Here is a 144,179-nt window from a genome sequence, read left to right on the forward strand (position 1 = left end):
AACAGTTTTTCTCAGCAAACCCCTGTGCCTCTGCATTGAAGGCAATGGGGATCTGCCCAAGTAGAATGGTTTACGCATGCATATGTAGAATCTAAAGGCTCAAGCCCTAATGTCCAACTAGCTACACTCAAATGGCCAAATAGCCACATGGTTTTGGACCTGGGGCTAAAGCCATAGAGAAATTTAGGCTTTGTCTACACTACACAGATGTTTTTGATAAATGTCAGCTTTCATCAACAAAACCATGGAGGTATATACACTGCAATGTTTCTCCTGGTTTAACTCTTCTGCCACACCTACAAAATCAACCCCCCCCCCCCCGATAGAGCTTTCTACTGCACATTTAGAGCAACACTGTCTCTCTGCTTGCTTATGTCTCACTAAGAGTTCTCCAGGAGGTGTTCTACGATGCCCAGTTTGACCATTTTGGTCCCCAGTTTTGAATTCTGCTGCCCTACAGCAAGGTACATACCTCTTCCCCTTTAAAAGCCCAGGAATTTCTGAAATTCTACTTCCTGTTTGTTTGGCATGGACAGCTCACATTTCATCTTTCCAGCTGACCAGGCCTGCTCCATGCAGCAAACACACTCCCTCCTAAAATACACCAGAGTTGTTGGATCTTCTGGGTTTGTGGGAAGAGGAGGTTTTGCAGTCACAACTTTGCTCCAGCCACAGGAACTTCAATACCTATGAGCAGATTGTTCATGGTGTGAAAGAGAAAAGGGACACATAGCAGTGCCATGCTAAGATCAAGGAGCTGAGGCAGGCATATCAGAAATCAAGGGAGGCCAATTGTTGGTCTGGTGCAGTGCCAAAGACATGCCGCATATACAAGGAGCTACATACTCCATCCTTGGTGGTGAACCCACCTCTGTAGCCAAGAGCCCAGGGTACATTGGTGTGGGGCTGGAAGCAGTGATCACTGGAAATACAAGAATGTAGAGTGGTGGACAAGAGAAATGGAGTTGGAGGAGAAGGATGGGAGGCAGGCAACAGGGACACATGATGGCATGGTGAGCCAGAACCTTTTTTAACTCTACAGGGGCATAGCCCAGTCCCAGAACTCCGGCTCTGGCACACCTGATCCAGGAGAGAGTAGCTCTGGTAAGTACTCATCGTGCTATAATACTGAAGGGAGATGTAAAGTAGAGCTCTTCTTTACTTATCTTATTTTATTGTTCCAGACTAGGAGAGGGATAGAAATAACCAACATTAGCATTGTTTGCATCTAGTTCTCATTCCCCTGTGCATCTAGGCAGAGGGGGCCCTGCAAAATGTTTGTTGATGCACATCAGGCTATAAAGGCAGATTACAGTTTACTGAGGCTCTAGGCACAAAGAACATTTGGGACCCTTGCACCATAGGCAGTATAAAGCTTAGCCATTGCTAAGTCACCCAGTCAGCAGGACGTATCAGGAACTACACCAGCAGCCAGACATCACTGTGCACAAAGCCTGGCATTTTGTCCCAGACAGGTACCTGCTGGAGCCTGCAAAAAGTAAATGGCCATACAGACTGATGGTGCTAAGGCCACAGACAGCACAAAAAGAGCCTAACAACAGCAAATGCATAGCTTCACTGGGACTAATGGTCCTGAAACAGAAGCGCTGGCTGACACCCATAAACAGGCCCTTTATGTTTCAAATAAAGGCCAACTTGGAAATTGTAGAAGAAAAATTATTTTAAAGGGCACCTTCTCAATGTTTTATTTGTGACACACTCTGATATACAAACAACACACTGTATTACAGTGTACCATTCTTTGCATGATTACTGGAGCACACGACCACATTTACTGATTTGGGTATATAATATTGAACACTACTCACCATATAAAAGACATGTGATCATGCTGTGTGCAACATTTGGACATATTCCTTTCTGCTTTGGAACAAATCTGGGACACAGTACTGGTGAAAAAACTTTAAATGAAGAACTCTAGCAAATCTGTTGTTTAGCAGAATGGCAAAGTAAGGAGGAGTCAGTTTCTACAGCATGAATTATATGCTATATAACCTCACCTTCTTAACATTAAAGAGCTATAATGAATTTGTAAGATAATAATGCAATATTAAGGTTATATATTTAAACATAAGGATCAGGAAATATTAACATTAAGACTCCCATAAAATGAATTTGTCCACATTGCACATATTGTCTATTAAAAGCTGCATTTAAACTATTTAATTAGTTATTAAACATGGAACAGCATCACTTTCTCCCCCTTCTCTTCCCCCACCCCTGCTTAGGCTTACTTCCAGGGGATCTTGCCTCATTTCTGAGTTTGCTCAAGTCTACCATTCCTTACATTAATAAACTCTCATTTAATGCTCACCTTCGCACAAGCTGGCTTCCACTTTCAAATTCTCACCCAGTTCCTCTGTATTTGTCAGACTCAAATCCAGCATACCTCTCCTGTAGTCATTTTCTCCACCTTCTGTAATAAAAAGTGGTCATCACTACATTCAAAAACGTGTACAAGGACAACGATGAATTAATGCACAGGTCTACTAAGATAAGTAGCAGATACAAGGGACCAGAGACATGCAGCAAAAATAAGAACAATAGAAAGATTTTCATCTGAGGGGACTGAAAAAATTAGGTTGTTCTAGTTTGGAGAAGAGTGTCAGGAATCAGGGCCTTTAGCACAATCAATCTCCAGCCACCCTGATGAACGCCGCAGGCCTGCAGCAAACTGCCTAAATGTCTCCACCCTGTGACAGATTGGAAGAGTGAGTTTATAGCTCATAGTTTCTGCTGCTGCCTTGGACTCAGCCCTGCTGCTGCCTTGCATTACCTCACCTTACTTCAGGTAATCTAGTTCTGATCCTGAACTCTGGCCTCTGATACCTGGGTGCCCTTATCACTAGATGTGACCACCCACCTGGATGTCACTAACCACGAGATTAGTAAATAGGGGCTTACCTGAAGTGTACAGAATAGGTGGCTACCTACATGGGGAAACAAATATCTTCAGTCTAGCAGGCAAAAAGATGACAAGCCAGTGGCTGGAAGTTGAGGTTAGACAAATTCAGAGTGGAAATAAGAAGCAAATTCTCATGCATCACAATATTAACCAGGATGAAATTTAAAAAGAAACATTTCCAATAAGCACATTATTGCTTATCTTCCATAAGGGTTTTTTTTTGCATCTTTCTTTCGTAGATGGTATAGGCCTCTATCAAAGGAGTTACTGGGCACTGGACAGGTCTGACAAAGGAATTGCTCTACTGCCCCTCTAAAATGAGGTGCACAAAAGTGCACAGTATGCTTGTGAAAGAGCTGTATGGACAAAGACTGTTTTTCCCCTTTGGTCTATGATGTGGTGCTTCTGAGCATACTGCTTTCGATTTCATATATATCATCTTAAGCCTTTTTTTTTCTTTTTCCAATTTGTCTACAAGATTACAATATAAAGCTGGTTATCTAACTTCTGGCTAACCAAACTTCTAACTGAAAGTCATGTTACCAGACAATAATGATATATGATGTTCATTAGGCCATCAAGTATTTCAAAACCCAGCTTTCCAAACTTTTCTGATGTCTCCAAAATCATAGATATTTGGGATGATATTGTAGAGTAAATCCAACAACTAATAGATTTGATTTTTAATGTTAATGAAAATATATCATTGTGCTGCCATCTTTTGGACATGGTAAAAAGTACATTATGTGAAAATTGACCATTACGTGAGCACATAGGTAACTTAGCTGTGGGTATTGTTTATGTAAAATCAGAGAAAGGTGATTTATTTTTAAAATATATTGATTTAAAAGATAAAGGTGTTGGTTTTGAAGACAGCACATATTACCAGTGAATTTGTACATGCATGTTTCTTTTTGCAGTTGCACACACATATTCCAGTATGACCAAGAGGGATGGGGCCATTGTGCTAGGTGCTGTACATACATATGGTACGGAAAAGTCTTGCCCTAAAGATATTACAGTATAAAATGAGTGTGCAATATATGCTAAAGATTATTCTTTTGTATTTGTAGTTGCCAGTTCTCAGCATTTAGTCACATATTCTTCATATAGAACCCACTTAGAATATGTAAATGTTCCTTTTCTCTACGGTGATTTTTTTTAATATTTGCCATTAGTGCATTTAAGGTAGTGACTTGGGTGTAATCATCATTATGTATGATTGTGTGTTAAGCAAAGTGCCGATCTTGGGTTGAATTTAAAAGCTGGTATGTAGTATTTCTTTGGGAAAAGCAGACCTAAGCCTTTTAGGAATGTATAGTAGAACTATCAGAGTGATTGCAGCAAACACCATGTTGGTTCCAGAGATTTTGTTTCCTTTGGGGGAGGGCAAGGACGAGAAGGCTAGTTAGGAGAGAATGAACTAAGAAAGAAAGGTGAAGGGAGAAGGCAAAGTGAAAGGAAAGTGGGAGTGGAACAGGAAAGGGGAGAAGATAAGGGGGAAGTGTGAAGTGAAACTCTGGCGATGACACTAAAAGACAGGGAATAGAGGAGATAGGAACAAACAGCCAATCAGCACAGGGAAGTAGAATTGTAGAAAGTTCTCTGAAAGCCTCTCTTTGGTTGCTTCTGCAGATGTTCATACTGGCTGCAGTCTTTGGCTTGTTGCCCTCAGCAGTGTCCCCTTCAGCTCAAGGTACGTGGTAGATGGGAGGTAGCCATCACCTGTATAGGAGGTCACCCATACACAATTCTTGGTGCAATAGGATGTGGGGGCAAGAATGGTCCCAGATGGGGCCCAGTTTCCTGCTTCCCCCTTAGTTCAGTAGTCTCTGCATTGACTGCTCCTCCCAGAAGAGTGGGTAGTTGTAGTTTTGCAAATAACATCAATAAAAACATAACTGTCAAATGCTTAACAGTTAGGGTGTGTCTAACTACGAGCTATTTCAGACAACATTCAGTTTTTCCCATTAGTGGGGATACAGACCTTCAACTTCTCAAAATTGGGTGGTAAGAAATCAACCATATTATATTTGAACTTATCTCGTAGTAGTAGACGTGCCCTTATCTCATACTGGCTGGCAATATGCAAATTGAATATTGTATCACTCACAATGAATCCCCATTTACACTCTGAACATGATGCTGATCAATTGATTGCCGGGGCTGAAGGAAAAAATAAAATCACCAGGAGTTACTCTTTTTAAAGGTGAGACAATGAACTTTCGAAACTACGTCTGAGGGTACAGATAAAGCCTGGATATTCCTTCAGTCTCTGAGGACAAGTTGCCTGCAGACTTGTTTTTTACCAAACTGATTGAAAACCCTTCTGGGAAAAACAAAAAACAAACTGCTTGAAAATACTTGGGGAGAAAACCTGGGGTAAACTACCTTGTAGGAGACAAGGCAAGGCCTTATTAATTCAATTTAGTCTCTAGAAAGCATGGTTATGATTTTATTTTATATGTAACCATTTGTTTCCAGTATTCTTACTCAGTCACTTGAATGTCTGTTCTGTGATGGATCTGGCTGGCCACTAAATTGATCCAGTCTCTGGACTGGTAACTCTAATATCGTCTGGCAGGACTGTGAGTGTGGTGTTTGTTTGTGTGAGTGACTGAAAAGCATATGCTACTGTTTATTCTCAATAAACGTGGCGTGCTACCTTTTCCCCTAAAAAAGATCTTGTGTGCTTTGTTTAAGCATAACACATGGAGATTTGACTGAATGTGGCCATAATTCTGCACTCATTTTTTTGTTCAATGACACCAGACCACTAACTGGTGGCTTGGCATGGGAAGGTGTCTTACTGCAGACGACAGTATAAGGCTGGCCTCCCCAAAAACCTTGTGAGAAGGCTAGACTCCCACTCCATCTTCTGACAGGTTAACAAGTTGTTCTGTGCCCCCCTGAGCTGTGTAGGTAGAGAGAGTGTGCACCTTAACCCGCTGCCTGAACTCACTTGTAGTTCAAAAAAGTTTGTGAATTCACCAAAAGTGCCCTCCTGGGAGTCAATGCGGGATTGGGAGATGGCCGGGGAAAGGGAGGAAGGACTGGCTCCAGCAGCATGACCAGCTCCTGGATCTTGAGGATCAGTGGCTCTCCTCCTCCTCTTGCCCCTCTGCCACCCTGCTCTCCTGCAGTCTGATGCCAGGCGTTTCTTAGGTGGACTCCACAACCAGGCTGGGGGAGCTGGCTGGGCTCTCTCTCCCAGAATGGCATCCAGCTGCTTATAGAAGCAGTATGTGTGAGGTGCTGCCCGAGACCGCATCCACTCTCCTCCTTCGGCTGGTGATAGGACTGGTGCAGCTCCTTGATTTTTACTCTGCACTTCTGGGCATCCCTGGAATATTCTTTAGCCCCAAGGCAGCTTGTGATCCTGCCATAAATCTCGGTGTTCCTCCTGCTGATCCTGAGCTTTGTGAGCATGGCTTCATCCCCCCACACCTCGATGAGGCCCAGGTTCTCCTGGACACTCCAAGCTGGTGCTCTTCTGTGCTCCTGGAAACTGGAGCCCGTGAGAGCAAAACTACTCAGTGGTTGCAGAATCTATTAGAATGTTACGAGGAGTCCTGTGGCACCTTATAGACTAACTGAAGTGTAGGAGCATAAGCTTTCGTGGGCAAAGACCCACTTCGTCAGATGCATGTAAAAAAGCTTATGCTCCTACACTTCAGTTAGTCTATAAGGTGCCACAGGACTCCTCGTCGCTTTTGCAGATTCAGACTAACACGGCTACCCCTCTGATATTAGAATGTTGGAACTCCTCTCCATGTGTGCCGCAGTGTGCTGCTCACTTGTAATGGGCTCACATCGCTGGCCACATGGGGCAGGCCATTCTACTGTTCCCGAGCCTTTTTGAGCTCAACAGGAGAGCAGTAGAGGTGGAAGTGCTGACCAGTGCTGTCAGAGTAGAGAGCTGCAGAAGGCCTCCCAGAGGCCAATAGCATCGAGTTTCCGGCAACACTGCATCTATGGTAATGTAACTTCAACCATGCAAGGTTGGGAATTGGGTTACTCCTGTGAAAAGCAGGAGTACAGAAATCGAGTTCAGCAGCCCTAAGGGCGATGCGACAGGCTTGGTAGTATGGATGCATCATTTAGAAAATCGACCATGTATGACTACAGTTCATGTAAAGTCCTAATGTAGACCAGGCCTAAGTGTCTCTTCTCCTCCCCTATCCCATGTGCTAGAAGCAGTGCTTCTTCTTGTTTAAAAAAGAAAAAAAAGTGCTGGTACTAGGCCAATGGTTTTGTCGAGGGGAAAAAAAAAGGTCGCGTCCCCTTTAATTACTGCATGTCCGGAGCGAGTTTCTATCTGCTCCCAGGGTTGGCTGGGGCCTGTGTCAGAGAAAAGCGGCAAGTGCTCCCATAAAAAGGTGCGTACCATCACAAAAAAAGCACTGGAGAGGAGTATGTGGATTACCTCTAAGTAATCTACCTAAACTCTCAGACCTAGATAGCATAGTTCTTAGGATCTATGCATAACACCACATTTTCCATCCATATATCCAGCAATGTCCTGTGTGACACCTGTGTGACACAGGCTATCATTAGAGACCTTACATGATAGCCTTTTGGTGGACCATTTGGAGATCCCTGTATCCCTATGCCCTCTGGCATTTGCCATCATAAGGTCACAACTATAGATACATATATTATCTCCAGTATTACCAAACCTAAGTATTCAAAAATCATGAGTCAAATCCCCAATTCAAACTATAAGGGTTTAAAAAAAATTAAATGTTGGGTTTCTTTTATTTCTCTTCCAGTGCCTCTAGGGTGGTCTCATGGCAGTTTTTTCAGGCTTTTCTCTGAACCGATAAAGGTTTGAAACTGATTGTGAGATGAATGCTCAGGTTCACCTATAATCACTTTCCTATAGGTATTGGGACTTTAAGAAAAATGCCAAATAATGTGAGATTCTTGCTAAATCATGAAAGTTGGCAATGCTGTAATAATCTTTTAGTAAATAGTCCATCCCTATGCACTATGACATAGGGTTTTATAGCTGCTGAGATACAAAACTATGGCAGTTGATTATTTGGTTTCAATTAGATTAATAAATTTTAAAGGATAGAAGAGACAATTAATGATCATCTATTGATCCCCTGCATGATAGAATTGCCTCTTGGTCTTTTTTGCTTCTTGCCTTCAACTAGTTTTCATTCACCCATGGTTAAAAAAAGAGAGAGAGAGAGAGAGTTGACACATTCCAGCAGTCCATATGGATGTTTTTCCAGACATACTCCGTAGATCAAAAATGTTTTTACAATGTGTTATTTATCCAATGTACGTGTGCCACAGAGCAATGTGTTTGCTGAAGTAAGCGCTCCAGAATTTCACTTTGCAACTTTAGTATGTTTGTAATTTGTACAGGCTGTACTGGCAGCATATTGAGAAGGGCTGAAGAGGTTGCTGTGGTAACTCATTTGTGCTATCCTAAAATAAAATAGCAGATCAGACAGAAATTATGTTACAGCTTGTCTGAGGGTCATTTTTAGTTTACATGACTTTCTTTTGGGGGGAGGAGTATAAGAAGGGAAAAATTGTTTTTTTAAGTCAGGCTCAACATTTCACAATGCAGTGATAGTCCTATGTCAAATATAATATATACACTGAACAAAGGCTGTCATACATATGAAAGTACTGAATTATAAAGGTTTTGCTGCAATGCCTACTTCAGTAAGCACAATTCAGGGAAACTCAGCTTTTGTAGGGTATTTGTCTTTTTCCCATTTATCCTTTTAAAATATTGGGTCACTCAGGCTGTCTATACTGCTGAGTTTTTATGCAAAAATGGCTGGTTTTTATACAAAAACTCATGGAATGTCCATTCCTCAAGTGCGTTTTTCCACAAGAAAATTTACAGTGAATCAACAGAACAGAGGGGGTTAGGAGGTATAGGTATTCCTCTTTCTATGAGGAATAAACCTTTTTGCGCAAGAGCTCTTGCGTGTGTGTGTGGACAGGAAACAGGGTTTTTTTTTGTGCAAAAACAGCCTATTGAAGGAAGCTCAGGTGCCCTGGTGGCCATTCTGTTAATGGCAATCAGAGCTTTCTTGAGAGCCTGGATCTCTTCCACAAAAAGCTTCTTGCGCAAGAAGCCTGCAGTGTAGACATAGCCTCAGGGAATGTCTACACTACAGAGTTTTGTCAGAAAACAGCCTATTTTCTGACACAACCTGAGTTACATCCACACTGCAATAGTGTTCTTCTGAACGTAAATAGAAAGAACAGAGGGGTTTTTCTGGCTCTGTAATCCTCTTTCTACAAGGAAGAAGCCTTTTTCTGAAAGAGCTCTTTTGGAAAAAGGCATGTGTGGGAAGAGTAAAAAGCACAGGTACCCTGGTGGCCACTCCGTCCATAGTAATCACAGCTTAAATGTGAGAGAGCATTCATTCAGTGTGGACACTATCTATTGAAAAAGCAGATATGCTTTTGCGTGTGGACGCTCTCATTTGGAAGAAGCTTTTTTGGACGATCTCTTCTGAAAAAAGGTTCTTCCGAAAGAAGCCTGCAGTCTAGACCTAGCCTTAAAGAGCAGTTCTGAGCAGTACTTGTGAATAAGGCATCATGAGGTTTCACAGTCATTGTTATCTTGCATTTAAAATAAAAAGGTACTTAAAAAAACCTTTTAGCCCTGCAGACCCAATATGGGATCTGAAGATCAAGCTAGCTTCTTTTTCTTTTGGAGGGGGCGGGGGGGGGGGGGGCACAAATCCATGCCAGTAATATAAAGCCTCTCATACTGAAGAATTCCTTCAGTTAGACCTGTGCAATTCCTACTGAAGAACTCATGGTTTCAGTGCTATCTGTGTAAACTCATTAGCTTTTCTTTGCTTGTGCAGACTTAAATGAATGGAATTTAGTTAGCAATTCTTTTGATGATGCAAAAATATCATTCCTTTTACTCTCTAAGGGTATGTCTACACTATGGTGTTATTTTGAAATCTTATTTCGAAATAGCTTATTTTGAAAAAATGCATCTATACACAATGCATTTCGAAATAGCACATCCACACTGAGTGGACTCTGAATCGCATTTAAAGCTGGCCGGAACCAGTTCCAGCAGGGCACTAGGTCAGGACTTACTGTGTAGGGCTGCTGCCTGAGGCTATCTGAGGTCTGTGCTTAAAGAGACCCTCCCCCTCCCCAGACAGCCAGTTCTCAGGTTTCCCTGCTTGCTTGTCTACCTTGATGAGGGATAGCAAAGCATTTTGTCTCTGTGTGCTCTGGTTGCCCTCAATCAGGACACCACAGCACTCTGCAACATGGAGCAGAGTGCCCCTGGGCACTCTGATGCTTCTCATGGACGCCTTGCTGTGAGCCTGGCTGCACTTGCTGCAGGCTGCCATCTGAGAGGTCCATTGGGGGGCTGTCAGTATCCAGGAGGCCCTGCGAGAGAGCTTCCACCCTGAGGAGCACTAAGAGCCTCCCTGGTCTGCCCTACTGGGGGCTTGTGCCTCATTCTTCCCGCACGTCCTTCCACTTACCCCTCCCTAACCCCCCTTCCTGGTGTCAAATAAAACACATGTATTTTCATTAAGACAAACTCTCTTTATTTAACAAAACTAGTGGGTAGGGAATGAAACTCTGGTGAGACTGGGGAAAGGAGGTGGGAGACAGGAGAAGAGAGGGTGGGAGAGGAGAGAGGGAAACATGGAAGGAGGGAGCCAGAAGCAAGGTGAAGACGGGGGGAGGAGAGTCTCAGGGCTCAGGGTTGCGGATCTAGCCAGACCAACTTGATTGTCATGCAAACCTGCTCCTGGGTTAGCATATGGCCGTTGGTGGCCAGGCTGGCAGCAATCCTGCCACAGACTACCGCGTACCTCCATCTAGTGTGGAGATCATGGACGTTTGGATCATCCCCCCTGTGACGGGGCGAGCCGCTTCTGCCCTGCAGGGGCAGACCTGCCCCACACTAAACCTGCGGTCGCCCTCTCGCTAATGGGGGCGGCCCAGGGCGCCCGATCGGCGTGCAGTCCTTGCGCCACAACCACTGCTCAGCTGAGCGGCGGGGGCGGGGAGGGCATGGGGCATCAGCCGGCGTGCGGGTGGCGGGTGGAGGTGACAAAGCGCGTGGTGTGCACTGGGGCTGATGTCATGCGCTCCGGACGCCGGCATGGGATGTTTAAAGCCAGGGCAGGGTCGTGGGAAAAGGGGGGAGCGGCAACGGAGCCGGGGAGAAGAGAGGAGGAGGAGAGAGGAGGAGGAGAGGGACGGAGAGAGGGGCAAAAGTCAGCCAGGGTGGCCGTGGGGGGGCAGGAGGGAGCATGGTGGGAGAAGACGGAGTCAGGTGCAAGGTTCACAGGGAGACCAGGGTGTGGTGTAGGAAGGTGAAAGTGGGGTGGGAAGTAGCCCAGGGCAGGGCGTGGAGCTGGTGAACCGATGAGTTTCGGGCATCTGCCCCACCGGTTGGACAGGTCCCCGCGAACCTGTCCTTAGAGCCCTGGGCTGGGGTCTGGGAGTGTGGGCGAGCCCGGACCTCCCCCCCACCCTGCAAGCCAGTGTCTCCAGCGCAGCATAGGCCTGGTGAAGGGACTGAACTGGTAGAAATTGGCCAAAGACTTCCGACGGACCTGGAAGGACCATAAAGGGGGAACCTTGACCCCCCCCCCCCAACCTGAATAAGGTCCATGGTCTCTACCCTGGACCAGGAAGGCACTCGCCTTCTCCGGGCCCTGGCAGGCTCCTGGGAGCTGGCAGATTGCTCCTGGGGGAGCGGTGGAGGGCTGGCTGCCAGTGGCTTGCTGGCTCATGTTTTGGGACCACTGAGTCAGGAGCAGTGACTGCTGGCTCTGGGCTGGCAGGCTTGGAGCTGGAACGGGCACTGTGGCCAGAGTCTACCCCTTTAAGGGTTGGGGGTGGGAGGCAGGGAGAGAAGTGTTCTTGGTTGAGGCTGGAGTGGCCACCAGAGCACCATGGGAAGGCTGGAGGCCCCCTATTTCGATGTAAGTGTCTACACAGCACTTATTTCAAAATAGCTATTTCAAATTTGGAATGAGGTTTACCAAATTCAAAATAAGCACTCCACTATTTTGATTTTATTTCGAAATAGTGGTTTGGCTGTGTAGACACTAGGAAAGTTATTTCAAAATAAAGGCTGTTATTTCAAAATAACTTTGCTGTGTAAACATACCCTAAGGGCATGTCTACACTAGAGTATTATTTTGAAATAACCCACGTTATTTCTAAATAGCAAGGTGAATGTCTACACAGCAAGCCCGTTATTTTGAAATTATTTTGCAATAACAGGTTTATTATTCTGTAATAATAAGCCCTCATTTCATGAGGAATATGCCTACTTTGAAATTGCTATTTTGGAATAGCAGTAGTGTGGGAAGTCCACTGGCCACTATTTTGAAATAGCTCCTCCCGAGGGCCATTCCAAGTAATTACTCCCCAGTGCCTCCTGGGGTTCTAAATTGAGGTAGCATGTACATATTAGGGGAGCCTGCCTTGGACTAATTTCGAAGCTTCCCTGTAGTGTGGATGTGCTATTTTGAAATAGTTATTTCAGGAGTTATTATTCCAAAATAAGTTATTTAGAAATACCCTTGTAGTGTTGTAGACATACCTGTAGATATACTGGATCCACAGCGCCAGCAAAGCTGATAAAATCTACTTTGTCAATAGTCAGAAACCATTTTTTATACAGTCATTAAGACTTGAACTTTCACAAAAGTGGTGGTAAGCTAATTTGTAACAATGAAAATTATAGGTGCAAGAAGAACATCACTGTTCTGCTCATAAACATAGTGAAACAGCAACAAAACCCCACAATAATAAAAGTTAAAAAATGTTACTGAATCCAAAACAGTTAAAAAGGAGAACTGGGTAAAATTCTGGTAGGACTGGTAACTTAGTTCAGATAAAATCTTTTTAATGTCTTCAGTGTAAACTTTTGTTCAAAACATAGACAAACTTACTGCAGAGAGTTCTGAGATTTGCAAACATTTATTGGTTACTTTTTTCATATTTCTTTTAATTAGTATGTCCTTCTGTTCCCTAAAACAGAATGGGGTGGGATCTAGTGCATAGGGTCAGGATCTTCTGACTCCTATTGAACTCAGGAATTTGACATCAACTTTTTCGGCATTAGGGGAAATCAGTCTTGCTTGCCTTAGTTTCCTCAAAACTTCCTCAATAGCATAAATATTATGCTGGCAGGTGGACATAAAGTGTCTTCAGGGAGATATAGATAATCTCCTTTGGCCAGTACTTGCCATGTGTCCTGCTGGGGGTCAGCCTCTAGCAAACTCTTCATTGTTAACCCATACACCTTTCTACTCAGCTGGAGGGAAGCAGAAATATTTGATGTTTTTATTTAAGGATTTGCCTCTCCTCCTTGTTATAGAATGTTAGAGAAGGGACATTTATAAAAAAGCTAAAAGTAGACATCTTAATTTAATATATTTAATTGTTTAATGGGTTTTGTAGTATTAATGTAATTTTTGTGATGTCAGATTGAACATAAGGACAGCTATCTAGCTCCATATCCTATCTTCCAACTGTGGCGACTGCCAGGTATTTCAGAGGGACTGAACAGAACAGGGCAACTTTTTGAGTAGTCTGTTTCCCATTCTCCAGTCACAGTTCCAGATAGTCAGAGGTTTAGGGATACCCAGAGTTTGGGGTTACATTCCTGACCATCTTGATTAGTAGCCACTGATGGACCTATCTTCCATGAACTTATCTAATTCATTTTTGAACCCAGTTATACTTTTGGCTTTTACACCAACCCCAGGAAATCTGTTCCATAGGTTGACTTTGAGTTATGTACAAAGTATTTTCTTATGTTTGTTTTAAACCTGCTGCCTATTAATTTCATCATGAGATCCTTCAGCACCGTCTCCACACCATTAATGATTTTACAGACTTCTTATTCCCCCTTTAGTTGTCTCTTTTCTAAGATATCACCTAAGGTGTCATCCCTTACTAATGTACTCAATGTACTAATTACGATAGCCTTATAGGCGTGGGCTCAAGCTCCTACAGTCTCCAAAATGTGTTTATTGGGCAATGGTTATCTGGGTTGAAAATCAGATCAGAACACAACTTACAACCAGGGGCGGATATAGGGCAGGGCGAACGGGGCGGCCGTCCCAGGCCCCGAGCTTAAAAAAGCCCTGCGCATGCGCCGTGGCAAAGGGGGGGCCCCGTGGAGTTATGCTGCCCGGGGCCCTGCAAAACAGTCATCTGCCCCTGCTTACAACCATGCCATTTTGTGAATGAGTGTCACAAAGAACACCTTCAACCCTCCCTTCCCAGTCTCAGAGGTGGGGAGACTGTCTGGGCCAGCAGGGGAAGGAAAACCTTTGGCCCCTTTAAAGGACTGCTCCCTCTCTCCTCTCTTTGCAGGCACTCAGCCTCCTTGTGGGTCAGAGTGAGGTCCTGCAGCCGATCCTTTGGACTAAAGGGCGCAGTATAAACTTGCATACTCAAAATGAGATCTTCCCGTCTGGAGACACCTTTCTGCACTGGAAAGAAAAGCTCTACCACTCCCTTGAGATTTTTAGGCGTTGCAGTGGGCATGATGCTAGTCACGCTTTTATACCTGGCAAGGAATCTTTCCTGCACTGCCAAACTGACACAGTCAGTGTGATTTTTTGTATTAATTCCTCTTAGCAGCTCAGGCTCCAAGTGGGTAGATTTGGCAGGAAAATGTCTTTGTTGTACTAGCAGGTGCCCACTGAAGACATTCATTTGACTAGGGGCTGAGTCCTGATAAAGCACAGTTGGAAGCAGATTAGGATGAGGCAACTCCCAGAGAAAGTAAGAAAGGTGATTTGGGCTCCTAATGTTCACAGGATAACACCCTTTTCCCACCATCTCCCATGAGGTTGATGGTGGTCCCAGCAATAGTGATGAAACCTGTTTCATGCTGTGGAGGAGTGGTATACTTCCCAACGTTTCAGTGGCAAAAGCTGGATGGGACCAAGCAAGGAGTCAGGCCCTTTCCCTAGTGGAGAAGGAGGTGGGAAAAGGGAGGGCCAAAGCATGAGGGGCACTGTGACCCGATGTACCAGGAGCCAGCTCACAATGACTCAAGGAGGGAGCTAAGCCCAGCCAGCCCCAAAGGACCCACTTCTAGTGGGACAAGGCATTTTGGGGTGTCAAAGTAGGGCAGCTGCAGTTCCACAAATTTGGGACAGTTGGGAGATATGGAGTGGGGTTGATACAAGCCCTGGCCAGGTGTTACAGATTACAAGGGAAGGATGACCCGCCCTGGAATAGCTACTGCTGGATATGTTCCTAGATATGTTCCAGCACATTCTTGGTATCTTGTCTGTATTCCCTCAGAGTTGGAGACAATAGTTCCCAGACATCTATGTCTTGCCATACATACCATTGCCGTTAGTTGTCAGTCTAAACACTGTATGTGGGCAGACTTGTAATTTGTCATTTTCTTCTGAGAACAGGAGTATTGAAAATGGAGCAAATATTACTACTGATACATTATAGTCAATTGATTTCCTAGTGATATAATTAGAAAGCAGACAGTTTTTAGTTTAATTAAAAAACTTTATTAACAATGTAAAATGCCAAATATTTTACAGTCTGAGCTAATTCTGGCATGCCCTATAAGAGTTAACACTAAGTTGATGTGCAGACACCATGCTTCAGTTTTTAATGGAAACAAAGTATTTTCTGCTTTTTATTGGAGGGTAATTGTATATTGTACTACACCATCTTTTAACTCCATTGCCCCTTTCTTCCAAAAGTTGATATAGACACCATTGGCTTAAAGTCTTACCTTCTATGTTCTGTACAGTATGTAGATATTATGATTACTTTGTATTTACAAATATGAATATTTTATATGATTTTGAGTATGATAAATTAAGAGATTTTATTGTGAAATTCTTTACTAAATTGAGATACAGTGGAAGACTAAATATAAATGAGAGCACAAAAAGCAATAGGAGAGTTTGTGCATGTTTTGTTACAGGAGTTCATTTTTAATATTAGAAGTTTAATACGTTTTGATGTTTGAAATAGTTTTCTATGTTTAAAGACTGTTTACAATATTTGATCATATTCTATTAATGTGATACTAGTAAGAGCTATAGTCATAGTACTGTACTATACACAATTTCTGTTGTGGTTTGTATAATAAAACCTTTAGGATGAGCTAATAACCATAATTCTTGCATCTAGCCACCGAATGACCTAAAATTGACATGCGGAATGTCATTACAAAAATCTTTTAAAAAAATCATAATCATGTTAAAATCTGTTCCCTTTCTGGTTCTTGAGACTAACAACTTTGAACTGTAAAACTTTTTGAGAAGGGGCAGGGAGAGGAGGAATAGGGCAGTGTAGAAAACATTTTATAATCACAAGCAGTAAGGTTTATCCTTTCAAAGGCCAAACCTTATCCTTTCAAATAATGTTGGTTTCATGATAGTTATGGTTTTCTTGGTGTTTCTGTGCTGAATCTTTTAGCTTGAGACAAGGCAGCACAGTCCAAAGAACCTTCGCTTTCGCCTTCTCACTAATGGATAAGGAGTCAGGTTAAGGAGGCTGCTATCATCTATAATGAAAGAAGTACAAAGTTTAACACAATTAGGCATATCAAAAAGAAAACACTTGCTTATTTGTATACTAGTAGCACCTGGGAGCCTCAGTAGAGGACCAGGGCCACATTGTGCTAGGCACTATACAAACTCAGGGTACATTAGATGGTCTTTTCCCCAAACAGCTTACAATCTAAATGCTTCTAAGTACAGTCCTGTTTGTAAAAAGCATATCTAATACCGCTTAGTTGTAACTGTCCTACATCAGCTGTATTCCAATAATGTATTTTGTTTTATATATTCTGAGTCTTAAAGCACTAATTATAGAGCTATGGCTATCGCTCCATAATAACATATACAGTGTTTTAGAACATCAGTTATGAAAAAAGGTAGAGGAAGAGAGACAGAAGACCCAGGTGGCACAATGGTTCAATCACTTGAGAAGACTTATTCTTTCATCTGTGGAGACAGGGATCAGATTTCGTTGCATAAAGTTAGGCTCCTAAATCCGTATTTAGAAATCTAAATAAAAGCTATTCAAAGTCAAGATCTTAACTTTAGGGAACATTCTTTGATAGTCCAATCTCTTCTGTGATAAGATAAAAGACCTACTTCCCTGTCCACCCTGGGATTTTTATAGTATCTGTTTGTAAAAATAACATTGTTCCACAGCTCCAGGAAAGCATGAATAATAAAATGCTTGCTAACTATGAAAAGGGATTTAAGAAACCCTCAGGACAGACCTTGACCAGACTGATACAGAGTAAAGTCCTGATCCACACAAGACTTAAGTGTCCATTTCAGTTGCCTAAGTCCAAAATTTAGAAGTCACCGAGATTTTCAAAACTCCCACCAGGCTGGTGCTGCTTAAACATAGAGGCACCTAATGTCACTCAGTGCCTAAGTTAAAAATGCCCTGTGTTTCTACTGGGCACTATCCAATTACAGAGAGAGTCTGCAGAATTGGAATTCATCTACAAATTTGACACTGTTACCCTGGGCTTGAATAAAGACATTAATTGATTGATTGGTGCATTTATCAGAGATCTTTAGGCCATCTCTGTGGAGTGTAAGCTCCTCTGTGATAAGCTGGGGGGGGGGAAGGAGAGGGGGCGGAAAACTTCAGGAGCAGACCATATTTGCATAGATATGCCTGCTCTGTCAAAGTGATCAATTTTGGCTGGTTTGGGGATACAAATCACTCCAGGATTTGAATGCATGAGTAAGGAAGTGTGTTCTCCTTACTGTATATATGAGTAAAGGGCAGCAAAACTGTGCTTACCATGTGTTATGGAGGAGTGGGGAGCCACCGGCCCCTACCCCCCACACCCATTTGCAGCCAAATGTGACTTTCAGCTGGCAGGTAGTTTATTTGTTCACAGGGACACAGCATAAAACAGACTTATCAGCACAGGAGCCAGGAGCAGACAGTACAATCCATCTTGGGGGAGGGGAGCCCAGAGCCAGAGCCCTGCAGGCAACCCCACCTCCTCCTTTGTCCAGTTTCCAGGCCAAAAGGTTTCTTTGTGTAGTTGATGGATTTCCACTCTGGTTGCACGCATCCCTCTCCACTTAGGCTCAGGTTACAAGAGAGCATGGGCCACTGTGTACATGCTGGGCTGGGCAGCCTCCCTCTCAGTGAACGTTACACCCAAAATTCTCATCCCCAGCCAGGCACCGGTGCAGTGCTCAGGGAAACTGAGGCACACACACACAGAGTTACAACAGAGCAATACAGGACAGTAGGAATCATATGCAACATGACAAGTGAACACAATCCCCACTTCGTCACACCATGGAACTCCCCTCTCCCTCATGTGAGAGGGTCATCCTGAGCTGAACCTCACTTGCTAAGCAGTGGGTAAGGATGTCACGTCCCCATCAAGATGAGCGGGTGGGAAATAGGTGTTTCTATGTGGCAGTGTGGATGCTGCTGAGTCTCTTGTATTTAATGACAGAGCTGGTTGGTCTCAGAGCTGAGAGTCTTTGTTTCTGGCTGGTAATTCCTAGAGCTGATATTACTGCTGAACAGGTCTAGGGGTGAAGACTTACACATTATGTGGGGACAGGGAAAGGCAACACAGAGACTGCACTGGCTGTGAGGTTCTCCACTACCTGCTGAAATCAGTAGAGCTGTTTTAAGTGGCAGAATCTCAGAACATGATGTGTGGGAGCAGCAGCAGTGGCCAGTGGTGGTGGCAGAAAGAGCGCAACAACTCTGAGCCAGTTGCAGAGCTGCATCAGAGACACTGCTTGATGTTCCTTTTCCCCCAGAGGTAGTAGGTGAACCACCTGAACATACCTGAGCTCTGGATCTCTGCTAACCACGAACAGCCATTTGTGAGCAGGGTGAGGGGAGTGGCGTTCTAAGAGACGTTTGTTTGTTGGACTTTCACACAGCAAAGGGAGAAACTGAGGTAAAGGACACTGCCCAGCACACTGTCGGGTGGATGTTTGCCTATGGTCACATGCTTCTGAACTGTGTTTGTGGTATTTTCCCAAATTAAGACTGGGTCCCGTTTTCCTATGTAATGAAAAGTTTATTCGGTGCTTGCAACTAGGGAAGGAATGCCTTTGAGAGGTGCCCAACGGTGTTTAGTTTTCCCAGCTTGCTGGATGGAAATTTTGTGGTGGTAAGATAAATCCTTAGACACTGAGCCTGGCTCGACTCTCCCTGTCTCTCTGATATAGAGGCAGCGGGGGGGGGGGGAGGGGAGCAGGAGCCAGTGCTGCTAGCTTAAAAGCTGGTTCCCCCAGCACTGTCTCTGCGGTGCCACCTCTTCCCCCTGCCGTGCTGCTGCTGCGCTGCTGGTATCAGAGGCTGCAGCGCAGGGTGGCAGGGGGCTCCCCAGGAGTGGGGTCTGATTGCACTGGCTGCCAGCCCTGTCCCCAGGGACTACAGAACAGTTGACTAACTGCTAAGAATTCATGCGGTTAGTCAACTACTCTATTACCTGACAGCTAACATCCCTAGACAAATAATCAGTCCTCTTTATAGCAGCCCTTAACATATCTGAGACCGTGATCAGGTCCCCCCCTCAGTCTTTTTCTCAAAACTAATCCTGCCCAGTTTTTTTAACCTTTCCTTAAAGGTTTTTTTTTTTTTTTAACTTTTTCACCCCATGTTTTATTGTTCTCCTCTGGACTCCCTCCAGTTTGTTCACATTTTTCCTAATGTGTAGATCCCAGATCGGTAAAGACACAGTGAAGTCCTAGGCCTATTGATGTCAGTGGGAGCTCTGTCATTGATGTCAGTGGATCAGAACTCATTCAGAATATTTTTATAATATTTAGAAAACAATGTAGATTTTTCTGATAATAACACTTAAATATCTTAATTTACATTACATAGGGAAAAAGCAAAACTCACCTTGATTTTTCAATGGTAAAGGCATAGTCTCCCTGAGTTTGCTTAAAAGGTTTTTCATTTCTCTCATGTCTCTGTGGAAATTAAAAGTAAAACAGAAACTATTTTCTGCATTTGAGAGCATGTAGGAATAGTACAATACACTGAAATAAACTCAAAATGGGAATAATGAGCGCTTCTGGATTTATCCAATGGACAAGTAGTTGGTTCCAATATAAAAGCCAATCCAATTCTTTAAATCTAAAGACATATTTCTCTTATAACAAAAATAATGAACTGTAGGGGTTGATGTGACTGTAATTGGTAGCTTTCTGGTTCAAATTTGGTCCAGAATGATGAAATAATTACTACTTCCTGGATGTTGAATGGTCTTTATAAAATAAGTTGGTGGGCTCAATCCAGTTCCTAGTGGAGAGATGCACCAGACACAGCACAACTGGTACCAGAACCTGTGTTGGCTGCATTACCCTTATGTCTCTAGAGAGCAAATACTTCAGTCTTGTGTATACTACAAACAAGATCAAACCTCCAGAGGTTAATCATCTAGTATTTGATTTAGTGGGTCTAGTGTAGACCCCCAAATTGAACACTGAAAGCAGACCCCGCCAATGTTGTGTACTTGTATGTGAGGAGTAAGGGAAACCAACAGGAGCATGTGCTCCAGTCGGCCTCCCGCAGTGTAGACACCTTAAACCAAGCCGTGGCAGTAAGCCAAATCCAGCTATGCATTTTGTGTAGCTGAATGGCATGCCTTAAGCTGACCTGCCTAGTCTATTGTAGACCTGGCCTTAGACTGTAAGTTCTTTGGGATAGTGACTGCATTTTGTATCTTGGACAGTACCAAGCACAAAGGCAGTGTTGTTCTAGTCCTGCACTTCCGTGTGGAGGCTCAGAATGCATTAAAGTGTTTTTGCTTTGAAAGACAGTGTGCTCTTGCCTTATTCATTTGGATACCCTTGATGCTACAATATGGTCCCTAAACAGAGCAATGACTGCCTTTCCTTTCAGTTTTAGGGTATGTCTAGACTACATGGGTCTGTCGACGGAGCCATGTAGATGAGTTTACTAGACATAGCAAAATGAAGCGGCGATTTAAATAATCGCTGCTTCATTTACATCAAAATGGCTACCGCACTGGGCTGACGATCAGCTGATTGGCACAGCAGGGCAGTCTAGACGCTCCACGGTCGACAAGGGAAGCCTTGTTGACTGCTGTATAAACCTCGTTTCACGAGACATACCGGAGCGGTTGACAAAGTCTTCCTTTGTCGACCACGGAGCGTCTAGACTGCCCCACTGTGCCGATCAGCTGATCGTCGGCACAGTGTGGTGGCCATTTTGATGTAAATGAAGTGGCGATTATTTAAATCGCCGCTTCATTTTGCTATTTCTAGTAAACTCATCTACATGGCTCCGTCAACGGACCTATGTAGTCTAGACATACTCTTATTCAGCTCCTCTTTTGATAGGACAGAATTTGGTTATTTGGTTATCCAAGTAAATTAGCCCTCATGCTCTTAGTGGTAACACACACAAAACCTTAGATAGAGATCAGTTTGAGTAAGATCAGAACCCATCTGGGTTCTCTTACTTAAAAAAAAAAAAAAAAAGGCCATAGAAGCTTCAATTTGCACATAGAAAGCCAGAGGATGAAAGGAGCTAATTTGGTATACATTTATTTATTTCCACACATTCATAATTATTGGCAGGCACATTAGATGTCTAACTGCCTGACTTACAAGTGCCAAAATGGAGACCAGGTAATTTGGGATACATAAGCAGAGGCCTGGTTAAGAGTGAAAATCAGCTTTATTATCTCTGCTCTACAAGTAAGTCCATTTATCTTTGTGCTTTCTTCTCCTTTGTACTCTCACTGTGGCATCCAATGGTACTCAGCTAAATCAAATATTTAACATCACTGTACCCCGCTGATTTAGAAGTTAATGTTGTGTACATTAAGTTCTGAAGAAATGTACTGATACAAGTAGCAGTGTTGATTGTCTATAGGGGAAAGGCTGAACAAAGCATTGAAACTAAATTCCCGTATTTAAGAACAAAAGCTACACATACCTTTCAGTGTTTTCAATATCGGTGGAAACCTGCCATGAATGCTGTTGAATATCTACTGGTGAAGATGATGTGTCTTCTAAAATAGGTACTTCTGAATTCTCCTCCATTTTACTGTCTATGATCTTGGGTGTCGCACAAGGCTCTTTTCCTTTAAAATGTTAAGACAAAACAAAACATCTCAGTTATTAAACGGAGCATATGCAAAAACTGGAATGTGCTGTTTTGGACTTGATGAAGTACAGTACATGTGCCGAGAGTTCTAAACACAAACTCAATGTGAAAAGAAAGCAGGATGTGGAGTGGAGGGCAACTTGTCCAGCTGCTAATGAGAGCTCTGCTGCTGGGCCACGGGATTACTTGTGCCGCCTAGCAGCAGCGGGAGTGAGGTCAAAGAGGTGAATATCCAGCTAAACATTTTGCTCAATTACATGTAAAATCTGTGCCAAGGGCCGAAGGTCAACATGGAACAAAAGATGAACTGTAGTACATCTACTGAAAACACCTTCAAAACTCTAACATCAATGGACAGCACAATACATGTATTCTAGTTAGTAATATTATGTTACACTGAAAAAGTAGGTCAAAATGAGCATTTTTCTACTTGACAAGTTTTAATAGAATTGCACGCCTGCCAACATTCACAACCCAAAATGAAACAGGTTCCAAATCTGCACCAAATTTGTGATTCATACTCACTACAAATAAATAAAAGGTGTTAGAGCAGAGTGGTTGAGGGCTGGTAGCCAGGGTCTAAAGGGCAATTAGGTGCAAGAGAAGGTGACGTTGCAAAGGAGTTAGAGTTGATGGAATTAGCTGGTGCCCTAACAAGGTTCTAGTCCACAGTCCTTTGGCAATCTCTCTGTGGTACTAGTTCAGCCCTTGCTCCCCCTTTTCTGTCAGTTTACTCTGGCTTTAATAGCTGCCCGGCCGTCCTTTTGTTAACCAGTTTACAATTGTTTCTGCCTCCATAGCAGTCCATTTTGTAGTCCGATACCACAAGCATCTCCAACAGTTCTGCCCTGCTGCTGGCGGGTGGGGGGTAGGAGGACCCGGACCCACCATCGCTCACGGGTCCCAGCCCAGGGCCCTAAAGGCAGGTGCAGGTAAGGACCTTTCTGGCTGGTGGGGCTCCTGCTGCAATGCACCAGCCCACAGGCCGTCTGTAGGCAAGCCCCGTCCTGGGCTTCTTCCTACCCCCAGGGACCTCGGACTTTGGCCCCTTGTGCTCCCCTAGCTCCGACGCTCACCATCCACGTGCCTTAACTACAGGTTTTGGGACAAAGCTGGCACTTCCTCCCCTGCTTCGATTCTGCTCCCCTTCCCCTGTCTCCCTCTAATGTTCCTCACTGCCTCCTCCGTCCTGTCTCTTACGGCCACAGCCCTTTTGAATTCCCCACTCTAGTTCTACCCTGCTAACCCCTCCCCTGATGTACACTCCATCTTGACGTCACCCGACCTGCCCCCTCCTGCCCCGGATGCACGGCCCGGTGGGCAGCTGACATCTCCTGGCTCAGCGTTCCCCCAACGGCGGAATGGCCCCACTGTGCCGCCATGCAAGAACAGGCAGCACAGACAGGCATCCGCCCCTTGCGCGTCCCGTAAAATGCCGGGGTCGGTGATGACGCGTGAAGGACAGATCAGTCCTCCCCTCTCTTTCAGAGGTGGAGGGGGAGTGCCGGCTCCTCGCAGAACCCCTACTTTTGCTTCGCAGAACCCCACGGTGGGGTGGGGCGGTTCACGGCCAGCGGGTGGGGTTTGCAGCCTCTGTCATGGCGCACATCACCGCCCCGCCCTCCTTCGCCTCCTGCCGTGGCGCTCGGCTGACTTCAGCGCCACTCAGCTGGGCTGCCACGGGGGAGCAAGCAGCTGTTTGGGCTGCCCCGCAGCGGCCTGGCTGAGCGGTGCAGAAGTCAGCCGAGCGCCACAGTGGGAGGTGAAGGGGGGCGGGGCGGTGACATACACGGCCAGGCCCTGCCCTCTGGCCATGTACGTCACCGCCCCGCCACCTTCCCCTCCCACCGTGGCGCTTGGCTGACTTCTGTGCTGCTCAGCTGGGCCGCTGCGAGGGAGCAAATGGCGCAAGTGGCCATTTGGGCTCCCCACGGAGCACGGGCCGCCTAGAGGGAACAGCCAGCATTTCAGGCAACAGCGCCACCCAGAGGGAACAGCCAGCATTTCTGCGTTAGAGTCACAGACATTGGGCTACTATTCTTAGTGATGGAGGTGATGGAATGTTTGTATTATTTGCTCCATAACATTCCATCTAGTCCTCACGCAGAACCTATGAGGGGATAAATTTATGAATAAAATGTCTCAGAAGCTTATTCTAGAAATTTTGATTGCCTTGCCTGATGCTTACAATTTGCCAGTCTTCTAGGGAATAGGGAGGAGAGGGCTCCAGAGAGGGGAGGGAAGAGCACAACAAGACAAGTTAAAGCAAAAAACACATAACATGTATATTACCACTATTATTATTACTACTTATTACCATGCACGGTAGGCCATAATATAATAGCAACAATTATCTAACGCTATAAACAAAACAAAACCAGTAGAACATTTCAGTCAGGGGTGGGGAAGACACATCACCTAAGCAAAAAGCTCCATCAGTATCCATTGTTTAAATTATTTGAAACAGGCACCCTATTATTCCCATACTACAAATTAGTATCTACATTATAAGGCAATACATAGGGGCTGCGTCTAGACTAGCATGATTTTGCAGAAATACTTTTAACAGAAAAATTTGTTCATTAAAAGTATTTCCGCAAAAGAGCATCTAGATTGGCACAGATGCTTTTGCGCAAAAAGTGCTTTTGTGCAAAAGCATCCGTGCCAAATATAGACGCTCTTTTGCACAAGAAAGCTCCGATGGCCATTTTAGCCATCAGGCTTTCTTGCGCAAAAAATTAAGGTGTCTGTCTACACTGGCCCTCTTGTGCAAGTATTCTTGTGCAAGAGGGCTTATCCCTGAGCAGGAGTGTCAAAGTATTTACGCAAGAACCACTGAATTCTTACATTAGAACGTCAATGCTCTTGCGCAAATTCAAGCAGCCAGTGTAGACAGCTGGCAAGTTTTTGCACAAAAGCAGCTGCTTTCGCGCAAAATCTTGCCAGTCTAGATTCACCCAGGGGCTATGTCTAGATTGCATCCCTTTTTCGTAAAAGGAATGCAAATTAGACGTATCGCAATTGCTAATGAAGCGGGGATTTAAATCTCCCCTGCTTCATTAGCATAAAAATGGCTGCCACTTTTTTTTCGGCACGGAGCTTTGCCGGAAAAAAGCGCCAGTCTAGATGCGGATCTTTCGGAAAATAAAGCCTTTTCCGAAAGATCCCTTATCCCTTATTTTAAGAGGGATAAGGGATCTTTCGGAAAAGGCTTTATTTTCCGAAAGATCCGCATCTAGACTGGTGCTTTTTTCCGGCAAAGCTCTGAGCTGAAAAAAAGTGGCAGCCATTTTTATGCTAATGAAGCGGGGGAGATTTAAATCCCCGCTTCATTAGCAATTGCGATACGTCTAATTTGCATCCCTTTTATGGAAAAGGGATGCAGTCTAGATGTAGCCAGGGAGTACACATTTCACAATGTAATATGTCAAGGATATGCCTGTGTATTATCCCCTAATTTGGTTCAGGAAACAGAAAAGATTACAAACACCAGAGAACTGGTAATGGAGCTTGCTGCATTTACTAAATGAGACATTGTATGTAGTGAAGATTACTTTCTCATACCCACATAACCTCCTCCCACTTTTTGTTTACAACCAATCAGTTTCCCTTCCCTATATTAAATAAGCATAGTGAACAGGGGAGAAAACTATTCCCACAACCTGTAAATCACTGCACCATAAATTACAACAAATAATCCAACCCTTTTCTTTTAATTTTATTCTTTATGTTCATGTACATGGAGTTGAGTTTATAGAAGCTTGGGGAAGGGGCAACAAGGGAAAAGAGACTAGGGAGGTGGATGGAGGAAATGAAGCAGGGCAAGTTAGAAGACTGGGGGAAGAAGGGGTGGAGCAAGCAGGAGGAGGGTGAGAGAGAGGGTAATGGGGAGGCCAGAAATCACTGTACGTATACTTCAGCAACCTACATTGGTCTCATCTGCTCTGTTATTCCATAGGGGGGGGAGGGCACAACTATTTGCTCAGTCCTGTGCAACTTTCCATGACATCTTGCAGGGGGGAGAACTGTCTCTAAGACTTCTACTCCAAGCTGCTAGGCTTTGAGGGCCTCGAGCAGTAGGGTATGGTGATCTAGCAGGATCTCCCATGGGCACTAATTTTAGAAAGTGGCATTAGAACCCCCTTATTTCTACAGAGCAAGCAAAAGTGAACCATCCCCGAGTGATCTCGTTGATGTGTATCAGTACTTGGTTACACATGGGCCTTGTATAATAACCAACAAAGAGCTCATTTGTGTTGATGTTAATTTAGGGATGCTGTCATGTTCCATTAATTTCTCAAGACAAACGCAGAAGCAAAGACACTTAATATTGTTAGTATGCAATTTAAATTTACCCTTTCCACAGTCACCTCTTTCCCATGATATCAATTTGGAATAAGTTGATTCCTTACTCCTCATGTTGGAGTGATTCACATTTAGCCATTGAGAATTGATATACATGTCTCATAAGTTAATAAAGTATCAGCTTGAAGCAGGATAGAGAGCCTAAATAAGTGAGTCACAGTAAATGGATAAGCTCATAAATACAGGAAGGGCCAACAATTGGGAAGTAAAGTTGATATAAAACAAAACAGGTGCTAAATTCACTGTGGGCTATCAAAAAAACCCTGTTGCTTGTGGTTTTTGGAACAGATACTTTCTTACCAACCTGGACATGCAACTGAACTGGAAACTTTATAAAATATTGGTGCACCCAGTGCTTGGAAAATTTCCTTGCTCTTCTAAGCTGATCTTTGTGCAACCACATCTTTTGCAGTCTTGAAAAACCATCATCTCATTTTGTGGCATCCTCCCAAATAGTTATTTTTTCCACAAGTTCGCTGCATTATGTCTTCTTTTACAGTAAATCTGATACATCTGACAATCAGTGCATGAGGTTTTGCATCTGAGGCTGACTTAAGAGCCAAGGTTGTATGTGCTCTTGCTAAATCAAATTTCAAATCATATGGCAGGCTAAGAACTTCTGAAAGAATCTAGGAAACAAATTCCAGGGAATTGCCTTTCTCCGCTCATTCAGGTACTCCAATAGTTTTCAAATGATTGCATCAAGGCCTTCCCTTCTTATTTGCTTCTGTAATGGAAGATAACTCTGTGAGGCTTCTCTAAATGTGCCATGAGAGCCTTTGTACTTGATCTTCCATTTCCTCCCTTTCGCTTCATTCGTCTTGCCAGTTAATCAAGGTGTCATGACATAGATATCTGTGTCTGTAAAACATTCTCCATCATAGCTGCCATCACATACAGGGCCATCAGCAGTGGCTATTTTGTCCAGGGGCTAGGAGACTTTCATTCTCTTAGTTTTTCAGCTGCTTAGGCTATGTCTAGACTGCAGGCTTCTTTTGGAAGAAGCTTCTTTTGGAAGAGATCTTCTGAAAAAACTTTCCTGAAAGAGAGCGTCCACACACAAAAGTGCATTGAAAAAGCCATGCACTTTTTTGAAAGAGAGTGTCCATACTGATTGGACGCTTTCTCGCATAAAAGGCCACCCAGAACCACTTCAGGCAGGGCTTTAGGTCACCAGTTGCTTCCAAGTGCTGGTGCCAGAGCCTTGCAGAGACACACACTTAAATGGACCCCCCCGGACAGCCATTTTTCTGCTTTTGCTGCCTGCTTGCATACGTCTTCGAGGGACAACCAAGATCTCGTAGTGCCTGCTGTGACTGCCTTGTTTTTTTGGGTGCCACAGCTTTTCTCCTGGTGCCACAGAGCTGGAGCTGCCCCATGGCATGCGATGGCCCCATACAGCCATGCTGCAGTTTTAAATTTTGTGCCAGCTGCCTTCTTGGTCCTGACTGAGCTAGACCCCAAGCTCATTCTGAGGACCCTCTCCCTGGGTGCAGGAGCTACACTCTGGCAACCGCAATCCATTGTGGAGAGGTGTTTCTGGAGGCTCGACACGAGTTCAGATTCGGACTCAACCACTATGGACAGTTCACATTTTTGTCAAGTGGTTGGGCAGGGCACACAATGCCCACGTGTTTTGGAACTCTAGCCTGTTTGGAAAGCTGGAGGAGGGCACATTCTTCCCCCACTGTGACTTTGTGGTTGGGGACATGTAGATGCCATTGTGCATGTAGATGCCATTTTGCCCACCTGAATTGGATCCGGATCCAGGTGAAGTGCGCCATCAGCCACCTCAAGGCATGGTTCAGGTGTCTGCTGACCCATCACGACGTGGGGGAGCACAACATCCCCGAGGTGGTTGCAGCATGTTGTGTCCTCCACAACATTGTGAAGAGGAAGGGGGAGGCCTTCCTCAGGCCATGAGGGGCGAGCCTTCCAGCAGAGGAGGACAGTTGCAATCCGACAGGCCCATCAGGTCGGGGTGCACATCCAGGAGGCCCTGAGGGAGAGGTTCTCTCAAGCACCCCAGTAACTATCCACAGGGCCTCCCCACTAGGGGCCTCTGCATTGCAGCCCTATCCCTCCCTCCCTCCCACCACAACTCCTCCCTATGCCCCTTCCCTGATCTCAGAATAAAAACACCTGTTTGGTTGTGAACAAAACAAACTCTGTATTTATCTTACAATCAAAAAAGGTGGGCAGGGGAGGAGGGCTCCTAACCTGGAAGGGGAGGGGGCATCTAGATGTGCCACCTCGAGTGCAGGGCCTGGTTGGAGTTGGGTCCAGGAACCACAGAGAGGTAGACGGGGGGGTCGTGGTGGGGGGCACAGGTGGAGGGTCAATGGGCATAGCAGGTGGGGCAGAAGGGTGGAAGCCAGGAGCAGTGACAGCAGGTGGTTGTGCCATCATGTGTGATATGATGGCACATGTGTTATCACACTGCTGCATGAGCTGGTCCCATGTGTGGTTCCACCACTTGGAGTCCTCGCGAACCTTCTGTGCCAGGATCTGCTGCATGTCGCGCAGGATGCTGACATGCTGGTGAATGAGGTCTTTCTGGATCCTGGCACGCCTTTGGGTTCCCCGGGCTCTGGTGGCTGGCTCTGGTAGTGTGGCTTGGCCCTCAGTGCCGGCTGGTCCAGCTGTGAAGAACACAGAGGGAAAGGCAATCAGTCATCCATGCAGACACTGTCCCTGAGGCCGTGCCCTCCTCTGTGAGCAGTGACCAATAGTCCTCGGGGCAGGGTGGGGATGTGCCAGGGGCAAGGCCATGTGTGGCCTACACAGTGGGCCATGCCTCACAGGGGCCCCGAGGTGCCCAGGGGACCATGCTGCCTGCTTCTCAACCTCTCTCCCCCAGCCCACAGACAAGCAGGCAAGGGAAGCGTCTGGCCACAGTGGGATCCCCTCATGGGAGGCAGAGGAGCCGGGAGCAGCCTGGTCCTCCCTGGTGTCTGCACACACATCTGCCCACGGGAGTGGGTGGTGCCTCACACAAGCAGGCATGCCAGTATGCTGTGCGCAGCACTCCTCGGTGTGTCTGGGCTCATGCCTATGCCTGGGAAAGCTCCCTTCCCTGGCAGGACATTTGTGGCCTCCTCTGAGCCTGGCAGCTGGATTCCACCTGTGGTCAGGGGCTGCCTGCTGAGTCCGTGTGCCACAAACGCTCCATGTGGTTCCACGTGCATGGACCGCAGCACAATGTCCAGCCTGAGCAGCCCGAGTGACACTCAACCCCGCTCCCTATGTGCCAGCCTCCCTGCCCTGTGTGTGTGACAAACTAAGAACACTCACCTGAAGATCCCTCCCCGGCATCCAACGAGGCCTGGGAGATGTCCTGGCTCACAGGCACCGGCTCCAGGGACAGGGTCATGGTCTCTGTCTCCTCTTCCTCCTCCAACTGGCTCTGGTCCTCCTGCTCGTCCTCTGCCGTGAACTCCGGCCAGGCGACGACAGGGGTCTAGAGGCCAGAGTCTACCATGGCGGATAGGGAAGACGTTTGGGGAAGACGGATCTGGTGCAGCTCATTGAAGCAGGGGCAGATGCGGGGTCCTGCCTCTGAGCATGAAATGCACTCTCTGGCTTGGACATATCCCTGGCGGAGCTCCTTTACCTTACTCTGGGCCTGTTCCAAGGTCCGGGATGGGTGTCCGCGCTCTGCCAGGGACTCGGCTATGCGCTCGAATATCTCGGCTTTGTGCCACGTGGAGCGGAGATCCTGCAAGGTGTCCTCCTTGCCCCACAGCTCAAGCGACAGGATCTCTACTCTGGACCAGGAAGGTGCCCGCCTCTTGGTCCCCCTGGGTGGGTCCTAGGACCTATAGGGCTCCTCCCTGTGAGGACCAGAGTGGTTGCGGGGGGCTTGAGGCTGGGCTATGAGTGGCCTTTCGGAAAAAGGCTTCTTCCTCATAGAAAGAGGATTAACGTCAGAAAAACCCCTCTGTTCTTTCAATTTACTTTCAGAAGAATGCAATTGCAGTGTGGTTGTAACACAGGTTTTGTTGGAAAAAACGGCCGTTTTTCTGACAAAACTCTGTAGTGTAGACATACCCTTAGAGAGCTCCCACGAGACAAATCTTTGCCTCCCGACATTCCAGAGATTTTTGGGTACCTGTTCCTTTATTTGGGGATCAGCTATGGTGCTGGACTTTAGATGGAAATGGATATTATTGGCTGGCACTGGTGCTCAAGGGATCTGCTTCTCCACACCACAGAGAAACCGCCAAAGTCATAAATTTTTTTCCTGATACTTAATATTTCCAGCTTTGCTTCCCTACCTGGTCAAAAGATTTGCATTGTAAAGGTATTTGGAGCAGGCAAGGGAGAAGGGAAGATAGTACCTACCTCAATTCTAGTATTTCCTAACTTCTGAGTTCTTAACTTTGGCACCTTAATAATGGTCTTTTGACATAGTTTTTTGTATTTACTACACCAGTAAATTTACAAAGAACCCCTTTCCTCAGCATACTTGTTGCATAGCAAAACTGGACATATTTTTGGCTGCTGGTCTTGCTGTGCCTGTGTGTGTTATAACTATAGAAAGAAGTAATGGATACCAGCATCTGTCTTTTCTAACAGAGGCTGTATGGCAGCAGTGAAACTGTTTTGAAGATTGTAAGTACACTGGAAATCACTCTACAGGAAGCCTTGTATTTTGTACTGTCAATGTAGGAATGTTTATTCAACAAGAGAGAGACGGGGACGTTTGGGAATGGTAGAAAAAAGAACATAAAACATTGCACTTCAACTTGTGGTCTAATGTTCCATAAATCTCCAGAAAAGCATCCATCTCCTGCTAGGCTCTCTATGAATGAGATGGCTGGGGTCACCTTGGGGAAAAAGCATTATAAGAAGAAGACTACTTTCATGCTCTTGTGAAAATCTGGTTTGCTTGACCATGTCTTGTCAATGTACAAAAACCTAAGTTATTATTTATTAGCCACAGGTTGCTGTGAACACTCTGCATGTTATTCTCCTTGAATCTGCTGGCTCCAAAATAAGAATAGAAATTATTGAGGTCTTGAGAGATTTTTAAAACTTCTCTGGCGGGTTAGAAGAACAGAAAATGGAAAACACGCAGTATTATTGCAATTCAAAAATGAGTCACAAGACCTGCCAAGTAATTATATACCTGCTAGCAGTAGGAAAAAGTGCAGTCATGTATATATTTTAACAATGTATTTTAACACTGAAATCATTTAATATTTCTATGGGTATTATGCCTAGTAGACAAGGAACATTATTGGATGTGTATTCTCAACATTGCCATTTAGATACTGTTGAAAAATAGTGAGAGATTTTCTGATCAGCTTGCATAATGTTTAAAAAAAGTAGGATGCGTCTTCTTAGTTTGTGTTTCTAAGATTTCTAGTAAGCTAAGAATCCCTACTGTTTGCTCAGATCAAATATGGATATTTGGAGATTTTCGTCAGGTGTGATGGGGTACAAACTAAGGATGTTAAATACTGGTTAATTTACTAGTCGAGTAGTCGATGGAATTTCCATTGACTACTTGGCCAGTCAATAGGCACTTCTGCATGCCTCCTTTAAAATGCACAAGAGCCCCTCCTGAAATGCCGCCTGGAGCTGGGGTCAGCTCGGGACTCACCAGCTGATCCTGGGCTCTGCGTGACATTTCTGCGGAACCTGGGATCAGCCCAAAACTGACCCCGGGCTCTATGTGCTTTGAAACATTGCGCGCAGAGCACAGGATCAGCTGGGGAGTCCCCTGCTGATCCTGGGTTCTGCGGAAAAGCCGCATGGAGCCCGGGGTCAGCTCAGGACTCCCCAGCTGACCCTGGGCTCCACGCAGCATTGCTGCTTTGAGGTACCCCCTCATGCCACCCCCTTAGTGCCTCTATCTGATAGAGGCAGCAAGGGCGGGGGGGAATCGACTGGCCTATCCAATAAGCATTTGCTTATTGGATTGTTGACTAGTCCTTAACAACCTTAATGCAAACATTTTAAGGAAATGAGGGTATGTCTACACTACAAAGTTAGTTCGAACTAACGGACGTTAGTTCGAACTAACTTTAATAGGTGCTACACTAGCGCTCCGCTAGTTCGAATTTGAATCGAACTAGCGGAGCGCTTAGTTCAAACTAGGTAAACCTCATTTTACGAGGACTAACGCCTAGTTCGAACTAGCTAGTTCGAACTAAGGGCTGTGTTGCCCCTTAATTCGAACTAGTGGGAGGCTAGCCCTCCCCAGGTTTCCCTGGTGGCCATTCTGGCTAACACCAGGGAAACTCTATGCCACCCTCCCGGCCCCGGACCTCTTAAAGGGGCACGGGCTGGCTACGGTGCCCGTGCCAGGTGCAAGCCTGCCAGCACCCAGCTAGCAGACCTGGCACAGCACAGAGCCACCCACCCAATGCCCCCCAGCCCACCCCCTCTTGCCGGGACCAGGCTGGCGGCTCCCGGGAGCTTGCCCTGGACCGCAAGAGGCGGGCACCTTCCTGGGCTAGTGCGGACATCGTGGACCCTGTCCACGATCTCCGCACTAGGCACAGGAAAGTGGCCGTCTAGGGCAGGAGAGCTGCCAGCCTGGCCACCCAGGAGCAGGTGTGCATGAAAATCAAGGGGGTCCACTGAGACCCCCGACCCTGAGCCCTGAGCTTACAATGGCCGTCCTGGGTCAGACCAAAGGTCCATCTAGCCCAGTAGCCTGTCTGCCGACAGCGGCCAACCCTAGGGACCCTGGAGGGGATGGACCGAAGACAGTGACCAAGCCATTTGTCTCGTGCCATCCCTCTCCAGCCTTCCACAAACTTTGGGCAGGGATACCACTCCTACCCCCTGGCTAAGACCACTCCATGGACCCAACCTCCATGACTTGATCTCACTTCCCTTTCAACTCTGTTCTAGTTGTAGCCTTCACAGCCTCCTGCAGCAAGGAGTTCCGCAGGTTAACTATTTGCTTTGTCAAGAACAACTTTCTGTTACTAGTTTGAAGCCTGCTACCCATTCCTTTCCTTTGGTGTCCTCTAGTCCTTCTTTATGGGAACTCAGGAAGAACTTTTCTGAATGCACCCTCTCCACCCAACTCCTGCTTCTAGAGACCTCTATCCTGTCCCCCCCCCCCCGTCTCCTCTTTTCTAAGCTGAACAGTCCCAGTCTCTGTAGCCTTTCTTCATCTGGGACCTGTTCCCAACCCCTGATCATGTTAGTTGCCCTCCCTTCTCCCAGCCTTTCTCTTCCCCTCTCCCACCTCCTTTTCCCAGTGTCCCCCAGTTTTGTTCAATAAAGACAGAGTCAATGTTGGAAGAAACGTTATCTTTATTTTGTACATCAATAAGAAGGGGGGCTAGGGAAGGGTAAGTGGAAGGAGGTGAGGGAGGAATGGGGTACGAGCCCCCGATGGGGAGGACTGGGCTGGCTCTGCGGGCTTCTGGGGGTGGAAGCTCTCCTGCAGCCCCCCAATTACCCTCTCTCCCCAGATGGCAGCCTGCGGCAAGTGCAGCCGGGCTGATGGCCGAGTGGTGTGATGTGCCCAGTGTGGGTACTCCGGGAACTCCAAGCCAGGACTTCTTTGCAAGCGGTGCACCCCTTAGAACTGTCTGTCCGGGGTGGGGGTCGGGACCCTTTAAGCGCAGCCCTCGGCTAGCCTGAGACAGCATCTCCACGCTCTAAGTCCTCCTCTGATGCCCTGCCGGCACTGCTTCCGGCCATCCTTAAGCCCTGTTCAGAGTCCACTCAATGTGGACTTGCTAGTTCGAATTAGCAAAACGCTAATTTGAACTAGTTTTTAGTTCTAGACGCGTTAGTTCGAATTAGCTTAGTTCGAATTAACTAATTCGAACTAAGCTAGTTCGAACTAGCGCTGTAGTGTAGACGTACCCTGAGGGAATAAGGCTGCAGTGACAGAAAACTCTCCCCTCTGACTAGAGTTGTTTAACGGGCAGTAGGAAGTGGGAAACTTGAGCTCTAGTCTGAGTTCAGCCTTTGACTGTACGAGTGATCTTGGGCAAGATATTAAACCTGTAGTTTCTCTATCTGTAATCCTGCGATGATACTTACCCATTTCTTTACATTGCCTCAGAAACTAGGATGAAAATGAAGTATTCTCAACGTATTTTATTAGCTAATACCAAACATCTCACTTCTCCACCTCTCCTAGGTATAACTAAAAGTAGTTTTATTTATTAAATATTCCAATACTTGCTCTTGAAGCTTGGAGGCAAATGATTGTAGTCACTGTTAAGTCAGGATGCGACAAAATGTGTGGCACATGAAACAGGATGTGACACATAATACGTGATTTTCCCTATGCTTAGGTTACAACATAATTGCACTACGTCAAGTACCACTATGTTGTAACTTGATAAATGCTGACTTTAAAATAACCACTATAGTGCAAAAAATGTCTGCATTCAACAACAGACTACTGCGCCTCCCTAGGCTTTCAAATCCTCAGAATAAACTATTAATGACAGCTTTTGTACAGTACAATCTGTCATGTAGTTTTAAGGAAAAAAACATGCTTTGGTAGCTCCAGTATCTTTGTACACTATGACTCTATTAATTCTGTAACTCATATTGTTTGTGCTGTTATTTTTGGGGTGGGAATAGTTATCCTTCTATCTGAGAAGTTCCACCATTGCTCACTCCTAAATATCTAGCTGTGCAAAAGTATGTATAAACTACCTAAGAGGTTTTAGTTATTTCTGGAATGCAATATTTTATGAATAGCTATATGTCTAAAAATAAGCGTTCATCAATCAGAAACCTCTTACTCTGTGAGGGTATGTCTATACAGAAAAATTTATTTCGAAATAACAGCCATTATTTTGAAATACCTTTCCTAGCATCTACACAGCCAAAATGCTATTTCAAAATAAATTCAAACTAGCAGAGCACTTATTTCGAATTTGGTAAACCTCATTCCACAAGGAATAATGCCAAATTCGAAATAGCTATTTCAAAATAAGTGCTGTGTAGACACTTATTTTGAAATAGGGGGGCTCCAGCCTTCCCAGGGTGCCCTGTGGTCACTCCAGCCTCAAACAAAAACACTTCTCTCCCTCCTCCCCTCCCCAGAGCCCTTAAAGGGGTAGACTCTGGCCACAGTGCCTGTGCCAGCTCCAAGCCTGCCAGCCCAGAGCCAGCAGTCACTGCCCCTGACCCAGTGGTCTCAAAACATGAGCCAGCAAGCCACTGGCAGCCAGCCCTCTATCACTCCCCAGGAGCAGTCTGCCAGCTTCCAGGAGCCTGCCAGGGCCCGGAGAAGGCGGGCGCCTTCCCGGTCCAGGGTGGAGATCATGGACCTTATTCAGGTTTGGGGGGATGCCCCCAATGTCCATAATCTCTGCACTGGATGGAGGAACGTGGCTGTCTATGGCAGGATAGCTGCCAGCCTGGCCACCAAAGGCCACCTGGAAACCTAGGTGCAGGTTTACATGACTATCAAGTTGGTCCGGTGAGACCCCCAACCCTGAACCCTGAGCTTCCCCTTCCCCTTCTTCTCCCTTCCAGCTCCCTCCTCCGAGGTTTCCCCCTCCCCTCTCCCACCTTCTCTTCTCCCCTCTACCACCTCCTTTCCCCAGTCTCACCAAAGTTTCATTCCCTTCCCCACAGTTTTGTGAAATAAAGAGAGTTTGTGTTCATGAAAATACATGTATTTTATTTGACATCAGGAAGGGAGGCTAGGGAGGGGTAAGTGGAAGAACATGTGGGAGGAATGAGGCACAAGCCCACAGTGGGGCAGATCAGGGAGGCTTTTAGGGTATGTCTAGATTACATGCCTCTGCCAACAGAGGCATGTAAAGAAGGCTACCTGACATAGTCAATGAAGCGGGGATTTAAATATCCCCAGCTTCATTACAATAAAAATGGCCGCTGTGCTGTGCTGGCTCGATCGACAGGGAACGCCTTTGTTGACCGCTCCTGTAAACCTCATTTCATGAGGCACAAGGGACCAGTTGACAAAGGCCTTCCCTGTCGACTGATCCACGTCTTGACTCGCGCGCTGTGCTGATGATCAGCTGAGCCGGCACAGTGCGGTGGCCATTTTTATTTTAATGAAGCTCGGTATATTTAAATTCTGGTTTCATTGACTATGTTGGGTAGCCTATTTTACATGCCTCTGTCTGCAGAGGCATGTAATCTAGATGTACCCTTAGTGCTCCTCAGGGTGGAAGGTCTCCCACAGGGCCTCCTGGATACTGACAGCCCCCGATGGACCTCCTGGATAGCAGCCTGCAGAAAGTGCAACCAGGCTCGCAGCAACACGTCCAATAGAAGCACCAGAGTGCCCAGGGGAGGCTCTGGCTCCATGTTGCAAAGTGCTGTGGTGTCCCGAGTGAAGGCAACCAGAGCACGCAGAGACAAAATGCTTTGCTGTCCCTCATTGAGGTAGACAAGCAAGCAGGGAAACCTGAGAACTGGCTTTCCGGGGGGAGGGGGGGTCCCTTTAAGCACAGACCTCAGATAGCCTCAGGCAGCAGCCCCACACAGTAAGTCCTGACCTGGTGCCCTGCTGGAACTGGTTCCGGCCAGCTTTAAATGAGATTCAGAGTCCACTCAGTGTGGACACACTATTTCGAAATAGAAAAATGCTATTTCAAAATGCAGTTTGTGTTTAGATGCATTAATTCGAAATAAGCTATTTCGAAATAACTATTTCAAAATAAGGTATTTCGAAATAACACTGTAGTGTAGACATACCCTGAGTGAATAAAAAGGATTTCCACATTAGCTACATCCTATAGTTGGACATGGATTAGGATATTATATTTAGCCTAATCAACTAATCAACTAGTCGATGGATTTTCCCTCAACTAGTTGATTAGGCAATAAGCCGGGAGCCGCAGTAGGGTTTGTTCCTGGCCCCAGGAGCTAACCGCACTGCGGCTCTGCCTTTTAAATGTATTAAAGAGTCGGCAGCTCTCTTTGATATCAAAGTAGTCAAAATGTAGCTGCGTGTTTTGAAGAGATTTAACACTTGAACTAAAAGATAACTGGTAACTCAATGCAAAGTTCTAGTCTGTGACCTGGCAGAAACACAGAGACAGAACACACATGCTTTTTCAATAATTTACAAAACTATTTTAATAGACTTCAAGCTCAAAAGTGACCTCTGTAAGCATCCAGCCTGATAGCCTGTCCTAAAAACTTCCAGAGCATAGCTTTTAGTAAAAACCTAATCTTGGTCAGTGATGGATGAAAGTGTGAGTCTGTCATGGAGGCCACACAAGTCACAGATTCCAGGACCTCTGACTTCCACAGCAGCTGCTTTAGCTGGCCTGGGGGCTGCGTGAGCCACTTGGGAGGTCCCTGGGCCAGCTGCACAGACTGCTTCTGGGGCAGCTGCGAGCCACCGTGCACTCTACCTAGACAACTCATAGCACCTCTGGGCTGCCCACTGCCCCAGCACATCCAAGATTTAGTCAGAGGTATATAGTACAATTCATGCACAGGTCACAGGATGTGAATTGTTGTTTACTGCTTGTAACCTGAGCATGACTTTTACTAAAAAAACCCACAACTAAAAGTGATGGAGAATCCAATTTGACCCTTAGTAAATTGTCCTAATGGTTAATCACCCTCACTGTTAAAAATGATGCCCTACTTCCATTCTGAATTTGTCTAGTACAGACAGCAGCAGAGAGGCAGGAACTGGGATTACTGGCTCCTATTTCTGGCTCTGGAGAGGGGTGGCATTTAGTAATTAAAGACAGCACAGCCAGGCTCAAGCATGATCAAGCTGGCTTTCGCATTAGGTGATCCTCTATGGCCTGTGCTGGGCAACAGAACCTGGCCAGGCTAGTTTCTACATTTCTGCCAACATCCTGTTCTTGCACAGTGGCTTCGTGGGGGTGTCCCACTGAGTGCATGCAGCCTGAGTGGTGGTTTAGCTTATGAGGATGTGCTAAAGTGCAGAAAAAGGGTCACTGCCATCTCTGCCAGAAATAACCTTGCACAAACTGCCAGCCCATTTGTGAGACTGAGAAATTACTTCTGAGAGTCTCTTGGAGTAGAAGAAGGTATGAGGCCTTGTTTAGTAATAAGCAAGGGCTGTGAAGTAATGCTTATTAACACTAGCCAGCAGAAGGCCTTCTCCTGGCTTCCAGTCCAGCACAGTCTTCTTAGGACCAAGTGAGAGGGAGTACTGCTGTGTCTGGAGCTATAGATCTGCACTTACTGTGAAGGCATCTGAGTGAGACTGTGGCAAATGCTCAGTGCCATTGGCATGTCAGAGTTGTGTGGGAGTATGCTCAGTGCAGATGGAATGTGTGATGATCCAAGCAGACAGCCTCTTATAAAGCTCTACTGAGTATGTACAATTAATGTTTTTCAGAGGATTATAACTCAGCCATAGTTGTTTGGATTTACCTTGTGAGAGCAAAAGGAACTTATCTAATCCTGGCACTGTCCCCCTATCAAGGTCACATCCATGTTCCAAAGCAATGGACAGATTAGAGCTCTTCAAAGAAACATTTGAGAATTATATAACATAGGAAAAATTAGGCAGATTGCCAAACTTCGTTCTTCGAAATGACAAAACTGGTTTTACTGACATTTTTAAAATAAATAAAAAGGAAATATGGATAATCGGGTTGAATGAAATTAGCAAAGTTAGAACATCTGAAAATAGGGACTGAAAATGGAAAGTGTTAGACTATAGTGTTAACTATAGGTGTTAAGAGTTTTAAACATCTCCTTTAGTTTTGTAACTGTGCAGCTTCTCACAACTGCTAACATTCTTTCATGCCTTTCAAATGAACAGGACTAGTTGCATGAGTTGGCACTCATAAGCCTTTCCACCCCAAGAAAACAGCACTTATGGGTATGTCAAGGTGCAATTAGAGTATAGAGGTACTAATGCAAGAAGGATATATAGTATTATATCAAGATTCTCCCTTTGTCATATTGTAACAGCTGATCTTTGAAAGTTCACTTTGCGTAAAGTGAGAACTGAAGCTATTATAAGGATCATTTTACAAATGTTTCAGATGGTTCCTGTAGTAAATTCCTTGAGAGATGTGCAGGAGGTCCTTTGCTTTCATCATCTTGTAAACTGGTAGAGCTGGCCAAAATTTTTCCATCTAAACTTTTAATAAAAAATGCAATTTCCATTAGAACCACAATTTTAAATAGGAAAATGTTGATTTTTGCCAAAAGTAGTTGTTTTTAAACATTAGGAAAACCAAAACAAAATTTCATTTTTGATTTGGGCCAATCCATGATCTAAGCATTCTGGCATTTTGAACAGAATCAGAATGTTTAATTTAGGGGTAGTTCAACATCAGTGTATCTTACTGTGCCTCATGGAAGTTGTGATTTGGGTGCCTTATGTGCCCATTCTCCTCTATTAGCTGGGCTCTGGGTCAACTAAATGTTCCCTGAAATCCTCTGTTTGAACAGCTGTGGTGCATCTTGAGAGTCTCATGACCATGATGGGGAGATAGAGTCCAGCTTATGGAGGCAAGTCGGGGCCTAAAGCACCTGATATACTACTCCATGAGGAATCAAGGCAGCTCAGACTGTCAACGTAGCCTGAAATGAAACATGTTCATTCTTTTGAATACATTTTTTTCAGAACCCACCATTCTGCCTTATTTACTCCAACAAATGTACAGTGTTCAGTGATTATCTGAATAACTGGTACAAGGAGCTAAAACATTCCATGTGGGAGTTGGGGGTCAAATATTATTCCAATGCCAAGCTCTTAAATAGCAGTACAATGAAAGCTTTGTGATTCAGCATTCATGGGGAATGGCAGCTGCCAGTTAATTGAATGTGCTGGACACTCAAGCAAAGGGTTAGGCAGCTTGAGGCATGCTGAGCTCGAAAGGAGGTGCCTACTAATGACATCATCCAGCAGTACCAGAGGCAGGCTGGGGGAGGGGGAGAAGGAAAGTCCTGCTGATGATGTCAGCTGGCAGTGCAGCAATGTCGGTTAACAAAGTTTTCCGGTTAACAAAGTTTTCCAGTTAACAAAGTGCCAGATAACAAAGCTTTCACTAATACGTTTATAAAAATAGTGACATCATGGTAGAACCACAGCTTATGTGAATTCCTCAACTGTACAGACCAACTGGGAATTTAGTGTTGTTCATATTGCACAGGTACCCAAGGAAAGCTTAAAAAAAGATCAGTTCTGAAGGTTAGTGTCTGTGATGTGTTTGTGTAATTCAGTACCTTTCCGATGAAACTGGAGGGATCCTAGCAGGCATATGGACTTGAGCATCTCTGTTGTGTACATTTCTAAGCAACACTGCAACTGAATGTATAGTCTACAGATTTCAGGATGAATCTCTCCATCTTCTGGGCTGCAACAAAAAAGAAGAAAACTGTACTTAAAATAGACTTGTTTAATACATTCTTCAGCTGTCTGGAAAATCTAGGGGAAAATGGTTGTTTCTAGAAAAAATTATTTAAAATAATTACATGATTTCCACATTATTTTTTTCAATTTGTTTTTCTCTGTGTTTAAAATGTTAGTTATCTGATTAGGCACCATTGTAACGTGGAGCGGTCTGGAGCTTATAGGTCTTTTGTAAAAGGTGCTTTTGAGCAGCATCTTCATCATAATAATTGTAGAAACAATGACTAGGACTACAAAAGTCCCCTCACTAATTTTCAAACTGAGTGCATCCTCTAATTTACTCTTTACAACAGAAATAAAATAATTGTGCCACATACTGAGATCTATTTTCAAACCTGGGTGCCATATTGGACATCCAAATCCCACATTTATAAGGTCACAACAGTACGTAAGCAGAAAAACTTTTTTTTTTAACGAGCTCAAATGTTCATGTGATGACTCTCCCAAAGACAAGATTTTCTCAGCCAAGTTTGAGAGGTGGGGTCACAATCACCTTTGCCACCAGTGTTTTTAAGTAAACAGTGGTTGTTCAAGTCAAGGATTTAGGATTTTAGCAAAAGAAAGACAAATAAAATAGAAAATTGGATTGTAAAACAGATAAACACTTACTTTACTGAATAAATGGTGAGACTAAAGGCACTTCTGAAAATCAGTAATACGGGGCTGGCTCCATTTCATAGCATGTCTCTAGATTTCTAGAGCAGGGATATTATAAATCAAGTTTTAACAACAGAAAAATGTGCCAGCATTGTTTAAAGATGTGTAATTTCCTGTAGCTAAATGGATAATTCTACAGAGCCTCTTATGCTGAAATAAAATTAAATGTGTGGGGTTTCTCAAGGGAACTGAAGCAACTAACTTGATAAATGATTTGCAACTCTGCTACTTCTGCTGCTAAGCTCAAATCATGTCTTAACATCAATCAAGATTGAAGTGTTTTGAGACCTACAGCGAACAATGCTCATTTAACCCAGTCAAATGGGTACTCTATGGCAAGAACCTAAGCAGTCATTGATGCTTATCTAATTGTGAGCTGAATGTTTTTACTGTGAACAGAGAAGCTCACAATTTCTAAGCAAAATCCCAGCAGTTTGTCCTGATTTGATACCAACAAGTACAGTTCAAATTAACATTGATTTCTAGATTAGAAGGCCAAAAGGAACCATTTTGATCATCTGACCTTCTGTATAAGCCATAAGACTTCGAATTAATTACTGTTTGACCTAGAGCGTGGCTTTTAGAATGACATCTATTCTTGATTTAATAATTGCCAATGACAGAAAATCTATTACCCCCTAATCAAGTTGTTACAATGGTTAATTATTCTCATTGTTAAACTGCTACTTCCAGCCTGAATCTGCCTAGCTTCAACTTCCAGACACCGGATCCTTTGTACACTACAATGAAGAGCCCACTATCCAAGTTGTGTTCTTCAAAGAGGTACTTGTAGATTGTAACCAAGTCACTCATTCACCTTCTCTTTGTTAACCTAAATAGATTCGCTCAGAGTTCAGTCACCAAGGTAAGTTTCCCAAGCCTTTAATCATTCTTATAGCTCTTCTCTGAACTCTCTCCAATTTATTAACATATTTCCTGGGGAAAAGGATGAGGGGAGAAATAACCTTTCTCAGAGTTTTTGTGGGATTTGAACCTTGAAATCATTTAGCATTACAAATAATAGCATTCTCCCAGGCCAGTGTACATGCATGTTATACTTTTTAAGTGAACTCTCTATTTGGAATGTGAGATTTCCTGTCAGTTCTAACAATTTAAAGGCCAAATTCTATCTTCAATCCATGTGCATTTTTCCCCATTGACTTCAATGATATCAAAAGGACTCATGCACACATGCACTCTGAGCCTAAGAAAACAAAGAGGGTCAGATTGTGATTGGTCCTCCTACATGTATGCATTGGAAGAGTGTCTCAAAGTGTCTCAAGGGAATACCCTGTGCAAGGCCCACAAAACCCGAGTTCTTGTACTTGGCACAGGGAATGCTCTCTCCATGGTCCCCAAGGCTTCATTTCACATCAAATGGCATCAGAAATGAAGTAGGCAAGGGGCCCATCTGAGTATGAGCTCAAGGAGCAGGTGCATGAGGGAGAGAAAGCTTCAGCATCCTGAAGGATGGGGCACTTCCAAAGCACATCAGAACATTCAAAGGACTCTAATAAAGTTTGTACAGAACTCTGAAATGTAAAGCATCATGTTACTGTTGAGTATTATAATCAATACATTTCAAACAGGGTGGGCTACACCCTTTGCTATGAGCAAGACCCATGCATTGCAGTTAAGAAGCAGGGATAGAGGAAAAGAAGGCTCAATGCCATTGTTGTGGTCCCCCCCTTCCAGTTCTGGGAAAATATGTGGGAATCTTTCTACATCTTTCTACTCCCTTTTATAACTTAGAACATCTCTGAGGTTGCTCTAAGTTATATGTAGTTTCCCATACCACCAAAGGGCTGTTTTGGCAGCAAGGGATCACCAGGCTGTAATGCAGAGACAGCCCATGAAAGCCTCCTGCACTAGAAGCTGAGAGAGAGGGTGGTGAAGATCATTATGCTGGCAGTATTCCTGGGAATAACCCTCACACTGTTGGTCAGATTGCTTGACGTCCTCTTCCCACGTGCTGTGATCTGGTGCTCACTCACGAATGGGCTCACAATGCTGGCCACACAAGAGAAGTCCTTCTTCTATTCTCAGGCCTTTTTGAGCTTACTGAGAGAACAGTAGAGGAATAAATTCGGGCCAGAGCATTCAGAATGGGAAATTGCAGGAGGCCTCCTGGAGGCTAATAGAGATGACTTTCCACAACACTGCATCTACACTACCATAAATTTGACCATGCAAGGTCGGGAATTGCATTATTACTTATGAAAAGCAGGAGTACTTCAATCGACTTCTGTAGTCCTTAAGGTTGATGCAATAATTTTCGTAGTGTGGATGCATCACTTAAAAAATAGAACATATGGGGCTAAAGTCAATGTAAAGTCCTAGTGTACACTAGGCCTAAATGAGACCAGCATTGGCTCTAACGTTGTAGCTGCTCTGAATGTCAAACTCTCAGTGACTTAGTTCTGTGCAAGGTGCTGTTATAGGAGTGGACTTAAAGCTACAATGGGGACTAAATACAGTCTAAGAGCAGCGTTTGAGTCTTACAAGCTTTACTGAAGAAAACAGTCTAGGTAGGTTGAATGGAAAGGACCTTCTTGGTCATCTAATCTAATTTACATAATTCTGAAATGTGGCACAGCAGTGTTTCTGAAATTGCAATATTTTTTATGCTTGTACGTTGGCTCATTGTCACAGTTATTTTTCTCCTTTGATAAATATGTTAGGCATCAGCCGGTATTTGTTTAGATTTTCCACAGGCTTTTACTACGCTAATTTGTCCCATCTTTTGGTTTGCTCACATTCTCTGCCATGCCATCTATCTTCTCATGTGTAAAATTGCATGGCATGTTGACAATGCAACACTAGGAGGGACTGTGCCTGGCCTTTGCATAAACGTGCAAAGATATGATGGGGAACAATTTTTATAGTGGGGATGCTTCTGATAGGAAACATATATTTAGTGTTTGATATTACTACTTCAAGATAGCACCACTGTATAGGAATGAGGCACTAGAAGATTTTCCTCACTTCACCTTCCACAATTGCAATCCCTGTATTTTCCTGATTGGACACGTATTGCTTCCTGTTAAGATCAATGGCTTTTCAAATGACAAAAACATGAACTGGCAAGAGTACTAGAGTAAACACTTTTGACTGATTGTTTTCATTGCAGCATTTTAGATAAAATAGATTATTATCATACATTTCTTTTGTCTGTTTTATTCCAAGTATTAGAAAGTATAAATGAGTAAGAGGAGAATTGTGCCTAAAATTTTTGGGGTCATAGTTGCTATGGAAACTATATTTACAATAATCAATGTCTCTCTTTTTATGTCTGTCATTTAAACAAAGGTGAGTAACTGGAGATTGGATGAGAAAATGATACATTTCTCATATAGTGTTTGGCCTCTGAGAAGGGGAGATATTGAACCACCCTTAAAACTGATCTTATTTATAATTGTCATGATGGTAGAAGTTAAAAAGTATGCATATTACAATATAAATTTTTCACAAGAAGGGACACTCTTAATCTAATTAAAGTACTACATTAAAATCCACAAGCTACAAAAGAAATGAGAAAAAGCAATTACAGACATTTTAGCTGATTCTGTTTACTCTTATAAATTCTTAAGTGTCTGAGTAATGCAAAAAAATTTTATTTAGAAAAGAGTCACTGTATATATTAAAATGATTGAATTGTGCTTTCTGACCCAAACTTATCCTTTGAATACTATTTATCATGTATAGGTAGACCAAAGGCTAAATTTTGCTCTCATTTATATCAATACAAATCCAGAGTGGGAGACACTGATTATTGTAAGTACGTATAGTTACTTGTATAGTATTGTAAGCATGGTTTCCATAACAACTATGACCCCAAAAATTTTAGGTACAATACTACTCTTACTCATTTACACTTTCTAACATTTGGAATGAAACAGACAGAAGAACTGGATGGTAATCATCTATTTTATCTAAAATTTCTGCAATGAAAATGATCATCTGTCAAAAGTGTTTATTGTAGTACTCTTGCCATTTCATGATTTTGTTCAGTTTCGAAAGAAGTGACATTGAAGAACACAATTTGGCCCCGTTTCTACAGTAACATCTAATTATTTCCACACTATGACCCCTGTTAACTTAGTCTCATGCTGACCTGTTGCTCAATTACTGTAATGCTCTATTATATACTGTCTTTGAACGGATTCCAAGTGTTTTCAGACCCAATATGCTCTCAAATGTATGTATGTAGCTCCCATTTACTTCAATGGAAGTCACAGACCAGGAGGGCTGAATTTGACCCTCAGATTCCAACTATTAAAAAATGTCCTTTACTATCCCTGGGTGGTTTCACTGTAACCCAGTTTCCTGGATCATCCTTTGTACGGTTCTTAAAAACCCTCTTCAATGTAGTCAGCTCAGTTTGGTTTTGTTCCACAATCTTCTTTGGCCTTGCCGTGAGGTCAGCTGACACAGCCTTTGATTATTCCCCTTAAACTCACTATAAAAATGTGTGATATAAGAGACAATAGGTACCTAATGTAATGTATACACAATGATCGTTTAGGAGCTATTTTACAACTAAGGAAGGATTGGTGTAAAATTCATTTTACAATTGTATCAGTGAATAAGTACATAGTAAACTGGTCTTTGTTTAAAAGGTAGCAATGGCTTTTATTTATGTAAACTATTCCCTCATAAATAGTACTTTTCAGCTTCCTGTTCAGCTATTTTTTCCCTTTAAATGCATTTTAATATCCCAAAAGAGCTTTTATAATTCAATGAATATACTATCAGAAAGCTTGTTGTTGGTAGAGTTATACAGCAAAAGAAAGCCATCCTTCTTAGCATCCTTCAGCTCTAGGAATCTCTTCCCCAATGAGACAAAGAAAAAACAGCTCCTCTTCTCTCCTTGCTGTGAGCTACTGTAACACAACTGAGAGCCAGGAATAATTAATTCCTCTCCCCATAGGCAGTGGCAAATTCTTTACACAGCCAAAGCAGATAAGGAGAGGGCATAAATAACCTCATAGGAACACAGAACTTAAGAACATATCTGATAGGTGATCACTACTTTAATCCAAGGGACTAGTGCTGCAGACTGTACAGGGGACGGGAGGAAATAATTTGTGGAACTCTCTTGGACTGATAAGCCTTCTTGAATGTGTCCTGAAAAATCAACAGACTATGCTCTATCTGTTCTGCAGGCTTTTGAGAAGGGATGAGCCGAGGGGTAACCATGCTAGAGCAGATTTGTTTCAGGACCCATAAATACAGCCATGGTAAAGGCAAGTCCTTGAAGTGAGGGATTGCCAATCAATGAATTGAATGCTCGAGCAGTTGGTAATGGTTAGTCCCAACAGAATTAAATTCACCAAGAGGCTCAGCACAAGGCATGTGCAGAACTTAATAGGGATGTAAGCGACTACTCGACTGTCCTATAAGAAAATGCTTATTGGATAGTTGAGTAGCGACTCTATGAGAGGCAGCAAGGGGTGGGGGGGACAAGAGCTGGTGCTGGGAGGAGCCGGCTTAAAATCCAGTTTCCCTCAACACTATCTCTGGGCTGGCACCTGCCCTCCTCCTTCTATCAGAGGCAGCGGGGGAGAGGGGAGACAAAAGAGGGGGAAATGCTGCTGCGAAGCAGTCCCTTTTCACAGAGATCTCAGCGGGGAGCTGCTCCCCCCCACCGCAGACAGGGGCTGTTGCCGCCAAGCAACCCGTTTGTGGTGGCTGGGGCTGGCTGCCATGAACAGGGGCTCCAGCGTGAGCTGAGACTAAGCAGTCCTGGCTTGTGCTGATCGCTTTGCCTCTGCATATTAAATATAGTAAGAACCGAGAGGCTTTTATTACATTAAAAATGCTGTGTCACAGTGCAGGTGGCTCTGGAGCCGGCACGAGCCAGGACTGCTCAGGCCCAGCTTGAGTAGGCTCATGGAGCTACCCCCTCACTGCGGCTCTGCAGAGTAGCGCTTATCGATTAATTGTATGGTCGATTACAAATTGCATTGACTATATGATTAGCCAGATAATCGCATTTTGACATCCTTACAACTTAATACCTGTTTGAACTTATTTAGGAGATTTAGATTTGGTTTAAGTGATATACAGGCCTTGTGCTTGCCCTCTGCACAGGGGTTAGCTTTGTCTGAGCCTTGTTTTCATGAGGAAATTTAATTCCCTTAAGGTGCTTTGAAAATCCACTCTTTTACTTCTCTCTATTCAGAAAATTGACCATATATTTCTACCCTTTGTTTCCTATCTTTTAACCAGTTAGTGATCTATGAGAGCAACTTTCCTCTTATCCCACCTAATTTGTACTGAATTTCAATTGGAGTTGAGAACCTATCTTTCTGAGATTTCTTTCGAACATCCTAGCCTTCATTGTGTTGAAGTCTTATTATAACAATTGAGTTAGCGGCCATGATGGTGACTGGGCTGAGCATGACTTGTTTTTTCACTATACTGACTAAGCAGCATTCTTTCCAAATGTAATTTTTAAAAGATTATGTTTAAATGCAATTAAAATGTTTTAAGCGGCTCATCCCCAAGGTGAATCGGTGGGAAAGTTTAGAACTGATACTGATTTAGTTATCTCTGATATCATCAGATTAAAAAAATTAAAACATCAAATTTCTGGGTAGTGTTGTACATGTGTCTAAAAATACATGGAAGGACCTACATGCATCTATTTATATAATATGTCGAGTGAAATACCACTCACGACACAAAGAAAAAAATGAATGGAGTTTTGCTGTATCTGGGCTAACAGTGGATTCTACTATACTGAGCACAATAACCAATAGAGCAATATGACAGAATCTGAGGGTGATGCAAAGTACTGTTTAAAGCATAGTTTTCAAACTGTGGTCTGTGTAACATTGGTTGTCCTCAGAACTCTTGCTGGTGACCCTTGGAACTGGTCACATAACTCTACATTTCCTCATTTCCCTTTGCTAAATCACTTTAAAAGTTAGCAAAAAATGTATTAATTACTTTCATAATTTCCCCTGAACACTGCTGCTGTACTTGTCACAGGGCTGTTATATAGTTATGAGCAGGAGGAGAAGTGGTCCGTAAATTAGCACACACTATGCAGAGTTTGAGAACCTCTAGATGTGAGGGTATGTCTAACACTTCAGAGTTTTTGCACAAAAATGGCTGTTTTTGCACAAAAACTTGCGGAGAGTCCATGCTACAAACGCGTTCTTGTGCAAAAAAAAGTACAGTAAATTGTAAGAATACAGGGCTTTTTGCACAAGAGTTATTCCTCTTTCTACAAGGAATAAGCCTTTTTGTGCAAGAGCTTTCTTGTGCAAGAGAATGTCCACACTGTCATGGACACTCTTGTGGAAAAGCACATCTCTTGCGCAAAAAGTCTGGGTATGTCTACACAGCAAAGTTATTTTGAAATAACAGCCGTTATTTCGAAATAACTTTCCTAGAGTCTACACAAGCCAACTCCTATTGCAAAATTAATTCGAAATAGCGGAGGGCTTATTTTGAAATTGGTAAACCTCATTCCATGAGGAATAGCACCAATTTTGAAACTGCTATTTCAAAATAAGTGCTGTGTAGACGCTTATTTTCTGACCTGATGCCCTGCTGGAAGAGGTGCCGGCTGGCCTTAAATGCGATTCAGCATCCAATCAGTGTGGACGCGCTATTTCGAAATAGCAAAAAGCTATTTCAAAATGCATTTTGTGTGTAGACATGCTATTTCGAAATAAGATATTTCTAAATAACTATTTCGAAATCAGATATTTCGAAATAACACTGTAGTGTAGACATACCCTTCTTGTGCAAGAGCCTGCAGTGTAGATGTAGCTGGTGAGTGCTAAAATGTGGTTGCAAAAGAGAAAAAAAAATCTGACATGCTATATTTCATGATTCTTGTATTCTAAAATTTGAATTCTTTGGAAAACAGTTATGCTTCAGTTAAGGGAACAACTAGGGGGCATGCAGGCCTTGCTGCACTTGAGGGCCCATGGCCATAGGAGGCCTCAAATTCAGAGGTGAAAATAAGCAGATGTGCCCTGGTGTGGCGTTCTGATAAGAAGAAGCCGACAGGCTGGGGCGTTCGGCTCCAGCTGCTTCCAGCCAGGCTCCTGGGGCTCTCCTGAAGGCTGCCTTGCTAAGGAGCAGGCAGCCAGGCCAAAAAAAGAGGCTGGCTGGGTGTGTGCAACCCTGTCCCCCCCAAAATCCGGGGCTGCCCAACTCCCAGACCTTCCCTCCTTGCCCTTGAAGGAGGGGGCAGCAGCTGCAAAACCCTGAACTTTGCTGTTCTTTCCTGGAGTACCAGAAAAAGAGAGGAAAGTACACAGCTTGAGTACCTTCTTCTTGCTCCCGGCTGCTGTCAGGGGAAGAGGAAGAGCAGCAACTACCTGGTGTGTGCGGCTGCAGTCCCCCTCCTCCCATCCCCCGTCCTCCCAAAATGGTGCCCTAGCCCTCCTCCCGCACACTCACCCCTACACTCAGCCCCTGCCTTAATTCCTGCATCCCTTGTCCTAAGCCCTCCCATCCCCAACTGCCTGTCCTTATTCCTCAACCCCCAATCTCCACAACCCTGAAACACCCCCCACACCCTGAGCTCCCCAGCCTGACCCTCCCACCCCCAAATGATGTGCAGTCTACAATGGACCAAGTGTGTTTAATGAACCTGGCAATCACTTCAATTGAGAATAAGCTTGCACAAACCACCCTTTTTGCAGAAGTCTTAGACATGTGGGCTGGCAAGACATGTTAACTGTATGTATTCTAATGATGCTGTTTATGTATAATGTATGTATCAACAAATCCCCATGTTGAAAAATAAGGTTATTTTATGTGATATTAAGCAATGCAGGTGATTGCTCTCAAGTCTAAATTATGGGACATTTGATTTTATTAGTAACTTGGGAAGTGTTGGTTTTTGACTTGTATAATGTCAGTTTTTGTTCTTTAAATGAAATACTAGGTGCAATTAAAATAACGTAAACTTATTTAATTGTCCTTTAATACACTGAAAAGATGGGGTAAAATAATTAATATTAGTTAAGCAATAATGCTCAAGAGATGAGCCGTGAAGGGGGGGGGGGGCAAAGTTGTATCTTGCATGTCCCCCCAGAATAGCTAGTTGCACTCCTAACTTCTGTCCATATGGCGATCACTCTGTTTTTCTGTGTATTTAATTTCTCAAATTAATACTTTGTTAGCAGACAAATTTAGTGTGTTTTTGATATTGCCTGATATGAACAATTTCACAGTGAGGTTAAACATTTTTTAGTCTGTGCCACATAAAACATATTTAATCAATGTTTTAGCCATGTAATACCAGTAGTTCAAATTCTGTATTTTTTTAGAAATTTTTTAGAATAATTTTTTGAATAATTATGATTTTAAAAGTAATCTGCAACAGTGTATATTTTCATACCATGGGCACCGAGTACCTAGTAATTTTCTTTCCTTAGAGCTTCTTTAAAAAAGTCAAGTATACACCTGCTAACATTAGTTGAACAAAATAGATTTATGAAGCACTGATAATATGTAGAATATGCCTCTGTAAATAACTGACTATTAAGACATTTAATATAATGCCCATAGAGGGAGCTCTTATACCATTATCTTTTCTATATTGTAGAAACCTGTCTGCTGGTTTATCATGCAGGTAATCTATTTAAGATTGTGAAGAATATGCAGAAATCAATTACCCCACCTTGGAAATGGGGAAAAAATATACTAGATATAAAAATGGCTATTGCTTTTAGCTCAAAACATAGTTTTTAAGTTGTAAATATTTTACAATAATTTATGGATAATTTTATTATGTTCCCCCTAACAAATCTTTAGGATGATTATTCAAATTGGAAAACAATGTACAAGCTATTCCAAAATTGATCCTGGTGTCAATCAAGAGCAGCTCCACTGAAAATGTAAATGTCATCAGTGTAGTTCTGGTTAAAGTGAAAGGAGAATCAGGTCTAATTTTCTTATTTCAGCCAGAAACCTGTAACCATAGATCAGCTATGGAGAGTGCCATCCTAGGCTATATTAGCTATGTTTAAAAGTACATAACATTGTATTATAAAGATAAGAAACAATATGGCTGTGTCTACACTGGCATGAATTTCCGGAAATGCTTAAAACAGAATAGTTTTCGTTATAAGTATTTCCGGAAAAAGAGCATCTACAGTGGCAGGCTGCTTTTCCGGAAAAGCCCTTTTTCCGGAAACGCATCTGTGGCCAATGTAGACGCGCTTTTCCGGAAAAGAGCCCCGATCATCATTTTCGCGATTGGGGCTTTTTTCCGGAAAAGACTACTGGGCTGTCTACACTGGCCCTTTTCCGGAACAGTGTTCCGGAATAAGGACTTATGCCCGAGCGGGAGCAGCGTAGCTTTTCTTATGCCCGAGCGGGAGCAGCGTAGCGGCTGATTTTGTACAGTAGAGCGTTGTTGCTTTTCCGGAAATTCAAGGGCCAGTGTAGACAGCTCCCAGCTTATTCCGGAAAAGCGGCTGATTTTCCGGAATAAGTGGCCCAGTGTAGACACAGCCTATATGTTTTAAGATGTTCAATAACAAGGAAAATAAACTAAAATACTGGTAATGCTAATAAAAATGATAGCGGGCCAAATTCTCTCCTGAGTTACATGTGTACAACTCCCATAAAAGTGAATGAAGAGTTACACATATGTATTGCAATCCTAATATAGCCTACTGTTAGATATTTACATGTACAGATTGAGACTGTCAAAGGAGTCTAGAGGTTTATACATTAGTAGAATTGGGTGCACGAAAATTAATCTACTTTGAAATCCTGACCATATTCCACAGGTGTGTAAGGTAAGTGTGCAATTATACTTACAGACTGTAGTTTAAAAAGCAGGAGTGAACTGAAGCAGTATAAACAAAGGAAATTGGGTTTTCTGAATTATTAGTAAATTGTAAATTGGCTTGACAGACTAAGGAAAAAATCACCTTGCACTGTATTTTACTCTGTAGCTCACATTCTATAGCAAGGTCTGGGACCTGTAAAATAAAATGCCATAGGAATGACTTCGATGCAGACATGAGTTCAGAATTTATGACCTTTCCCAGAGTCTGAGAAATGACAGGCTTATAACACAGGAAATTTGTTTATTCCCGGTAGATGATAAAGGCCTGATTTTTCTCTCACTTATATCACTATGGGTATGTCTCCACTGCAGAGTTTTTCTGGAAAAACTACGCTTATGGTCCACACTGCTATTGCATTCTTTTAACAGAAAGTCGAAAGAATGGAGGGGTTTTTTGACAGCGGTAAACCTCTTTCTACGAGGAAGAAGCCTTTCTCCAAAAGAGCTTTTTCGGAAAAAGGCATGTGTGGACGTGAAAGAGAGTACTTTTTTGAAAGAAGAGGACTGCAGGAAAAAGCACATATGCCTTGGTGGCCACTCCGTCCACAGTAATCCAAATGAAATGTGAGATAGCATCTTTCAAGAAAGCAGATTGCTTTTTCCTTGCGCTTTTGCTGAGTAGATGCTCTCTTTCAAAAAGTTCTTCTGGAAGATCTCTTCTGGAAAAGCTTCTTCTGAAAGAAGCTTGCAGTCTAGACGTAGCCTATGACACCTGTAAAAGCTGTAGAAACCATTTTCATATTTAGCTAAAAGCCATCTTGTATATCAAAAACCATTTCAGCTTTTCTCTCAAGCACGTAAACCAAAGTAAACTTTCTGTCACCCCGTGAGAAGAGGCCTACAGGATGGGCTATTGGTATGTGTTAATTGGGCTGGTTGGAACAGAAGATGTACTCCCTCGCACCTATCCGCCATCTTGTTAATAAGGCTTTGTTTTTCCAAATTTAATTAAAAATTTCTGTAATTAAATGCCCTAACGTCAAACTGTTTGGTTAAGGGTATAAAAATACTAAAATTAATTGTATTAGTAGCCTTACTGGGTCTAGCTCTGCTGTAACCACGTTTGGCTCATGCTGTGCTTTATTAATTAATAAAGCTGCTTGTTAGCTGCCTAAACACAAAGGAGCGTGTTTTTGCTTCAACAATTTGGAGGTTCCACCGAGATTCCTAACGCGCCACTTGCCCGTATGAACGGACCGGCACTCCACTTCCAAACCTCTCAGAGCGCTCAAGAGAAGGTAAAGAGGATACCTGTTACGAAATCTCCTGGTTGAAGGCTTGGGATTTGGAGTGACGGCCGGCCATCGGGGTAAGGGGAGCTACGGAATTCAATTTTGTGGAGCGGCTAACATTTTTGTCTGTCTGTGTCTGTCTTTGTCTATTAGGCCTGTCTTATGTGTCACAGTTCCAAAAGGGCACACCGGTGTCTCTAGTGAGGCAGCCATGCGCTGGACCCTCTGTGTTCGGACGCTAAAAGCTGGTGTGGTGCCATTACTCTCTCTCGGCACACGGAACTGTAGGGAAGCTTTGTTGTCTCTCTTTGTTATTTGTGGGCGTAGTACTGACCTCTGAGGCTAACCCCAGGCCATAGTGCCCCATTCCGCCAGGCTGTCTCCAGGCGCCAGGACGTGGTGTTCTGCCGGGCTGGGGCAGGTGCCGAAAACCCCTGCAAGGCAGGTGGACCTTAAGTCCAGTGCTTCGCAACAAAAAGGGGGGGGACCAGTGCGAGCAGGTAAATTCTTGATTCGGTGACTCGCAGAGCGAGCAGGCGGATCCTGATTCAGTGACTCGCAGAGCAAGCAGGCGAATCCTGTTTCGGTGACTTGCAGAGCAAGCAGGCAAATTCTGATTCGGTGACTCGCAGAGCGAGCAGGCGGATCCTAATTCGGTGACTCGCAGAGCGAGCAGGCGGATTCTGATTCGGTAACTTGCAGAATATGGTGTAAGCAGGCGGACTTTGGTTCGGTGTCTTACAAAATTAAGCGCGCGCAGGAAATGGGGGTAGGTCAGTCTACAGGAATTCCAGTGCCTTTATGTTAAGTGTTTTCTGGTATAGGATCCTAATAAAGTCTGATATTAAGTGCCGGGTGTCTTAGGGCAGCGTCACTTAATAGAAACCCATGGAAACTAGACAATAAATAAAGATGCAGCTAAATGTGAAAACTATAGGAAAAATGTAAAAAAGGAAAAAAAAATGTGTGTAAAAAATAAGTATAAATGTAATAAGTAAAAAATAAATGCCGTTGCATAGGTCTAAAACTTGAGCTGATCCCAGCTGCACCAAGGCTCTCCCACGAGGGAGCTCTAAACGCAAGGGGGGGGGGGGGGTCAGCTAAACCTCGAGACTCAGCGGATATGTGAGGGAGTAACGACTCCCCTTATTTCATAAGCTGCTAAGGTCTAACACTCTAAACCCGGCAGACTCTTTCTTTGGAGTGTGTAAAGTTAGTTTAAGTGGGGGTTAGTCTAAACACCCCCCACTCTGCCAAAAGGCACCCCTGTGTACTACATGTACGTGCATAATAGTCCAAGGACCTGTAAGCATTTAACAAATTGAAAAAAAGAAAAAATTAAAGCTATAAAAAATAAAAGTAAAGCTCAAAAAAGCAAAAATCCACCCTGCAGTAAAATAGGTAACTTAAAAGTTGCTGCAGCACCTCTGTGCCAAAATAATACATAAAAAGTAAAAAAAAAAAAAAAAAATAAAATTCTCAGTTGGCACACCCATATCAACCAAGCTTGGGGGGAAAATCTGGCACAACATCACCCCTCTATCCCTCTTTATAACGCATACACAGGTAGAGAGGAAACATAAAAAATAACTAAAAAGAATTAGCTCTTCCCTTTGAAAACACGGGCTCCTGTAACAAACTTGCCCGATCCAAAGCAAAACATAAAGTTTAAAATAAGTTTAACAGTTTAAAAAAAGTGTTCCTCCAAATCCTAAGGGGGAGGGAAAAAAAAAAACAAACAAACCTGCTTTAAGAAATAACTCGTTTCTTGCAGCCTCTTCTAATCATCTTAGCAATAAAACAGTCAAGTTAAACATTTGGCTACAAATACTTTGTTAAAATCTATTAAAAAAAAAATAAAAAATTCTACTAAAACTTAATTGGTTAACCGCATAAAAAAATAAAATCTATACATTGTAAATTTGTAAAACCTGCACCCTAAAAGTTAAATGTGTCTTCCAAGGAACCTAATTATTGTTTAAAAAAATCCAAGCCCAAAAACTTCACAGTGTTTCTGTTCAAGGCTAAGCTAATAGCACCTTTGGCTTGCTTTCAAATCCAAGGTTGTGTGTGTCTGCAAACTGCCTGTCTGTTCTGGAAGGGGGGGGAGCACTGTCCCCCATAAGTAAGTCTGTAACATTGCATGTGATTCTTTTCAGAAAAAAAAAAACCTTTTGCTTGCTAAAATAGTAACTAGCAAGCACCTTGTTCTAAAAGTTTCTGTAGCAGTAAATAAAATAAGCCTGGTCTGCAGTACAAAAAAAAAACTAAGGCATGCCACTGATAAGGAAAGCTAGCAGCTCAAAGGTAATTCAAAAAAGTAAAAGGTCACAAGTACCAATAAAGCTCTCTTGTTCTCAAAAAGTTACAGCTCACTCACCCATAAAAGTGGTAAGGAACTAGATGTAACTAGTTCCCCTAGCAGATCTTAGGCAGTATTTTAAGTTATAATAGGCCACCCCAACGGGGGTAAAAATGTTTTCTTTGTCTTTCAAATCATCAGAAAGCGCTAATATCATCTAAAAATTAACTAAAAAAAAAAAAAACATGGTTCTGTGTCATAACATAATAAGTTTGTGTTCTGTGTTCTGTCCAGATTTGTCTTGTGTATGTCTTAATTATAATATATGTATTTCAAATGTTGTGTGTACAATATTGTTGTTTTAATAAAAAAATAATTTAAGTCCCTTAAATAATCTTAACATTGTGCTTTATATAAATAGTTCTTGCCTTTATAATTTTAGTAAAGTTTTAGTAGCAGGCTATGCAGTTTGTACTGTCTAAAATGTAGTAAAATCTGCTCCTCTACCTGCTGTTTTTCCCTTCTGTCCTACCATCGCCAGCTCCTACGCCGTCTCTTTCAAAACTGGCCCTCCTGCAAGACCAAGCCCCAAAATCAAAAAAGCAAAAGTGAAAACTAGCAGGGTGCACCTTGCGCCCAGACCACTTGTGGTGCAGCTCTAATGGCCACATTGTTGCCCCAGTGGTCTTGCTACCTCACCTTGCCCCCGTGCTCCCTAAATTGTCGCACGTTGGCAAAAGGGGGGATGGTAGCAATCCTAAAACAAAATTGGTTTGCTCCCAAATTCTCCCAAGCAGCCAAAAATTACTGTCTGGCTTGCCCTGTCTGCCAAGCCCACAATGTGGGTAAACCTGTAAAGACAGTTTCGGCAACCAAACCTCCGCCTTTAGAACCATTTCTAAATTTACAAATAAACTTTATTCAATTGCTTAAATGTCAATCTTTTAAATAATGTGCTGGTTATTGTTTGCTTGTTTTGGGAATGGGTAAAAGCTTATCCCTAAAGAAAACATAATAACATCACAGTAGCTAAAAAACTTCTAAATTATTACATCCCATCATGGGAAATACACCTTGTAATCTCCGGTAATAAAGGTACCCACTTTACTGGGCAAATTGTTCAAAAAAAACTAAAAAAGTACTACTCTCCCAAACAAGCACTGCACTGTGCACAACACCTAAAAAGCGCAAAAACAGTAAAAAAATAAAACAAAATTTTAAAAAACAAACTTGCTAAAATATGTAAAAACTCTGGCTTAACATAAATAGTAGCACTCCTAATTGCCCTAATAAGCATAAGAGCCACTCCTAATCAGAAAACTAAACTCAGTCCACATAAAATTGCATGTGGCCAACCTATAAAACTGTAAAGTAGCCCAAAAATTAACCTGGCTAATGCCACACTTGTTAAAGAAAGCATAGTCAAAAATTGTCAGAAACTTATAAGGTGTGTACAGTCTTATCATTTACAGGTTAAAAACGCCTTCCAGGAGGCCCCAACTGAGCTGTGCCTTAAACTACAACCAAGAAACTAGGTTTGCGTAAAAGTTCACCAGCGGAAGACTGCCCTGGAACCCAGGTGAAAGTGTCCCTACCAAATCCTTCTAACCACCCATACTGCTGTAAAGTGCAAAAAATTGCCCACCTGGATTCACGCATCCCACTGCAAACCCGTCCTGGCCCCTACAAAAGTCGGCCCCAATAAAAAGCACCGCAAACCTGGTACCGAAGACCCAGGTCCAAAAGCAAATAAAAATCACCACAAACCTGGTACCAAAAACCCAGGTCCAAAAGTAAACAAGAATCAGCACAGGCTTGGTACCGGCAATCCAGGCCCAAAAGCAAACAAGCCTAAAAAACCAAGGCTAAGGTACCAGCTGCGGCCCAAAAGAACCTGCCAGCAATAGGTAAAGCAAACTACAAAGTCCTAAAAAACAGCCAGCATAAGGCTGAACAAACAATTCATGTTAAGCTTATGCTTAATCTTGTTTTTAATATTTAGTAGTTATAACCTATATGGTTCAAATGTGTTTATGCTTTTAATAAACCAAGTTTCCCAAAAATTTAATTCTACAGGTTGCTGGATATGTGCTCACAGTCCAGTACATTCAGAAGGAGGCATCCCAATAATTCCAGTCCCACTAAACATCACTCAAATAAATAGCACACTGTTTAGTAAACTAAGCCAAATAATACTTAGCAAAATAAAAAGTTTACTAACCCAGAGTATATCCGCCTAGCCTTAACCCCAATTAAAAAGTACTGCTAAACATGTAACGGTTCAAAAGCCAGGGTGAGGAAAAGCCAAACCGAATGGCCCTAAACTATGTCCTAGCTAGTAAAAGCGGAGTTTGTGCCTTAGTAAAAAAAAAATGCTGTGGGTATATTTCTAACACCAGCAAAAAAGTAAAAAAAAATGCCTCAAAAATTAAAAAAACTGTAAAACGCCTAAGGCAGGGGGAACACTAAACCCTCTGAAATTGGTTAAAAGGCTGGTTTAAACATGTAAAAACTTAAATTTTGCAAAAAGTAGTTTTAGTATTAGCTATATTCTTTTGTGCTTATTGCTGTTTCTTGTTAATCAAATGCTGTATTTCTTGTATTCTAAAAAACACAAAATAAACCCTTACCAAAAGAAATGTAAAACTCATAATGTTAAAATAAAATAAGCAAAAAAAAAAACAAAAAATGTACATAAATACTTTAATAAAAAATAAAAGTATAAAATAGTTTCAAGGTTAGCCTTTAAAAGGCTAAAAGGGGGGAGTTGTAAAAGCTGTAAAAACCATTTTCATATTTAGCTAAAAGCCATCTTGTATATCAAAAACCATTTCAGCTTTTCTCTCAAGCACGTAAACCAAAGTAAACTTTCTGTCACCCCGTGAGAAGAGGCCTACAAAATGGGCTATTGGTATGTGTTAATTGGGCTAGTTGGAACAAAAAATGTACTCCCTCGCACCTATCCGCCATCTTGTTAATAAAGCTTTGTTTTTCCAAATTTAATTAAAAATTTCTGTAATTAAATGCCCTAACGTCAAACTGTTTAGTTAAGGGTATAAAAATACTAAAATTAATTGTATTAGTAGCCTTACTAGGTCTAGCTCTGCTGTAACCACGTTTGGCTCATGCTGTGCTTTATTAATTAATAAAGCTGCTTGTTAGCTGCCTAAACACAAAGAAGCGTGTTTTTGCTTCAACACACCGTTCTAGTTCCACTGGCTTCAGTGGCATTCGTTCTGATTTAAACTGATGTAAGAGAAGAATCGGGTCCATCAAGTGCAAAATTTCTACAACTTTCACTTAGAAAACCCAACTAGAACTATAACATGATAGACTATTCAGGCCTGATCTATACTAGACCAGGAAGGTCGGCTTAAGATACACAACTCCAGCTATGAAAAATGCGTGGCCGGAGTCACCTTACCTTAAGGCAAGCCTTGGTGGGATCCACACAGTGGGAGGCTGATGGGAGCAAACGTTCCGTCAGCTTCCCTTACTCCTCACTAGAAGATCGACCTCAGGAGCGTCAATCTTGTGCTAAGTATAGATGTGCCCTCATTGTGGTACTTCTTTCTTCACTAAACACAACTTCCACCGTACTTACTCTATGACTTCTTATCCTTTTTTATCTCCTTACCATGTTAGTCACACTTATTTAGATCCCCATATACATTAGTAGAATTGGGTGCAAGCAGACCTAAAGGAATTTAACATTTTAAAGATCTAACTTTGGCCATTTTACACATAATTTCAGAATTTGAGTAACCATCAGCTACTGCAGGAGAACCAAGAAGTACTTAATTCAGAACTTACATAGACTGTTAAGTGAAACAAGACCATTAAAAAAAGTGTTTTATTTTGAAATGTATTTATCTGAAATTTTCAAATCTAAGATATTGATACAAGAATCAGTGTTTTCCTAAATACATTGCTTCTTTCACAGCTTTACAGTTCTTTTAAAATTAAAACAAGGGGTATGGTGAGCTATTTTAAATATAAGTATAAAAGTAATCAAGCTGCAATGTTCTCATCTAAATGGATACTGAGAAAACATACTTGTTTGTTCTGTTCCCATCTGCTACAGTCATATTAGATTGGATGCTGACAAAGGGTATTCATTTCTAAAATACATGCCTTTTCCTAGAAATTGTTGTCATGTTTCCATATAGCATGTTTTTCATTCTATGCTAATGCAATATAATGAATCCTGATGAAACCTTATATGTGATACAACAGAACAGTGTTGCATCCTAGACAACAGCAAGATGGAGAACAGATTAAGCTCCTTCCGGTAGACAAATAACAGACTAAAAAGCAGGTGATAATTTAAAGGACTTGTGTTTACTGGGCTGGAAAACTTATTTTTTAAATCATATCTCTGTTTTTAAGGTGTTATGCTGGTAAACTGTCAGCTCAGCAGAGCTTACTAAATAAGAAAAATGTTCAGTTTCACTGGCATGGATGGGGGAAAAGCAGTCTTTTTAACCTCAGTTTTGAGAATTAAGACTTTCACGCTTGCTTCCTGAAATGAAATAGCAATCCTTGTTAGAATTTGGAGGAACACAGAATCAGTTCTCGGTAACATAAGAAAGACCATCCTGGATAAGAGTAATGGTCAATTTAGCTCCGTATCCTGTCTTCTAACAGTGACTGATGCCAGATGCTTCATAAGGAATTAACAAAACAGGGCAATTTATCAAGTGATCTGTCCTTCATTGTCCAATCCCAGCTTCTGACAGTCAGAGGTTTAGGCACACACAGAGCATGGTGCTGAGTATTTCCTTATGTTCTTATGGTTCTTGTGTTACATGAAGAGGTAAATAACACCTCCTTTTTCACATTCTCCACAACATTCATGATTTTATAGACCTCTCTCATGTTGCACTTCTTTTTTGTATTTTTTCCAGTTCTAATATATTTTTTGAGATGGGGTGACCAGAACTACACGCAGTATTTAAGGTGTGAGTGTACTCTAAGATTTGTAATCACTCACAATCAGCTTTAGACTTAACTATCTTGAATAATGTATCTCCTGCAAAATTTGTAACCTCACTGTTTACCCAGTTTTCAAGATAATTTATTATTATATTGAATAGTATAGAAATTTGGAGGACCCTACTCTTTTACCTCTCCCTATTCAAAAAATTAACCATTTATTTACACCCTTTGTTTCCTATTTTTTAACCAATTAGTGATCTATGAGAGCAACTTTCTCTTATCCTGACTGTTTACTTTGCAAAATAAATGGTGGTATGGGACCTTGTCCAAAGATTTTCTGAAAATCTAAGATCACTATCTTTAGTTTTTATCCATATGCTTATTGATACCTCCAAAGTATTCTACTAGATTGGTGAGGTATGATTTCCCTTTACAGAAGCTGTGTTGACTCTTCCCTAACATATCATATTCATAATATATCATGTTCATCTATGTGTTTGATAATTCTGTGCTTTACATAGTTTCAACCTATTTGCCTGATACTGAACTTAAAAAAGGCCTCTAGAGTTTTTAAAATCAGCATTACATTAGCCACCTTCCAGTCACCTGCTGATGATGTAAGTGATAGGTTATATATCCTAGTAAGTTTTGAAGTTCTGTATCTGAGTTCATTCAAAACTCTTGGGTGAATACCATTTAATTGTGGTGATTTATTACTATTTAATGTATAAATTTATTCCAAAAGTGTGTATCAAAACATCTATCTTGGACAGTTCCCCACCTAAAAAGAATGACTCAGGTGTGGGATTTTCCCTCATATCCATTGCAGTGAAGACCAATGCAAAGAATTCATATAGCTTCTCTGAAATAACCTTGCATTTCCTGAATGCTCCTTTACTAAATCTGGAGTTATTTTGTTGATGCCAATAGTGCAACTCAGGATTTACACTGTTGCAACCAAGCAAAATCTGGCCATATGGCATTTGCTTTTATTATAGAGATATTGTACCTATAATGACCAAGTTAGTAGAATTTTAGCTCTTCCAGTGTTAAACATTTCTAGGTAGCTACAAATTCACCTAACAGGTAAGATAATGGGTTTCCTTGATCCATTCCCACTGACTTCAGTAGAAGCTCACTTGTAAATCAAGAACATTATATGGTCTTAAAAATGAAGGTTGATTTTGAAGATGCCAGTCTTTTAAATTCAATTTTCTAGCTTTCCTCCTTCAGAACTATCTTCCAAGGAAAACCATTACAGTATCACTTACTTTATTCCAGCCATCTTAGTTTTCTGTAAAGGTTCTAAAATTCTTTAGGCAGCTCATTATATGAGATAGTTGCTGCAGAATGGTAGCCTTGCCTTTAAAATAGGTTTTTTTAAACTCTTGCTGTGGTCTGTACAGACTAAGATTTCAATAATTATTTCACACCTGCGACCTTTATTACTGAGGTAGAAAGTCAGTATTAACTAGTGTAAAGTTGCATAAGCATTAATCCTTTTCACCTCTCTTTGCTGGGCATTTTCAGGTGCCATTCAGATAACTTTCTGAAGTTCTGAAAATTTCTGTCGGGAATTTTCTAAGCTTTTTTCCCCAAAGTTGAAATTTATTGACTGAGTTCACTCATTCACTGTGCATTTTGTTAAGGTAAAAGTTGCAGAGCTTCTGGACTATCAAGATGGGATGCTCTCCTATACAGGGAAATTGACCATAATAGTTCCCTTTGTGGACCCTCCTATTCTAGAATGAGTGTGTCCATATGGGAATTATTAAAGAATACCACTAACTCTCAATTCATACCCTACCTTACGTCAGAGTAACTTCCCAAGTAGAATAGCCGTAAGTTGCATAGGGGAGGTTCCCTTCTGTAGACCTCAAAAAGGTGTACTGAGTAGCATCCAGCCAAATAGCATTATAGTGGAAGGTTGTTATACTTTTTCTAAAAGCAAATGAAATAAAATAAAAGGAAATTCAATTAAAAAAAACCCCAAAATGTATATTAAATAATTTAGAGCAATCCATGCAGACCTCTGTGCTAGCCCTGAATTAGCAGAGCACTATGCACTCCTCCCTGCTCTTGATACACACCCTACACCCCGGGTGGGATTTATTTGGTTGAGGCCACTGACTCTCAGAAAAATCAGTCAGGGGCCATGCACAAATGAGAAGCAAAAACAAAAAACTCACTGACTTGACTCCCAACAAATATGGGGCTCCAGCCCCACGGGAAAGGGCCTCTGAGGCTCAAACTTGCCTTCAGGCTGGAGTGCTGGCTCACCCCATTGTCGAGGGGAGCCCCAACTTTTGCTGTGGGCCGGATCCAAGTAAGCTTAGGGCCTATTTGGTTGGGTGTTACACATCACTCAGGTGGAATCTTTGGATATGTTTTCAGACCAGCAATTTTTCAATAACCTTGGTCAAGCCAAGAATCTGACACTCAGTCTTTAATGACACACTGTTAAACAATATGTAAGGACCGACCTTGGCACAAGCCTCTCATGTAGGAAAATCAGATGAGAGTTGGCTGGGGAAAGGAAGTAGTCAGACTGGATAGTGGCTGCAATGATTCTGAATCCTCCTCTGCAGCAATGTGCCCCAGCAGTAAAGGAAAGCTGCTCCTCCTAGCAGATAGCCTTGATGAAAGGAAGGTGATGGTTGAGAGGGTATATCCTGAAGGCCATTAAACAGGCTGGTCACATGAATAGGGATTACTCACATGAGTACAGGTCGCAGGCTCAGACCCAATACTCATGCTGGTTCACTGGGATAATTATCTATACCATGTCATTATAGTAACTCTTTTGTTCCTACATTTTTCCCTCTCTTGCCCCTTTCTCAATAAATCCTTTAAAACAGTAATTCCTAAATTGTAGTCTGTGGACTACTAATAATCCATAAAGCTCTAACATGCCTGTCTTGTTTCAAGCTGAGAAACCATATAGATGTGAAGGAAAGAGGAAAAGAAGAGAAACAGCAGGCAGTCTGATGCAAATACCATTGAAGTAAGTGGAAAAAACTGCACCAGTTTTTGGATCAGACCCACACTGCATTAAAAACAGCTAAAAATACATGAACATTTCCTATATATTAATTTCCCATGTAAGTAGAAGTTGTGATTGCATGATTCCAAATAGGAAGGGAAGTCTGTAAAACAGTATTTTTATTAGCAGGTGGGTCATACAGAGGAAAAGTTTGAGAACTCAGATATATAAAATGCTGCTTGCAATGTTTTGAGGATGAGCATTCTCATGTAACTTGTAAACTCTGGAATTTTCTCTTTTAAGTAAAAAATTCTGCCCGAGCAAGGTAGGTAAGGGTGTGTGTGTGTGTGTGTGTGTGTGTGCGCGCGCGCGTGTGGAGCTCTAAGACCTTAGTGCACACCTCCCCCACAGCTCACAGAGCTACGCTCCTACAGCTGCATTGGCGGCAGCAGTGGCCAAGAGCTCTGGGCCTCTTGAAAGCCCTTGAAAGCATCATATATCAGAAATCACTATTGGCAGCTAAGTTAAAAATCATAGATAAGAGCCTGTGAACAAACTTGAACATATGTCAGAAAGAAAAATATTAGTTACATGGAACCTTGAACAACATATACAGAGATTTAGACCCTTAAAACAAGATGTTGATAAAACAGATGTCCAGGCTAGGGATGTTAAGAGGCAGGTAATTGACTAATTGTGTAGTCGATGCAATTTGTATAGGCTACACGATTAGTTGATAAGGGGAGGCGTGAGCCAGAGCTACCCGTGCTGCAGCTCTGCAATTTAAATGTAGTAAGAGCTAGGCATTGCTTTGCGGTAGCATTCCCATATCTGCCCCCGCACACCCGCTGCTGCCTCTGATACAGAGACAGTGGAGGGGAAGGGGGAAAGCAAGTAGTAGAGTACTCAACACAACTACTCGCTTATATCCCTAGTCCAAGCAGCAATATTGTACGTGACACAGCTTTGAATTACATATGATCAATGTTTACAGATTGAGCTTCCGAAACTAAATTTAAAAGAAGATTGATTTTAATGACCAATTAATGAAAATCCTCATTTCTTGGAGCATAAATGTTTGAGATTTAGTTTATTGATTTGATTGTTTCATTATTTGTGGGAAATAATCTCATCTGAATTATGCTACATTGCATACTTGCAGCACCGTGATTTAGTTTCTTTTCATTTATCTAGATATAAGAAGTGTATGTACAGTTACCCCTTTTCATTCGATGTGGTGGTTTTTTTTTTCATTTTTATTCTTTGGTAGACTGCCAGGTATAAGTCACTCCAAATGTCTTTAAATTATATTTTAATAATTAAAAGTTATGTATTTTCTGCAGCAAGAGTTACTGGGCTAGTTTGAATCACAAGGCTCAACCCTGACTATTGGATTGAACATAGCTGTGTCACCTGCGTGTATTAGTAAGTCAAGAAGAGAGTGATTCTGACAGTACTCTGTAACTTTTAAAAGAATGGAATTTACTTCCCTTCTAGATGGCGCTTACTTGCCCTGGCTGGAGTGTAGGTGGACAGCACTCGGCTCCCTCCCTATCTATTTCCACCCACAGCCAATCCACCTGTTCATGTGGGAAATATCAGCGTATAGCCCCTTCTTTCTCCCTGAACCTGGACCAGCCATAGGGGGGCCCTACAGTAACTCTGCAGGGGATTGCTCCCCAGTAGTCCCCTGCACAGCAGCCTTAGGGCAAGTAACAATCTGGCCTCAGAAGAGGATAGCATGGATTTATACACTTAAAATCTTACAGTACCACCGACAAATGTGGTGGTCATGGTGGGCATTATAGGCAAGAGAGCAAGAATGAAGCTAAAGAAAAGGAGCAGGAAGAAGCATTTCTTTTTTTGGTATAAAGAGTGGATCATCAACCATATTTTTACTTCAGAAAATGTGTTCCTACTAACCTGTATCTGCTGCACATGTGGCCAAACTATAGCAAGACATTCCTTAAGCTCTTTCAGTCCTGCCTTGCTCTCCATTGGCACTGAGGATCTGCTTTTAATGAAACTACTGTAGCTCCTGTTCACTGTATTGCCTAGTGCTGCTGAAGGCAGAGCCTGGACATGAAGAATCTATCTAGGATGCTGTACGGGTCCAACAGCTGAGCATAGTACCTGGGTACGCAGATTTCAAAGCCAGAAGGCACCACTGTGATCATCTAGTCTGACCTCCTTTATACCACACGCCACAGAACTTCCCCAATATCATTCCTAAAGTAAACCTTTTGAAAAAACATCCAATCTTGATTCAAAAGTGATCAGTGATGGAGACTCCACCACAGCCTTTGGCAAGCTATTACAATGATGAATTTCTCTCACTGTTAAAAATGCACGCCTCATTTCCAGTCTGAATCTATAGATCAAATTAACACCTGCATGGATTCCTCTCCTGTGGAGTGAAGTTGTTGGAGCAGCAGATGCTATTGTGCCATCAGGGCTCCAGCAGTGACGATGGAACAGCTGCACTGCCATTCTGTGGATTTGAGGAAAGGACTTCTTCTCCAGCCCACTAAAAGCTCACAGCACACATCCTTGTTGCTAAACTGCAAATAAACACCCATGATTGGCCCGCAGTAACCAACTCGGGCTCATTGGACTCAGGTTGCTGTGTAAACTTCCCGGCTTAGGCTGAAGCCTGGGATGTAGGATCCTCTGGCTTTTTCCTTTGCTCTACAGCATATCCTAAGTGCTGTGTCTTCTGGTCCTTCTTGGGAAACAAGTGAATGAAATTGTACTCCACAGCTGTATTGGTAGTGGTAAGTGTATGGAGACTTAAGTATTTTTACCACTGTGTTATCTAATCTTATTCAGAGCAGAGTTAAACGGTGGTATAAATGCCAACTCTCTTTACACAACACCCTCCACTGTTGCAAACACCAGTGGAATGGCAACGGTCCTGAATTATAGGTCTGAATCTTGCCAAGGTAGACAGTTGTGAATTGTCAGCTTTTCTGTGTTCACCCAGTAAATACAAACTCATTTTCCTTTGCTAAGGGGAAGGCACTTCCTTTAACAACTTTGAACACATCATTTAATATAAAATGACAGCACTGGGACTTTCACACATAAATCTGCTGGCAGAAAATGTTGATGCAGAAAGTATTCAAAATAAGGTAGATAAGAATAGCATGCCGAAAAATGGAATAAGGCAGGGAGGGATTACTGTGAATAAGATATTTCTTTACAAACAGCCAAACAAAATCTTACTGCAACTTTATAAATGCACAGTTAAAGAGAAATATGATAGTTATAGGCTCCAATTCAACAAAGCACTTAAACTTGTATAAAACCTTAAGCATATGACTTCTCTCATTGCCTTCAATAGAATGCCTCATGCTTAACTTTAAGCAAATGCTTAAAGTGCTTTGCTGAAGTGAGACTATACAAGCTGGAAAACTGAGAAGTGATCATTAGGAAACAGAATCACAAGAAAACAAACTCCAGGGTTGCTTGAGCAGATCTTAAGGAGAAGTGTAATTTGCATGGGAGTTTTGCCTGAGTAAGTGTGGTGGGAGTGGCTCTTGTTAAGCTCAAACCAGATCTTATAAGTTGCTGATCTTTCAGTTTGGGGCCTCAGGGTTGCCAGCTTTGGTTGCATGAACTTCTGGAGATAACATCACATTATCTTTAAAGATTAATCTTTAATTTCTGGAGACTCCGGGGCAATCCGGAGTGTGGGCAATCTTAACAGGTACATTGTATCTTATAATATAGGGGTGAGGATCCTATGCAGGCCGAATTTGTCCTGTTGCTCAATTTCAAAAGGCCTGGTGGGCTGGAGCAGTGAGCACAGGCTCATCCTGCTGCAGGAGGGGAAACCCTAAGCCTCAGCACCCCACCACAGGACTGGAGCAGTGAGCTCTGACTTACTCTGTTGTGGCGAGAAGCCCTGAACCTTGGTGCTCTGCTGTGGGGTTGGAATGGTAAGTACTGGCTTGCCCCACTGCGAGGGGGAACCCCTGAGTCTTGTCACAGGCTGTGACCTGCAATTGGTCTTTTCTGTGGGTCAGTGTCCTCTGACAGAAAAAGGTTCCCCACCCCCACTACAGAATCAGGCCTTAGGGCAGCAAAGGATAACAGAGATTACGAAGCCTTAAAGTCACTGGGAATAAGAAGCCTTTGCTTGGATAACTGTGCAGGAAATCTACTAATACAGAGGGTGGGGCAGTACATGAATCAAAGAAAAATATAATCTATGAGCTTTATCCTGCACACCTTGCTGAGGCACCCTCCTGATGACCTTCATGAAAGCACTGCCTGAGTTGGTGTGCAGGATCAGACCTAATTTATTTCAGTCAGTGATTGCTGCCAACACTACTAATAAGAGGCAATCTGTTTCAGAAAACAGTGAGAGCGCTCCCAAGAATGAACATAAATGTTTGGGATAACAGGAGGATTTGGGTACATTATTTAAAAATTAAATAAATAAAGTGAAAGCCAGTATAAACATGGAATTAAAGAGCCAAAGATTGACTCTCTTATTCCAATTCATGCACAGCTCTCCTATCTCAGAAAATATTCTGGCCTCTAGGATGGCAGAACTGGTTGAAACAGAACAGTTTGACTCACCTAGCTCAAATTTTTCCAGATTAAAATAAGATGAACCATTGACACAATTATACCAACTTGAAAGGTCAGGTTTTCATAAATACCTCTAGCTGATGTGCTAGCTTAATACCAGTTCTGAGTAGGAAAATGTGTTAGTAGCTTTCTAAATGTGAAGCTAAATTGAGAAGGTTTAGCCACCTGGGAAGAATTAAAGGACTCAGTCAGATTTTTAAGCAGCCCTAAATGGCACAGAAACAATCACTGATATCTAAAAGAAAAGTGGGAATTAGAACTGTAAAATCCCATAGAAAAATTCATTTGCACAGGTATCCTCAGCATGGCTCACCACCTCCTCACAAACTTGGAACACATCCCAATGGAAAACAGACATGTTTTATCTACACACTAATTATCATTAACTAAACTGTGTGAACAGCTGTCATTAACAAAGCCCACTGAAGTCAGTAGGAGTCTTTCCAGTAATGTTAACGCCTTTGCATCAGGCACAGAGATCTGCCTGAGAGGCTGCAGGCAGGGAGGTTCCCTCGCACACGTTATGATCAGATCCAAAATTTCTAATCTGCCTGCAAAATTTTTCCCATTAAAAAGAACTGGGGAAATATCCACCTCAATCCCCAAAGTGATCCACCACCAGACTCATGAAAAAAAATATGGCATCCTTTTGTAGCTTAAAAAGATGGCCACAACTAAGATGTGGGCCAGACTAAACACATATATGGCTACGTCTACACTGGCACCCTTTTCCGGAAATGCTTAAAACTGAACAGTTTTCCATTATAAGTATTTCCGGAAAAAGCGCGTCTACATTGGCAGGATGCTTTTCTGGAAAAGCACTTTTTCCGGAAAAGCGTCCGTGGCCAATGTAGACGTGCTTTTCCACAAAAAAGCCCTGATCGTCATTTTCGCGATCGGGGCTTTTTTGCAGAAAAGACTACTGTGCTGTCTACACTGGCCCTTTTCCAGAACAGCTTTTCCGGAAAAGGACTTTTGCCCAAATGGGAGCAGCATAGTTTTTCCGGAAAAACACTGGCAATTTTACAGCAGATCGTCATTGCTTTTCCGGAAAAGCAAGTGGCCAGTGTAGACAGCTGGCAAGTTATTCCGGAAAAGCAGCTGCTTTTCCGGAATAAGTGGCCCAGTGTAGACACAGCCATAGGGAACAAACTAGAGATTGAATTTGGAGGAGAAATGGAAACTAGCAGAACTGATATCAGGCAAAACAACAAAGCAACAACAGACATGCAACTCTGAACTAAATTGCCAATAAAAAAACCCAGCTCTTCCAGGGAAGTGTGACATCATCAAAAGACCATCCCAAAGCCTTTTTAGATAGACTGGCCCACCTGTGTGCCTGCTTGTTCCCTATTTACAAACAAACATATTGCATTCAATAACAGAATATGGGTGTAACATAAAGGATATGCCAACGAAGGGTACTGGGGTCGGCAGATTCCCGTCTAGACGGCCGCGCCATGCCGACAAACAGCTGATCGGCGCAGTGCAGCGGCCATTTTTATTTAAATGAAGCGGCGAGTATTTAAATCGCCGCTTCATTTCCCTTTGTCGTCCTGCCTAATATATATGGCTCTGTCGATGGAGCCATGTAGTCTAGACACACCCTCACTGTTTACTCAGCTAATAAGTAATTAGGCTTATTTCTATGTGCAGCTGATAAAAACTAAGTCAAAATACTCACACGTGATGGAAGGACAACTATAAAATAAATACACAAAAGAGATAGAAAAATATAGCCAAACTAGCGGCACTGACTGCGAAGCGCAATAAATGTGGAAACTCATGCTACATCTACACTACGGGGTTTTTCTGAGATACCTCTGGTATCCCAGAAAAACTCTGCTGAGTCCAGGGAATGCATCTGCTCATCCACTTTTCTTTGCGGAAGAGCAGACGCACTCTTCCACAAGGAAGAAGGGCTCTCCCAAATAAGAAGGATTTTCCAAAATTTGGCCCAGTGTAGACAGGCCAAATTTTGGAAAAGCCTCTCCTGAAAAAACTATTGGAAAAAGGTACACAAATTATGGAGCACAATTTGTGTACCCTTTTCTGATAGATCAGTGTAGTCTAGACATAGCCTCAGCATCTCTGGTAATCAGGCATCAGATATTGCAAGTCAGTTATCCAAAAAACGAGGAACACAAAATCAGCATAATCTTCTGAAAATGTTGGCCTTAGTTTTAATCAATATTTACAAATAAAGAGGGAGGCTACGTCTAGACTGGCATGATTTTCCGGAAATGCTTTTAACGGAAAAGCTTTCCGTTAAAAGCATTCTCGGAAAAGAGCGTCTAGATTGGCACGGACGCTTTTCCGCAAAAGCACTTTTTGCGGAAAAGCGTCCGTGCCAATCTAGACGCGCTTTTTCGCAAAAAAGCCCCGATCAACATTTTCGCGATCGGGGCTTTTTTGTGTAAAACAAATCTGAGCTGTCTACACTGGCCCTTTTGCGCAAAAGCTTTGCGCAAAAGGGAATTTTGCCTGAACGGCAGCAGAATAGTATTTCTGCAAGAAGCACTGATTTCTTACAGTAGGAAGTCAGTGCTTTTGCAGAAATTCAAGCAGTCAGTGTAGACAGCAAGTTTTTCCGGAAAAGCTGGAGAGTTTACCTAGCTGAGAAATCATATTTGTGGTAGAGAACTTATTAGTGTCAATTAATGTGTAACTTTCAATGTAATTACAGAAAGATCAATAAAATAGTAGATGTCAGGTCCGGCTAACATACTGGGTATCCAAGAATGCTTAAAAATGGAGAAACTTTCAGTTAACTTTTTTTTAAAAGTCAATGTTAAAAAACAAAGATAGCAACTATGATATTATTTGAGAAAGATCAATGAAACATCAGGCTGTACAGGTCAATTAGTCAACCAGCAGCTGAGGGAGGGAAAGACTTTGCAAACAGTGCTACTTCAAAACATACTGTTTGATAAAATTAGCCAGCATTTTTGCAGACGAGGAAGATCATGCTTCACTGACTTTGGGGGATTCTTTGAGGATGTGAATGGTATAGTTAAAAAAAGAAAAAAAAGAAACAGAAAAGAGGCTATCAAATACTTTGATTTTCAGCAGCATTTGACAACCTTTCACATCAGAGGTTAATAATGTCTAAGGCGCACAGGTAAGCAGATAAAGAGAAATAATGTTAGCTCCCTGGCTTAAAATAAGGCTGAGGAAATGTGATAAAGGGTAGACATAAATGCACTCTTCTCTGTGGAAAGGTGTTATGAATGTGGTATGGCAAAGATCTGAGGAGAAATGGATATCACTCCCCAAATCCTGCCTGCTCCTCAGTGAACACACATAGCTAAGTTATCACTGGAAAGGATAAGTAATGAACAAACCTAGGGACAGTCTGTGACATGAACAGCAGTGAATATAGGACAATATTACTGAAGAAACTATAAAAGTAATCAATAACCCTAGATGTTCAGCAGTAGTTGTTACAAAAGGTGGTTATATAATCTTATTATTTAAAATACAACAAAATGGTGAGTGATTTTCATTTGTATTTGTGTCTGACGATGAAATTTGGTATAATGATTCCATTTAGTGCTATTCATTATTTGGAAAGAGACTGAAATTCTTTTTTAAAAAAGCTTATTTTACTTTTATAAACTGATCTCCTTTCCTCTCCCTCTCTCCAGCTATCTGTTAACTGCTCCCACTAAATCTCTGACTTTCTGCTAATTTCATGCATTGATTGTCTCTGTTCCAACTTCAAAAAAAATCCAGTTTTACAACAGGGTAGGTGAGATCAAAGAAATAATTCTACTGAAATCAATGGAATGAAAGGAATACAGAATCAATATAAGTGGAAGATCTAACCCTCAAAGATCTAATAACATGGAATTTCTAAATTTAAGCCATGTTTCAGAACGTGACGTTCTGCATAGATGAACTAAAAATATAGGGCTGGATCCTAAGCTATGACCAAGACTGTATTTTAGTGGTGATGTATGACTTGACATTAGAGTAATACAGTGATGAAGCAGGTCCACAAAGCACTGGGATTATAGGGTTACAAAGATGCTGTTTGTGCAGATCTGGTCCTGGGGCCAGTTCCTTGCCAGCCTAGTAGACCCCACAGAATTTGGAATCAAGTTCAAGGTTTTGATCCTTTGTGTAAAAATGCTCCATGCCCTGAGCTCAGGATATCTAAAAGACTACCTGAAGCTCCAAAATGAAGACTGTGATTGATAAATTCTCTTCAGGCACAATTAAATTCTCAGGAATAAAAGTAAAGCTAATTTGTTCAGGAGACAGAATCTCCTCTGGAGATCCTGTGGAATGGACTCTCCCAGGAACTGAGAACAACCACAAACCTCACCATTTTATGCTTAAAGTACAGGGTACATTTCTTTGACCCTGCTTCTCTGATATAAACATATAGCAACAGGTGTATTTAATAATCACCCTACCAAAACAGGACAATCCCCTCCACCTGTGTCTCCTCCTGAGAGAGGTTGAGAAAACAAATAATATGTGATGTAGGTCTAGTCACTTTGCTTATGCATTTCTGGGAAGCAATCAGACAATTTACCAATGAGTGTGATATAAAAACTTACAAAGAATAGAAAACTAGTTAGGATGTATCAGTCCAAATGTGCTTTGGAGGGGATGGGGTTTCTAATAGAGGATGTACCTTCTGCAAAATGAACATTTAGCCACTCTTTTTCCATCAGAAATTTTTAAATTCAATGCTTGTTTCAAGTTGTATTAATCTGTATCTGCCTATGGTGCCATTGTGTCTAAAGGGAGTTGTAGTTTCACAGTCTCGTGTCACCGTTACGCTCTATGGGATAGGCCCTTTGTACTGATCACCTCTCTTAGGCTAAGTCTACACTACAGAGTTTTTCTGGGATACCTGAGGTATCCCAGAAAAACTCTGCCGCGTCCAGGGAATCTTCAGAATTTTTTTCAGAAGAGCAGACATGCTTTTTGGGCATCCCTGTAAACCTCATTTTACAAGGAAGAAGGGATGTTCCGAAAAAAAATATTTCTGACATTTAGCCAGTGTAGACAGGACAAATATTGGAAAAGCCTCTTCAGAAAAAAGAAGCGGAAAAAGCTACTCAAATTGCGGTTTGCGTAGCTTTTTCCGAAAGAACAGTGTAGTGTAGACATCGCCTTACAATGCACCTTAGCAGATAATCCAGTGGGAGAAATTATTGGAAATACAGTCAGCCAGGAACCCTGACTCTTATGAGAAAGTGGCTTCCAAATTACAACTCCCAAGAGCCTCCATGAAACATACACAGATACAGATTACTTTCAAGAAATGAAATGTTTTGATTCAAGGAATGTTGAAACTTAATTTTAAAAATTGAAAAATGTTTGGACATTGAAATTTTTAAGCACCTTTTGTTCTGCACAAAGTGTTAATATTTTGCAATACTGTCATGTTTAATAGGTTGGGAATTCAATTTTTTTGATCAGCTACAAAGGAACTCCAGATCATGATATAAGACCTCTATCATAAATTAAACGAATCTGATTGGGAATCATTCTCATTGGGAATAACTTCAAAAAGTTATTTAAAAAACCCTTAAATCAATAAGAAATTAAAGGAAAAACAATAAAATCTACTAGCTTCTATTTTTGCAGATTTCAAAAAACCATATTGCCACATTTTAGGTAATATGTGTTTGGATGTAGCCATGAAGCTATTAGTATTAATGAATCATGCAACTCTTAGTGCATCACACTAAAAAATTACCTCTATTTTGTGCTCCATCTGCTGGCCATGCAATGTCAGTCACATTATCTAGCAATTATTATTCCTTAGACTGTTACGACACTGTAGAGGAAAATGTGGCACGATAAAACACTTTATAAATTGAAGTTGTTTATAAAAAATGGGGCAGGGAAGCTAACTGATTTGATTGAAGAAAAACAAGGAGTCATGTGGCACCTTAGAGGCTAATAGATTTATTAGGGCGTAAGCTTTCTAATGGCTTACCATTATACCATGACTATAAGCATAGCTGTCCTTTTGAGCTTGTCCTGGCCTGACAGTAGTACAAAACAGAACTGGTGGAAATATACAGTGTTCTAAGTTATGATTTAAAGGAGACAATGTTGTTTAGAGAGCAGTTATCTGTACTCATTCTTCTTATTAGGTTCTATTGGTATTCGAGCATCTTCCTATGTGCATCTTGCACATCTTCAAGACCTTTAAAAATCAGGCCCTCTGCCCACTTAAAACTATTTATTTAAATCTATATCAATGGAGGTTTTGTATGGGAATATTTTACTCAGCAAGGGACTCATTCTGTGATGTACTGAGAGAGCTTAATAAGATATATTCAGCTCTTTAAGTACTGGAGTCTAAACTAGCAGCAATTGTTTTACAGGAAAACCCCCCCCACTAAATTTATACATCCCAATTGCCACTTCAGAAAAAAGGTTATTATGAAAATGTCATCTTTACTTGCCTTATTTGGGAAGTGATATAATAGCAAAATGGAAGTACTTAGCATTTCTATTAAGGATTCCCTCAAAGGATTGAGATGTGATTTAAAACTATTAAATAATTTTCACAATACCACGACAGGTAGGTAGGTATGTATTACAAACCTAACAGATGACTAAGCAGGCACAGAGAGGACACGTCTACACTAGGAAACTATTTCAGAATTGGTACATTCAACTTAATAACTCCCAATTTAATAAATTCAGATCAGCATGTCTACAATACAGGGAAGCCTTGAAATTAGTCCAAGGCAGGCTCTGTTAATGTGGACATGCTACATCGGACTTAGAGCCCCAGGAAGCACTGAGCAGTAATTAGTTCGAATTATTCTGGGGAGGAATTATTTTGAAATTGAGGCACTGGAGCATCCACACTACTGTTACTTTGAAATAATTATTTTGGAATCAGTGTTACTCCTGATGAAAAGCAGGTATACAGATTTCAAAATAACCAGCCCTTTATTTCGAAATAATGGGTTTGGTAATGTGGATGCTCCGATTATAAATTTGACTTTGGGGGAGTCATTTCGAAATAACCAGGGCAAAGAGGTTAAACCCAACATTTTAAATCTTGGGGTGGGTGTCACTCATATAAATATTTAGGGATCCAAATTGAAGCTGTGATTGTTAAGCACAATGAAAATCTAGCTACTTTTATTTTGGTGCCTAAATAAGGAGTTAGTTGCCAACAACTGAAAATTTAAACTAAAACCAATGTTTTTCAGAGATTTCTAATGATTTATGAGCACTTCAGTTTTTGAGAGCCAAACCTGAGATATCTTAAAAGGGTCTGATTTTTTTTTTCAGAGGGCAAGAGGTCAGCATTTTGTCAAAGCTGAATTTTTTTAAGATCATTGTTCCTACATTTTTAGTACTGAGGCTTCCTTACTTTGGTGGTTCCCCATAACCAAATGGCATTTTTTTATAATCAACTCTTTTTTATAATCAACTCTGGACACTAGATTCAAGAAGGACACTAGAGTACGGAGCATTTTACGACGTTTCTCATGCTGATACTCCACTGTCCTTTCTAGTCATTGCTGCTACTGCACCAGTGCACAGCCATAGTTAAGACCACTTATTGAGGCTCTTGAATACTTCTTCATTCAGGTTGGGATTTCTTTGCAAAATAAAAACAATTTCAGCTATTGAACCTGTTTTGACAAATCTCACATAAAACAGAAGCTGAGCTACATTAGCTATTCATCAAGCTGCAGTGCAAATTATTGAATTTTCTTAACTTGCTCTACCACTATCTATCAGTGAGGTGGCAGATGGTATTATTCGCACAAGAATGGTTTTCTGTGCCATGTCTGTTTGTTCCGCAGTCATAATTCTCCACATCTCTGGTTGCTAGAAGTGGGACAATCTCACCACTAGTACATGCTTGTTTATTGGTGTACAGCTGTTTTGCATTTTTCAATTTTTTTACCCAATATTGCTTGGATCCTTAAGTCAAATACTTTTTGTTTTACTCTCTCAAATATATAGTAGATATGTTGCAAGCATTTGCCAGCAGGTATCTTTCTACTTCACAAAGTAAAATTCCAGTTGCTCGGGTCCTTAACTCAATTAAATTTTGTTTTACTTCATTTCAGTCAGTGTTCTGGAGAGTGGCTGGGGATGAGGAGGTTCAATATGCAGGCTGCGCCAGGGAAAGAAGACAGCTCCAGCCCCCCTTCACTGCAGCAACTAGGGGCCAGGTGAGAAGTGCCTCTTCATGGCTGCTGCAGCTCCAGTTGGCACAGCTGGGGGAGTGGTGTATGTCCCTGGTTAGGGCTGATCCAGGTTAGGCTGGGTGGTGACCACAAAAGGACCACCTGTCTCCTGGCAGAAGCAGCTCTGCAGCATCTTTGGGTTGGGGGCCATGACTGGAGGAAGGCACAGCCTTCCTCTGGTCCAGAATGGAGCTGTTACGGCAGAGATGGCCCTCCGCGTGCCCTCCCTGAGCTCTCTTTCAACATTTGCTCTGTTATGTCAGTTTTTAGGACTGTACTTGATTTGGTGATTCTGTCTCTTCTCTGTTTGGTTTTATGAGAAGCAATCCCATTCCAGGCACATCTTGTTTGGGGTGGGATGCATGTCCCCTGGCTGGGGCAGGTCCAGGTTCATCAGCCCCCTGCACTCCCCAGTCAGAGTGAGGAATGTAGCAAACTATGCACTTTCCCCTTGCTCCCTGTCCTAGGGGAACAGCCAGCAACATTCCGATATGAGCTGGGATTAGATATTCCAGTGCCCCGTCCACTCTAAAGAGCACCTGGGGGGTGAGAGGCTCAGGGTGGGGCAATCCCAAATGGGGTGTGTGTGCTCCCAGCAAGCCCCTTCCCCCTACCTAGTGGTTATGTCTCCTTTCTGTATGGTTTTATGAGAAGCAATCCCATTTAAGGCACATCCCCTTTTCCTGGCGCAATCAAACCCTTACCTTGGTTTAAGTTATGATAAAAGGAAGCTGCAATACTGAAATTGGTGGTCCCAGCTCTTATGGTTTAGGAGGAATTCTTGGACAAACAAACAAACTCTTTTAAATATATAGTAGACTATGAACATTATTGCTTCTGCTGTGTTCAAAAAGTTTCTCTGAAATCTGGACCTTGACCAGACCTTGATCAAGAAATGTGTATGTTGACAAGAATAATTGAGTACTGCGCCTTAAATTTTTAAGAACAAATGTATAGAAGGACGCATCTTCAATATCCAGCTGCCTATCCAGAGCAGCTCTCCAGAGGCAAGCAGGGACAAAGGAAAGGTGAATCTGTGGAGGCTAGATATTTTGAGAACTCCGGTTTTAGTAAATAACCTTGTTTTTCTCCTTCACTAATTGCTTCCCTTGATTCCACTCTTGGAGATTAGCCATTATAAGTGTCTGGAATCACAAATGATTAGTTGTGTTTGTTTTCTTTTCTCCCTATAACTTTAAACTGACTAAATCGATTTCATTCACAATCTGTATTTTAAAAGGGTTTAAATGAGCATCTTCAAATCACATTTTAGTCCAGAGTAAATTTTCATGACTGACTCATAAACCCATCTAAGTAAATGGTTATAATATAAATGATGACACCACAAGGCAGCAAAAATAAAGTACCATTGATGCAATCTGAAATAAGCTGTCTCCTTCTTTAACACACACACACACACACACACACACTGGAGTCAGGGAATTGGAGTGAGAGCAAAATATTTAATACAGAATAGAAGATTTCAAATTTGGGCGGTGGACCCACCAGGGAAAGCCCCTGCTGGGCCTGTGACTCTTTGTTTACTCTAAAGCTCTGCAGCTGCGGTGCCTTGCAGCTCCCATTGGCTGGAAATGGCAAACTACAGCCTGTGGAGCTTTATAGTAAACAAAATGTCACAGGCCCACGAGGGTCTTTCCTTGATGAGTTCGCGACTCAAGTTTTAAAGCCCATGAGTGAGATACTAAATCCAGAGTTGGGCACCTAAATAAGTGGCCTCACTTTCAATGATCTGGAGCATCCACAATTTCCACTTACCACACAACCATAATGTGCAATACTGTATACTGTGACAACCGCATTTTAAACTCCATTTCCCCGTGTGTTAGTGTCTCTTAGGTGAGGGGAGTGACTGGGCCTTGCACCCCCATCCGCAGCCAGATGTGAGACTCAGCCAGCAGGCAGAACCGGTTTATTAGTTCACAGAGTCACAGCACACAACAGGCTCGTCAGTATAGAAACTAGGAGCAGTCAGTACAGACCATCTTGGGAATTCAGGGAGACAGAGGAGCCCTGGACCTCCTCACTGTATCCTAAATCAGCCAAGACGACTCACATACTCAGCAACCTGTCCCAGACCTGCCTCGTCCTTTGTCCAGCTTCCCAGGCAAAAAGTGTCATCTGGTTGCACCCCACACCTAGGCTTAGGTTACAAGAGAGCCTTGGCTATTGTGTACGTGATGGCCTGGGGCAGCCTGGGGTTCGGGATGTTAAATTGCGGTAATCAGATTCATCGTGTAGTCGATACAATTTGTATTGACTACATGATTAGTCGATAAGGACCACTTTGCAGAGCTGCAGCAGGGGTAGCTCCAGGAGCCAGCTCGAGCCAGGACTGAGCAGTCCTGGCTCATGCTGGCTCCGGGAGCCACCAGAGCCACTGCTCTCTATTTTAAATGTAGTAAGAGCCACTGGGCTCGAACTACATTTAAAATGCAGAGGCGCAGCATCCCAGACCAGCGCAAACCAGGACTGCTTGGTCCCAGTTCGCTCTGAGTCCAGCAGCTCCCGTTCGCGGCGGCCAGCCCTGTCTGCCATGAACAGGGGCTGGTGTCAGAGCAGCCTCTGTTTGTGGTTGCTAGGGCTGGCTCTGGGCAGGGACTGTTCCAGCAGCAGCCCCTGCCTGTGGCCAGCCCTGTCCCGCTGCGAACAGAGGCTGCTCTGGCACCAGCCCATTTCTGGAGGTCAGGGCTGGCTGCGGACAGGTGCTGACTGTAGCTAGCCCTGTCCACTGCAAATAGCAGCTGCTTGGTGGAAACAGCCCCTGTCGACGGGGAGGGAAGGCCCAGCTCCCCACTGGGATCAGGGGCTGCTGCTGGAGCAGCCTGCCCCATCCCCCCTGCTGTCTCTGATGGAGCAGGGGTGGGGAGTGGGGTGGCACTGCGGAGCTGGTGCTGGGGAGAACCGGCTTTTAAGCTGACTCCCCCTAGCACTGGCTCCTGTTTCCTCCCAACCCCACTGCATCTCACAGAGGCAGCATGGGTGGGGGGGACTGTGAGCAAGGAACCTTCTGAAGGTAAAGCAGTAGGGTGGGAACTGGAGTGGTCCAGTGAATACAGCATTTGCCTGGGGAGTGCAGGGCTGGGGACTTGAGTCCCACCCACTCTGGGAGCCACCAGAGAACTACCCCAGGGATGGAGCAGCAGAGTTAAGGTAGACTTACTCCTCTCCCAGTCCTGCACCACTCCTGAAAGCAGCTAGCATGTACAGCAGTGGCTCCATGGTGCCATGTTCTGCCCCTCATCTATATACTCCAATTGACTACGTGCTAACATCCCTAGCTGGGGAAGCCTCCCCCAGTGGGAGTCACACCCAAAATTCTCATCCCCATCTGGGCACCAGTGCAATGCCCAGGGAAACTGAGGCACACAGATATATAGTTGGTACAGGAGAGTAGAAATCACATGCAACATAACAAGCGAACAGAGTGAATACAATCCCCACTTTGTTACAGGTAGGAAATCATGATTTTATCGTGGGTCTTGCAATGTTTGCTGGGTTTTTTTAAACCCACTTTTTTGGGGTCTTGTGATTAATAAGACTCATCTTTCTTTCATTAAATAAATTTTCTAGCCCTCTTGGTTATGGAAGAAACTTTGAAAACATGAATCCTAAAGCCTCAGAAAGCAGAAGACAGATAAAATGAACCACACAATTTTATCCCATGATTCTAGGGAGTCTGATTTATGATTTTTAAGTGCTTGGGATGGACAATATCAAGGGCCCTATCTTGTAAGGTAGTAATTGAGTTTAACTCCCATTAACATTGTTAGAATTTGGGGTGGCTTAGCACCAACCTTAAGATTATCAGAACTTCCAAGAATTGGACTCTAAAACTTATAAAACCAAACTAAGGGCTGTTTCCTGCCACCCGTATTCATTTGAGTAATCACTAATTATGGAGAGTATTACTGTTGTCAATGGGTTGACATAGGCATTGAACAATTAAACATTATGAGTGAAATCCACCCGTGTGCAGAGGTCCAGCATAACAGATGTGTACAATGAAAACCCCACTGAAGCCCTTAAATATGGATTTAATTGGTTTATAACCTTTATAACCCAGGCCCTATGTACAGGGGTGACTTTCATCTCTAGGATGTGCCTCTGATCTCAAGGTCAACATACTCTACAATAAAGTGAACAAGGGCTTGCACTATTCTGCATACATACATGTTGACAAAATGTACAGTCACACAATTTGCTGTGACATTATTGACAAATTGGATATTTGTTATTACTCTGCTTTTCCTGTACAATATATCAAACTACAAAATAAAAAATACTTCCTTCCAAACAATTTAACATATTGATACAAATAAATAAGGGTATGTCTACACTACCCCCCTAGTTCGAACTAGGGGGGGGTAATGTAGTCATACGGAGTTGCAAATGAAGCCCGGGATTTGAATTTCCCAGGCTTCATTTGCATGAAGCCGGCCGGCGCCATTTTTAAATGCCAGCTTGTTTGGACTCCGTGCCGCGCGGCTCCACGCGGCACGGACTAGCTAGCTCGGATTAGGCTTCCTATCCGAACTAGCTGTACACCTCGTGGGGGGAGAGCAGCTCAACAGAGGTAGCGCAGCTGCAGAACTGCCCCCCGACCCCTCAGGAAGCCCGCGCTACCTCTGTTGACATTCGGAGTTCAGCGCAACATTCATCTTGGGGGTTGCGGGTAGCGAGATGGGCTCTCACAAAAAATTTTCTGAGGCCCAGTATTATTTTCCTAAGGACCAGTACTGGGTCACGGACCACAGTTTGGGAAACGCTGCTGTAGAGGTCTCTTGATCGTATCTGTTGCTGTGGTCTAGGTACCACTTGCATTGCTCAGTAACCACAGTAGGTGTGTGGGTTATACTAACACTGGAAATTTTGTGACAGATGTCAAAGAAGTTGCATCAGAACACAGGTGTTCCGTGCATACACAAAATTCTCACTGGAATTTTGGGGTCTTGCCATAGGCCTCATATGTCCCCATTTAGAAGGAACTTAAAAAACATTCTCCACAGCACCCTAATCTCGAAATAAGACACAATTAAATAACATATTTATTTGTAAGTGTTTAAGACGGCTATAGTACATGTTGACAAAAGCTGTGTGTACGCACACACACACAGACTCTTTATTAGATCTTATTTATGATGGAATGGGAATGTTTAGTAACAACCATGGGCTGGAACATGGCAACCTCTTGTTCAGTTGGAGCTGGGTTCTGCCACTTTCACTCATGTTGAGTGGTGCCTTATTTAGTCCTAACTAAATTAGTGCCTTATTTAGTCCTGATAACATAAATAGGACAGCTTCCCTCCCAAACTCTGCCCCAGCACCCTCCATAGTCTGAAAAATTCCTTAATCCACCATACTTTATTTCCCAGGGTTGCCAGATTAAAAAGGTTCAAGTTTATGTACATTGACTTTGTGATGTATTTATTTTTATAACAATCTATTTTATATTTCAGAGAGTGAGTCTGTTTGCACACAGTTACGAACAGTTTGATGTTTTGTTGGCTATATGCACACACAGCATGTGAATTATACAGGCAAATAGCTATCTGATTATATACATTAGGCATTTTCAAAAGTGTGAATGCAGTGGTGCATACCTCTGTTTGAAAGTCCAGCCTGGAGTTCTCTTTCTGTCCTTGCTTATGCCCCAGACCCAGCTGTCCACTCGCAGTCCCCTTCCCAACCACTGCCCCTTCTCAATCCCTTATCTTCCTATAAAGCAGATGCTCTTCAAAAATAACCAGTACCTCCTCCTCCTTCATCCTCACCCATATGCTGTTCCCATTTCTAAATCTTCTTCTGAACTCTACCTTTGAAGAAAATCCTGCTGACTCATGTTCTATTGCTGCTGTAGTCTCTGCTGCTTTGGCCATAACCTGAATTTCTGCACATGCATGTACTGTAATATGAAGTAGAATTCCATGGAGGTAGTTAGGTTTTGATACTATAATAAAGTGCAATAATTCAGCTCAAGAGCCAAATCCTATTCACCTTGTTCTTGGAAACAGTCTCTTCAAAGTTAATGGAACCTCTTGAAGTAGTAGGGTGGGCAAGATTTGACCACATGTGGAGAGGCACAAGCACCACCATAAAGGATTTCCTTATATTTCCACTGCTGCAAGCTGAGGATATACAGTTAGAATGTTTCTACTACAAATATTTTTATTTATATTTGTTATTCTCCAAAAGTCATAATAGTGTTATTGTGAGGCAATATCAATATTACTTCATACACTATCTATTTATGGGAACTTCAGAGAAACATGTTTCAACAAGAGAAAAACCTATGCAAGCAGTTTACTATCAGGATGTAATTGCATTAGGATGTAATTGCATTTATGCCATTATAATGAAGTTAAAGTGCTTTTTCCACAAGAAACTAGATTGAATTTTTTTGTACTTCACTGTACAGTTTTTAAAGTTTTCATGGTGTTCAGAGAATTGTTTTATCTGAAGCATTTTCTTATTATGGAACATTCCAGTAGGGACCAAATTAATATTGAACCAGGACTGCATTATCCCCTCTCAAAAGAACACATGCAGGTTGGGGACACTGAGGCAGTGTCCCCAAGGATTATACAGTGAAGCTCTTCCTACATCTTTATTTGTGGGGTGGTGCCTCCATGTAATAGCCAAGGGTTTCCTATGGATGGACTATGGGAATTCTCAAATTTTCTCTCTGGCTCTGCACTTGCTGTCCCTGCTTTTGTTTACTCATTCCTCACTCAATGATCTGATCTGCCATCTCTGTTGTATGAACCTCCCCATGTAGTCCATAAGAGAAGCAGAGAGTGTTGCAGAGAGTGTTGCCCAGATGACAGTATATCATGCCAGGACTCTGTAACTTTGGATGAATTTTTGGGAACCATACATGTAATCCCAGAGATTCTCATGGTATTCAGTGTATAAACAGAACATGCATTTTTGATTAACATTTGTATGACTAATATTTTAAGCTGTTTCTTATTTCTTTAACTTGAATACACTATATTTTAAGTGGCACTAACTGCCACAGAGACAATATTCTTGATATTGATCTTTTACCAATAATTGTAATTGTAATTTAAAAACACTTTATTTTTTCTCATTATTGCCTATATTCACACAATCACCCAGGGATGTGTCCCCGCTACAAACTCAGAACAAAACCAGTCATTTTCCTGCTGTTTTTTTTCTCTCTCTCTCATTTACTTTCAAAGGCCACAGAAGACATCTGTCCCTCCTTTTTTCTTTGCTAACTTCTGTCTTCCCCAGGTACACCTTTTTCATCCTTCTACAACTTCTTTTTGTGTTCCTCACTCATTCCTGTCCATTTATTTCCTGTTCTAACTTTTTATTCCCAAATTATTGTCTCTTCTGATCCCAACTCTCTTCCCACCCCCTCATTACTGGCTTCCCGCTGTAAACACCACTATTTTCCTTTCATGTTTCCTCCTAATCATGCTTCTCCTAGTGCTGCTGCCTCCTGATCAGTGCATTCTAATCCTCACAAATCTTTCCTCCTGCTTCTTTCCTTCCTGTTGCGTTTCAATCACTATTGGGGTCCCTGCCCCATCCTATCTCAGTCCAGAGCCCAACCCATGTGCAATGCAGCATACTTCTTAAAGAATTAGGGACAGATACTCCACGTCTGTGACCCTCTCTATTTATTTGCTACTCTGATTCCACACTGTGGGTATGTCTACACTACATGGCTCCATCGACGGAGCCATGTAGATGAGGGTTGTAGACATAGCAAAATGAAGCAGCAATTTAAATAATCGCTGCTTCATTTACATCAAAATGGCTATCTCACTGTACAGATTAGCTGTTTGTCGGCACAACGCAGGAGTCTGGACGCTCAGTGGTCAACATCAGAAGCCTTTGTCAACTGCCCCTCATGGGATGAGGTTTACCGTCGACAGAACCATGTAGTGTAGACATACCCTGTATCTACATCTTCAGCCTTCCCTTATCTGGCCCTCTTAAATCTAGTCCTCGAATACTGCATGAAACAGGTTAATTTAGCTCTCACTGTTGCTCTCATTATTGAGGTGAAAGAGGTTAAGCATGTGAAGCACAGATTGGGAAATGCCTACTGGACTAAATAAACAATTTATAGTAAGCTGTTAGTTTTTTAATACTTATCAGTTGTTATGGATCTCACATTATTTACAATTCTTTAATATAGTCTTAGAGTTATAATTTCATAGTAACTCCTGCACCTGCAGGACATGTCTGTGAGTGCATTAGACATGAGCCTCTTAAAATCATACCTTTTGAAACACCCACATTTCCTTACCTTAGTTAATACATCTAAATAGAAAGAATTTTAAAAATAGCAGTTTCTTTTCACTGTTCATGCTGTTTATGTTTTCCATTAATCTTTCCATGAGGGCAAAATAAAATGGCGTAAAGTTAACCTTTGTTTGTACTGTTCAATTTCAAGTTACCACCTTGCTGAATTTGGGTTGTACACACTGCAGTAAGTATTCATTTTGGAAAAAGCTATTTCTTTGGAGGGATTTTTAGTACTGTCAGACCTAGGTTTTGTAAGAGCTTGCCTTTTGCTTGGCAGAACAAATTGGAGTGAACAGTGTCTATTTAAAAGAGAATTTTGTACAAAATCAAATCTGAAAAAAGAAGGCAATTATACCAATAGCACTGTGCATGAATGTCTTTTCTTTTCCTGTTTTGGTTTTAGGGTGAGATTCACCAGTGGTGCGGAAAGTCAATATAAGGCTCTTCATCTCACTAAAGCCCCAAAGGGGATGGCTCAGGGAAATATGATGGGCAGAACAGCCACACAGCAATCTCTCTGTATCATCTACGTTGGATTTCACAGGCTGTCACAGAAGGCTATAATGAGCTAAGGGAGATATACATTGATGTTGTTGTAGTGTCTCTAACACTCTGCACGGCTAGCAGTGAAGGACTGGGGGCAGCTACTGCAGTTTATAGTGTAAAACAGCAGAAGCAGGGATTCTGTGCAGCAAGCAAGTGTATTTCACCTCTCAATACCTGAGCACTTCACCTGCCTAGAACCCAAATACTCAGGCTCCATGAAGGTGGATTTTAGGGTTTTACCCTAAAGGATTAAAGGATTTTACCTTTACTGAACATATCAACTTTTTCTCTTTGTTTATCCTGCAATGAGCCATAATCCTGAGTTTGTAATGACACATACTATTGCCATGATAAGGCTATCATAATTAGTAATATAGCTCTATTGCAGACTCAAATAGGGAAAGCTGGTTTGGGAGGCTGTAGCCCTCATTCAAGAGTTAGTAGACAAAAAAAAAGATGATTTAATACAAGCAAATGTGATAGATGAATACAGATGTAAATTATGGAAATGATTTATGCGTAAGTTGTATGTATTTTAAAGAATCTCCCACTTCAACGGCTTGATCCTGCAAGGTGCTGAGTTAGTTCAAGTCCCATTGAAATTAGTGGACAACCAGGTGGTGCCTAGGAGGTATTAGGCAATTTCCAGGATCCAAACTTAAAAATCTAAGGCAATAGTTCCTAAAATTATGATCTGAGTAGCACTTGCTGGTGGTCCATATATAGCTTGCTTTTCTTATCCTTGTTTTCAGTAGAGAGAAACAGAATGAATGTGAAGGGAAGATGAAATGAAGAGATGTGATTAACTTTTTTTCAAAAAGGACAAAATACTCAGTAACTAAAGGGAACTAAAAATACACAAATAATCCCTTCTTTGTCTTTCCCATGTAAGCAACAGCTGTAGTTCCTACAGCAATGTCACACAGTAATAAATAAGACAGGAGATGGTCCACAAGCCAACATCTCCTTTACAATGTGATCTTTCCTAGGATAAACCTTTGGAATTGCTCATCTAGGAGTAAATAGCCATATGGGTAAAAGCTTAGGCTACGTCTAGACTGCAGGCTTCTTTTGGAAGCTTTTCCAGAAGAGATCTTCCGAAAAAACTTGTTCTGAAAGAGCGCATCCACACTGCGAAAGCACATCGAAAAAGCCATCTGCTTTTTCAAATGATAGCATCCACACTGAATGGATGCTATCTCACATTTAAACTGTGATTACTATGGACGGACTGTCCACCAAGGCACTTGTGCTTTTTCCTCTTTCCTCTTCTTCTGAAAGAACTCCCTCTTCTCTGTGAACACACACCTTTTTCCGAAAGAGCTCTTTCGCAAAAAGGCTTCTTCTCGTAGAAAGAGGATTACCAATGCTGACAAAATCGCTCTGTTCTTCCGATTTTCTTTTGAAATGAATGCGATTGCAGTGTGGATGTAATTGAAGTTTTTTTTTTTTAAAGGGCCATTTTCCCAATAAACCTCTGTAGTGTAGACATACTCTTAATCTCCCTATTTTGTACATACAGAACCATTGCAGGTGTAAAGCAATGTATTGGCACCTCTAAATACTTACACACCAACTTCAATTGCAGGTGTAAATTTTACAAATGTAAACTGCACCATATGTTGGTCTCTTGAAAATTAGGCCCTTACTCTATCTGTTACCTTAGCCTTAATATCAGAAATGTAGAAATTCCCCCTATGTGAGCTCTGAGTGGTATGCAATTTTAATACTTCTGAGTGGCTTATGTTCAAATGGGTGATTTTTCTCTCTATATATAGGCTATTTAGCTATTTATAAAACCATATTCTTTCAAGCAATCCTTAGTCATGATGACACATTTTATTAGGGCAGCAGGATCAGGCCTACAGAATCTCACCCTTGAAGCTTATCCACAGAATATATTCTTTTAATTGCTTTGGGTTGTGACACCATTAAAGGCCTTCTCACTTTACAGAAAATGAAACAAATAGGATATTATCATCAGTGCTGAATTCCTATCAGCAGCAAGATTTGGCCCAAAATGATGCTGTGATAAGGATTTGTACATTCAATAAAATCCAAGATTAAATATTTCTTAGTTTAAATCCTAAATTGATGTCTGTATGGACTGGTACTATAAGAGTTCGGTGCCTTTCCCCAAAGGTCCCTTGAAATAACATTTAACAACCAGAATCTTTAATACTATGAAGGCATTTGCTTGAACGAGTGAAATACAAGAAGACTCTTACCCAGAGATTGCTGCTAGTTTTTGATGAGCCTGATAGGCCATCTCACATCCTTTGGTTCTAGTCTTGTGCATTTCAGCGTGTAGAGATGGACAACTGACAGAGACGTCTCCAATGGAAATTACTAACTCTCGGTACAGAGCCACCAGAGTGTTGAACTCCTGAACAAGCTGCAAAACAGATTGTTTACTTACATGAAAACATTTAACTACCTTGATAAAATAATGGGGCATTTATAAAAAAAACCAAACCATTCCTACCCCAAGACCTTTGATTTATTTCACAGGGAACAGGATCAAGCCCTTAACATTAGTAAATGTGTGGGGCCTTTATGTGAGCTGCATTATGTGTACCATAAATGTTCCCCTGCAGAAAAGTAATATATTCCAACTAACCCCCTAAATGTGTATCTTAAATATTACACAGACATAAATAATAGCTTCTCTTCCTCTAATAACAAGAGATTTTTTTTTATCATAATGAAAGACAAAATGTCTCCAGAGATGATTCTCTTCACTCCCTTTGGTTTCTGATTAGCAACACATTTAGGGAGTGGAAAGTATCACTCATTTACACACTGGAGCCTTTGCTAATTTATTTTGTAATGATTTCCTTCCTGTCACTGCCTTCTAACCCAGGTTTCAGCCTTGAAATTGATCTTAAGTTGTTGGCAGATAAGATGTACTACAAAAGCACTTTCCACTTAGTATTCCAGAAAGCACTTTGACCAGTGTGAAATAAATAGACAAAGAAATTGATAAACCTCTCAGCCTTGCCACAGAAATATTCCAAGCCAGCATCACACTAGCAGACACATTTGGACACTATTGGATAAATCCTTATTTTCATAGCATTGGAAAGGTTATTATTTTGTTCCATTAATCTACAATTATTGTAGATTTTATTTTAAAGAAAAAATGTATGTTGACTTGGAATGCAATCATGATCTGCAAGAAAGAAATGCATCAGAAAAGGCCACTTGCAGTGGGGAAGGAGGAGATAAAAATCTGGATCTACCTGGACTGCACCAGATCCAGCTAACTCAAATTTTAATGCCTAAATAGAGAGCAAAGGTGGCTCTTCAGATTGCACCAAGAAATCTGGACCCTGCCCTGATGCATCTCAGTGCCAGGGTGCTGCAAACACTCAACTCCAGTACCTGGATCCTGCCAGTTTTGGCCCTTCTTCCCCAAATTCCCTAGCAATAAATAACAGAATTGGTTTAGCTGTTTCTAGTGCATCAAAACAATGCAGACCCTACTTCATCCTCGTATGTTGCTACTATGCCCCCCAAAAGTCTGAATTCTTTTACCTCTGGGCAGAGCAACAATACAAAAAGCTAGATTCAGCATTGAGATCCTGCTGGGTCTTGGCAATTTTTGTTCCCAAGCTTTTTTTTATTATTAAATATTTAAAATCTAAACATTCTATCAGCTACATAATGAAGTACTGCTGCTCCAATTAAATTTCTTCTCTGTTAAACTGTTCAAATCAGGGGGCTTAGAATGAGAAAATGTTGCTAGATCTATAAATTTACAGTGCTGCTGTGACAACTTGCAACAGGGGCTAGAATTTTTAGGTGCACTAGAAGCTGCTCCATTTCCCCCTCTATTTATATAGTACAATCTGGAGCATTAGAACCAAAAACTGGCAGGATCTGTCAGAATCTAGGTGCGCAGTGCATGATCCAGAGCTACAAAGTTGAGATTCAGGGGTCAGATTTTTATCGAAGCATAGTAACAATGCCACTTGTTTTCTAGTTAGTTTCCATAATTTGCAAAGTTGGGGCTCAGCATTACTTAAGTCCAGCTAGATTCAAGCGCCAGGTACAGGATTTTGTAATGTTGTTTTGCTGGAACATGTTGAGGTTCAAATATCAAGGCATACCCAGAGCAACTACCTTAATGAAGAAATGTTGAGCTGTTGTATTGGGAGGGGGGAAAATAGATGGATTAAGTAAGGGCTTGGCGCTTAAGTATTTTGGATTTCCCAGGTATGTCAGAGTCAGATATTTCTGGAATACTGAAAGCATCTATACTTGTTATATATTTAATTCGTGGAATTTAAAAGGTTGGGAACAAATTGGCAAAATCCAGCAAATCTAGGTGTCAGGTGCTACTTTTTGCAGCACTCCTGGGCTGAGATAAATCAGGATACAGATTTTATTAGTGAAGCCGGAGGAACTACATTTGTGGACTGTTTAGGCAATAGAATTTGGAGGGTTATGACCAAAATTTGGCTGGATCTTTTGGGGAGACAGTGCGGGAGCCGAGTTTTTGCAGCACTGTTGCAGTGGCTCTGGATTATTTTGGCGCACTAAGCCCTGCTACCCTTGTCTTCTACTTTTGCTAATACAATTTGAAGAGTTGGAGCGGGGGGGGGGGGGGAGGTTCCAATATCAGCTGGGCCCATCAGGAGCTTTGCCCCCTCTCGCGGCACATGGCCTGTCTTTCGCCATTCCGACTGGGGCGAAAGGGTGTCAACTTAACCGGGGACTGCAGTTTTAAAAATAGTGCAGCTGCACGTGATCGGAATAGACAACCTGAAGGGGGAGTGGCACAACAGCAAACTACACGGGGGAGAGGGGGGGGGGCTTTGTTTTACCCACCATCTTGCAGTCCTCCAGGGCGCGCTGGGTTTTGTAGGAGCTCTCCGAGCCGCTGCCCCTGCGCTCTCCGTCGCCGCCGGGCAGGGGGGGCTTGCTGATCTGGAAGATGGAGCCAGCGGTCCTGGGGCGCTTCTTGCGCCCATTCGGTGCAGAACTCATGCATACGCATCCACCAAGCCAAACCAGCCGCACTGATCCCAGCAGGAGCGGGCAAAATTTTCCACCACCCCCAGCGGCGGCCGCGCGGCGATGATGAGTCCGAAGAGGGCTCCAGAGTCACTTTTCTCTCCCCTCGCCCCTCCAGTCACAGCCTGAAACGCTGCTGCTGCGGCTGGTCACCTTCAGCGTGCAGGCAGGCTGGGCTGGCGGCCGCGGGGCCCGGCAGCATCCTCGCCACTCCAGCCAGGAAGGGGAGCGGGCTTGTCAACTTCTCAGGCTCAGCAGCATGTCAGCCCCTGCAGAGAGAGCCCTGTGCTGGCGCGCTGAGCCCTCCTCCCCTCAGCATCGATTTGCGGCTCGGGCAGATGCAGCCGGGGCTGGCAGCTGGGCGCTGCCATGCAGGAGGGAATTCAGCCTTCAAAAGCTGCGCGGCTGCCCGGGCCGTCTCTCTTGGTGTCTGCCCAGAGCAGCGCCAGCTCCCTCATCCCCAGCCCCTGCGGGAGAGACGGGCCGCGTGTGTGCGTGTGGACCTGCGCCTGCGTCTCCCTGGCCGCGACCCGCTCGCCTCGATCCGGTCTCCGAGGGCTCGCCTCGCGGAGGATCCCCGCTGAAACCTGTGGTGTGGTGGGACTGGTTAGACGTAGGGAATCTGGCAGACTGACGTGGTGAGCAACATGGCACATTGATAGGGCGGGAATGCTAATGTGATCCAGCCATGCAACTCCCCCTACCGTGTACACATTAACCCAATCCCAGCCTCAAAGGCATCACTTCCAACATTACTTCATCGGCTCTAGACTAAGGAAGACGTGCCAGAGTGAAACCCTGCCCATATTTAAACCTCACTGTTTGGGACTTGGATTGTTTGTAGGTGTCCAGGTCAGAGACGAAAAATGTATAGTTCTAATAATAGCCACTCCCATACCCGTGTGAGACTTACAGCTTGCTCATGCTGATCAATTAGCACCTCAAGCAGTCTTATAAAAAAAGTTATCCCCTTCCCTTTGATAGAATTATAGTTAAGTGCATAGCTCCTTGGCTCGAACCGATGCCAATTACAGTACTATAAAAAGTATCCTTTACCATAATTAGCACAGTGCCACGTCTGACATTTTTGCAAAACTCTTGGGCTAATCAACAATCATTTTACGTATGGAGAGGAAGGTTTGTCTTTTTAAACAACCTAGATGAAATATGCCTCTCTAGAATACCAATAACAAATATGCTTTTTATGGAATTTTACACATCAGAGAAGATGCTCTTCTCTGAGGTTAGGGAGGGGAAGATTCTTCCCTGCATAACAGAAAGAAGACTCTATAGAAAAGATCAATTGTCAGATAAGTCACAACAGATATTCTTCCTGGAGGGTAGAAAGCATTACATAAACATTTCTTCTTGTTTCTGTACTCCTTGAATCCCATAATATCCGTGCATAATGGGGTGAAGCCATGAAACACCCCAGGGAGCAAATGCACTTTCCTTTTCAGAAGGAGAAAGCTGTAATGCTGTGGTAAAATAAATAATCAGATACATTCTCCATCAAGACTAATCAGACACAGCACATCCCTGATACAGGCTACAGCTCTAACCCAGTACCTCAGGTGCCAGGCCAGACTGCAAACCTATGTTAGTTGTAATGCAGTAATGGTCACTTCTGAATTTGTCTCATATCATATATTGCATGATAACTTTCTCTATGGCCCAAAACAGATTTTTTCACAGTACAATACTGGCTTTTATATATATCATTTAAGACCAGGACCATGTTCCAGACTCTGAGCCCAATATTGTCTCTGAAGATGCACATGCAGACTTAAGCATTGTAAGAGACAAGGCTTCAGACCTATTTGCTGGAAGTGCAGAGCATCACTGGAATTCAGACTTTATAGCCTTGTCTACATTCAAATTGTTTTCTTAAAATTTTCCCCCAAGTGCTACTGACAATAGGAGTGTTAGCAGACTGTCTATCAGAGGACCCATTTTTGTAACCAGTCTGTTCTGAGCAGAGTTTGATGACATTGTGATTATAATGCTGATGGCCAGTCTATTTTGGCACACTGTCAATGTTACTAGTGCTGGTGAAATTGCATTGGTTGTAGCAGTGTTGGAAAAATTTTAGATAAAAAATCCACTCTAAAGTAGATAGGATCTAAGATGGAGGGCAGCAGGGAACCAGTGGCCAAGGACATAAGGCCAAAACCTTACTTTTAAAAGAAATGCCATGGGATCTTCAACAGCTAGACACAGCAGAGAGGATCTCAATTTTTAAGTGCCATTTGAAAAACAGCCCATTTCCCTTTTCACAATAAACTGCATAGTATGCTGCTATTGGGAATACAGAGCTGAGTAAGTATTGCAGGTCTGTGAATTTATGTTTCAAGGGAATACTATAGTTTAATCCTAAGTACTACTAGTAGTACTAATACTTGATACATACATGGAGCTTTTTAATTGGTATACCTCAGTCTTTACAGAAATGGGCAAGTATCATTATCACCATTTTACAGATGGGAAGAGTGAAGCCTGGAAAGATGTGAGTGGATCACCCCAGATCATACCTTGATCCATTGGGCAGAGCCTGAAAAAACATAATGTCCAGACTGCTGTGCCCTTAGCCATGGAATTACACGTCTTCTCTAGATAACAAATATAGAAAGCCATTTTTTCCTCAGACTGTCATTATTTATTTATTTATTATGTTCTCATAGTACAAAGCACCATCAAGTCACTGTTCATTATGATGTACCACACTACCTGGGAATCATTGGCCAGCAGCCTTTCTCCACATTCTGCAGTCTTCACGCAGCTTTGAGATGTGCAGAATACCTCATGCTGTCCAGTCAGCCTCATCCTCTAATCAAACGTGCCTCCTGCTCCAACACCAGACTCTGAAAACTTGCTTTGTCGATCTTCCTCTGCTCAACTGACTCACTTGTTCCACAAGCTTGAGTTTTCTTCCTCTTAACATCTTGATGATACCAGATATCACTCTGGTTATGTTTTAAATTTGTGCACTTACTTCTTCATTATTCATATACAAGGTATAGCTAAAGCACAGCAATTGCCTGCAGCATTTCAATTTGGAGGCAGAAAGCCTTAGTGTCTTATTTCCTTAGTTGAAACAAAATACAGGACTATGTAGCACTTTAAAGACTAACAAGATGGTTTATTAGATGATGAGCTTTCGAGGGCCAGACCCACTTCCTCAGATCAAATAATGGAAGAAAATAGTCACAACCATATATACCAAAGGATACAATTTTAAAAAAATGAACACACATGAAAAGGACAAATCACATTACAGAACAGAAGGGGCATGTGGGGGGGGGGGGGGGGGGGGGAAGGAAGGTGAATGCCAGTGAGTTAATGATATTAGAGGTGGGGAAGGGGAAATGTCTGTGAGTTAATAGTATTAGAGGAGATAATTGGGGAAGCTATCTTTGTAATGGAGACTCCAACTATCTTACCCATTACAAAGATAGCTTCCCCAATTATCACCTCTGATACTATTAACTCACAGACATTTCCCCTTCCCCACCTCTAATATCATTAACTCACTGGCATTCACCTTCCTTCCCCCCCCCCCCATGCCCCTTCTGTTCTGTAATGTGATTTGTCCTTTTCATGTGTGTTCATTTTTTTAAAATTGTATCCTTTGGTACATATGGTTGTGACTATTTTCTTCCATTATTTGATCTGAGGAAGTGGGTCTGGCCCACGAAAGCTCATCATCTAATAAACCATCTTGTTAGTCTTTAAAGTGCTACATAGTCCTGTATTTTGTTTCAGCTACACCAGACTAACACGGCTACATCTCTATCATTATTTCCTTAGTATCTGTGTCTCGCATGCATATAGCAAGATGCTGAAGACAAAAGACTGCTGCAACTTCATTTTATATGTCACAGTAATACCTTTACTGCTCCAAATGTGGCTCAATGTTGCTAACGTAGCATTTGCAAATCCACTTCGATTTCAGATCTCATAGTGATGTTTAGCATCCCTGCAGTCATGTTACCCAGCTATTTGAAACACTTAGTGCACTCCAGTGCTTCCCCATATTTGGGTACAAGTATCTTCATCTTTTCAACAAATTAAGGTATCGCCATTATCTTTGGATCTAACTTTTCTGCTTTTATGACTGTTCTTTCTAGGAATTTTTGAACATTTTCTTGCAATGTTCCAATCAGATCAATATTACTGGCAAAACACAAATAACTAATTTTTCACTCACCAATGGCTACACTGCCCTACAATGTCTCTGAAGAACAAAAAATGCTTAGCTTTACTAAGGAATTTAATTTCAGCCATTATTGAGCTTCTGAAGAGCTGGTATATCCAGTATAAATAAATTATCTATTAGAAATTAACGAATCCTACTTACTGGGCCAAATGAATCCCTGGTGTAAACCCAATGATGTCATAGGGCTGCATCAGGGATGAATCTGGATCACTGAATTTATGTAAAATGACATTCTAGACAGTGGCTAGATAAATAGCCAGGGACTCCTGATGTTTATTTATTTTTGTATAGCTCATAATTTTAAAAATATTTAAGTTTAAAAACATCTAGGTGAGTACATATTTGTCCTATGTAAACACATGTTCTTATTACTGTTGCTCACACTCTCCCTCTATTGTTTCTTCCTATTTTTGCTGTGGTAGAGCCTATTTTGGACTTAGTGCTTGTCCTTCTTGTTTTGTTTGTTTCTGAGATTCTGCCTGGCCTGGAGCAGGGCAAAAGGAAGGTAAGCTCCATTCTGTTTTTAGTAAGTCTCTGCATCCTAGTTCAGCATCCTGTTAATGTTCACCCCAATTTTCATCCTCTCCTGGCAAGTGCTGCTTGACAATTTGTCTTGCAGCAGGAACTCTATTCAGTCAGATTTCTGGTCAGGGAAAACTTGCTGGCACCACCCTAGTAGTTTACTTTTCTCCACACACTCTGATGTGCTGTTCAGTTACTAGACACCAAAAATTTTCTCCCTTGCATGGGTAGATGGAATTCCACCACTGATCTAGGAAATTACTTCTCTTTTCCATCTGATACTTCCAAGAGATTTATATTTCTAAGTCTTTCCCTGTCTGAAACAATGTTAGACTTCACAGTGGTAACAGTGCCCTTATTAAGACTTCACCTCATCATCCCTGTGCTTGGCCCAAACTGTTATTTTTTTAATATATTATTCTTAACACAGTAAGTCTGTAAGCTGCCAGTGTTAGCAGGAACTTCTGAATAGTACATTTTATAAAGAAGCAAGAAAAGCATTACATAAAGATAAAGTATTGTGAACTTTGTCCTTGTGTTAAAGCAGAATGTAAAGTCATTTCCCCCTCTCTTTTCTCTCCACGATAAAAAAAAAAGACTCTTTCATTATCCAGGAAGTACTTCCACCTTAGATGGACCAACCCTCATCCAACCAGGACTCCTAGAGAGAGGACTGTCCATCAATGAAGGATATACATGAGAACTATGGTTGAGATGTTCTGCAGTGATAGAGAACTGGAAGGAGAAACTGCTCGACAACTTCCTCAAGGAAACACAAAGGGAACAGGACCATTTGTTTATGGAATGGCCAAACAACCTGGTAGCCCATTAAGTGAGGTCACCAGCTTCAGTACCACCCCAACAGTTGCCTTCTCTGACAGCTGCAGTACTGGAGCCTGTGACAGCATCAATGGCTATAGACACCCCTCTGCATGGTACCACGTCTTGCAGCCAGTCCAGGCACAGGAAGACATTGGGGTTGGGACACCTCCATGAAGGGAGAAGGAGAACAGGAGGAGCACTTCAGAGATCAGCTTCCATTATCATTGAGAAAGACAATAGAAGCTTGGCATTTGGCGTGCACACCACACACACACACACACACACGCACACACAGTTCACATTACACACTTGTTAATTCTTATTTGTGAATAAGCAGTTGGTATGTCTGAAATGGCTTCATTATTTTTTCCCTTGTGGTTCTGTTGGTGTTGTTAACAGATTGGTTTGGTTGTACAATAGGTTGTTGTGTGGGAAGAAGAGCCAGGAAGATGTGTCCTAAACTTTTAATGAAGTTGCAAAATCTCTCAATCACATAAATCCGAAAAATCACATGAAATTTATAAAAATGAGCAGTCCTCTAGCACCTTAGAGACTAACAAATATATTATATTGTGAGCTTTCATGGGTAAAACCACTTAATCAGATCAGCTGGAGGGGAAATTACAGAATCCAGAGTATACATTACACCAGAAGCAGTTACCTGTCTATTATAGGACCAGTGTTAATGATTCTAATTAGTCACATAAAGCCTATAACAAATTGACGGATGTATAGTTGTAGTGTCATAGGGTGGCTGACCCTTGAAGGAGAGATGGGTCTGAGCTCCGCTTGTGACACAGCCAACTGTCCTCCGCAGGTGGGAAAAATCAAGGTCATGTGAGTGATTGGGACATATGACCCAATCAGGCCTCTGGGGGAATATAAGGGAGAAAGGCCTGGGAGAGACACAGGGTGAGGGTTATGTCTAAGCCAGAGAAGTTGCAGGAAGCAAAAAAGCTCCTGAAGGAGCCCTGAAGACACCGGAGGAGACAGACTAGTGGATAAAGGACTGAGATATGACCTGGCCTCTAAGCAAAGGGAAAGGTGCAACCCAATAGAGATACCTGGAATAAGGGCTCCTATTATGAAGGTTTTGTTTTGAGATCTGTGTCTTGCAAGACTTTGCTGCCAGCCTGGATGGAACCAGCAGAGGACAATTTAAAGGATTAGGTGGGGTTTGGGGAGCTGTGTGATCCCTTTGCCAAGGGGGAAGAGCTTGGTCTTTGGAAGGATATTAGAAACCATAAAAAGACTCAACAGATTAGACCCAGAAGGAAACTTCTTTTAAAAGAAAATTACAGGAAGACTCAGGCCAGAACTGAGGTGGGCATGCCTGCAACACCATCCATGGGTCACTTTGGAAGAGGGAGTCCTGCTACAATCAATTACAAAATTATTAAAACAGTTCAGAACATTACTGCAATACAGGCTTCTATTGCAACGTCATATCTCCTTGTGCATGTCGCCCAGAATTCCAAGAATGGAATTACACAAGCCATCTCTTTCCCCTGCCCACATGGACCCAACCCCAGTGATATTAGAGGCAATTTATGGTTTCCTGAATCAGGTTTGCAAATCAGCAGCATCTTGAGACTACTCCATATAAGAATACTCACCTCTAGCCTTGAGGTGTTATGCAAGATACAATTTCCATGAGGCTGCAGCCTCCTGTAAATAATTTTGGCTAAGACTTAATTAACGGTGTAAAAATATATTAGATGGCAATATGAGTGAAGGTACAGGGGCAACATCAATACAAATATTCGGCAAAGTTAATGTCCATGAGGTGGAGCAAAGAAGTAAATTGAGAGAAATTACAGTTGGAAGATATCAAGCTTGTTGTAAGCAAAGCTGCAAATACACTTAAATCCAGGCCCACAAAGAGAATGAGGCAATGTTTAACTGTTATGGTCCTAAAAAATCCAGGAAAAATTATAAGACCCACAAAGCCTGAGTCAGGCACATAGACTCCCTATACAATGCATGGGGAGAGATAGGTGCCTAAGAATGAGACTCACAAAAGCCTGCACACTAGGCAGAGAATGCCTAAACTAGCCAATGAAGATGCTCGTGAAAGGATTGTATCCTGAGATCTGCCCCTTTCAAAGTTGGGTGCATATGTCCAGACTGGAGGAAAGCTCCTTTCTCTTCTTGTGAGCCACAGCTGGGAACCATTGCCTCCGGCCGGCAGTTTAAGCATCTAAGTAATTTCTTGTGACATGCCTCCCTCCATACAAAACAACTGGAGGAGGTGGTGGTGCCCAGTCATTAGAGCACTTGCCCAGGCTACGTCTACACCGCAATTTGCAAATCTTTTTCCGCTTTTCTTCCAAAAGAGGCTTTTCTGACATTTGGCCCATCTACACTGGGCCAAATGTCAGAAAAAAAGCCTCTTTCAGAACATCCCTTCTTCCTTGTAGAACAAGGTTTACAGGGATGCTGAAAAAACACGTCTGTTTTTCCAAAAAGTTTTTCAGGAAAGCAGACATGTGCATTCGACGCGGCAAAGCTTTTCTGAGATACCTCTAGTAACCTGGAAAAGCTCTGCAGAATAGACATAGCCCTAGATTGCCTTCCCTCCTCAGGAATGGGGAAAGAAAGGAGTTGCACAGGGCCTTTCACATTTCAGAGAGGAGCTCTGCCTATTGAACTATGGGATATTTTGATGTGGGGCTCTCTTGCTGCAACTCCTCCATTGTGTATAAATAAAGAATCGGAGCTGGGAGAATGAAGTCTGAGTCTTCTACCTCCCAAATGCTGGCCTAACCACCATGTTCTAAGATTATAAGGTCACTCATTTTCTCTCTCTTTCTGGCCCAATGACTTTTAATACACAGTGCAACAGTTTCATCAGGAGAAGTTGAGTACAACTACCAGATAGGATCCCATAGGTGAAACAGGTGTTCCTCTGCCTATCTTTCCCTGGTTTGTGTATTGTACTCAGGCTTCTGTGGGATATAGGCATCCAGACACATATAGTGAGGAAGCATTGTGCACGTTTACAGCAAAAATGTAGGCATCTACAGTGTTAGGAAGCAGGCATCCAGACACATACAATGAGGAAGCATTGTGTACTTTTACAGCAAAAATGTAGGCATCTACAGTGTTAGGAAGCAGCAAACCAGAGATTATGTAGGTTGCAGTGGTGCCAAAAATTTGGATCTAGGTACCTAATTCCTTGTATTGATATGGACCCTACTGACAATTTAATAAGTGTTCATTTTAAGTGAGCTAATAGATTAAAAATAGTAATTAAACTTTGTTATACAAAACAAATGTTAAGTTCCTATGCTGATTCTGGCTAACAAATTGTTTTCCTAAGAATCTTATATTGCAAAGTACTGGGAGACTGAGATAAAAATATCTCTCTGTGAATTGCCATTCACACAACTGGTGCTTCTACGAATGTTATATCATAATTTAGAAAGGGAATAATGTAATATTTCAGTTGTACATTTGTGCCTTAAATAAGCTAAGCTACAGTAAATTTTGCCAAAGTTTGCTAAAGGATAAGGCAGGCTCAAAAGTATATCAAGGACACTGAAATGTGACAAAGTGTGTCTAGTGTAGTTAAGCAAATATGATTTTGCTATTGCAAAGAAAACTTAAAAGAAAACTGAAAGGTAGTGACTAAGAGGTAACCTGGGAAATAACTCAAGCAGGGATACAAAGGCTTTGACAGCATTTTTCATTGTCCTGATAAGGAGATGAATGAACATCTCAAAATTAATTAAGTCACCATGTATCAGCAAGGCTTTGGAAACCATTCTGAACCCTCCTCTGCCTGCCAAGTTAATTTGGCTTTTGTGAATCTGTCTATAGAGGCCGTATCAAATTTGTGTTCTCCTGCATGTAGTTAGTGAGAAGCACTAACTAGCTATACAGTAGGGGAGATGAGTGGTGCTATAAACAAGCTTTATCCACAATACGAATGCATATCTCTGTTTAAATGATCAGCTAAGATAGCATTATCTTTGCATGTAAATTGTTATTATGCTTCTGGGTTAATAGCAGGGGTGTAGCAATGAGAAGCCCTGAACGGGCAATGGTCCACCCACTTTGCTTCCAGGCCCTCTCCCCGCCAGCCCGCCTAGCACTTCAGCCGGGGAACCGGGCTAGGACTTTGGGGTTTATCCCACTTTACCCAAAGCTTCAGCCCAAGAGCAGAGGCATGTCACCGAGGCTTCTTCTACTCGATCTAGCGCTACAGACAGGGAGCAGGATCGGGGCGCCACCTTACCCTGACCTGTTCCACCCAGCACCGCAGCAAAACTTTGGCAAGATTTACTGTAGCTTAGCTTATTTAAGCTTCCTCCACCCTGACCCCGCCCCTGATTGGCCCGGCCCCACTCCCAAGCTACAACGTTCTGCCCCTTGTAGCATTGTCCACCAATCCAAGTTGAGACCCTCAGACGTGAGACCTTCTGGCAACTCCATTGGTTATTATTGCATTGAGATGAATAGAAACACATCATATCCCTCTTTGAAATATGATTTTGGCTGTTAGTCTGATGACTCTATTATTTTCTTAACCATGGAGGCTAACATTTTATTTTTTAAATAAAACTTAAATCCTTCAGAAATTGCTGTGGCCTCCATAAAATGTCGCTACAGCATACCACAAATACCAATCCAATCAGTCTTTTGTACGTGGGAAAGGCAACATTGCTGATTACTACATTGAAACTGTCTTGTGGGCAGAATCAAGTGATCAGTGAATTTATAGAGAGGCTTGGGCCCCCACCCTGAAAACACTACAACACATACTACACTTGACCACTATGAATAGTTCCACTGAAATCATACAACTCTGAATATGAACAGCAGGAAATCATATACTACTGGTGTCTATTCTATACCTTTTCTTGGGACTGTTGGCATCCTTTTGTCTACAGCAGGGGTGGGCAAAAGGGCCTCCATGGGCTGGATCCGGCCTGCCAAGCAGGTGGATCTAGACTGCAGAGGCCCTGCCGCTCCTCTGCCCCATGGCCAATTAGGGCCTGGGGGCAGGAGGAACATGCAACGTTTCCTCCACCTTGCCAGGAGCATGCGGCGCTTGGAAGCGCCAGGTCCTCCTGACAGGGCTAGAGGAGGCTTTGTGCACTCCTCCACCCCCAGGCCAATCAGGGCCTGGGAGTGGGGGAGCGTGCAAAGTTTCCTCCGCCCTGGCCCCTCCCTATGAGCAGCACGCAGACTTAAAAGCACCTTCTGCTCCTGGCAAGGTGGGAGGAGCTTTGCTCACTCCCCTGCCCCCAGGCCAATCAAGGGCAGGGCCAGGGTGGAGGAAACTTTGTGCGCTCCTCTGCCCTCAGGCCAATCAGGAGTGTGAGAAGTCTCCTCCCAGCCAGAGACATAGGCACCTAGGAGAAAGGGGGAGGGGAGGTAGGTGGGTGCGCAAAGGTCTGGGGGTGGCGAACCGGGAAGTATCCTGGCCCCACCTCTTCCTCTTGAGGCTCCACCCCTTCTGTTGTGGCCTGGGGCTACTTCAGAAATTTTTTAAATGGCCCCTGGCAAAAAATTATTGCCCACCCCTGGTCTACAGAAACTGGGAATTGAAGCCTATGCTGTAGATGGCTTTCAATGTCTCATGTGACTGAATAATTCCATCTGAGATTTGCATGATCTTTGGCAATTATTGAAAATATATGTAACTTGGTTGGGAGCAACTTGCTTCCTATGGGCTCTTTTCTCTGCAAGATGTAGTAGGTAGCTCCCAACACAGACTTTGATGCCCTGACGGAGATGATGGTAACACTTACTATGATCACTTGCCAAGATTTCCCACTGGTCAGGATCAATTCCAAATTCATTTTTAGGACAAATTGAGGAATTTATGCTTCTGGGCTATCAAATCACTAATTTTCACAAACACTAAAAATTCACAGTTTTGATGCAAGAAATAAAATTTGCTTAAGTTCTACTGAGTTTTAGACTAGGGAAAAACAATTTGTACAACTTTTCTTAAATACACTGTGTTTCTTAGTGTACTACTACCATCTACTTATGGTTGTACCCAGATTGTGAAAATTAATCAGATATCCCAGGGGTATTTTATTAATTTCCTTTTCTAATCACTTTTTTCTAATGCTAAATGAATTACAATTATTTGTGTAGAAAAACAAAATTACCTAGGTGCAACCAAAAGGAGCACATGCCCCAAATGATTATAGGATCATCTGTATGGCTCAAAAGGTTGTTTCTTCCTCATAAGCAGGACTCGACAATTAGTGTAATCTACTCGCCCGTGGCGAGTAGATTACAAGCCGGCACAGCCGCGCAAGCGCGGTCGGAGCATGTGCAGTGTAGCCTGCACATGCGCAGAGTGCTGAACCTCACGGCTGGCGAGTGGGGCTCGCCGCTGCTTGGCGAGCCCTGCTCATAAGAACATAAGAACGGCCATACTGGGTCAGACCAAAGGTACATCTAACCCAGTATCCTCTTTGCTGACAGTGGCAAATACCAGATGTCCCAGAGGAAGGGAACACAACAGGTAATCCCCATGTGATCCCTCCCTGTCACCCACCTCTACTTCTTTCATCAGCAAATCTGGGTGCAATAAGAGAGATTACCTCACTCACTTTGTATCTCTAATATCATGGGACCAAAACTGCTACAATTCAAACAACAATTTGATTTCAAATAAGGATTATTTACCAGCACAGGGTATGTCTAGACTGCAGAGCTTTTGTGGGATACCTGAAGTATCCTGAAAAAGCTCTGCCACACCCAAGGAACGTGTTCACTTTTCCGGGAAAAAAAAATCAGAAAAGTGGGCATGTTTTTTCAGCATCCCGGTAAACCTCGTTTTACAAGGAAGAAGGAAATAGGGTTTTTCCCAAAATTTAGCCCTATGTAGATGGGCCAAATTTCAGAAAAGCCTCTTTCGGAAGTAAATTGGAAAAAAGTAAATTTCTTTTTCTGATTTATCTTTGTAGTGTAGACCTAGTCCACATTGCTGAGACATCTCCATTTATAGACTGGCTTCTTCCAAATAGTTTTGTTTTTTAATTAAAATAAACAAAATAAATGGGATGGGGGGGGGGACAAAGAGTGAAACCCCTTTCCCTATTTTGTTAATGTCATAAGCCTGGTCAATATCCCACTAATGTTAAGTTTTGTTATTGACTGAAAAGGGAGCAGGATTGGAAAGGTGGAAATTTCCAAAATGCTCTGCATTGTGTTTACGCTTCTCCCAATAAAATTAATGTTGACTTCAGTGGTTGAACTGTTAGGTCAATGCTTAGCACTTTTGTAAGTCCCATTCTAAATGTACAAGGAGTTTATATGTTGTACAACAGTCTCTTCTTGTTAATTGTTTCTAGTTATTGCTTAAGAAGTTAACTAGGTTTATTGTAATATTTCATTAAATATTCTTTTGTTTTTTTCTGATTTCTAGAGATTCATGATCTATAATTTAACTTTTTTTTGCATATGTTCTAACATAATATGCAATAGCTAGTAAAATATGTTAAGCATGTTGCAAAAGCTCACTCCAATCTGTCTTCTTTTTTACACTCCCAGATGGCTAGCAAATGTTACTGCAAAATGAAGCCATAAAACTGGTATAACAAATTCATATTTATTACAATTATTTTTGGACTGAGGTGCTCTATGCTTGGTCTTTGCTGTAAGATTGATTTTCTGTAGAAAATTAATGCCATTTGTATTCAGCCACTTTTCAGTTGTCTGTATAGTGCACTTACAATACCAATGATTTTTTAAACTTAAAAATCAACAAATGGTCTGGTAGCACTTTATAGACTAACAAAAGATGTAGATGGTATCATGAGCTTTCGTGGGCACTGCCCACTTCTTCAGATGACCAGAATTTTGAGTTTAGGATTGAACTGCACATTTACATCTTTTTTTTGTTAGTCTATAATGTTCTACCAGACTATTTGTTGTTTTTTAAGTTTATCCTGTATGGACTAACTCGGCTACCCCCTGAAGCTACTGATTTTTTAATTAAGACAGTTCAAAACAAACAACAGGATAGTTTGCTAGAGTCTAAAAGAAAAAATTCGTAATATTTTAGTACATTTATTGTTAAGGGTATTTATAAATGGTTGGTAGCATTATCTTAATTTTTTTCCCTGTGAGTCTGCAGTTTTGATAGTTAATCAACTTCTAGTTTTGTTTGTAAAATGAGCAAATTTGATATGTATAACATTCAGGAAAAAGGCATATGGATTATCAGAAAGTAATTTTAACAACCATTTTCATACTATCACTGCCATTTAATGAAGGCTTAAATATTCTTTTAATTTCCTCTAACTAATCCTTTATTCTATGGGCATAAACCCAGAGCAATAATGAAAATGTTTAGATTCACCCCATGTAGCAAACTGAAATAATTGCAGGCTGCCCAAAAGGATCTGTTTTAAAGTGCCATGGTGAAAGTAATATAACTGTTCTTTTGTTAAGCTAGTGGGCAGTGACTGGTTAGGGAGTGAGGGAGGGAAGATAAATCCTCCCATGACTCTGTGTAGTAAGACCCTTGAAATAGGAACCCTATCAAAATAGATCACTGTAAACAATGTTATTTTACCTTTAGGTTGCCTCCTCCTGCCCAGACATAGCATTGCAGGGGACTTCATCTCTCATCCCCTTCTGGTGGCTGCTTTCTTGGCCATAACCAGTCCCAGCCAGTGTCTTCTCCCAGCTCTCTCACTGGGAGTGGGGTCCTCTGTGGCTTAGCTCTCTAGGCAAGTCACCTAACAGTTCAGATGATAGCGTCCCAGTTGGCATAAACAAAAAAGATCTTTCACTTCTCTGAAAATAGTGGCCCTTCCTTTAGGTCCTTTGCAAGGGAGTTACTTCTCCCTACCTGGTCTTGCCTCCTCAACTTGTCTTTGTCTTCAGCTTTGTCTTCTTTTTTGAGCTAGTGTGTAATAGCCTCACCATATGAGGCTATGACTGCCACTTTGTTTATTCAGTTTTTCCCCCATTATCCTTTCACTCAGACTAGCAGCAAGAAAGACCTTATGGAAAATGAAAGTTACTTGTCAACAGCCTAAATTCCTGATGGAAATAAGTGCGGTTATGTGTAGAGTGCCACTAGGGATGTCTGAGGATTATATTAAGAAGAATCCAAGTGAAGATAAAGAATTGTTTGTTAAATGACTCTATATAGTAAAAGAGAAGAGAAAAGCAAATATCATGTATATAATATCAGTAGATCTCCACCATGTTTGCTTGTCACCATCATATTACTTAAACCATTTCACCATTTTCCAGAGGTTAATGTCTCCTATTTTCACAGCTTCTGTCACTGACTACACAATTATACAATTGTTGACTTTAATTCTGTTTTCATTCTTTATGAAATGAAGTTCCTTCTTCAAATCCTGATATCAAATCTTTCTTTCTTTTTGCTGGTCTGAGACCATTCTTCAAGCCCTGCTTTTTCTCTTACATAGTTCAAGGCAACTTTCCCTGCTCCATAGTTTCATTGGTCAGTCCCCTTTCAGCAAAGGGCCAGCTGCAGTCAGCTCAGGCATCACCAACCTCTCTAAGCCATTACAACGGCCTCCAGCTAATCTCTCCCAGCTAGCCCTCAGCATAAATAGCAAAATCTCCTCTCAACTTTCCAGCCAGCCTCCTTCTCAACTGAACTCCCTCAGCTCATTAAAAAGCCTAACTCTGCCTCCTTTGGTCAGGTGGTAATTAGTTCAGTCATCTTCCAGGTGTGGAGCATGACTATTCAGGGCTCTCTCTCTTGCCTTACAGGTGATAAGGGACCACTCCATCACAGTCGTATTTAACATGCCATATTTTAATGTGATATTTTAAGTGGTTCTATGTATTCATGCCTGATTCTTAATACCTCCTGAGTATCATTAGCCTGATCTAGCTATTATCCAAGAATAATAAATAATCTGTGCCACCTTGACTGTTAGTACTAACAGCAGCCTACAGAGGCAACGAGTGTCATTGTGTAAAATGTCATTGAGATCTCAGCAATCTGGTTCCATGGGTGGTGACTTAAGGTGTAATTTTTGGATGATTAGTTTATTCAATGAAAAATGCAATTTTGGGTCAACTGAAAATAGCTGTGAGTTTGGATCTAATTCAGCTAAAAATTTGGGCTGGGAAAAAAGGAAAAAATAAATGTGAAAAGGTGAAACTTTTGTTTTGCTATTTTTGAGACAAAATGGTTTGATGTTTTGTTTAGAAATAATGTTTCATATAGAAAGTAAGTTAAATTTATTTAAAAACAAAAGAGGATTAAAACACCCAAAAACTAAACAAAAAGCCCCAACGTGTCTTGGGGTAAAAGAAATGTTTTATTTAACTCAAAACTAAATCTTTTCAGTTTTGGAGAAAAATTGAGAAGTTTCCATTCTGATTTAACATGAACTGTTAATATTTACTATTCCCTCCACTTTAATGCTGATACTAGTGTTTCATGGAGGACATACTTCTATTTCATAGTAGATGGGTAGGGCTTCCTATCAAGCAGCCATAGCTTGGGAGAGGGTTGCCCATTCTCTCTAGTCTCTGAGTAGTGTTGTACAGGGCCCATCAATTTTGGGCCCCTGTAATTGTGTGTAAAGCAGGGAAAAGGAAATAGCATCTATGTGAGGTGCTGTACCTAGGGACTGGGCAAAGTGTCTGGGATTTGTGAGGATGCCACCCTGAGATATTTATAGCCTTCCAGCTAAAACACCAGGAGCCTTTGAGAGCTACAGCAGCTCCTCCTCCCTCCCATCAAGCCACATGATTCAGTGGGCTGGGCCTGCCCCTCCCCCGCCCCTCTGGGAGTGGATGTTCAGGCGCCATCTTGTCCTGCTGGGGAAGTGGGGATGGAGCCTTTGCTACCTCAGGAGCAGGGCTGTTCCCCCTTTTCTGCTGCAGCTGGGCCTGGGGACAAGGACAGCCCCAGCCCTTGCCCAGAGCTCCTAGACGAGAGCCAGAGTGACCTAGTCATCCTCCACTTCAATGATGTGTATGAGGTGGAGTCCAGGAAGGAGGAGCCGGTAGGCGGTGCGGCCAGGTAGGAGCCTCTCCAGGCCCAGCCCAGATACTGAGATGTGTGGGTGGGAGGGGAATCACAATATCCATTGCTGTCCTGGTGAGGGGGAGGAGAGGGAACATCTTCCTGCGGCATGTGAGGGCAGGGCATGGCTGCCCAGTCATAGAGCACGTCGGACAGCCCCAAGTAGTCCTCCCTCCTGACTGGAGTCTTCACCACATTGTGGGGCTGAAGGAAGGCAGCCGGCATAAAGCAGTAATTCCACCTCTCTGCCACATGGGGCTCCTATGGTGCCAGATCTGCAAGTGGCCTCTCTGCCTGTCCTGTTGCTGCTTCTTCCACTGGTCCCAGCAGGGTAAGAGCAGGTGGGAGGAGCAGGCAGTAGCTACAGGGGCTGTCTGGCTTTGTATAGGTCCTAGGCTGTCCCACTAGTTCCCAGCATCCCAATGAGACTGCATGTATGTTGAAAATCTTACTACTTCACAAATATTTTGGTGAATGAATTACAGAATTCTGTGCACAAATGCACTTATATTGCTCCACTTGACTTCAAAGGGAGACTTGCATGTGCATCCAAAGATGGAATTTGTCTCTCAGATTTTAGAAGTGATTTTGGTAAAATCCCACCTTAAGAAGTATTTAAGAAAACTTTATTACTACAGAGTAAGGTGAAGTATTTCCTGGGCTAAGATACTGTAAAAAGAAAGATAAGCCTGGAAAGATTATAATAGCTGTGATGTTTCAATGAAGGTAAGGTATGATAAGGATGGAAGGATTCAGAACATTTTAACAGTAGCTAATGCCAGAAATGTAAAGTTAAAGCTAAAATTTAAAACATTCTAAAGGTAGGAAATGCAAAAATAGTAACCATAACTCATCCATATTGCACATATACAGTATTCTTATTACAACTGCTACTATTCCATTTATACCTCAACATACATGAGCCCAATTTTGTTTGTACATGCATACATTCATTTAATGAGATGTTCTGATATGATTGCAAACTGGGTACAAAGGGTCAGAGATTTAAAAGTGCTCAATGCTTTAGTTTCCATTGAGAACAGCTGTCAGATATTCAAAATTGCCCAACACCCAAGAAGTCTAATTTTTTTCAACAGGTGTGGTGCACAATTGAAAGGATGTTTGAACACTGACAATTTTTTAAAATAAAAAATTTGAATTTTAAAATTGATATTAAATATAGATTTATTTACCCAGAATAAATTTGAGATTAATTTTGAAATGGACAACCTATTTTAAGGTGTTACATTCTTATAATTTATTACAGTAATTTAAATTAAATACAAAAATAGTATGAAGAAGTGTCTGTGTGCTGCTGAAGTTTTAATGAAAGTCAAATCACTTAATTTGTGGAAGTTACTAGCTAAGCATGCTGGAGGGCTCACTCTTTTTATACAAGTAGTCTCCTTTGCAAGTGCAAAACCAGTTGAGAGTTGAACAAGCAAGAGAACTTGTGTTTTTCAATCTATGAATAGAAAATAGGAGTGAGATGATGTGGTCTACTACTTCAAATGCAGCCCAGCTGATCAGCAGAGCACTTACAGCTAGGTTTCATGTGTCCTATTGGTGGTGCACATTTGCAAATGTCTCGGTGCACATACAATTTATTCTGTACATAGATGGGAAAAAACCCACACATTAAAATTCGTCAGTTACATTTAATTTAAATCAGTCCTATCCATTTGAAAATCTGGCCATTTAGGGTACGTCTACACTACAACGTTAATTCGAACTAACTTAGTTCGAATTAGTTAATTCGAACTAAGCTAATTTGAACTAACGGATCCAGACTAAAAAACTAGTTCGAATTAGCGTTTTGCTAATTCGAACTAGCATGTCCACATTAAGTGGACCCTGAAGCGGGCTTAAGGATGGCCGGAAGCAGTGCCGGCAGGGCATCAGAGGAGGACTTAGAGCTTGGAGATGCTGTCTCAGGCTAGCCCAGGGCTGCGCTTAAAGGGACCCGACCCCCACCCTGGACACACAGTTCTCAGGGGTGCCCCGCTTGCAAAGCAGTCCTGTCTTGGAGTGCCCAGACTACCCACACTGGGCACATCACACCACTCGGCCATCAGCCTGGCTGCACTTGCCGCAGGCTGCCATCTGGGGAGAGGGGACAATTGGGCGGCTGCAGGAGAGCTTCCACCTCCAGAAGCCCGCAGAGCCAGCCCAGTCCTCCCCATCGGGGGCTCGTACCCCATTCCTCCCTCACCTCCTTCCAGTTACCCTTCCCTAGCCCCTCTTCTTGATGTACAAAATAAAGATAACGTGTGGACAAAACTAGAAACTCTCTTTATTTAACAAAACTCGGGGAAACTGGGAAAAGGAGGTGGGAGAGGGGAAGAGAGAGGGTGGGAGAGAGGAGGGGGAAAACTGGGAGGAGGGAGCTAAAAGGGGGAAGCAAGGGAAAGGAGGGGGTGGGGAAACTGAAGGATCAGGAGTGGGGGTCTCGCTGGGCCAACCGCCTCCCAGCACGGCGAGGTAGGGGGCCTCGGCATCCCCTGGGGGATGGGGTGGAGGGTGCGGAGGTTGAGGTGGGGGGTGTGGACATTGAGGAAGATGTTGTGGGGGTTGAGGAGGAAGAGGTGGGAGGGGGGGCAGGAGTGGGAGGAGGGACAGCAGTTAGGGGGGCAGCAGGCGCAGGACCAGCACGGGGCACCATGCTCTGCAGCAGGAGCTGCAGGTTGGTGCTCAGCCCTCGGAGCTCAGCCAGCAGCTCGTGGCGGACCTGCAGGTCTTCCCGCATCCAGGCCTGTAGTGTGTAGTGCACGGCTCGCAGGGCCCCCAGGTGCTGTTCCCAGTACTCCTGCTCCATGCTGGCGGTCCGGAGCAGGCCGCAGGTGCGGGAGCATGTCCCGGGTGGGGTGGTGCACCCTGCACGAGCAGCTGGTGCAGCTGTAGAGAAAGAAGAGAAGTGGTCAGTTCTCCCTGGGGACGCAGAGGATGATGCCCAGCCCCCTCCCCAACTCCGCAACGTGAGGGTGACCATGTCCTGCACCGTCACAGCCGCTGTGCTTGTACAGAGGCCATGGTCAGGATGTCTGGCTCTCCCCGGGACTGGGAGCTGCCCCAAGACCGCACCCATGTCCCTGTGCCATGTATAGTGTGGCCGAGGCGGGGGGGGGGGAGGGGGAGAGATGTCCCCTGCCTCCGTGTAGAGGGGACATGTGAAGGGAAAGCATCCTGCTGGGTGCTGCCCCGGGGTTGGGAGCATGTCACGTCTCTTTGCACAAGCATGTGCCTATTGGACAATGGCCCCTGGGTGTCACGCAGCTGGAGCCACCTGCCCAAGGGTGGCATGGCACGTGCTCGCACGTGCACAGGTGTCTGCGTGATCCGTGGAAGGCATGGCCCACGCGCGCGGTCTCTGGTCTCCCTCCCACCTCCCCCCCCGAACTACTTAATTCAAACTACTTACCCGGTACGGTCTCCCTGGACGACCCTGCTGGAATAGCTGGCGGTGGCCCCTCCGGTGCGCCCAGGTCAGGGCCCTCTGGTCCCGGCTCGCTGTCCCCCGGGCTGGCACGGACCGCCCTGCCCCCCAAGAGTTGGTGGAGGGCAGTGAAGTAGGGGCAGGTGGCAGCCCCTGCAGCGGCGCCGCCCCTTGTGGCCCTGGCGTACCCCTCCTGTAGCTGCTTCAACTTAATTCGCACCTGCTCTTGCGTGCGCCTGTGTCCCCTGCTGGCCATGGCGGCTGCGGCCGCGTTCCTCCTCCTAGTGCGGAGATCATGGACGTTGGGGGCCTGCCCCCAAACCTCAATGAGGTCCATGACCTCCGCACTAGACCAGGAGGCCGCGCGCAGTCTACGGCCCCTGGCTGGCCCCTGGGTGCTTTGGGACTGGGCAGGGGACGGCTCGCTGCCACTGGCTGCCTGGCTCATTGTGGAGCCACTGGCTCAGGGGCAGAGACTGCTGGCAGGGCTGTCTGACTCCAGTGCCGTCTGGCCAGAGTCTACCCCTTTAAGGGCCCGGGGCTGGGGGAGAGGAGAAGAGTTTTCCTGGTTGTGCCCAGAGAGGCCACCAGGGGGAACCTGGGAAGGGCTAGCCTCCCACTAGTTCAAATTAAGGGTCTACACAGCCCTTAATTCGAACTAGTAAGTTCGAACTAGGCTTAATCCTCGTAAAATGAGGTTTACCTAGTTCAAACTAAGCGCTCCGTTAGTTCGAATTAAGTTCGAACTAACGGAGCGCTAGTGTAGCGCCTATGAAAGTTAGTTCGAACTAACGTCCGTTAGTTCGAACTAACTTTGTAGTGTAGACGTACCCATACATATGACATAGTCAAGTTAAGGTAATTATGAGAATCTTTACTATGCATTTCTTGTTTGAATACATGACAAGATATTATGTTATAGTAAGAACAGGATAGAGGACACATGAGAAGATGGCAAAATATCAGGATATTTTTCATCTAGTTTATCATGATGGAAGACCAATATCTGCTGAAGATGCTGACTAAGCAGTTCTGGTTATTTCAAGTTATTATCTCATTCTATACATGCTGGGCTGAGCTGGTTGTTTTTTAATGCACACTTTCTTCTTTCTTTCCGCCCATATAAGGTGTTTCACTATTTTTTCTGTTAATTCACTTTCAAAGCTAAAAATGTAGTAATAATTGCAGCTGGGATTTGCACGAGATTGAAGCAAATAGCCGAAGGTATGTCTACACTACCCCCCTAGTTCGAACTAGGGGGGGTAATGTAGTCATACGGAGTTGCAAATGAAGCCCGGGATTTGAATTTCCTGGGCTTCATTTGCATAAAGCCGGCCGGCGCCATTTTTAAATGCCGGCTAGTTCGGATCCCGTGTGTAGCCGCGCGGCACGGACTAGCTAGTTCGGATTAGGCTTCCTAATCCGAACTAGCTGTACACCTCGTTCCACAAGGCGTACAGCTAGTTTGGATTAGGAAGCCTAATCCGAACTAGCTAGTCCGTGCCGCGTTTAGCCGCACGGCACGGGGTCCGAACTAGCCGGCATTTAAAAATGGCGCCGGCTGGCTTTATGCAAATGAAGCCTGGGAAATTCAAATCCTGGGCTTCATTTGCAACTCCGTATGACTACATTACCCCCCCTAGTTCGAACTAGGGGGGTAGTGTAGACATATCCTGAGTAAGATATAAAAAAGGATTAGACATGATCATGAATTCTAGAGAGGAAATGACAAGGGAGACACATCTACCAAGCACAGTTTTTCTGACAATGGATAAAATGTCTTTGCTGTTTTATCTAAGAAAGCACATTAAATTTTTAATGATTACTGGATTCAGAAATTGGAGACAGCTGATGGGGAGAGCCTCCACAGATTCAAAAAGATCTAGCATGTTCTTACATTAAAACAAGCTTTTAAAATCCTGCATATAAATATCATGTTGCTGTCAATAGCTGCAGCTACTTATTCCCTGTCTAGGGTGAGCTAAAAATTGTATATGTTTTTTCTCCTTTAAGGATATAGGACTTTCTCCTTTAAAACAAGTATTCTTCCTCATTTTTCCTTCATCTTCTTTGTCCTTCTGTCATCTTTCCCTTGTCTTCCTGTTCTAATTTCACTCTTCTCCTTGCTTGCTTTTTTGTCCTGCACCTTTCCCATCTCACTTTTTCACAAACTTTTTGATCTATATTTCCTTTATTTTTCCAGACCAAGCAGAAGTTTGTTTTCTTGTCTACGGCAAGTAAAAATTAGAATGGTAATTATGGGGTTAGCATGTCTGCTGTGCAAATAACATAGAATTCAATAATCTTTTTCTTGCATAGGGGCTAAAGCTGGTAAGATTTTGAAACATTATCTCAAAGAATTCATTATGATCTGATTTTGACCAAAATACTGTAGATATAAATGAACAAAAAAGTTAGACGCAACCTGATCAGAAGCTGTACAATCTATGCCAGGGATGGGCAATAATTTTTGATAGGGGACCATTCCAAGAATTTGGTAAGTCATTGAGGGCTGCACTCTTCATTATATTAATGGAGCAAGTGTGGAGGTCTGGGGTGGAGGTTGGGTGCAAAAGAGAGCTTGGGGTAAGGTGTTGGAGTGTGGGATCTGGGAGGGAGTTTCGGTAAAGGAGGGGATTGTTGTGGCGGCACGTCGGAGTTCCCCCGCCTCCTGCACCCCCGTAGTGGCACGAACAGACTCCACCAGCCAGTAGAATAGAGGGAGTTTATTGCTTCTTCAGGGTACAGCACAGCAAAGATGTAATCCGGTTACAGGGCAGGCCTAGGATGCCTCAGCCTCCTTTGAGATGGGGGAGACTGGGCCCCTAAATCCCAGTCTGTTGCTTATGCTGCTTCCTCCATGATACCAGACAGAAACTAAAAAGTCTCTTCCAGCCCTGCCCCCCAGCCAGGGGCTGGCCTCCCCTCCTTCCTTTGTTTCTCTCCCTGGGAGGCAACTGGTCAGACAGGTTGGGAGCCCCTTGCATAATGACTCATCCCCTGTCCTGCTGGGCCGTGCTACAGCCAGCAGCCAGCGGGGGTCACCCACAGCCCACCGCCCAGCATAGCAACCAGCAAGGTACCAACACTACGTCACAGTTCTCCCCCCTCCGAGAGCAAACTGAGCAGGGTTACTCCACTCGTGACCTAGGGAAGTTCGGGTCCTCTGTGTGGGAACCCGCCCTGGGGACATGGGTGCTCCCCTTGACTCGGGCTGGCTGCGGCGAGGCCCCACATGAATCGGCTTCCCCCTGTCCACTTGCTGCACTGCTCCAGGGGGGACTGGCACAGGCCTGTCCTCTGTGGTCGCACCAAACCTTCCACTGGACTTGATCTCTGGCCTGGGTCTCTCCGGCCGGGGTCATGAGTTCAGTGAGCCTTTCCTGGAAAGCCAGGGCATCTTCCACCCCTGATGCTCCATCCAGGGAGGTCTTCCCGTCCCATAACTCTCTCAGCAAGCCCAGGGGCTCCTCTATACGGGGTAAGGGCCCCCAAGCAGCTTTCCTCCCATCTTGGGCCTTTCCGCCCTTCTGTCAGGAGTTGCAGGACCAGCAATATTGCTGCACGGCCACAAATATCCCCGGCCAGTAGAAGTGTTAGAGCAGCCCCAGCCGGGTGCGCCAGATCTCCCGGTGGCCCGCAAAGGGGATGTTGTGGGCCAAATACAGCAGCTTGCGGTGATACTTTTGGGGGACTACCAGCTGCCGCTGGACTCCCCATGCCCTCACCTTCCTGGGGGAAAGCCATTCCCGGAACAGGAATCCCCGTTCCCACAGGAATCTCTCCTGACCACCTCTCCCCAGGGGCTGAGCTGCCCGGAGGCCAGCCTGGTCCCTCAGCCTCTGCAAGGAGAGGTCTGCCTGCAACCTCAGCCTGGAATTCAACCGCTGGGGCAGGGATTGGGATCTGTTCCCCACCTTTGCCTAAGTCCGGAGTCCCGTCCTGGCTGGACCTCGTGTCCCCTGGGATGGGGCCCTGAGCCCCCGGCATGCAGCCCTCCCCTGGCTCAGGGTCACCAGTCCCTCGCTGGCTCTGGCTATGGGCCAGGTGACTAGGGTCCTGTGGGGTCCATCTGGCCACTCCTCTAGGTCACCCCCCATCAGCACCTCTGTGGGCAAGTGCTGGTGCACCCCCACTTCCTTGGGGCCCTCCTTGGCCCCCCATTTCAGATGTATCCGGGCTACGGGCACCTTAAACGGGGTCCCATCTATGCCCCTCAGGGTCAGCTGAGTATTAAGTACCATGTGGTCTGGGGCTATGACCTCGGGCCGGGCCAGCGTCACCTCCACCCCTGTGTCCCAGTAGCCCATCACCTCCCTGCCATCCATCTGCAGGGGCACGAGGCACTTGCTCCGCAGGGGCTGTCCTGCCCCCACCCGGTACACAGAGAAATCCGCCTCCCGAGGGTCAGACCTCCCAGGGGAGGTGCACTGAGCATCCTTCCCCCCACTCTGAGCTGGGGTTTGCCTGCTGGCCCCTGCCTCTGGAGCAGCCTGCCCTTCCCCCAGCTCTAGCCAGTTAACCCTGGGAAATCCCAGGTCTTGGTGCCTGGTGCACTGAGCCCTCTTGTGGCCTTTTTGCCCGCAGCGATGGCAAGTTAGGTCCTGCGGGTCCTTTTTGGCCAACTCTGCCCGGGCCCTGGCTGGTTCTCTGGGGCACAGATGACTGGTCCTTGTCTCTTGGGCTCGCCTCATAGGTGACTCTCTCGGTTGCTTAGGCGAAAACCGGCCTCTGCGCAATTCCCTTTCTCTCCGGGACTCCCGTTCACACCTGGACCGATTCTCTGTAAACTCATCCACCAGCCTTCTGGCCTCCTGGGGGTCTTCTGGACTTCGGTCCTTGAGCCACAGCCTCAGGCTGGGTGTGCATGCTTCATAGACCCGCTCCATCATGATCAGCCTGAGCAGTTCCTCTGCAGTCTGGGCTCTGACTCCAGACACCCACTTGCGGCAGTATTGCGCCAGGCGGGAGGCCATATCCACATAGGTTTCCCGTGGTCCCTTCTGCACCCCCCCAGAACTTTTTCCTGTACGTCTCGGGGGTCAGCCCGAACTTGTGTAGCAGGGCCTCCTCAACCCGTTGGTTATCGCCTGGCTGTAGGTCCTCCAGCTGATTGAGAACCCCGGCAGCCTCCTGGTTCAGTATGGGGATGAGCTCCTGCAGCCAGTTAGCTGGGGGACCTGTTGCAGTCCACAGGCCCTCTCAAAGGAGCTGAGGAAGCTGTCTATGTCACCCAGGGTATGGCTACACTACAAAGTTAATTCGAACTAATGGACGTTAGTTCGAATTAACTTTCATAGGCGCTACACTAGCGCTCCGCTAGTTCGAACTTAATTCGAACTAGCGGAGCGCTTAGTTCGAACTAGGAAAACCTCATTTTACGAGGATTAAGCCTAGTTCGAACTAGTGGGAGGCTAGCCCTCCCCAGGTTTCCCTGGTGGCCACTCTGGCCAACACCAGGGAAACTCGTCTGCCCCCCTCCCGGCCCCAGACCCCTTAAAGGGGCACGGGCTGGCTACGGTGCCCATGCCAGGTGGAAGCCTGCCAGCACCCAGCCAGCAGACCCTGCACCTGGCACGGATCGAGCCACCCACCCAATGCCCCCCAGCCCTCCCCCTCTTCCCGGGACCAGGCTGGCGGCTCCCGGGAACTTGCCCGGGACCGCAAGAGGCGGGCACCCGCCTGGGCTAGTGCGGACATCGTGGACCTCGTCCACGATCGCCGTACTAGGCACAGGAAAGTCGCCGTCTAGGGCAGGAGAGCTGCCAGCCTGGCCACCCAGGAGCAGGTGTGCAAGAGAATCAAGGGGGTCCACTGAGACCCCCGACCCTGAGCCCTGAGCTTACAATGGCCATCCTGGGTCAGACCAAAGGTCCATCTAGCCCAGTAGCCTGTCTGCCGACAGCGGCCAACCCTAGGGACCCTGGAGGGGATGGACCAAAGACAGTGACCAAGCCATTTGTCTCATGCCATCCCTCTCCAGCCTTCCACAAACCTTGGGCAGGGACACCACTCCTACCCCCTGGATAATAGCACTCCATGGACCCAACCTCCATGACTTGATCTCACTTCCCTTTCAACTCTGTTCTAGTTGTAGCCTTCACAGCCTCCTGCAGCAAGGAGTTCCACAGGTTGACTCTTTGCTTTGTGAAGAAGAACTTTCTGTTACTAGTTTGAAGCCTGCTACCCATTCCTTTCCTTTGGTGTCCTCTAGTCCTTCTATTATGGGAACTAATGAAGAACTTTTCTGTATGCACCCTCTCCACCCAATTCCTGCTTTTAGAGACCTCTCTCCTGTCCCCCCTCTGTCTCCTCTTTTCTAAGCTGAAAAGTCCCAGTCTCTTTAGCCTCTCTTCATATGGGACCTGTTTCCAACCCCTGATCATTTTAGTTGCCCTCCCCTCTCCCAGCCTCTCTCTTCCCCTCTCCCACCTCCTTTTCCCAGTATCTCCCAGTTTTGATCAATAAAGAGAGATTCTATTTTTGAACACAATTGTCCTTTATTTTGTACATCAAGAAGAGGGGCTAGAGAAGGGTAAGTGGAAGGAGGTCAGGGAGGAATGGGGTACGAGCCCCCGATGGGGAGGACTGGGCTGGCTCTGCGGGCTTCTGGGGGTGGAAGCTCTCCTGCAGCCCCCCAATTGCCCCCTCTCCCCAGATGGCAGCCTGCGGCAAGTGCAGCAGGGCTGATGGCCAAGTGCTGTGATGTGCCCAGTGTGGGTACTCCAGGCACTCCAAGCCAGGACTGCTTTGCAGGCGGGGAACCCCTAAGAACTGTCTGTCCGGGGTGAGAGTCGGGACCCTTTAAGCACAGCCCTCGGCTAGCCTGAGACAGCATCTCCACGCTCTAAGTCCTCCTCTGATGCCCTGCCGGCACTGCTTCCAGCCATCCTTAACCCCAGTTCAGGGTCCACTTAATGTGGACATGCTAGTTCGAATTAGCAAAATGCTAATTCAAACTAGTTTTTTAGTCTGGATCCGTTAGTTCGAATTAGCTTAGTTCGAATTAACTACTTCGAACTAAGTTAGTTCGAATTAACGTTGTAATGTAGACATACCCCACATCCTTCAATTGGGCCACCATGAGCTTCTCCAAACGTCTGGCCACCCTGGGCCCTTTGGGCCTGTCCGGACTCAACGCCGCCGGGGCCCTACCACTTCTTAACTCTGCCATGGCCAGCGCATGCTGTCGCTGCTCTCTACGGTCCTGGACCTCCAATTCCTTCATCTGTAGCTGGATCTCCAGCCGCCGCAGCTCCGCTGGGCTGGCCCCTGCCCTAGACAGCTTGCAGGGCTTCCATAGGAGGCAGTCTGGTCTTTCCGGCAGACTCCAGTGCTCCGCCCTCTGTCGGAGCCTGAGATGTTCCCAGTGGGGGTCTGGCTGGGATCCCAGTGGGGGTCTGACAGGATCCCGGCCCCATGGCTGGTCCTTCTCTTCCAGCCGGGCAATCAGCTGGGCCTTGGTTGCCTTTTCCAAGGGCAGGTCCCTCTCTCTGCACAGCTTCACCAGCTCTGCCTTCAGGAGTTGGGTGTAGGCCATCTCCCCGCTGGTCCTCTCGGTGCAGACTCTCCAGTCTAGTGCTGCAGCGCCCCATGATTCCCAAGAACCGCTTCGCTCTGGCTCCAGCACGCCTGGCTCTAAGCCCCTTTCCTTGACACTCACTGCTGGGAGCTTCATCCATGGGGTACAGTGCATCCCACTCCTGACACCACTGTGGTGGCATGTCGGGGTTCCCCGCCTCCTGCAGCCCCAGAATGGCACAAACAGACTCCACCAGCCAATAGAATAGAGGGAGTCTATTGCTTCTGCAGGATACAGCACAGCAAAGATGTAATCCGGTTACAGGGCAGGCCTAGGATGCCTCAGCCCCCCTTGAGATGGGGAAACTGGGCCCCTAAATCCCAGTCCGTTGCTTAGGCTGCTTCCTCCATGATACCAGACAGAAACTAAAAAGTCCTTTCCAGCCCTGCCCCCCAGCCAGGAGCTGGCCACCCCTCCTTCCTTTGTTTCTCTCCCTGGGAGGCAACTGGTCGGACAGGTTGGGAGCCCCTTGCATAATGACTCATCCCCTGTCCTGCTGGGCCGTGCTACAGCCAGCAGCCAGCGGGGGTCACCCACAGCCCACCGCCCAGCATAGCAACCAGCAAGGTACCAACGCTGTGTCACAATGTGCCCTGGGGAAGTGGACTGGGGTGCAGAATGGGGTACAGGGTCTGGGAGGGGGTTGTAATTTGGGGCAGAAGTGAAGGAGGAGGTGAAGGGTTGTGACCAGGGACAGCGGATTAGGGTGAAAGGTCTAGGAGGGGTTTGTGACCTGAGGACGGGTTTAATAGTGGAGGGACAGGTTGGGGTGCCAGAAGCAGGCTGTGGCTGGGAGACCTTACCTGCGTGGCTCTTAGCCAGCAGCCCAGCAGGTTCCTTAGCCAGGTTCCCTGCCTTCCATGCCCCTGTACATGCTCAGAGCAGCTGCAAGGGCAGTGTTTGATGCTCTGAACTCAATGCTTTGAACCTGGGGAATAAAGCAGGAGGGGCACTTTACATACTTCCTGTCCTGCAAACAGGCAGCTGCTATTGACCAGAAAGCAGCCAATGGGATCTACTGTGGGTGGGGGAAGCATGAGACACCTCTGGCACCTCCCATGGCCTTTCAGCATTCCGAGATGCACATATGGCTCTGCATACTGTAGACCAGGGCTAGAGTGAATCCATTTGCACTGAAGCAGATGTTATAGTTCCTGAGCTCCACCTCTAATAAATTCAGGCCAATCACACCCTCTCACTGCTATAGGAGAACTCTACTGAGAATTTTTCTACAGGAAAAACATTTTTGTTCAGGATAAAGGCAACTAACAATAGGAAAGAAGAAACTGAGTCTTATAAAGCATAATCTTCAGTAGCTTTCTCCTGGTGGCTTAGGACTAGACTACACACAAACTTGCGGTTTGTTTTTACATTCCTTTGTATTTTAATGTAATGACTATGAAACTGACACAATATAGTCACTGTGAAATGAACATTCTCCATATACAGAATATTGATGAATATTGTTATATATTTTTGCATTCAAGAATCTTAAAATCAACTTTAGATTTAAGGGTAAAACCACATCAGTTTTGACTAGTCATGCAACTCTTGGATACTGAACCTTTTCTGCCATTGCATTTGCCATTCCTGCCACATTTTTTTCATTTTGCAGAATCAATATTCCTCAAAGCAACCTTTATTGTCAGTCAGCTTCAGGAAGTGCTGTTATCAGAAGGATTGGCATAGAGCTCTGGTAAAGCGATTTAATAGCAGTAACATCAGCTTTGATGGAATATTCCAGTAATTTGTACATGTTTAAATATGAGAAAATTAGAGTAATGTGGAAGAAAGGAAGGAAAGGGCTAGAAATGTATGCTTAAAACAAAAAAGGAGAGAAGGCTGAAAGACAAGACACAATATTTAGAAAAGATAAGATGGAAATAGAAGAGGAAAGGCATGGGGGCATGAAACTTGAGATGTGGAAATGGAAAACAGGATATTGTTGTTATTTATTATTTGTGTTAACTTATTGTCAAGGGGAAAATGTTTTTGCTATTTTCTGCCTCTAGCTTCCCCCAGTTTCTTTTCCTCCCTTTTGCTCTAGAGACACCCTTCTATAAAAACTTCAAAGAATGTAATAAACATTCCCTTACTTTTATTTTGTGTCTAAGTATGTTTTCCTAGTCGAAACAGTTGCCAGACACTAAAACAGAATTAATTCCACCCAGAAAAGGAAGCTACAAAGATGGTCCACAGCACTAAGCATCCGATAAAGCAAACTGAAAGTTGTATTTTTTTTCTTGTAGATTTGCTACAGCTATAAAAAAATTCAGTTCCCTGAATCCACTTATAATATTTAGTGGAGATTGCTTAAATCCATCAGCTTTAAGTTCTATAACAAAAGGAAAACATATGATTCCTATATTAAACGAAGTAGGAGTACACTTTGCAGTCTTTGGTAAGTAAATGTTATTTACAAATGAACTTCATAATATGTGTGCCAGGCTAGTTTATTTACAGCTACCTTTTATAAGCTCACCCATAGTTAGATTGTAAGCTCTATAGTGACTATAACTAAGGTTTTGTCTACACAACACAGCTTTTAGGAAAAAGGGATGAGGAAAGAAATGTATAAAGCAATTACTTATTCTCATTATATTTGGGTATTCAAACTGCACAAGCTAGATGCCTGTCTTTTTCTGATGCAAGCTTATTTGAGCAGAAGAGCAAGACTAGCTAGTATTTTCATTTTCTTTCTCCTTTTTGGTCACTGCGCTGAAAATTGCAAAAGCCACTCAGCTGATAAAAAAATAAAATTATGTATCACCAATTTTGTGTTTTCCTAGTCTTTCTGTTGTAAATATACAGTGTACATTTGCAGAACACTACATAGACCAGAGGTGGGAAACCTGCAGACCAGGCCACCACTTCTCACAGCTCCCATTGGCTGGGAATGTTGAACCACCAACTGGGAGCTAAAGGGCTCTTTGCCTGTGGACACTCAATAAACAAATCATTTTTCAGCCCACCAGCAGCTAACCCCGGTGAAGCACATGCAGCCTGTGGCCTGGAGGTTCCCCACTCTGACATAGACCATAACACTAGGTAAAGGACCATATTTTCAAAGATTGCAATGGGTATGTTTATAAAAACCTATATTTATGCATGTGAACAGGCACTTATGTGTGAAATTGTCCCTCCTTGCATATTAATAGACTTTGTCCCAGGCCTGTGGGGTTTTGTGTCCCAAGAGCTTTGGCATACAGAATTGTTTGGCATAATGCACAATAGATATAGGCGTTACTGAAAGTCACATACAAGACTACAAATAATAGCTCCAAGACTTGATCCACTGACCTGTATACTCCTGGCTGCACCAAGAGGCTCTCTTAAATAGGCCTAATTATTTACACACACCTTTGTGATGTCTGGAAGCTTTTGGCATGGTACCAAAAAGCACCTTTTTCTACCTTCCACTACATTGCAAAGGTCAACCAAACACATGGTAGGATAACAAACTGAGACCTGTAGCTTTATTTCTCTCAAGAATCTTACCCTAGGTATTACATATGATTTTTTTCTAGCCATAAATATTGGGCTTGCAAAAACTTAAATAATATATGTACAAAAGATATAGATGCATAAAAGTGGATATTTTAGGGAAAATATTTTGTGGTCATTTACAACATTATAAAGCTGTGCTAATTACGAAGTAAATAAAATGAGTAATGGTTTTCACTGCTGTAAAAGAGAGGTATTTGGGTCTTTAGTTTAAAGAAAAAACTCTAATGCTATTCTAAATGACATGAAAACTAAAATGATCTCATATGATTACCTTTTTGTGTTAGCTTTAACAAGCTAGTTTCTGAATTTTTTTATTTTTAGGAAACCATGAATTTGATTTTGGTGTTGATGTTCTGGAAGATTATATACAACAAATGAAATTTCCATGGTTCCTCAGCAACGTATATGACAAATTTACCTCTAACCCACTAGGCCATGGCACAATAAAAAAAGTAATTAAATGGAATAATATGAAAATTGGTTTAATGGGATTAGTTGAAGAAGACTGGCTGGATACTTTGGCTACCATTGACAAATCAAACCTCAACTACATAGATTATGTCAAAACAGCTTATCAAATATCAGCAGACCTTAAAGCAGAGGGAGCAGAATTTATAATTGCTATGACACACATGAAATGGATTAATGACATCAGACTTGCAGAGAACAGCCAAGGAATAGATCTGATTCTGGGGGGCCATGACCATGATTATGGAATAAAAAAGATAAATGGAACTTGGATTGTCAAAAGTGGATCAGATTTCAGGAATTTCTCAAAAATAAATATAAGAAAGTTCAGGGCATCATTTCAGTATACATTTCAGAGAATTGACATCTTGAGGAACCTAGAAGAAGATTCTTTTATCAAATCAGTGGTGGATGATTATTCTCAAAACCTGCAGGTAAGTACAACTTCCTTAAATATTTTGTTCCAGAAAAAGAATATATTAATTGTTGTTATAAGTGACAAGACTGGTAACAAAGGGCCAAATTTTGATCTCAGTTATCATATAAATCTGGATTAATTGCACTGTATGCAATGGAGTAACATAATACTTACACTGAAATCAGTGAAATTACTCTGTACAAATACAAATTAAATTTAAATTGCAAAGAGAGATAAAAAGAACTAGCTTAGTTTCAGTCCTGCCAAAGCTGACAGGTTGAAACTGAAGGCAAAATTCCTTCCTGATGTAATTCCATTGATTTCAGTGGAATTATACCAAAAAGAAATTTGTCACATTACATTTTAATGACTACAGATATTTTTAATAGAAAGTTAATTGCTATTAAAAGACATAGTTTTGAGACCAAGTATAAGGATTATAGCCGCAGAACATCAGATATGTTATCTATTTTGTATCTACAGTATATAGTAGTTCCAGAAATATATAATAAAGCTCTCATGGCCAAAAAAACAAAAACAACAAAAAAAAACCCCACCATTGAAGTCCCTTTGTCAGTGAATTAAAAAAACTGCAGGGTCTATATATAGGAGAATTAATGTAGTAATCTATAAAATCCTCCATTCTGTGAGTGTTGGGGATATTTGAACACTCCTTAAATAAGAATATCCTGGTTTTTATTATTAAAACTGTTGTCTATTATTTATTACTGTTGCATCTGGGAACCTAGAGCTCTATGTTTAAATGCATTTAAATGTATTTAAACTATTGACTTAAACAGTATCTTTCCACTGAAAATAAAATGTTTTTGACAAAATGTTTAAATATGAAATAAAGCCTCTGCTATGTGACACTACCATTGTTCATGGTGGCTTCCTGCACAACAGTCTTTAGTTTTTGTAGGAAGATGCATCTATGAACTACTGTATTCTACAGTCCTAAAGGGACTATAACACACAAGGAAATTTTAATTGGAAAGTTTTATCCACCGGGGTACTAAAAACTAGTACACATTAGATGGGGACTTGGAAACTGTTAAACTCAGATTGTCTCTAAAATTGTTTGTAATCCCAGTATGACTGAATCTATCATTAGCTTCTCTGAGCTAGGAAAAGTATCCATTCTGACAATGAGTGTCAACATGTTCTTTTGAACTTCTACTGCATAGGGTTATCTGAAAGAGCAGTCAAGAACAAACTGTTCAGAAACTTGTTTCAGAAACTGTGGTTAAAACCTCAGAACAGGTTTTGTCTATATATATAATATATCAGGGTTTCTCAAACTTTATTGCAGAATGACTCCCTTCTGACAACAAAAATTATTACACCACCCCAGGAGTGGGGACCAAAGCCTGAGCCTACTGCTCTGGGTGAGGGGAGGGAAGGATCAAAGCTGATGAAAAGCTTCTGTCCTGGTCAGGGGGCATGTAACCTTTGATCTGCTAGGGCTGAAGCTCTTGGGCTTCAGCTTTGGCCCTGGCCAGTAGGGCTTTTGCTTTGGCTTCAGCTCTGGGCTGTGAGTTCCAGGCATTGGTTTTGGCCCTTGCCCCAAGCAAGTCTAACATCAGTCTTGGTGACCATTGCAATATAGCAACGATAAATGACAGAATGGGATTTCCTCTGCCTCGTTTTTATAGATCTGTGTGTAATGTTAAATTCTCATCATTGTAGATGTAGAATGGAAGCCAGGTAGAGCTGGAATTGTTGCTATTTGTCCATTGCAAAACCTTCTGTTCATGCATTCAGATAGTAGGGAATGAGAAGAGATTATATTCTTCTTCTGGGTCTCGGCTTTCTTTTTATTTTTCCTAATTAACATTTTTAACATTTTTACAATGTAATTCATTAGTTTTTAGGATATATTTGTTTCAAATAATAAACTCTGCTGTAAACTTTTCTCTTTTTAGCCTCTTTTAGAGGAAGTTCTTTGTCCAATCGACACAGAATTAGATGGCCGTGTTTCTACTGTAAGAAGAGCAGAGAGCAACCTTGGAAACCTGATAACTAATGCAATGCTAGAAGCTACTCATGCTGATGTAGCATTACTTAATTCAGGTTGTCCTTTTAAAAACATTTAGTGTAATCAAAATGTTTGGTATGTTTTAACTTTAATTTACTTGTTAAAGATGATAGCAATGTTTGGAATATTTTTTACTTACTTATTTAGTAATCATTTGTCTAAGTAAGAGTACATCGAGAAGGCAAGGAATTTGAAAAGGGCAATGAGTGACTTTCAACTAACAAAACTGAGGCAATCAAGAACTAGAGATTTTTTAGTGGAAAAGAAATTCAAGTAAATTTGATTGATTCATAGACATACACGTTGGGGTGTAATAAAAGTAAACAAGTAAACTGGCCAATTCTGGTAAGATTTTGGAGTACATGATATGTTTATATATCTTCCCAAAACAAACTGAAAAGGTGTTAAAGCATTATATTAACGGGATGTGACCAGTTTCCACCTTGTTTGAAAACTGTACCCTTTCCTACTCTCCATTGGTGTCTATTTGCTTTTTCTTTTAAAATACTATGATCTCTGGGCTAGGAACAATGCCTGTTGTGTTTGTACAGGTGCTAGAAACAAATTAACGATAGTAATAGTAGTAAATGAGATTTAAAGGGGTTATAGCACAGTATATCAGAGAGACTAAATAGCTAAGGAGAAATCTTGGCCCCATTTTGTAATTCTTAGCTGCCTCTTCCCCAAATAATAAATAATAATAAATATCGCAGTTTTAAAAACTTCCAATTTCCACATGCACACACTTCATATTAGTACAAAGTACAATTTGCTTCCCTTTACTACCCCTTTCACAATGTGTTTTTTAAAACAACCTTATACAAATCTTCATGGACAAAGTTAGTTTGGTTGTATTAAAATCTCCCTTTCCCACCTTCTCTTTTCCTAGTAAACAATTATTCTTTTATAGTATCCCTTTAAAATAAGAAATGTTGCTTGCTGTATGGTCTTATTTTTAAATTGGACATACTGTTTTTGTTACCAGCATGGTTTTAAAGTTTGAAATGAAGATTGATCCTCCAGACACATATAGCACATTCATGTGCAGAACTTATATATGTGAATGGTCTCATATGCGCAAGTATTTGCACAGTCAGGGTCTAAAATATGTTTAGTTCTATTCTGGGTTTTGTCTTGCTGACATTTTATTTTAAAAAGAGAATGCTCCCAGTAGAGTTCTTCAGAGTAGAATTGGACTTTTGATTGGTTCTTACTCAATGTTTGCTTTGAAGTGGAAATGTTGAATGTACCTTTTTGAATTGTTGCTTGGATGGTTTTAAAATTCAAAACTTGATGGTGCTAGCTGGACTATTTGTTTTGTTTTTTCTTTTAAAATGGAAATGATTTGTCATGGTTTTAATTTTTAAGATGGCATGATTTGTTGTCATCCTTCCTCATCAACACAACAGACCTTAGAATTTATATAATTTGTGTCAGATAATGAGACTGTTTACTCATGGAACAAAAGGGACCAGGGAATATTTTGATTTTCTTTTATGACTATAGGTACACTTCGTTCAAACTATATTCATCCTCCAGGAGATTTTACAATGCATGATCTTTTAACTATCCTTCCCATTGTGGACCCAATTCTAGTAGTCAAAATTACAGGAGGACAATTGTTGGAAGCCCTTGAAAATGGAGTCTACAGGTATCCAGCTCTCGATGGAAGGTATCTAGAGTATTAATCCAATACCTTTTTATATGAAAATGCCAATTGTTCTGAAAACTTGTGGAAATTCTCCATGCTGTCCTTAGGAGAAGCTACTTTATTGCAGCATTCAGATGTACTAGGTAATGATGATGATAAATGCATGAGCCTATGTGATAACAGTAACAAGCACATTAATACAGCACTCTAGGCAAGACAAATGACTAATGTAAGTACGAACATAAAATCTATGGATACAGATAAATCTTTGTCACACACAGTGTATGAAAAGCTATACAAAATAAATGTAATTTTATTGGCAGTCACTTACTTTTTATAGTGAAAATAAAAATAAGGAACAATGTACACTGCTAGCTAATAGGTATTACATTCTGGAACTAATTTGATTCCACAGATAATTGTTCAGGCTATATGAATAAATTGGGTCACTATGAGCAGTTGGGATTTAGCAATTGAGCCAGAAGTTCAGTTTGACCCTTAAAAATTAAACCTGGAAACAATTGTGACCATGGTGCAAGAATGGGAGAATTCAGATATTTCACTCGGTAATTCTGAAGCCCAGATGATTAACTCTTGGGCCAATAGCCACCACTTGTAAGAAGAGGAAAAGCTGCCTTTTCAGCATGGTAATTCATAGAGTAATCAGTGAAAGTACCGTCTTTAGAAACACAGAATTACAAACATACATTAATTCAGATACTGAATTAATTATTGTGAGTTTATAGGGCTGTTTATTGAAGTGTACTTGTTCAGAATTCTGGAAGAGTTAGTGCTTTGGTTGATTCTTCTTAGGAAAAAAGGTTTATTTTTTTAACATCCAGGTTTCCTCAAGTAGCAGGAATGGAATTTGGATTTGATCCAAATGCAGAACCAGGGCATCGTATTATAAGAGACTCTGTAAAGATTCAAGGACAATATCTCAAGAAAAGCAAAGTCTATCGACTTGCCATTAAGGAGTATTTAGCTAATGTAAGCTCTAACACATTTAAATATTTTGAATGATTTTCATGCTTCAAGAGTGTTGTTTTTATGAAATACTATCTTATGTTGATAGCTTAATTATGATCGCATAGAAGATTGGAATTTGACTCCTTTCTACATGTTGTTCACTCCCTGTTTCTATCTGTCTTTATTTCTTATACAAATTTCTATAATTCTTCACTCTACCTTCCATTCCTTGCAAAATATACCTGATTTCTGAGTGTGCTTTAACTGGCAAATTATGCATATGCAGATATTGTATCTGCATACTTAAATAATCTAGTAGGGCACCTAGACATCTGAATTAATGTACTTACATACAAATGTATATGTGTGTTCATTTTTGAAGTTGTTTGAAAGTCTGTCTCCTAATGTGCAGTCTAATTCTGTTACTGAATATGGTATTTTTAATCAAATCAACCCTAGCTGTTAGCCTAACAAACTTGTATAGTTATAATTAGAATGGTTTGGAAATAGACAGTTATGTGCTCATATTTTAAAATATTCTTCATTAAATATAATTATTTTTTTCAGGGAAAGGATGGCTATGTAATGTTTCAGAATTGTCCTAGAATGTTTGATACAGAAACTGCACAGACACTTTCAACAGTCGTTGTTAATCACTTTGAATCTATCAAGATTGTTCATGGCATCAAGAAGTGCATCTCAGGACACCGAATGAGTTTAATTACCAAGTCCAAATCAGCATCATTAACAGGTAATTTCAAATATATAATCTGAGGCAAATAGGGCTGCAATCCTTACATGGACTTTAGGCACCATGGCAATACACATAATTAAGTATATTTGTTCCTAACTTTCTAAATATGTTATGCAGCATTTTGTGATTTATCAAAGAAAAATCTCTTTATCCACTAATGGTAACAGTCAGGGCATATGGCTCATTATGAGGGAATGGGACTGAACACTTTCTCTAAGAGAGTTTTCTGAAAGAGGGACGGCAGGATGCACAGTGGGGTTGAGAGAGATTTCTGAAGGGATGGAAGGATAGAGGAGGAACATAACAGATTTCAAAAGCTTAAATCCCTAAATTAGTGTGAAATTCTGGTCTCCTTCATGAGTCTTTGGTAAAAGGACTTAATAGGAAGGAATAACCTAAAGCTATGGAGAACAAAATCTATATTGGAAGCGACAAGGAGTCCTGTAGCACCTTATAGACTAACAGATATATTGGATCATAAGCTTTCGTGGGTAAAGACCCACTTTGTCAGATGCATGTAGTGGACATTTCCAGAAACAGGTATAAATATGCAGGCAAGAATAAGGCAACAATAACGAGGTAAATTCAATCAGGGAGGATGAGGCCCACTTCTAGCAGCTGATCTGGAGGTGTGAACACCAAGAGAGGAGAAACTGCTTTTGTAATTGGCTAGCCATTCACAGTCTTTGTTTAATCCTGAGCTGATGGTGTCAAATTTGCAGATGAACTACAGCTCAGCAGTTTCTCTCTGAAGTCTGGTCCTGAAGTTTTTTTGCTGCAGGATGGCTTCCTTTAAATCTGCTGGTATGTACCAGAAGCCACAGCCTTTTATACTATCCCCACTTAATCCTCCCGAGCCCCAGTATCTGTGGCAAGAGGATTTACACAGGTTTTAGGCCTACTAACACTATCACAATTCCTTCCCCCATGGAGTTCAGATCCATCACAGATAGGGAACTGCTATGTAGGATGGGTAGCTCTTTTTTCCTGACTCTTCCATGCAGCAATTGCAGAGGCTGCATTTGTCTTTAGTTAAAAATTACTTACACAAGTTAAATGTCTTCTGTTCACCATGGCCTGATCAAATGCATCCTAGAATATTCAAGGTGCTGATAGAGGACATTAGCTATCATCTTTGAAAAGTCATGGAAGATGGGAGAGATTCCAAGAGAGTGGAAAAGGGTAAATATAGTGTGAATCTATAAAAAGGGAAATAAGGATAATCCAAGAAACTACAGATCTGTCAGTTTAACTTCTGTACCAAGAAAGATAATGGAGAATATAATTAAGAAAGCTATTTGCAATCATCTAGAAGATAATAAGATGATAAGTAACAGTCAGCATGGATTTATCAAGAACAAATCATGTCAAATTAACCTGATAGCTTTCTTTGATAGAATAATAAGGCTCCTGAATAAGGGGGAAGTGGTAGATGTGATATACCTAGCCATTAGTAAAGCATTTGATACAGTCTCATGTGACCATCTTATCAATACATTAGGGAAATACAATGTATATGGGGCTATTATAAGATGGGTGCATAAGTGGTTGGATAGCCATTCCCAGAAAGTAATTATTAATGGTTCACAGTCATGCTGCAAGGACATAACGAGATATTCTGCAGGTATCAGTTTTGGGATCAGTTCTGTTCAATATCTTCATCAGCAGTTTAGATAATGACATAGACAGCAAAATGTGTAGGTGGAGTTGGCTTACCTTAAGCCAAACTATGGCAGCATCTATACTGAAGAAGACCGATGAGAGCAAACACTTGCCTCGGCTTCCCTTACTCCTTGCTGAAGGAGGAGTGCCAGACCCTGGCGGGAGCTGCTCTCATCATTGGATTTACAGGTCTATACTAGCCCTTATAAATCAAATACTAGAAGATTGGCCTCCAGAGCATCAACCTTGCAGTAAGTATAGATGTTTCCTCAGTGACTCCATGCATGTCCTGTGGTAGAAGACTGAAGGATTGTTTTAGAAAGCATATTTATATGATAGCGTAAAAGCAAAAATTACAAAGACAACTGGAAATTCCAAGCTGTCTGACCTCAAGATCTTGATGTGTGATTATTATTGAAGCAAAATAATAGCTTCATTTATTCCTGGGGGGGGGGGGAGAGAAGGATAGATTTAACAATGTATCAGTAAAGTTACAATATTTCTTTCTTTCCCATTAATGATCTAAGAAGAAGGCTTAAATCGTACATATAAATACAGTGAATTTTTTTACAACATTATGGTGTAAATGTGGATGGGGATTAAAGCTTGCCAGGAACAATCACTGAATAATTTAGGAGAAAATCTTGGAAAGAGGGATTTGGTTCTCCAATTTTGAGTGGTGATCTGCTCTGAATTGCAGTGCCTGGTAGGAGTGGCATCCTCCATAGAGCTACAAAGACTTAAACAATCTTAGAGAACTTGATAAAATATAAAGGATTTTTTTATATTTACTGAGGAAATTAGCATCCCCTGTTAAGAAAAAGACCAGATACATCAGGGAAGCTGTAAGAAATTTGGGTTTGATACTGCACGAATTCAGCATACACTTTTTTACATACGGAATATGGATGTTAGGCTACAAGTAGATTCAAATTCATAGAAGCATTCTCTTATACTTAAATATACTTTCATTCTGGCATTGAAATGTAAAGACAAAACAGCCTTGTGTTCTGTTTTGGGATCTTTCTTACAGAGTCTAGGTCTTCATATTTTTATACAACACCTTACCTTAAGTACAGGTTGAAATTTTAATCTCTTGAATGTAAAAAGTGAAAGTTCCATTCCCTTTCTCCATAGCAAAGGTTACTGTGCAGACTCTCCTTTAGGCCTCCTTTCTCCGTCTCTTTTTCAAGCTTCATTATTTCAATACTTTTTTATTGGATAGTTTGAAAGTAATTTTTCAATCAGACTACACTGTCAGGCCAGCAAAACTTGCATTCTGAGTTCTCATTTATTCCTCCCTGAGAAACTGTATCAGTCAAATGACTTGGATTCAATCAACAAATCTTGGCTCCATGGAACTGTTCCAGGGTTGTAACCGTGAACTTCTAATTAATATCTCTTATCACTCAATATTATAAATGTATGCTTTATATCTCAGCACTCTTTGGCATCTGCTGCTCTCCCTGGCAACACAAACACATCTAGGAATAACATGAATGTCTTCATTGTTGTATACTTCAGCAACATATAGGAGCTTAGGATTTGTACTCCTAACTTATTTAAGTAATTTTGAAAATCGCACATAGCATTTTGTACTTTACCATGATCCCTTGTTCTTTAGTGTCAGCCTCTTCTCACTGAATATTAGACAAAACTGACCTTTAAAAGAATATTAATTAAGTGTCTGAAGGAGAGGGTGTTGTTTTTCAGACATCCTTAATTGATTCCACTCCAACTTGTAGATCTCCTGTGCAAGACACTTGTGCATCTGTTCAGCAGCTTCAATAGGATGAAATATTAAATTCCTCTTACCTCCATAACAATAAAAAAATCCATGAAGTTAAAGCATAAAAGAGAAACCTAAAAACTATAATTCTCTTCTGGCAATTTCACCCAGTCAGTAAAATCCTGTCAGTTATACAGGAAGCTCTGCATTAAAAAATATTTTTCCTTTAGTCAGGGATACGGAGAGTTCTGAAAGAATGGCATTATCCATTGAACACTTCATCCTTGCACTGAAAAAGCCTCTATATAAAACTAAGTTAAGGAATCCTCTAAGATCTTAAGTCTTCTTCAGTGTTCCCTATTATCAAGAAACCACAATATGCCTTATTTACACATCATGATTCATGATACAATATTTCAGAGCAGATTTTAATTCAGAACCATCAGATTTCCATAGACAGGAAATTCAGAGCATTTTTGTGAAGTGGGATATGCGTTAGTTTACTTTGCAGCAGGTACAATGTTAAGTATACTTCAGTCTCTTTCAGATAATAATCTTGGTTGAGCAGTTTGCTATATGTTTTTGTCCTTATCATCTAATATGGAGAACTTTGTGGAAATGAAGGTAACTGAAGTTTAAAATATCTTCATAGCTCTAAATTTGGCCAAACAGACTGACATATGCACCTGTGATTTACATGTCAAAAGCATGAACAGTTTTCTAAAAGGTCTGACTCGATGCAGTAGCCCAATATACTTATTCACAATGCTGCTGAACTAATTTCTAATCCCAAATTGCACAAAGCATCTGTAAATGATAAAATGGAGAATACTATGTCAGGTAATACAGGAAAAGCCAGGTTAAAGCCAAGGTACTGTATACTTTATTAGGAACACCATCTTAGGGTATGTCTAGACTACGTACCTCTGGCAACAGAGGCATGTAGATTAGGCTACCTAGCATAGGAAAATGAAGCGGCAATTTAAATAATTGCCGCTTCATTTAAATTTAAATGGCTGCCGCACTGTGCCGATCAGCTGTTTGTTGGCTCAGCGTGCTAGTCTGGGCGCTCCGCGGTTGACATCAAAGGCATTTGTCGACCTCCCCAGTATGCCTGGATTGGGTTTACCAGGGAGGTTGACAATGTTACACCTTGGTTCGGTGATGTGGTGGAAGCCTCAAGGGTTAAAGCCGATTACCTAGTGAAAACTACTGGATGATGGTGTAAAACAAATGATCTTTATTAAGTGGAATGATTCTTTTATCAAAACCAACAATTAGAAAATGGTCTTTTTAACTAACAATTGCCTAATGCTTTTACAGGGTAGAAAACTTGAACACAACTATACCTAACTGATTACAATTCCTAGATTACAATTTATTTATATTAAATCACTATTCCTAATTCGCTTAACGCAGCGCAGCATACAAATGAAAAATACAAAAAACAAAGCTAAAATAATAACAATAAGAAAGGCTACCCACAGCTAATCCTTCCAATGTTACTTTAGGACAGCAGGCAGAGTTAGTCATTGATTTTTGCTGTTACAGGTTAACAACTCCTGGGTTTTTCTTCTAACACTTGTACCTAGACTAAAACATAACACTATTACACAACACAAAATTACACTATCTATACAATGCAACTTGCTTATACCTTACAAGATTACAAGATATGATTAATACAACTCAACTACTGACTAAGCTAACAATTGATAGATTTAAGTAATACTTACAAATCCAGCAATAATAACAACATGAAGACACACAAAAACTCGGAGCATGCTCAGGACTCGCGCACCCTTATCTTTGACTCGAAGGGTGGGGAAGGCAGCCTCAGGGTGATCAATCCTTCAGCTGGGCAAAAAAACCACGTGCCCTCAATACATAGAACCTCCGTCGAACAAAGGGGTTGAGGGTCTTTTATAACATAACCTGATATCCGTTACCTTATTAGGGTCAGTTCCCTGGCCGGGCCTGATAGGCTGGTAATGAGTTAACGTGAAATACTGCCCTATAGGATTTTTCATGATGCCCGCCTGATGGCCCCGTGGACAGTCCTGGGTGTGGGCATGGTCAGTGTGCATGGCAGTTGCGTTTTATCTCCCTATGCCTACCTCCCTGCCTTCAAGGACTGGTCAAGAGAGTCTTATTTATCTCTTGCAGCTGTGTTCTATTTTTTCATGCTCACCTCCCTGTTCTATGATGCTTACAAGGCCAAATCCCGTTTTACAGAAAGCTGCATTGTGCTTCCTATGCTTCTCTGAGTATCTCACAGTCTGGGTTTTCTGTGAGGTGCCTTGTGTGGCAGGATGGGCTATACGCGAAGGCCATGGACAGAAAAAGCCTGCTTTACAACAGACAAATGCCTTTGATGTCGACCGCAGAGCATCCAGACTAGCGCGCTGAGCCAACAAACAGCTGATCGGCACAGCGCGGCAGCCATTTAAATTTAAATGAAGCAGCGATTATTTAAATCACTGCTTCATTTCCTTATTCCCAGTAAACAAATCTACATGGCTCCATCGATGGAGCTATGAAGTCTAGACATACCCTTACTGTTAGCAAACAACACTTTAGGTATCATGATAACATTACTTTGAACAGAAATCTGCATTTTGACAAAAGGGCTTGATAGGTTTTCTCTTGGGTTCCTAAATACCATCTCAGTCTCACTCTATAAAATTAACCTCTTATCACTTCTAATCCCTGTCCTTCCCTTCCCTCTGTCTTCTCCATTATCTGTTCTTCCTTGTCTCATGGACTCAGAGAGCCAGTTTTTTCCTTTGCATCATATTGGTGACAGAAAAAGAGAGAAAACTTGGTCTTATCTCCCTGTTGAAACTACCTCCTGCCTGGGGTCCTCACCGTGGGCATAAAGGTGGCAAAGCTGGCTCCCTAATCACTATTCCCCACCATCCCTGTCACAATAGTTGCATTGGGTGGCAAAAAAGAGGCATGATTTCATCACACTGTACACAGGCTACCCAAAGCTGTATTATCAGCTGTACATGTAGAGCAGCCTCCAGATTGCTCTACATCAGTCCAAGACAAAGAATCAGAGATCTATAACCTGATAGGCTTCCTTTTGCTATAGCAAGCAGAATATCAACGCATCAGGAAATCTGGCCATAAACTTTGACGCTTATATTTTTCTTCCCACATATCCTGTTTCTCATTAAAACACATTTCTGCTTAATAGTATCAAAATCCACTTTCTTTAGCAAACCCTTTGTTAAACTAAGGTCCATGATCTGGTCAGCTGCTTACTTTGTGTGGCTTTGTAGTCAATCAACTCTCTTTTGTGTCCAAAATGCAGTGCTGAAGTCATTTTCCTCACCTCTATCTCAAGTCACATTCTTTGCTTTCTTTGAATTCTGCTGGCTTCCTGTCTCTTACCACCTCATATTCAAATTCTTCTTTCTCTTATATAGTCTCCTGTTTACACTTGTCCTTTTTCTGTCTACTCCCTTAATCCTGATGCTATGCTGCTTCCTTTTTCACACCATTGGCTTTGTCTTCTTTCCAAATGGTAGTATGTGATGTCCCTTTTGTACAATGTATCTTCAAGCCTTAATTTGGAGTGATGGATACATTCAAAATATCTGAAAGAGATAAATAGTTTCAATGTTAAGGGTACGTCTACACTGTGGGGCTATTTTAGGATACTTCTGGTATCCCGAAATAGCTATTCTGCATCTTTTGAACAAGTTCATTATTTCAAACTTGAATGGATTCACTATTCCAACATCCCTGTAAACCTCATTCCATGAGGCTTAAGGGATGTTTCGGAATAGCAGTTTATTTCAAAATTTGGCACTGTGTAGACAGCACCAGAGTACAAAATCAGCTATTTCGAAATTAACTCGAAATTGCATAGCTTATTTCAAGCTATGGGTACAGTCAGGGCTGGATTACCCAATAGGCAGACTAAGCATGTGCTTAGGGCATCAGCAAAGCAGGGGCACCAAAAAAAAGAGGAGATTTTACAGAATAATATTGTTTTTGTTTTGAATTACATATGGGGGCGCACCATAATTTTTTCAGTGCTTAGGGCCTTTAAAGGTCTTAATCTGGCCCTGGGCACAGTGTAGATGCACCCTAAGTCTCCACCAATCTAGGTAAGGTTTGAACTAGGAATATGGAAGTGAAAGGCAGTAGGTCATTCCATTATTAATCCCTTGAATGGTCATTGACTTCTTATTCATATATTGTAAAACACAATGGCAGAGGGGCCCATATTCTGCAAACATTATTTTACTGGATTCTGACATATTTTCATCATGTAAGAGAACTATGCTTAGCTCATTTGTTATTGCTTGACATAACAATATTAAAATATAGCTCTATGGGTCTGCAAAAAGAGTACTTATGGTAAGCTTTGTGGAGGGTGAATTTATGAATGGCTCATCAGAAAATTCCAGTTACTCCTAAGCAAGACAGGTTTTGAATATGTTAATTATTGTAATACCTTATTGACAGTATAGTAAGATGCACATTTAGGTTGTTTACATGAGGAGAATTTAGTTTAATTAGCACTAACGTTTCATGAATTTATCACAAGCCTTTGAAACAAGAACGGATAAAAGCACATCAGTAGTTGCAGTGCCTGGCATAGAAGGAAGAATCTGTCACATTTCCAAGGAAATGAAGGAACACTTGCGACAACTAAGAATAGCAAAGAAAGAAGGGCTAAACACATTTCCCCCACTTAGCAAAGACTGTGAGAATTCTAACTCTGACTGAAAGTGATATCACCATTAAAACAGTACCTAAAACTATATTATCTGCTACTTCAGTTGTTATGTGTTTTCTGCATATTTATTAGAATCAGTTAGCTCTTTCTTTCTATTGTATTCAAAAATTCCATAAATTTTAGTGTTTGTTCATTTGAAATAATTTTAAATAGTTCTTGTATTCATCAAATATCTCTCTCAGAAAAATGTAATGCAACCATTTTCTTGTATTTAAAATAATAGTTCATTCTGGAAATAACTTTGCCTTTGTTAAACGGATGTTTTTCATAATATTGCCATTTCACACATAGCTATACTTTTAACTATAATGTGCCTACTGATAGCTTATAGTGCATCTATAGAAAATATGCAGTATTAAATCTGAGAGGCATTTGTTTACTGGCATGAGCCTAATTAATGCATTCACAGAGAAAATGCTTCCAGTATATCAGAGTAAAACCAAGACTATAGTAATGATCAAAGAATCATAATAGACTCTGCTTGGCTAACTGTTATATGGCCAGTAAAATGCCACAAAACGGGAAAGTGTCATGTCAAATATTTATTTTTCTCTGTTTGATCATCACTTAAAAACCAATAGAAAAGTACCAGTGTATCCTCCTTAATGTACTGAGGTTTGTATTGTCTGATATTTTACTGTGATTATGCATGCTACCTCTGTAAAGCCTATGAAACAAATAAAAAGTTATAGCAAGAGGTGATAAACATATTGTGATGTTTCTCTAATGCATTAATTGTTTTTAATTATAAAGAGATGTATTTATTTAGATGCATTTAACTACATTTCACTTTTAGCAGGTTTTTGTAAGTCTAATACATGCTCAAAGTGGATCACATTCTCTTAGTGCCTTGACTTCTATTTGTGCTTTTGAAAAGCTCCCCTTTGATTCCTAACACCCACTTTTATTGATATTTAGGTGCTTACTTGCCATTTGTGCCTTTGTCTCAATTGAGTGTGAGCATGTGCTTTGATTTCCTAAACGTTAGGCAGTGTATTTCCTGTCTGTGAAGAATACCACTAGCTGCAGCTGTTCTATAACAAGCTAAGGCCTGTTCAAGAAGCAGGTGAATACAACAGAAGATTCTGACCAACACAAACAGAAACTCCTCCCCCAGAGAGGAATTTAAATTCACTGCTTTCAAGCTCATCTCATAATGCTGTAAAAGCTACCATGAGTGCCTTAGTTTGTTCTGTAATAATATATGCTTAGATAAGTGTGTGTTTTCTTGTGTAAACACCACTCCATTGTACATACAGGTCATTTTTCTACTGGCTTCTCTGAGAATGGGGAGTAGCTTGTCTGCACTATATGGGCATATCTACAGTGCAATTAAACACCTGTGTCTGGCTGCTGTCAGCTGACTCAGGCAAGGCTGCAGGGCTATAAAATTGTGATGCCGTTATTTGGGGTTGGGCTGGAGCTCATACTCTGGGATCATCTCTTTTCACAGGGCCCAAGAGTGTGGCCTCCAGCCCCCATGATCAAAGATTCACGTTGCAGTTTTACAGCCCTACTTCCCAAGCCCTACCAACACAAATTAGCTGATGTGTTAACTGCAGGTGTTTAATTGCAGTGAAGCTATACTATATGTGAGTTGAAGTATAACTTTAATAAATATATTCTAGCAGGTTTGCTTAGCATGAAGTCTTTCTAAAGTGCTATGTTACTTTTATTTTTGTCTGAATTAAAATGAAATATAGATGGTTTCAGCTGCAAATGATATCTGAAATATTAAATGGAACCAGGCTTTTGTGAAAGCTTGAGCTTTCCACCCTCATTTCTCCCTCCTCCATTCTTGATAAGTCAAATATTTAAGAGTTGCTCCTGGACAAGAATTGCTGCAGTACATAGAGGATCTTAATCTTCTGTCAGTTCTCTCACATAGCAATACTCAGAAGTTACAGTGGTCTCTAGGATGGTTTGCAGATCCTATTTTAAGGTAAAGTTTAATAAACACAAATGTAATCCCCTTACTATAGGGGCCTCTGACTTACTGGGCAGATCCTTTGTGCTGCAATCTAACCCTAGAGACTTCAACTTCCATGAGCCCTTGGGAAAAAGGAGGGAAAAACTGTTGTTGTCTTCCAGGCAGGGCAGAGAGAGAGTTGTGCGGCTCCATTTGGAGAGAGGAGCCAAATTGCTGGTGTGGAGTCTTTTCCAGGCCAGGAGCTGTTGTGCTGAAGCTAGAGCCAGTTGTTGCTTGCTGCTTCAGGGGCTGCTAGTCCCTGGATGGGAGATACTTTGGCTGTGCCTGTGGCTGAGAAGGGCCTGAGTAATTCTGCAAAGAAGGTACCGTTAGTAACTGTGGCTGTTTGGGAAAGTGCTGCCTGGGACAGAACACAGAAAACAGGCTGACTGGGTCCAAAGAGGCAGAATGATCTGCCAAGTGAACCAGAGATACTAGACTGCCTTGCCTGGACCGGCTGCTTATCTTGGACTGACACACACAGAACCTGCACAGTGCGGCCTCCACTCCAGCTGCACATCTTCAAAAGTGCCCACACAAGCGTCTGGGACTCTGAGATCCAGAGGAGTACACACTCTGGGATGGGATAAATGGGGGCAGTGTAAATGCCAGTTAGATAAGTTGCCTTTATTTCTATGTACTTTGTTAATTCACTTTTCATCTGTTAACAACTTAAAGAAACAGGGTTTAAGTAAAGGTTTGTTAATTCTAATTTAATCAGTTAATGTATATTATTTATAATTGTTGTTTTGGAGTTAGATTCATATTATTACTGGAATAATTTTATTCCTGGAGGCTCCCAAGGCACATCATTAAGTGTATATAGGGCCAGCCAGATGGAGACACTACCATTGTATATTTCTTTAGGAGCAAGGGACTGCAGCAAGGGGGCGGATAGAGAAACCCCTGCTATACAACATCACCACTGGGGTACTCAGGATTTCCTTTGTTAAAATTATCAGGTGCTCAGGCATACAGATTAGTGTAACCTGGTCCTGGGTAATCCAGGGACGAAAGAGGGGGTTACATAAACAAAAAATTGAAAGTAGTAGGGGTTGCATTGTATAAGACAAGAAACCAGAAGCACTTGATGCACTCTATAGAAATGCTTATAAATAAATTATTAGAAATGCTTTAGACAAACATTAAAAACTTATAACAATGCAGGGAGATGGACTATATCCAAGTAATCAGTTTTTTTTGGCACGGTCCAAATTTCTTGGTCAAGGTGTAGTCAAAGTACAGACTCCAGAGAAAATATTACAAAATTAATAACTATAATGGCAGTACATAAAAATATTTTGTGGCTTGTTCAAAAACCTTTGGTGGTCTGGATTTGGTGTCTGGTTTGCTTTTTGCCTACCTCTGAGCTAAGTAATGTTTGTCTGTTAAGGAATAATTTTTAGGATAAATATAGGTCCAGTACAGCTCCTCTTTAAATCAGTGGGAAACTTTATCCTGCCTTTAATGGGAGTTGAATTAGATGCTATGGCAGCATCAATAAATGTCCATGTTTATTATTTTGTAGGAATAATTTTATTGTAAAATTAAAATGAGCTCTCATAGTGGAATGTTTTTTATTCAGTATCTTATGCTACTTGCCCAACTTGTTATAACCCTCTAGTGCATTCCCTCCTTAGTACCGCATATCCCACCTGATCGCAACTCTTTTAGAGGTCTGTTTTTTATAGTACCATCCTTCTGCAAATGCCAAGTCAGTTTGTTAAATATGCTGAAGGACATAAAATCCTGTTATTTCATATCCTTTGGTTGTCCTATATCTAACACTACTTAATTGTGACTTGTCACTGGCTCTCAGTGTTATTTCTCACATCTTGCTTGTGCTATTGTACTTTGATTATATTACTGACATGGCCCTTTAAAGCACAGGTAATTTAATTTGGGAAGTCTGACTATAGCTTTAAAGGGAGTTGGTGTTCCAGGTAGCTGAATTAGATCATAATGTTCTGAATAAAGGTGATGGAAATATTAGCCAAATGCAGATAGCAATGGTCTCAGATCAGTAAAATACCCATTAAGTTGTAATGACTGAGCCTTTCCTCCTGCTGCAGCTGCTCCAAGGCTAGATCCTGGCTTATACTCAGACCTCTTTGTGCTACTGTTGCACCTAAAGTGGCTTTAAAAGTTCTGTAAGCTTCCTGTTCTAGTCCAGGAATCCTCTGATATCATAGAACCATAGCTACCTTTGTGCCTGGTATTGGGGGTGGCAAGAGGGGTAGGGGAAGAGGTGGGTGCAGTCAGAGCACACTGTGCTCTGGGAACAATAACTCCTAAGTGACCATTACTTAAGTCACTCACTTTTACACAAGTTTCAGAAACACTCATATAGACTACACACATTTCTACCTCCTCCCTCCCCCCACCCCCGAAAATTTTTTAGCAGTCTGGCCACCAGCCCAGCTCACTCCTGGCTTGGGATGGACCCGGGTCCTACCCCTGCTGTGGCTCTGCATTTAAAGTGTATTAGGAGTCGGGTGGGCAGACAGCCCGGCTCCATTCTGGCTTATACCAGGTCCGGGAGCTCAGATCCCCTCCCCAGACAAGGGCTGCTGCCACCCTGCACTGTTGCCTCTATCAGGGGCAACAGCACAGGGTGACAGGTTTTTTAAATTGGCTCGCCTCACAGACCAGCTCCTGCCTGGCACCCCGCACTGATACAGAGGCAGCAGCACGGAGTGGCAGGGGACTCCTTGGGAGTGAAGTGCACAGGCTGCTGGCCCTGCGCCCAGGGACTATAGAATGGTTGACTAATCAATAAGAATTCATGAGGTTACTCGACTATTCAATTAACCGATCTTTAACATCCCTAGTATAAAGACGTATCTCAGAAGGAACATCTTTGGCCAGCCTACAGGTCATGGAAATTCCCAACACTGAGGCTATGTCTACACAGCAATGTTATTTTGGAACAACTGATGTTATTCTGAAATAAAATAGTTTGTGTCTACATTACAAGCATTTATGTCAACATAATGTCAAAAAAATGTTGAGCTGCAGGAGTTCTTTCTCCAACTCCTGTAATCCTCAGTTTACAAGGAGTAAGGGATGTTGGAGGAAGAGTGCCCTACCTTAGACTTCCTGCTCTATAGACAGCACCAAAAAGCCAAAATAAGCTATTTTGACTTCAAGCTACAGAATTGACATAAAATTGCATAGCTTATTTTGGCTTTAGCTCTGCTGTGTAGACATGCCCTGACTAAGCTGCATCCATTGTCACAGATACCTGTCTTAGTATCCTGTAGTGTCTGCCAGATGCCATTACTGGGCTTCATCAATAATAAACCTGGTTCAGTGCCTTCATACCTTAATGGATCTTGTTATCATTGGACCGATCACTTGATGTCTGTTGAGCCAACCTCTGTGTACAGCTGAGCCAGCACACAGGGAGAATACACACAAACAGCTAGGCACAGTGGCTATATGCAATGCATTTTAGTGATGATCAGAGCTTGATGAACTGCAACGAAAGTCGCTCACCAACCCCGCACTGCACATGCGCAAGAGCTGCATTGAGCATGTGTGTGCTGCCGGTAAATGGGATGCCAGGCTGAAATCTACTCACCACGGGTGAGTAGATTCAATAGATTGTTGAACCCTGGTGATGATGACCAGTGTCTGACTCATGTCCCAGTCTTGATTGCTCCTGCTGAAGCGGTCCTATTTTGTATGAAATAATGATGCATGCAATGCAGCAGGGACCGTAGGAATGACCGTAGGAAATCAGCCAGCAATGGAACCTTACTTGATTCTTGTGTTTTAAAACTTACCTTGCTTTTTTACACAGCTTGAAGTAACATTACACATATAATCTGTAAATTTGGGCACATGGCAGATTAGTGTTGTCCATTGCTGTAGTCTGGAATACCAATCACTGGCTAGATCACCAATGAATATGAGTTAGATTGTTATTTGAATTCCTAGTTGTGTAGTGCACACAACTGACCCCTGGTTTGGCATGGCTGCCACAATTGTCCCCCGGTTTGTTTCTGTGCTCAAGAAACACTCCACTGGCAGAGCTGCATACGAAAGCTTTCACAGAAGAAGCCTATACTGTTTAGGCCAGTTACACTAATTGTTCACTTTTGTGTACAATAAATTAATTCAAAAATCTTTTGAAAAACAAAAGTGCAAGGTTACCAGGAAGCCATGCTTTGCCATCCTTTAAGACAGGAAACCAGGGCTGTAGAATGGCTATAACATTAATTAATTGCAGACACTGTCCAGATATCTCTGCTTGCGAGGAGATAATATAAAATTACCGTATTCTTTCCTCCTCCAATTTTATTCAACTCATTCTAGAACCAAATTAACATTTGCAAGATTAAATGCATGCAGATAGAGTCATGGGCAAGGTAACTACAATCTTAGTATGTTTGTAATTAGAATATGTCTTTAAGGCACTGGCAGATGTCATACAATGGCTGATAGTGAGTATTAAAAGTATCTACACCAGTGAGCGGCAACCTAGGCTAACGAGTAAGGTGCATGCATGGCCCTCCTTTATATCAGTGGACTGCAAAATTGTTGTAACCAAGATGGTCTCCTAGGATAGCATCATATTGCTAACTGTACTTGTGCACCTAGAATTTGTGGGGTTTAATGATTACACTGTAGCAGTCCTTTGATTGGATCCAGAGAGAGCAGATAAGTGCAATGCCCTTATTCCTGAAAATAATCAACGTAGCGGCATTGCGCAAGAAGGTATTGTAACACCCACTCTATGTTTTTTGGCTCTGCAGAGTGTCCTTCTTGTACACTGTCTATTCCTGGACCTAAAATGATCCAATGGTGTCCCCCCACATATTGGCTTGACTCCCAAAGGCCATGAAATAAGTGGGTTTTCTCTGCTTTTTCAATTTTGAAGCTAAAGGTTAGGATCATTCTTGGGTACTACATGATTCTTGGAATTTGGAAACTTCTGTGTTTTCTCCTGCTTCTTCTCCTTAGAAGTATCAGGAGATGACACCTGTCTGCTTGCTCATGGATCTCAGAGATGTGCCAGCTCTGGAAGGCCTTCATACCAGGGCCTCTTACAGATGCACTGTATGAAATCTATTCTGGCATTCCTTTCAAACCTGCAGTGTGAAAATACTATAAACTGAAACTGAGCTTTTGGAGGGTGTTTGTTTCATGCTTGTGTGAGCATCCTCTGTCACCAAAAACAAGGGACACCTCTGCAATCTTGGAATCTTAATTTTCTAAGCCACCATCAGATCTTTATGGCAGAACCAAAGTACTAATCATGAATTATTAAAACTACTAAAATATAGGTTTAAAATATAGGTTTTTAAAAATAAAACCAGTAATTAACACTAAAATCTCACTCTTTATACTAAAATCTAATATAATAAGAACGACAAAAGTATAGAAGATACCACTTAAGGATAAGAATTCAGGGCAAGGGCCCAGAATGCTTCCTCATCTGCCTGCTGGGTTTTGGAAGGACTTAAGAAGCCAGAGCCATACTTTTTATATAGTTTCACCCTCAGAATGTTCATAACTAGTGAGCAAAGGGACAGGAGGGTCCATTGTCAGAGCAGCACCAGAGGTTCATCCCAGGAATGGCAGTCTGCAAACGGCATTTGAAGATTTTTTTGCATAAGGAGTAACCTCAAAGCAATAAATTCTGCCTTCAAATTCCCTAACGTAATTCCCAGTGTCTTGAATGGAAATCATATGCATGCATCAGATGGCACAATCTGACCCTAATAAATAGCAGTTTTGAATTCCAATTTAATTCTGTCCTGGTGATAGGATTTCTTTGAGAAGGAAGTCCTGGACTTTTTGTTACTAAATCCATATCTGCTGAAAAGTCCAGGATCTGTCTTCATATCATATTTGTTGGCTTGTTCAGCATTTTTTCTCTAGAATGTAAAAATGAAACTATTTGTCCCATAAGATTTGTCTGTTAATTTTTAATTAAAGAAGCTTAATGAAATCCCAGCACAGGCCCAGATACCCCTGTGACTCAGTTTTAGGAACATTTTTCCCCTAGGTAATAATTTACCATGTAAAAATACAATTGAGTAAGTATAGTGTCCTAGATTAAAGATTGTACTTTACAGATAAACTTTCACTGCATAAAGCAGGAAAGTAATTCCACATATCACTGTGTACTTTATTGTTGGTTGTTAATGTATGCTTACTAGAATTAAATTACAATAATGTTAGATTAATGGCTAAAGAAACCTGTATGTTTCAGTGAATCTTCAGCCTTTTTCTTGTTTAAATCATTGGGGTTACACAAGCGTAACTATAGGCTGTGTGGAATGAGCAAATTTATTTCAGAAGCTGTTGAGAAAGAAAACT

The 144,179-nt window shown here is 42.5% G+C and overlaps 2 protein-coding genes across 3 annotated transcripts; one reads left to right on the forward strand and one right to left on the reverse strand.

Moving 5' to 3' along the window:
• Positions 1-15,439: 15,439 nt before the first annotated feature.
• On the reverse strand, positions 15,440-91,038 carry RGS7BP (regulator of G protein signaling 7 binding protein). Of its 2 annotated transcripts, XM_006116997.5 has the most exons (6): positions 90,169-91,038; positions 87,564-87,730; positions 40,565-40,695; positions 21,887-22,034; positions 19,820-19,890; positions 15,440-16,466 (listed from the first exon to the last, which is right to left on the reverse strand). In XM_006116997.5, the coding sequence occupies exons 1-6, from the start codon at positions 90,325-90,327 to the stop codon at positions 16,375-16,377; spliced, it is 768 nt and encodes a 255-aa protein (XP_006117059.2). In that variant the 5' UTR covers positions 90,328-91,038; the 3' UTR covers positions 15,440-16,374. The 2 variants fall into 2 exon arrangements, with proteins under 2 accessions (XP_006117059.2, XP_006117061.2); XM_006116999.4 differs by lacking the exons at positions 87,564-87,730; positions 90,169-91,038 and adding an exon at positions 41,361-41,447.
• A 7,301-nt stretch (positions 91,039-98,339) lies between these two features.
• LOC102444815 (uncharacterized) lies at positions 98,340-136,712 on the forward strand. Its single transcript, XM_025181630.3, has 8 exons — positions 98,340-106,910; positions 120,178-120,329; positions 121,757-122,337; positions 124,247-124,394; positions 125,866-126,031; positions 126,853-127,000; positions 127,547-127,730; positions 135,689-136,712. The coding sequence occupies exons 1-8, from the start codon at positions 106,720-106,722 to the stop codon at positions 135,868-135,870; spliced, it is 1,752 nt and encodes a 583-aa protein (XP_025037415.1). The 5' UTR covers positions 98,340-106,719; the 3' UTR covers positions 135,871-136,712.
• The last annotated feature ends 7,467 nt before the right edge of the window (positions 136,713-144,179 follow it).

Source organism: Pelodiscus sinensis, chromosome 6 (genome assembly GCF_052426305.1).
Source record: "Pelodiscus sinensis isolate ZL-2025 chromosome 6, ASM5242630v1, whole genome shotgun sequence".
Classification (NCBI taxonomy): domain Eukaryota; kingdom Metazoa; phylum Chordata; order Testudines; family Trionychidae; genus Pelodiscus; species Pelodiscus sinensis.

Bases quoted from the DNA above. Each gene is read 5' to 3' on its own strand.
- RGS7BP (XM_006116997.5), bottom strand. From the start codon at position 90,327: ATGAGTTCTGCACCGAATGGGCGCAAGAAGCGCCCCAGGACCGCTGGC. The intron at 40,696-87,563 runs GTAAGAGTCTTC...TTTTTGTTGCAG, and splicing joins AAACTAGCAGCAATCTCTGG to CCCAGAAGATGGAGAGATTC. The intron at 16,467-19,819 runs GTGAGTTTTGCT...CTTTCATTATAG, and splicing joins TTTACCATTGAAAAATCAAG to ATGATAGCAGCCTCCTTAAC.
- LOC102444815 (XM_025181630.3), top strand. From the start codon at position 106,720: ATGGAGCCTTTGCTACCTCAGGAGCAGGGCTGTTCCCCCTTTTCTGCT. The intron at 120,330-121,756 runs GTAAGTAAATGT...TTTTATTTTTAG, and splicing joins AGTACACTTTGCAGTCTTTG to GAAACCATGAATTTGATTTT. The intron at 127,731-135,688 runs GTAATTTCAAAT...ATTTATCACAAG, and splicing joins CAAATCAGCATCATTAACAG to CCTTTGAAACAAGAACGGAT.